Source organism: Cupressus sempervirens, chromosome 5, assembly GCF_028749045.1.
Source record: "Cupressus sempervirens isolate cs-2001-9-10 chromosome 5, ASM2874904v1, whole genome shotgun sequence".
In the NCBI taxonomy this organism is placed as follows: Eukaryota; Viridiplantae; Streptophyta; class Pinopsida; order Cupressales; family Cupressaceae; genus Cupressus; species Cupressus sempervirens.
Genome location: NC_143122.1, coordinates 492607594 through 492751772, shown reverse-complemented (window position 1 = coordinate 492751772; position 144179 = coordinate 492607594). Strand labels below are relative to the sequence as shown.

Below are 144179 nucleotides of genomic sequence, written 5' to 3'. Positions count from 1 at the left end.
TAAACTCTTAAGTCCAAATCCTAAACCCTTTAGCCAATTGTCCTAATTGATAATTAGGACAAGTATCTTAGTTAAGTACCCTCCGAATGCATCAAATGATGTAATTTCATGATTATAACCCTTTTGTTTGATTTGGTATGTATTTTTCTATGATGGGTTTTCGTATGTTGCTTTATGAGTCCTTGGTGTATTTTCTATTAATTAAGTCTAATTAAAAAGATTAATTAATGATTTAATTTAATAGAGAATTATTATGATATCTTTATATTTAATTAATTAATTAATTAAATAAAAGAATTAAATTTTGGAGATTAAAGTTCAAAGATAAATTTAGAACAGGATAATATTTATTTAATTTAATAATAATATAATTGGAGTTCATTTTTAAATAAATGCTAAATATTATTGTTATTTAAATTAATTAAATATGTTATCAATTAAGTTCTAAAATAAATTAAAAGTTGAAAGATATTAAATTATTAAGAATTCTAGATCGCATGATCTAAGCATGAGTTTAAATATGAGAATTAAATTAAAAGATTAAATTATAGAAATTAATAATGTTATTTTAATTTCTTAAAAGTGCACATAAGATTAAAATAATAAATTAATTTAAAATAGAAGTCAAGTGGAATATTAAATAAAGTTATTTATTAATTCAACTTAATGTGCATGAAAGTTGAATCCAAAGAAATAAGAAAAGATAATAAAGGCTAATTTGGAGTTAACTGAGTTGTGCAAAGAGTCTTCTCGCGTAAACGCACAATTAGTGCTCCGATTTGAAGAGAAATTGCTTATCACAACTTTGGGGGTTCATTTTTGAGATATACGAAGTTGGACGAGAATTTTTGAGGGAGACAATTTTTGGAAGCAAATTTCAGAAGGCTGATACCAAGAAAGTTTTCCAAAGGAAGGTTATTGAGAGGAGCGAATTCTCATACAGTTCCTGGAGATTGCATAATAGCATCAGGATCAGGTAGGGTCTTGTGTTTTTTATTATCCATTAAACACGCAATTATCCCTTCCTGTCTTCTTCGTGTCTGGGGTTTGTAAATCCAAATTCTCTGTGATGAAAGTTTTAAGCTTTCAATATTGTGAATTTATTAATTGTTCGTCAATAATTTCTGTATCCATGGAGACTAGATGAATTATTAGAACCCTTGTTTTCTTGATTTAGAAATTAAGATTTAATTAGGTAAGGGTTTTGAATGTAAAATTGAAAGTTCTAATTATATATATATATATATATATATATATATATATATATATATATATATATATATATATATATATATATATATTTTTTTTTTTTTTTTTTTTTTTTTTTTTTTTTTTTTCCTTGGAGGATATTGTCTTAATGAAAATTAAATAAAACTAAATTTAAAATAAACATTATTTATTTTATATATATATTTATTGTTTTAATAAAATTAAATAAATCTAATTTAAAATAAAATTAATTTTATACATTTATAAAAAATGAAATTGGGGATTGTTTTAAAATATAATAATAATAAAAAAAAAATTTTAAAAAAAATACATTTTATGTATTTTGGAGTGGGGCGGGGCCACCACTTTCCACACCCCACACACCCACGCTGCGGCAGCAGGTGGTACTGCGCAGCAGCAGCAGTACTACGTACTGCTGCCTACGGCAACAGTAACACCTGCGGCCGCAGGGGATGTCAGGCCGGCGGGCCTTTAAAAACACAGATTTTTTTATATGAAAAATATATATATATAAATTATGAATTAATTTTATATTAATCATTTTTTTTTTTTAAAGTTTTAAATAAAAATTGTTTTAATCAATATTATTATTATTTAATTTAAATTTTATTAAATTTTAAATTATATTGAAATTTTATTATGATTTATTAATAGTTTTATAAATAAATAAATTATTAATAAATGTAATATGTTCTTTTATGTATCTTTAATTAATCTTATTTGGGTTTGACTTAATTAGGATTAATTAAATTAAAATTTGTTTAAGCAAATTTAATATTATAACACCGATTTTAATAGAAGCATAGATTATTATAATCAACAAGGATTATTAATAATTTAATTATTACCCTTAGATTGTTTTAGGACTTTGACTTGAAATCAATTAAGGGTAATTAGGTGTTTCATTTGGAGTTAGGAACGGGATAATTTGTAAAAGTGAACTATGGATTCTATCTGTTTAAAACATACGTTCAACTGGAAATGGAAACTTCACATTAACGCAATAGTATATTATCAATCAAATTGAACTATAAGACTTTTCACTTGAAAATAAACACTGAAAATTGAAACCTTATTGTTTAACTCAACTGTATGTTTTCAAAACAAAACCAATTGTGAGACTATGATGTTTTCTATATATTGTCTATGCTTTGAGTGTTATGGGGCTGGTTTAGCTTTGACCAGTTTAGGATGTTACCAGAGGCTCAGGGTTTGTGAATGTGAGGCTAGGATGATTTGTTCTCAATCTTTTCAAACCAACCAAGGTAATGTGATAGTATGCTCTATGATGGATGTATTTACTGTTTGTTATTGCTTTCCAGTTTCCTTGTGTGAAGCTGAGGTGTATGTATTTGAGATACCTAACTTAACCATTTTTGAGTCTCGATCCGTTATATTTGATAACCATTTCTGAGTCTCGATCAGTTATACTTGTATTACCTTCTGGTTCCTTAGACTGAAATGTTTGTTATGTTCTTAATGATGTCATGTGTTGACTTGACCATTTGGAGTCTTCGATCAGTATTGTAATTTACTATTGAGATACTTTTTGGTTGCTCATTGGAGAACCATTGGATTTTGTGACTTATCATTGATGCCTTCAGTTGCTGATAGAGAACTGCCGTGATCATATGATTACTATTTGATATTATCTGTTGCTCATGAAGAACTGATGTAATTTTGTGGATTATCTTTTATGATGTTTTTCAGTTGCTTGTATAGGACTGAGGTGGTTTTATTATGATTCTTTGATTTATGATTTCATGAGCCTAGGGTAGGTTATCTATGTGTAGAGTCGGGAAGTGGCTTGCAATGGGGGTCGGAGCCCTAAGAGGCTGCCTTGAGAAACCCATTGTAAGTCATTTTTAATAAGTGAAAACATTTACACTAAATGAGAGAAAATGAACCTAACAAGATAATTGTATGTTCTCTCCCATGCCTTGAGTGCTAGTACAGACTAGGATGGGGTATAGAGAACGCTTGGTTACGACCTTGCATTCCATAGTAGGGCTCGTCAGTACGAGAGGATACTAGTGGCCGCAGGATCAGTAGGGACCCGGGATTCCTAAGGGATTGCTCGGGTAACTTCTACATGACTTTTGCGATGACACTTTCTCGCTTGCATATTAGGTTTCCTACGTGTCTTGTGGTACCTCTGGGATTTAGATGTCGATCTTTTTAAGAACCCTTGAGTTAGCATACTTATAGGATTTCCTGGACTTAGAGAGTATTTATGATTATAGGTTTCATTATCCTATTTGGGACTTGAGACTATCTCCTCAGCGCGGTGGGAGTGGACCATTTAGGTTCCACGCGGTCAGGTGGTAGTGCTTTTACTCTTACCATTGAGATCCGTTCCATGGTCACCGTGGCTGGAGTTTTCGTGATTGGCATTTACCTTCACTATGTTCTTGGATTATTATGATGGATGGTTAGATATTATGATAGATGTTTTATCATTATGGATGTATGGATGTATCATGTATGGTGAATAGTTTCATATATTTTTACTGTACTTTGTATCATGGATTTGAGGATGTTGTATCTTGATCTTTACATATGTATATTTTTTTAAGCCTTTCATACCCTGTGACTTGTACAGTGGATGATTGAGCATTCTGAATTAATTTGCCGAGAGGCATTCGGAACAAATGTATATTATGGACATGGGACTTTCTGATTATTCTTTCATATGTATGTGATAGTTGTTAGACTTAGATTTAATTAAATTTAAACGTGACTCAACGTCTTGGGATCTTTAAGAAATGTAGCTTGCAATGTATGTTTGTCGATGATTACATGTTATTGCTTCCGCTACTATGTGTTTGATGTGTATGTTATACTTTCTTACTTTTAAAAAAAAAATGTTTAGCAAACTTAGTGAAACTTTAGGTTAATTCTTTTGGATCCCTTGGCGGGGCGTTACAATCCCATAATCGAAATCCATATTGATCTTCACCATAACCCAGGAAGATACATTCCTGTGATTTTGAATCCAGCTTGCTCCTTTTCTCTTTAGGAACATGAACAAATGCTTGACACCCGTACACTCGAAGATGTGAGTAAGAAATCCTTCTAGCCAGCCATTCCTCCTCTGGAATTCCAAAGTCCAAACGTGATGGACTTTGATTAATCAAGTATACTGTTGTATTGTAGGCCTCTGCCCAGAATTCTTTGCCTAAACCGGCATTAGATTGTATACATCGAACTTTCTCAAGTATAGTTCGATTTAGTCTTTCCACTGCCCCGTTTTCTTGAGGGGTGTATGGCACAACTTTCACCCGTCGAATACCATGATCTACACAAAAGTTATCAAACTCCAAGGAACAAAATTCACCTCCATTATCTGATTTTAAACATTTAATTTTGTGTCCGCTCTGATTTTCAACAAGAGCTTTAAAAAATTTTAATTTGGAGAAAACTTCAGACTTTCTAGACATCATATAAACCCAAACCTTTCTAGTACAATCATCAAGAAAGGAAACAAAGAAATTTGTGCCTCCATAGGAGGTTACCTCTGTTGGACCGAAGACATCCGAGTGCACCAACTCCAATGGTGTCATCTTCTTGTCATGACCATGCTTCAAAAAACTAACACGTTTTTGTTTCCCATGAAGACAATGTTCGCAGAATTCTAAATCTACTGATTGGAGACCCGAAAGTTGCTCTCTATTAAGCATAACCTGTAGGCCATTCTTGCTCATGTGGCCTAATCTTTGATGCCAAAGTGCGGCATCGCTGTCCGCAACAGTCATCGCAGCTCCCACCTCATCATTAGTTTCTACAACATATAGATTGCCAACTTTATCCCCTTTGGCAATAATCATGAAACCCTTGGTAATTTTCCAACTGACTGACTGAAATCAAATTTCTTTTTAATTTGGGAACATACCTCACATCTTGAAGCAATAATTGAGCGCCTCCTTTAATTGATAATAAAATATCACCCTTTCCTACGATTTCACAAGGTTTGTTATCACTCAAAAAAACATTCCCAAATTTACCTTCCTTGTAGTTTGTGAAGGCTTCGCTTCAAGAAGATGCATGAAATGAAGCCCCAGAGTCAATTACCCATGAATTCGAAGTTGTTTCACTTGACGCAAGAACCAAAACACCATCACCGGGATCATGAATGATGTTTGTTCCGCTGTCCAAAACTTTTTCTTGAGTTCTTTTATACTTTCTGCAGTCCTTTTTGACATGACCAGTCTTTCCACAAAACCAACAACCATTTTGTCTACCTCGGGACTACGACCTTCTAGCTGATTGTGATCTTCGGTTGTTGTTATTATTTCTACCTCTATGCTGAGTTCTACCTCTATTTTCCGTACTAACCATTGTTAGTGCATCGCCAGATGAAGACTCTTTATTAGTTCTCCTCATGTCTTCACTAAGCAACGTAGAGACTACCTCATCGTAGACCAGCTTGTTTTTGCCAGTTACAGAAGTGCTAATTGTTGTTACCACACCATCCTAGCTATCTGGTAAGGAACATAACAAGATGACCGCTTTATTTTCGTCATCTTGAGGCATACCAATGGAGTGTGCTTGACATAAAAGAGTATTTAACTCATTTATGTGATTCGACATTGCTGTTCCTTCCTTCATCTTCAATTTGTAAAGCTTCTTCATGATAAAAATTTTGTTTGCAGCAGATGTCGTTTGATACATACTATGAAGTTTGTCCCACGCGTCCTTTGTTGATGTTTCATTGTTCACGTTGAACAATACATTCGGAGATAGCAAAAGAAAAATCTCTGCCATTGCCTTCTCATCAATTTTAGTCCAGTCTTCATTTGACATAGCGGTAAGCTTCTTTGCTTTACCTTCAATTGCTATTGCAAGATCGTGCTTGACCAAAAGTGATCACATCTGTACTTTCCACAAACTGAAATTCTTCCCTGAGAATTTCTGCACTCTTGTTTCCTCCATGACTTCGGAATTTGGTCACCGAAATCGATTACGGCTCTGATACCAATTGTGATAAAACTAAGAATGCGAAAGAAAATATAGAACAGCAAAAACGCATAAACACAGAGTTTATCGTGGTTCACCACAAATTGTGGCTACGTCCACACTGAGAGCAGAGGAATAATATTAATGAGAAAACCAAATTGAGTTTACAATACATGCGATCAGCATTTATAGATCACAAATGATCAGCTGAAGAGACAAAATAAATGGAGGGAAAAACACAAGTGTCTGTTGGCCTTCACAATTGAACAAAAGGGAGTGGTATCTAGCATAGTTCAGGCTAAGACTGGCAACCCATGCCTCCATTCATATGAGAAAAGGTGGTTGGTTAGAAGAATAAATAGCTGAGGCATAACTAGATTAACCACAAGGCTATGGGATTCATGACTTAATTTATTATGTTCTATATACTCTTGATGGGGAGAAAAATAGACAACTTCCATTACAAACCAAGAAATGGACAATTAAACAGACTATATGAGAAGGCATGATGAAAATATTTACATTTATATTTCTATAGTATTGCTTCACTCAATAGACATTTTAACATTAAAAAAGGGGCACTTGGTTCAATCAATGATTTCCTTTTAATGTCATTGCCCATGTCTCTACCGAAGCCCTTTGCAATCTTTCCCATACTTCTTGCTCTTGGTAGTTTCTATTTCTTAATATTCTCTCTGTTTTCTTCTCTGACCTTGCCTTCCCCAAGAATACTCTCCATCCAGAAATTGTTCGCCCCATTTTTAGTCCTAATTCAAAACCGTTGAAGTTTATACATTGGTATCTGACAATTAATTAATTAATTTTATTTATAACTTCCCGTGATCAAAAAAATGAATTCATTATTAATTTTATTTGATTCCAATTAAGTATATGATCCATTTTTTATTTTTTTTAGTCCAGGTGGCAATCCATCACTGGGTTATTTGGTATGTGATGGAGTGGGTTGTGACAGGTTTTAGAAACATAAATGGTGCGAGCTTCCTTTGTCTCCAGCATTCTATGAGATGAAATCTCTCTAACAAATTGCCATCACTCTCATGACATTGATGGATACCCATATTCTTATGTAAGTAGATAAAATGCCGATATCTATATCTGAAATATTTTCAAAGACATTCCATCAAATTTATGGTCTGTTTGGATGTGGGAATAGAAATAGTTATTCTCGAATAGAAAATAGGGATACATATTCTTATTCTTTGTTTGGTTCAGCTAAAATTTGATGAAAAATTCACAACCCAAAAATTTATATTTTCTAAAATAAATAAAACTAGAATAGGAATACGTATGCCAATTCCACCTATTTAGGTGGAATTGCAAATGTTCATTTCTTGGCCAAAATTGGAATACATATTCTTATAATATTTCTATTTGCAATTCCGATTTGGTGCACCCAAACGGAGAATTCAAAATTTTAAGATTTTACATATGCCTATTCCACTCATATTCCCATTGCCAAACAGGTAATTATGTAAGACGCTTTTGCATCATCCCATAAATATATTTATGCACGATTCTCTAGAAAATAAGTAACTTTTATAGAGGTTTATTAACCTCTTAATTTTTAACCTATAGCATTTGGTAGAGAGGTTAAGATTTTCCTCCAAAACACTCTTGCCTAACCTTTTTGGTTTTAGGAGGTTAAGTTTTGGAGTTCAAAATCTGAGTTTGAAGAACTTTTCTTAAATCCTTTTTGGATAGGGAGGTATGTGTTTTGAATCTCATTTCTTAACCTCTTAATGTTTTAAAGGTTAATGTTTTGATTGAAAATATGCATTTTGAGAGCTTTCAAGTGTTGGGTAGAGCTAGAGATGAGCCAGAGGCATTAAGACCATAAGATCATTAAGAAGGTAATAAATCACATTTTCGTTTAAAGATCGAATTTGGAATGCTTGAATTCATTTTGACTCAAGAAGATTTTTAAAATGGTACTACGCCTTGTTCATTATGTCATATTTGTGTCACCTAATATTTTCTACAATTTTTTATAGCTTTCTTTTTGTAGAGAAAAATAAGGTTTGTCTTGAAATATTTAAAAAGTTAAAATAATGATAAAAAATACATAATACAAAATTCAAATTTTCACTTTTATGAAAAAATTAAAATCACTACACTAATTCTTGATTAAAAAATATTAAAATTCAGATGTTAATGTATTTTTTAATATTTTTAATTGTTTAAACAAATATATTTTGAATTCAATTTAGTTAGGTTAAATTCGTAGAAATGTAGAAATATAACATAATTCTTCTTAATTAGGATATAGGATTACAAGATTTTTTATTGTTTATTGTATATGTGTGTGAGAATTATCTATCATATTTATAATATTAAAATCATAGGTTATTATTACCTTAAAAAATTAAATTTTTATATACTAATATTATACATGTTTATTAAATCGTATTTTTATTTTTTATAAAAATTCAATATCATGCTATAATTACTATATAATTCATAAATATTAAAATTAAGATTTTAATGTGCATGTTTTAATTTTAAATATATGTTTTCGTGAAGTAATTAAATATGTAACAAATATTTTCTGTGTTGAGATCAAGTTAGGTCAAAGTTACAAAAGGAATTAAAGGAAAATGTAATATCAAATTTTTAATTTTAAAATTTAATTAGAAGACTTTATATATAAATTTAATATTTTAAATATTAAGATTGTATATATAAAGTTATTTAATTTAATATATTATGTGTTAAGATTATATATATATATATATATATATTCAACATGATAGAGAAATTTCCTAGTATCTTTGCCCTAGTGAGGTGTGTAGTAGTGAGGCCCAAAATGTTGGATGATAATTTCTTTAATAAAGATGAACCAAAAGACTTGCAAATAATGTTTAAATGTAAGACAACTAATCTTGTGAAAAGTCTTTTGTTTTAACTATACGGTTTGATTATATATCATTTGTGCATATATATCCTATCATATTTTAAATTAGTTTCTTCTATGTTGTAATTATTTTATTTTACAAGTTTTTAAATAAAGAAAAATAAATTTTTAAAGGGGCCCCCTTGAAACCCAATACAATAAAATCCAGAGAAAACAGTCCACAAAGATAAATAACTATTTTTTTTTTAAAAAAACATAAAATATAGAAACCCAAAACCAACAAACAAGCAGCATCCTAGAAAAGATAGAATAATCAAAACACCAATTGTCCAAAAACCAACTACTAGCAATCAAAATAGAGCAAAACAAAGCTCAAACTTCCCTTAGGGGGAAAGAAAACAAGATCACCCACCCTACACTAAAGAGACACATTAAGATTTCCCTTTAGCTCCCTTATTATGAGAACAAAGGGACATAATGTAAGAAGGCGGAGACCTCTTGGATTGTTTATCATTAATCCTAATCTAATCTTCATCCACTAGATTTGCCATATCCTTCCAAGCTAAAGAATCCAAGACAATGCTCCTAGAGCCAGCGGAGAGTCCATCACACCTCAAAGTAATAGCCAACCAGGGCCAAACACACCCCCAAAAATAGAAGCAACTAATGGAATGTGCCAACGACTCACCAACAAGAGTAGCAGGAACAATACTAGTAGGAACCAAATCCATCTTAGATGCAGTAGGAACAGACCCAACAGAATCATCTGGAACCACATTATCAAAGACACTATTTGACCTAGAAGGACCCATCACAAAACCACAGGATGTGCCAGTAGATGGGGCAACACCTTAATCATAGGCTCAAAGGAAGAAACCAACCTAACAGCTACATTATATATCAATGATAAACCATCAACTGAATCTCCAAGGCTATCCTTTGAAACCATATGTGGATAGCTCTTCTGGAAGGGGATCTTCTCAATTATATGATGTTGAGTAGAAGAACAAACCCGCCATGAATTCAAAGAACTCTTCTTCATAGACCCGCAATGCTTTGTTGCATGATTATGACCTCTCTAAAATCTCCTGTATCAAAAGGGACCTTCATAGTCAAGAGGTTGGACTCAGTCACCCTCAAAAGAAGTAATCAAGATCTCAATAGTACTTTTAAAACATCAAGCTAAAACAAGATACGAGCTCAAGTAGAATGAAAAATATAAAATGATACATTATCCACCAACAAAATATTTCTAAGAGTGTTACCAACTTCCTCAAATAAACAATCAACCCAAATATGTAAAAGAAGATAACGAAGGGAGACCCAAATGGGGAGCTTCTGAAACATTTCCAAGGAAGGAATAAAATCAGGGTGTCAAGGTTTAACCATTAATGAATATTTAGACTTTATTCTCAAAAAATATCACATAATATTTTCTGTCTATCCTTAGCTAGCTCAAACTTTGTCCTAAAAAACCCCCAACCAATGATTAAATGTGGATAGTACCAGAGAGAATGGGTTCCTGAAATCCAAAATCCATTTATGCAATTTCAAGAGGTTAGGCCAATAACCTTTGAAATGGGAAATAATAACATGATATGAAAAACAACGAACATGTTTTTGTACATCAATCTCCTCCTCACTATCCTCGAGAAGCTTCAAGGAGATAGAGATAGAGACCAAAATGTGTTTGAAATGGAAAAGAGACAAATATTGTATTTTAGGGACAGATATTGTTGGCAATGGGTCAACGTCACTCGCTATATTTTCAAAATGGTTTAACAAACTCCCAAGTCTTCAATAATTCTAGTGGTTGTATCAAGCATTGACAGGCTTATCTTTTGGTGCAATGAAAACCTTAGTGGTTAAAAAATGCTTGCAAATAAAAGAGGAAAAATAGAGTGGCCATAAAAAGATTCATGGAAAGAACAAAAATGTCTTCACCTTGTCATATGGAAATAAAATATATGAGCACACAAGGAGTGATGATATGCTAAATATACACAAATGAAAAACATTGTTGATATGAAGAGCCAACATAGATTGCCAACTTGTTATCTCACAAACACTTATTCCCAAATACATTTCCAAGTATGTGTCGAAATCAGATAGAATATTTGAGACTTGTACCAATATGTTAACAAGAATATACTCAACACAAGAAGACAACCTTACAAAATACCAAAAATTCATGATAGAGATTATGGCAGAATGTGATATAGGGGCATAAGAAACATGTTACATGCTGCAAAAAAATGCTTTCATTGTTTGCAAATTCACATCTTTGAAGTTGGAAGAAAAGAGGATAGATAGAAGCCACATCTAGTCTAGCTACTTACACACCTACATGGAACAACCTCTAGAGATCTAGGCAATAACACTAATTGATTCTACAAGATCTTTCTCTTATTCTACAAATTATAATCACTACAAATGGAAAGAGAGACATGTAAAAGCCATTGTAAATGTGACTTACCCAAAGTTCTACACCATCTCTAATGAGGACTCTAAACACTTTGAAATATTCTATTGAGTGAGCTACTCTTATGTAAACATTTTTTCCATATAGAAAGTGACATAGGACTTGCCAAGGATTCAATAACTATAAATTGGAAGAAAATGAATGCATCCAAATAGAATATGGCAAGCCAATTGCATCGTCTAAGAGGAAGAAACCATGGAAGCAGAAGAAGAGAGCAACAGTGATACAAACATGGGGGACATGGTAGAGATGAATGAATGGGAACTATTTTCACAAATGGATCCCTAAAATAATATCATCCTAAACAAACTTCTTATGCTTGACAGTTGTGAGTTTGATACCAACCACAAATTGGATTAGATTATGGTGTTGCAAATAAAATGTGGTCAAGATAAGACCATACCTCGAACTCTAACACTCAAAGTTGCACATTTTCATAAAAGGAGGTAGCACTGAGAGTGATCGAAAAAATGTCCCTCTATCGAGCCACTTTACATGATCTTTGGAGGAACAAAAACTATAGTAAATTTTCATTTAATAGCATGCATAATAAATGCACTCAAAAGTAAGATACTGCAACAAAAGAGTCAACTTCTTACACTAGCTCCTGCAAGATTCACTGCATTCAACATATGACATAGGAAACATTCCTAGAGGAATTAATCATGGAGTCTTCACTAAAGGGGCAATACAATACTATGTTTGTTCATATTGAGAGGTTTAAACTGGGAAAAGGAGGCAATATGTTTCCAAAATAGAGGAGAGGGTTTTTTTTTTTTTTTTTTTCAAAGGGAGGGTGGGGGGGGGGGGGGGGGGGGGGGGGGGGGGGGGCGTGTAGGAGGTGGAGGTTTATATAGGAAAATGATTTTGGAGGGGTATTAGAGGGGGGTGACAAAAAAAAGAATTTGGAACAATATCCTTTGAAAGTGGTGAGATTAATTAGTATGTGATGAACCCACATGCTATAATTCAAATTCAATAAGTAAAGCCCTCATTGAATTAAAGGACATAAAATACTTTCAGATGAGATGAGCTTGATAGGATAAAAGATGCTATAAAAAATAGACAATAGATTATGTGTGACATTTCCACAAAATCAACACTCATACTTTTGTGGAGTCTACATAATCTTGGTAGCTAACCTCAAATAATTTCCACAATTAATGGACAAGCATATCTACACATCGCATTCGCAAACTAGGACATTCTAGGAGTAGTTCATGATAGTTGCACATTATGTAAATAATGTTTTGACAGTGGGGTGAAAGTACAACAAAGGAAAATTACGTCAATCATCACAGAATATAGGAAATGTAGAGAAAAAAAAACAAGATTCACAACTCTTGATGACTCGCACAAATAAACATGTTACATCAAATAAAAAGGAAGATTATGACAACTCAATGTACCTATCCTATGAATGATTTAGTCAAATCTACACAATAGAAGAATGTTAAACTTATTAAATTGTCTAGTTGAGATAAGTATTGCGACAAGCACCTAAAACATAATAGATTATATAGTTGATGATGAACATCTTGAAAAAAAGGTACTACTTCACAAAGATCAATGCATCATGTTCATAATGAACATATGGGTGCACACAGGGCTTGTAAATGGAGCTCTCGATGAAGCAATTGATTTTTTTTATAGCCCTTGTTTTAGATCATCTGATGCTCTCATGTGTGTTGTCGCAAAAATCAAAAATTGAAATGGGCCACAATAGAACCAAAGTGGCCTCAAAACTGTATGGATAGGTCCTATATCACTAGGCAGTTGAAGGTAAATACCACTCACAATGGTTTGGGCTATTATCATACAAAAAACCCCAAGGACTAACACTACAAAAAGCAACACTCAACATTGGAAAATTAGAGAGGTGTGGTCTAACATTCATAGCCACATCTAGAGTTAAGTCATTAAATGACCTTTGATTTTGATCCGGGGGATATTTTCACCAAAAATTTAAGTATCTCTAAAACGCCAAAAATCAACATCATTTTAATGTCTTCAAAATTCTGCACCCAACACAATTCGAATGGGCAAAAAAGGAGTTCGTACGCAAAAGTTATAGCCAATCAAAGTTTGGTCAAACTAGGTACAGAGGTCGTCAAAAGGTGAAAAAATAATCATCTCAAAAGTGGTCAATAATGGATTTCAAATTGAAGATCTCGTTGAGAGCTTTCCAGCGACGTTCGTTTCGTCAAAAAAGGAGCTTGTATGTGAAAGATATGCCCAATTGAAGTTTGGGATGATGAGGTGGAAAAAATAAAATAAAATAAAATAATAAAAATATATTGATATTGTTGACGGTACCAGGATTGGAAACCGTGACCACCGGCCCTTAAAATTCAGTTGGTGGCCGTTACACCACCGACAGCTATTTGAAATGTATGTGACAAATGTTGGTTTTATTGCTTTAAATGCCGCCGATTTGGGTTACAGAGCATTGCGGTGGTTGGAACCACCGACCTCCATGTGCCCAATGCATTTTCAAAAGAATCTTTCCCATTGCGCCACGCAAGTGACTTAAGTTACAAGTGGCATGATTTTTATTTAAAGAAGACACCAAGCCGATTCCTCCTTTCTTAATTAAGGAGATTTGTTAGAAACTAACCCTTTAAAAGGGGATAATGACAAATTCCTAAAATGACTAAGGCCTGATTTCAAAGGTGGATAGTTGTGAAGGCCTATTATTAGATTTGTTTGTTTTTGCCCTATTATTAGGCAAATATTTTGTATAAAAAGAGGGGTTAGGGGCCTTTTCAAGGCATGAAAATGAAGGGAGAAATTATGCAAATGGCGAGAGAGATTTTATGTATTTGGAGACTTAGTGATTTTTCCTGCACATAGAGGAATTTTGTTGCGTGTGCTTGAAGGGAATTGTCACAAATCATTTGTATTGATTTATTGGAGTTAATCGGATCGATCCCCCTATTGGAGCTGGACCCAGAGACGTAGTCCTTCCCAGATGAACTCTGAAATCAAATGTGTTGTGTCTCTATCTCTCTTTCTATCATCTCATCTTGTGTTTTCTTATTTGCAATTACGTTAATTTTGCTTTATTAAAGCTTTAAAATTAACTTTATGTAATTGGTTAGCATTCTCTGTAATAGTCCTAGATCCTAGAAATCAGATCAAATTTTAACTATGATTAATGTTCGAGAGATACTCCAAAATGAAAAGCAACCCATACATAATTATAAGTAAAAAAGAGGAATCTTGATTAGAACAAGACTCTTTCTATCAAATCAAGATACAAAGCTCTCCTCACCCATATCTCCCTCATAATATACAATTAATAATTACTCTCAAAATTTCACACCTAACCTTAATGTGATAATTTTTCTACTCTTGTGTTACATGTTTTCAAGACATGCCAAACAATACAAAGACATAGTTTCAAAAGTTAACAAAAGGTCTATTTTAAATTTTGTATAAATAATTTATACAACGAAAGCATTTGACATAATATTGTCAATGTAAATTATAACTTGCACGTGTTTCCAATTTTATCTTGCACATTCTTCTACATCAACAATATTCAAAATAATTATTTATACAAAAGAATTCTAATTCTTCAAACTTTTTTCCTATTATCTAATGATACATAACATAGATCATATACAAGTATCATCATAATCATTGCATCTTATTGATTGTAATGTGATTTGATTGCACTTGTCATAATCAATTGATTGAGCTAATTAAAACAAATCAATTCAAAATCTTTCAAGAAACTAAAACCTTCTCTCAAATCATATCTCTGGTAGTAATTAGGTTGTTTACTAAGATCAAAAACTCCATTAACTATTTACCAGTAAATAAGGCCATATATGACAAGTTGATTGAAACATATAAATATCTTATAACGTAGACATATTTTTGAAAGAAAATAAAAGAAAATTTTAAAAGAGAGTATTCTTGAATCTTTTATAAATATTCATGTGTCTATATAAATAGGAGAAGCGTACTAGTAGTTTTGATTACGTAAAAATAGGTTTTGAAAGGACCCGAAACCTTTTAACAAAAGGCAAGAAAGATATAACAATGAGGATCAAAATACAATTGTGGAAAACCACCCGGCAAAACAGAGGGACACACCAAAGTTCCCAACAAGAGGGCAAACAGCCCAAGAAGTTATAGACCAGCAAGATTTACATTTTGGTCCAGTCTTTGGAGAAGGTAAAGACATCAAAAGAAGGAACGGAGGATTTTCCTTTTTTTCCTTTGACTGATGTCCAACCATCCTCTACCTTCCCATTAGCCTTATGCCAGTCCCAACTGACCCCCAACAACCCCTGATCGACAAAGTTAGCAATAGAAAAAGGGGCAGCAACAACATTATGATCCAAAGCCATCAAAGGGATAACAATCAAATCAACAGAGACAACAATAGGAGATGAGTCAGAAACAACACATTCTGATTCAAAACCATCATAGAGACAACAGCAGGCGACGAGTCAGCAACAACATTTTGATTCAAAACTGTCATAGAGACAACCTTCGAATCACCAGAAACATCACCAGAATCCTCGACCAAAGAAAGATCAATATGCGAAGAGATATTTGAACCATCCACCTCCATAGAAACCTTATGAACCGTATAGTGATCATCTGAAACCCCCGACCACCAAGAAGGTGATTTCTTCGATCTAGCCTTGTGAGAGTAGCAGCGCACAGCAAGATGGAAAGTCTTATGGCATTTCCTGCATCTGAAAGGAATACCCTCATAATCAAGCAGCTGAATCCAAGAACCAGTTGGAGAAGCCAACTTCAACATTTCTAGAAGCCCTCTGGAGGTATCCATCTCCACCAGGATGCGAGCATATGTTGTCCTATAGACATTGGAAGAAATCGAATCAACCAATAAGAAATCCCCAAGAGCATCCCCTATAGCCTCCAGGACTGAATCCTGCCAGAAATGAAGGGGAAGATTTGGTAACCTCACCCAAAGAGGAATCTTATTAAAAGTTTTAGTAGTCAGATTAAATGTCGAAAACCAAGGTTTGGCCATCAGGGGGAACCTTTCCTCCCAAGAGAAACCACGACCCAGGATGGCATTTCTGTCATCAGCATTAGCAAATTTCACAATAAAAAAAACCCCATGCCACAAGGTAAATTTGCATTTCATCTAAAATGATTGGTTCCCAGAATTTGGAAATCCAAGCATGTAAATCTGAAAGAGAGGGCCAAAAAACCCTAAAATGAAAAATAGCAACCGTATTGGAGTAATCCACCACATATGAGTTGGTCTCCTCAACAACATCTTGTTCAAAATGAAGCACAAGGAGATTACTAACCAAGATAGGCATAGTCGAACCACTGACTAAAGGAGCAAATGAACAAAGCCCCTTCCTTACAGGATCAGAAATAGCTGCCTCATGTGCGACCACATCTGCATAAGATAGGGCAAATCAAACAGGAGAACCCATCGCAGCAGGAGTAACATGAACACTGGGACTAGGACCACCCTAGCCACATCAGTCACCACCAGAGGAACCCTAGCCACAGCAGTAGGCAGAGCTGATGCAGAAACAAGAGTCGAAGGAGTAACCCTAGCTGCAACAGCAGGTAGAGTCATCGCAAAAATAGGGGTCTTAGTAGCTCCATGGGCAGGCAGAGCTGTCGTAGAAGCTGGCACTGAAGCCCCAATAACCAGTGTGGGAGAAGTCACTAGACGAGCAAGAGAAATTGTAGGAGCAGGAGCGGGAGTTTTCTTCATCGCAAGAGCATGATTAGGAGTTTTCTTAAAGCATACTAGTAGTTATTATAGTTAGTGCACCCACAAATTCTAAATGTTACATCAAGTTTTGATTATTGTCATCAAGTGCACCACAAAAAATAAACCTAGATCCTATAGTAGTGTAATGAATGTCAACCATATAAACATTAGGGGAAGAGGGTGGCTAAACATCTAAAGATGAGTCAAAATTAACCATAAACAATTCCAAACTAGTTTCTAGCCCTCTAGGGTAGGGAAAATGCAATAAAAACATTTGCCAATATCAGTAATGAACAAATGAAATCATGCACCAATATTATTAAGGAATAACAAAGATGCAAAACATAAATCAATCCACAAAGTTTCATTAATTAAAAGTAAGTCTAAATCTAACGCATCAATAAGTTGACTACCTTTGTACTATTACCTAACAAGAAAAAATGAATTGACATAAACAAAATCATCATGTATGAACTCCTCCCAAAGGAATTATGTCATGATGTAATGCTAGGCAATGAATCATCATGACATATAGAGAACAAACATGAGTCGTCATTTATATCATCATCATGTCATCAGACATTTAATACAATATAAAATGTGAGATGCTAAACAATAAGAAGTAATTAGAGACATTGTCATCATATACCAAAAAGATAAAGATACCTAAAATAGATCATTATCCCTAAACTCTTCAAATCAAATTAACACGAATGTAACGAGGATATGGAAATAATACTACCATTCCATTTAGAAAGAGTCACATTAGTTGAGTAATATCAATAGGCTCAACATCATGAATAACTGTCACCGCATCACATCAAGCATCCTCCCCAAATATCGCACAAGGAGAAACCACCCAAGGCGAACAATCATCATGAATCATGTATACAAAAGAAGTAGAATCCTTCAAGGTGGATAGAAAAGCACCAAGGTCCATGGAGGATAGAGATAGACATGAGAACTCATGGAATATTATACTTCATATCATTTTTAGGGGATAGATTAAAAATCAATTTAATAAGAAAACATATTATCCTTGAGAAACCATGGAGGATATGCATGAGAACAATTTGGGAATATTTAGCTTGTCTCATGTTTAGGACTAAGGAGTGAAAAATAATTTAACATAAAACATCGCATCCTTGAGATGTGCATGAATAAGATAATGGGTCTTTTGAGATGTGCATAAACGTAATCCCAAGGTAGTGTTTCCAAAATACTCCAAGCAAAATGGAAGAACCAACAAAAAAAAAGGAACGACATAACAAGTGTCAAATTCAAGGCCTATGAACACAAATTAGAATGCATGAGATTAGAAGAGTGTTGGTAAACAGATTTGTCACCTAGAAAATATACGATTTGGCCCAATGGAATATGTGGCAAATCGATGTCTCCAATAGTTGGATAGGCCCTTAGTATGTGGCTTTCCTCTGCATTTAGAGGGGCAGCTCCCTCATATGATATGATTTTTAAATGATTTTTCGAATAAATAATCTAAAACTTTAAAGATTGACAGAAAGTTGTTTACGACGAATGTACCATATGACCTTGCAACTTTCTTGAGTAAATAAGGATGATAACAAAGGTGATCAAGGACTACACTTGAAATGTAATGACCCTTACCAATAGGCCACTAAATAAAAACCCTAAATTTAATACACAGCTAAAAGTATATTGCTAAATTAAAGAAATTGTTCTACTTAAATAACGGATGTAAAATAGTGCCAATGTATTCATTCAATGATCATCAAATGTTTATACAATTTTCAGCACTGAAACATTACAACATGGCACATTACAGACAAACCCTAACTGACTGAATTCAACTAAGAACTTGTTACAACTACAGATTGAAATGAAGAACCTGGATTGATCAAATGGTGGAGACTGAATGTTGAAGATGATATGATGAAAGTGCAACTCCAACTGAAACTCCAAACCAGAAATTAAGCACAAGTGAAAGGACTGAAATATCCTTCCCGCAGCTGCAATAATTCAAGTGATCTTTCACACCCTCAAAATTGTGTACCAATTGAGAGTTTTCATTCTCAATGGCCAATTGTGACTACTTGTAGAAACCCTAGGCTCCACAATGCACATCAGCAAAAATCAATAATAAATCTCGATGATAGGCAATGAGCCCTCTAAGCCTATTTATTCTTTTTTCCTCGATAGGTTGACCTCTTTTTTATTATTATTTCTCTGCTCCTTCCAGCAACCTCTAGAACATTATTTTATTTAATGACTTTATAAGATATATCACTTAATTAAATATAAAATTACCTTGTAATATATTTTTTATCGATAACTTTATAAATGATTAACTCCTCCAAAATGGGGACATTACAAGTCCGCCCCCCCTAAAATTGCTTGGCCTCAAGCAATCTTAATTCTGGATGCTGCAAAATCACTTCTCCCTCCCAAGTAGCATCTTCAACAGGTACATCTTTCTACTTAACCAGATACTCTCTGATTACTCTCCTGCGAAGCTACTTCTCTCTACTATCCAGAATGGACTCTGGCACTAAGATCAATTTTCCCTCATCATCCAAGGGAGGTAATACTGCAGAAGGCATCACATTATGACCCAACGCCTTTTTGAGGCGTGATACATGAAACACATTGTGCACTCTACTATCTGTGGGAAGCTCCAACTCATAAGCCACCTCACCAACTCTCTTGATGATCCTGAATGGTCCATAATAGCATGGCTTGAGTTTCTCTGCACCACTCTTCTTGAGAGTGGACTGCTTATATGGCTGCAACATGAGGTAAACCATATCATTTACTTCAAAACTACACTCAGTCCTCTTCTTCTCTACATACTGTTTTTGCTGGTTTTGAGCTCTTGCAATGTTGTCTCTGAGAGTAGCAACTATATCCTTACTTTCCTGTAATAGTTCACCTGCACGGTGTACTCGACTGTCTCCCAACAACAAATCTAAGAAACTAGGTGCCTCATAACCATAAAGTGCCATGAAGGGTGTCATTTGTATAGTCATATGATATGTAGTATTGTAACAATACTCACAGAGATATATCCATCTGACCCAAGCTCGTTGTTGATTTGCCACATAATTCCTCAAATACCCTTCCACCCATTTGTTTACAATCTCCGTTTGACCATCGGTCTGTGGGTGATAACTGGTACTAGGTGTAAGCTCAGTGCCACACAACCGAAATACTTCCTGCCAAAAGTGACTCATGAAGCGACTGTCCCTATCACTCACAATGCTCCGAGGCAAACCATGTAATCTAAAAACCTCCCTGAAGAAGACCTCTGCCACCTGATTTGTTGAGTATGTAGTAGCGATAGGGAAGAAGTGAGCATATTTTGTTAGCCTATCCACCACCACATAAATACAATCACGCCCCTGGGCCCTAGGCAAGCCCTTGATAAAATCCATAGAGATACACTCCCACTTCCTGTCAGGAATAGGAAGTGGTTGTAGGAGTCATGTTGGATAAGTGCGCTCTTGTTTTTTCTACTAGCAAACTTGACATTCATGCACATACTGCAAAACATCAGCCTTAAGTCCCTTCCAAGTGAATCGCTCTCGTACTAACCTGCAAGTCTTGAAATACCCAAGATGGCCTGTTGTAGGTGAATTATGGAATGCTCTCAAATCAACTACTTCACTTTCGATCCTAGGACTAAGTAAATCATGTTCTTGTAAATGATCAAATCATCTATGAGAGTGTACCTAGTGTCGATTGCTTTTCCCTCCACTATATTAGAGGCCCATGTGTCTCTGGGATATTCTGCTACAATCAAGTGTTGCCAGTCCTCTGATATATGAATCATAGAAGTGAGGTGTGGCCTACGGGATAAAGCATCTGCAACAATATTTTGTGTCCCCTTAACATAGGTGATATCAAAATCATAGGCCTATAACTTACTCACCCACTTCTATTGACGATCATTCAGGTCCCGCTATCCCACAAAGTGCCTCAAACTATTATGATTAGTTTTAATACAAAATTTGCTGCCCACAAGATATTGTCTGAATTTAGCCAAGGCATGCATGATGGCCAACATCTCCTTATCATATATGCTGAATGATCTCTCAGGCCCTCTGATTTTCCTACTCTCATAAGCTATAGGATGCTTGTCCTACATGAGTACAGCACCAACTCCCTCTCCAAAAGCATCACATTGAAGCTCAAATGGCTTCATGAAATCAGGCAATGCTAATATTGGGCATGTAGTCATTATTTCCTTGAACCACATAAAACACTCATGTGCCTCCCGAGTCCACACAAATGCCCCTTTCTTCAGTAAATCTGTCATGGGCGTTGCATGTCGTGAGTAGCCACTGACAAACCTGCAATAGAATCCACATAGACCAAGGAACCCTTTTAACTGTGTAAGGTTCTTTGGTGGTGGCCAATCAACAATAGCACGGATTTTTTCAAGATCCATTCGCACTCCTTCTGCACTAATGATGTGTCCAAGATACAACAATTCTGTCATCCCCAAATCACATTTGGACTCCTTGGCATACAAAGACTCCCTCTATACAATGCTCAATACTGTCTCCAAGTGCTCTAAATGTTCCTGCCATGTCCTACTATAGATCAAAATATCATCAAAGAACAATAGCACAAATTTCCTCAACTAATGGTGGAAGACCTTGTTCATAGTGGACTGAAAAGTGCAGGTGCATTAGTCAAACCAAAAGGCATGACTACAAACTCGAAATGCCCACAATGACATCTAAAAGCAATTTTTTCAATATCCTGCTCTCAAACTCTGATCTGGTGATAGCCTGATCTCAAATCAATTTTTGTGAAATAACAAGCCCCATGCAATTCGTCTATCAGCTCATCGATGCATGGGATGGGATACTTGTTCTTTATAGTTCTCTTATTCAACACCCTGTAATCAATACACATTCGTAGACTTCCATCCTTCTTTTTTACCAAAACAACAAAAGATGCAAAAGGTGACTTACTTGGTCTGATGTGTCCCATTGCTAGCAACTCCTTGCTGGTCCTCTCGATCTCATCTTTGAGTCATTTTGGGTGCCGATATGGTGTGATCATGACAAGCTTAGCGCCTTCATCTAGCTTGATAATGTGCTCAATGTCTGTGTCTGGTGCCCTGCCTGGTGGAATCTCACTAAAAACCTTCTCATACTTGATTCTCAATTTCTGAATATCTAGATGATATTCAGTCTTATGCTGCTCTTCCTGGGTAGGCATCAAGGCACATATTGTCGCCCACTCTATATTATTATGCCTGGCTAATCTCTCCATCCGTCTAAGTGAGATAGTCCTAACATCACCATTACGAATAGCCTTCAGCACATGAGTCCTACCATCCACCTCGAATTGTATCTCCATATCCTCTAGTCTTAGAGTAACCTCCTTCAAAGAATGTAGCCATTGCATCCCAAGTACTATGTCCATGTCACCCATGTTGACCACATGATAGTCCGCCTTGAACTCATAGTTGTTCAGGCACAAAGGTAGATCTCACACCATCTTGTCACAGCGAAGAGTATATCCATCAACTACCTTGACTCTCAATCCTTTGAACTCCTTAGTAATGAGTCCACGCCTCTCCACAAATTGTGCATCAATAAAATTATGTGCGGCACCTCTATTCAATAGTGTAATAACATTATGCCCTGCCAAGACTCCCCGGAGTCTGAAAGATCCCTCTCTTTGAATACTAGACAGACGTGCCTCCTGTAAATGTAGCTCTGGAGCCTCTTTTTTTCTCAGCACTATCTATCTTCTGTTCACCCTCTATCCCATTAGGATCCTCATCATGGTGCTCTGAGCTGTCTGAATCTGAACCCTCATAATAAGCACACATCGCCCAGTTAGCCTTCCCCTTAAGCCTCATAGAACAATCATGACCAAACTCATAGGGACCTTTGCAAAAGAAGCATAGCTTCTTCCTACGTAGGTCATTAAGTGTTTCTTTATCCAAGGGTACAGCTGACTTGCTTTTTGAGTCACTAACCTTCTCTTTACCCTTGCTGAATTCCCCTTTGTTATCTCTACATGATGAAGAACCCTTCGAACTAAACCGATTTGCTGGAGCAGCAAGTTCCATACTGTGGACTTTCTTCATGGCTTCCTATAATGTAGGAGGATCAAAAGCCTTTACCCACCCCTTGAGTGGTTCAATTAATCCCTCTGTGAATAAAATGACTAGCCTCCGTTCTGAAATGTCGGGCACCATCACTGCAAGATTTTGGAAGTCATTGATAAATTGTTCTAAGCTTCCTGACTGTCTCAATTGGGCTAACTCCTGAAAATAAACTTCAGGATTTTTTTTATCAAACCTTTCTATCAATCTATCCACGAATTCCTGATAAGTGCTTATCTGATTGTGTTGCAATGTGATCATGTCATGTGTCCACCAATCATGTGCTACCCCATCTAAATGTAAAGTGGCATACTTGAGCACTTCAAATTATGTCATAGTCTTCAGAGATAGGAAAGTATCCACCTTATGAATCCAAGCATGAGTAGTCATTTTTCCACTGCCATCAAATGTGAGTAATACCAACTTGTTGGTGACTTCTTGCAACTCACTGTGTTTATCTGCCTGCTTCTACCTGACAGCTCTGTAGTTCAGGTACCTGTCAAATGTTCACCCATCCTATACATATGTTGGTAACGAATCCCACTCATTCCTTGCTTTTCGAAGTTCATCTACAATATCTGTTACCATAGCATCAGGTGTGCATGCTGGAGTTTCTTCTCTGAATGTAAGACATGTGGGTCTGTCAGCTGTTCGAGACCATGTCCTATGTTGTGATATTGCTATGCTCTTGTCATCCTGGTCATTATTATGATATTTCCCCTATTTTCCCCAATCAAATGTTGCATCATAACCATCATTGCCTGTGTACTTGCCTCTATTGACTGTAGAAGCCTCTCCTGATGCTATAAAGTCTCATCATCACGCATAGTTCTAGGTGGGCTTTGAGAATGTCTCTTAGCCATATTCTCAGTTATGTTGGTTCTTTTGTAAACTAAATTAAATGGTGGCTGGGTAACCCTGTCAGGCTAGCAGGAAACCGCTCTGATACCATTGTAATGACCCTTACCAATAGGCCACTAAATAAAAACCCTAAATTTAATACACTGCTAAAAGTATATTGCTGAATGAAAAAAATTGTTCCCTTAAATAAAGGATGTAAAATAGTGCCAATGTATTCATTCAATGATCATCAAATGTTTATACAATTTTCAGCACTAAAACATTACAACATGGCATATTACAAACAAACTCTCACTGACTGAATTCAACTAAGAACTTGTTACAACTACAGATTGAAATAAAGAACCTAGATTGATCAAATGGTGGAGACTAAATGTTTGAAGATGATATGATGGAAGTACAACTCCAACTGAAACTCCAAACCAGAAATTAAGCACAAGTGAAAGGACTAAAATATCTTTCCCGCAGCTGCAATAATTCAAGTGATCTTTCACAACCTCAAAATTGTGTACCAATTGGGAGTTTTCGTTCTCAATGGCCAATTGTGACTACTTGTAGAAACCCTAGGCTCCACAACGCACATCAACAAAAATCAATAATAAATCTCGATGATAGGTAATGAGCTCTCAATGCCTATTTATTCTTTTTTCCTCAATAGATCGACCTCTTTTTCTTTCTTTTTTCTGTGCTCCTTCCAACAACCTCTAGAACATTATTTTATTTAATGACTTTATAAGATATATCACTTAATTAAATATAAAGTTACCTTGTAATATATTTTTTATCGATAACTTTATAAATGATTAACTCCTCCAAAACGAGGACATTACATGAAAGTAACCAGTATTACCATGCAAATTCATCATTCATAAACATTCGCATAGTACCATGAGAATGCTTACTATGAAAGAATCAATAGTTGATTTTAGAATAAGAAACCAAAAGCTTATCTCATATCATTTCCTTGCACCAAGAACATGATTAAGATTTTCAATTTCAGAGACAAAAATTGTACATACTTTCCAAAATTTTATCTCTTGATCAAAATTTCAATAGTGTTCCCTTATTCTGAAGCCAAAAGCCTTCTCTCATGTTGTAGCCACTGTATAACTTCTCGTCTGGAAAAGAAGAACCCCCTTACAATAGTTCTCTCCCATTATATAAATTTTGCCAAGAAGTTTGGCAACTGCCCTAACTTACTTCTTACTGAACTTCTATTGCCTTCTGTCACTTTTACTCCCATGATAAGTACAATATTCATTTTGCACTTTACAATAATATTAATTCTTAAAGAATTAATATATTTTATATTTATTAACTTGCCCATTATTATGTGAGAGATTAATCAATTATTTTGCATTTAAAAATGATAATATTTAATCTTTTTAAAGAATTAAATATTATAAAATGCAAAATAATTTTTAAATGATAACCTTTAAAAGCTTACTCTCTTTTTTCTCGTTTTTTTAAATTGTGACATAGTTGACTTGGAGAGAAAAATTTAGGGTTGCAAAACCTTAGATAACAAAGAGAGAACAATGAAAAAGATATCACTGAAATTTGAAATTCTTAACGAACAATCCTCGCATAAATATATCTAAGATAATGAAATCTACCACCCGAAAGAATACAAGGTCCCATAACAATTAATAATAAAAATGTGGGGAAAAAACAAAATAAAAAGTAATTCTAGATTTCATGTTGATTCGATAGTGAGGGTGTCAAAATGATTCATTCACGTATCAAAACTTTGCTACTTGTCAGACATCACAAAAGGCAATATTCAACGTGCATTGATTGAATTTTATTATTTTGTAGACTTCGTATTCAGGCTCGACTTGACATACACCTATAAAGATGTTCTATGCCCTGATACATTAATCGCCTCAACCAAGACAGATGGTTTTTAAATATGACTATAGTTATAATGAATAGATGAAACTGAATGCATCTAGACATATTAATTGGACCCTATTATTTTTCCTCTGTAAACTTTTCTTTTTAAATCTTTACGAAGTCCTTTCTGTCTACATGTAAGGATGTTGATTAGCAATTAAAAGTATTTTTATGTTCGTCATTAAATTACCTCAAAAAACTGCCCCTGCATAATAATTTTGCAGGAATACGTACGCCTCTAGATAATTTAGCGTTGAGCTCCCAAGATAAATGCTAAAATCAATTATCCCGACCAACAAACAAACGATCTTTGGCGAAAAACAGGGAAGATAATGTCACGTGCCACAACTAAAAGCAGTCTTTTTAAGGTATAGTTTAAAAAACAAACATAACAATCAAGAAAACTATCCAACAATATTCTTTTTCAGATAAAAATATAGCTGTCGAGTCCTTACTATTTATGGATTAACTCACAATAGCACAAAAACTTGTCCTTAACCAGAAAATTAATACAGACCTAAAAGAAACTAAACTTCCAAGCGAAATACCGAAAAATGCCTCGTGAACTTTTTCGGTTTTCTTCGTATTTCGTTTTTCATCTATTCAAAAAAGGTCGAGTCCGACACATATATATAATGTACAAAAAGAAGGGGCATACCATATACAAATTTCAATGTCTTGCAAGTGGTCCAAAGGACAATTTCTTCTCAATCTAAGGGAATTTCCAGATCCCCATATATATTTGCATGAGTGAAGCTGGATATACCCCAGATAATTCAGTAGAAATTGATGAAATTATAAGAGACATAGCAAACACCTTTATGACCTGGCATTGTTTTCCAGTGCCTTATTTCTATGACCCCCAGCCACTACCTCCAGTATTGACACTACCACCTGCGATTGCCTCGCCCCATCCATCAGAATCTTTGGCCCAATCGCATGCTCTTCCATCATTCTCTGTACTTACTCCATGCATTTCATCGTTCTTTACTTCAGTTCCACTTCCTCCCCATCCTATATTTGACTTCGGCGATTTAGTTATACACCCTGAATCATTGGTCTTTGCTCCTTCGGTTCCACCCCACGTATCACCAGGCGCGCCTGCTTCAGCCCCTGACATCTCGCTGCCACCAGCTTCAGCTTTATTGACAGTGTCCCATCCACTTGTTTTTTTATTCTTTGACGTGGAATCTATGTCACTAACTGTCAAAGAATTCGAACCTTCACCCCACCCATCGTTACTCCGTCTGTTGTTCCCATGTTGTTCAGAGTCTGAAATCCAATCCGCTCTAGCAGGGGATTTTGAATTGCTACCCCATTCGTCTGCTTTTGATCCCCATGTATCATTTTTTTGTTCGTAGCTAAAGCTGCCATAGTTAGTGTTACTGCCGGAACATTGTCGCTGTTTACTGTTAAAACTTGCCTCAATACTTCCCCTTTCAGAACCCCTACCTCTCCCTCTCCCACTATTTCTTCCCCATCTATTCCCCTTATCCTCATTCCACCTACCTCTGTTACTTCCAAACCTACCCTCATTCCTGGCCCTTCCTAATCCACCACCTCTCCCTTCACTCTGGCCACCTCCTCCTCTACCCCAAGCACCATCCCTACTTTCCCCACCTCTGCCTCCTCTACCCCAACCGCCATCCCTTCTTTCCCCACCTCTGCCTCCTCTACCCCAACCGCCATCCCTACTTCCACTACCTTTTCCTCCACCCCAACCGCCATCCCTATTTCCACTACCTTTTCCTCCACCCCAACCACCTCTACCTCCACCGCAACCACCATCCCTACTTCCACCACCTCCAGCTCCACAACCACCATTCATGCCTTCACTACCTCCTCCTCCACCCCAACCACTGTCTGTACTTCCCCCACCAACTCCGCCCCAACCACTATTTGTACTTCCCCCACCACCTCCACTTCCACCTCCACCCCAGCCATAATCTTTACTTCCCCCACCGCCTCCACCACCACCCCAACCATCTTTACGTCCCCTCACATCTCCACCTCCCCAACCATCATCTATACTTCCCCCACCACCTCCACCTCCCCAACCACCAGCTGTACTTCCCCCACCACCTCCACCTCCACCTCCCCAACCACCAGCTGTACTTCCCCCACCACCTCCACCTCCACCCCAACCACCATCCACACTTCCTCCACCATCTGTTCCACCCCAACCACTATCCACACTTCCTCCACCATCTGTTCCACCCCAACCACTATCTGTACCACCAACTCTCGCTTCACTCTTATCACCTTCCCTAGTACCACCACCAGCTTGTTCACTACCAACACCTCTTCCTCCACCCCAAACACCATCCATACTTCCCCCAGCACCTGTTCCCCCCCAACCATCTGTACCACCAACTATCTTTTCACTCTTATCACCTAATCCTCCACCCCAGCCATTATCTGCATTTCCTCCACCCTGACCACCATCTGTACTTTGCCCACCACTCCTTGCACCCCAACCACTATCTATGTTTCCACCGCTGCCACCTCCACCCCACCCACCATCAGTGATGCCACCATCACCTCCACCCCAACCACTATCCATACTATCGTTGACCCTGTCACCCCCTGCACACCAACCACTATCTATGTTTCCACCACTGCCACCTCCACCCCACCCACCATCAGTGATGCCACCAACACCTCGACCCCAACCACTATCCAAACTATCATTGACCCTGCCACCACTCCCTCTTCCTTCATTCCAACTACCACCCCTACCACCACCTCTTCTTCCCTTGTTCCAATTACCACCCCTGCCACCATCTTCCCTTCCCTCATTCCAACGACCACTACTGCCGCCATCTCCTCTTCCCTCATTCCAACGACCACCACCTCCACGCCTTCCCCTACCTCGACCATTTTGTGGCCTATTGAAACTAATTTCACCTTTTCTAGAGCCTGGTGTTGATGACCTTTCACGATCCATACCAGTGAGACCCTGCCAACCAATATCCCTCCCTCTACCTGCAGATTGACCTGGACCCAGGCTTTTCTTGGGAACTATTGCCGCTACAGACCTGATTGGATCTTGAACAAGATCATTAACGTGCTTTTGGAAATAGGCAACAAGATCGTCAAGATTGTCAAACATTATCTTTCTGAACTTAAAACCTTTAGGATATAGCCCAAAATACTCATGATGAGGAGTGTCACTCTTAACATAGGAGAGTACAAAAGCACCAGGATGTTCATGTGAAACAGATATATAGTGAGGAATTGTTTCTGGACTCTCATATTTTTCTTGTCGCAGTGCTTCATCAATTTCTTCTTTTGTGCCCCTTTTGAACTTACCGTAAGCAAGAATTGCTTTCAAATTGCTTACAAGTGGATCTACATATCTAGCCATGACCTGCATTTCAAATTACAGGAACTATAAATTTCACTCAGTCATTAAAATTAAATTCAACTTCAAAGTCCATAACCATGAGCCACATTTCAAGTAAAATTATGTCCTGCAAACCTCATCAAGACCTTCAAAAGTCTCCTCGCCAATTGAAAGAGTTTTCCCAATTTGAAGGAAGCCTGCAAAATCCCTGTGATCCTTGCCTCCCTCAACAATATTTTTGTGTGCATATACTCCATCCCATACTTTCAATGTTAATGTTAAATAGGATGGCCCTTTTGAACTTGGACGGATGATGCTTTCTCCTGCATCCTTATTGGAAAGATTCTGCAGTTCAAAACATGAAGAAAGCTTACCCTGCTATCCACGCATAATTCTTGAGAGTACTTGAATTGGATGAATCTATGTTTCTTATGTTTTGTCTTCGTATTAAAAGAAATTTGCAATAAAAAATCATGAAATTTGCATCAAGTTAAGATCCACAAATAATCCGTGCATGTTTATTTTTAAAATAGGAGCTGGGATCATAAGGAACTTTCTCTGCAGGCTGAAGCCTTGAAATTACAATCAAATGAGGGGCACACTCAATAGACTATTCCTTCATGAAAAGGCAAACCAACAGAATTGTGAGAAAAAAAAACATACAGAAGACTATATAAGCTGAACAGATTAACTCAGTTCCATGTACCATTCAAATTCTGTATTCAGTGGATAAAATGAAAACTTAATATTGTTTGACGAACTGACTTTTTTAAATAAAATAATTCCTTCAAATAAAGGTAATACCTTAATGGCATCACTTTCAGAAATATTCTGAAATTGTGGGTGTGCAATTGTCCGAGATTTGAATGATTTCTTTCGGTGCTCCTTTTCTTTCTGTGCTTTCTCTTGTTCGCTTTGTAAAATGAATTCTTCATTCGCATAATAATGATCCCTATCCTGTCTACTTCGAAACTGGCCACTCAATTCACTCAGTTTGCATGACAAATCAACCGAGTATCTTTCTTTCTGCACACTTTTCACTCGACAAGTAAGAATGCTACCTTCTGTGATCTGTTCCACAGGATCTATGTATGTACCATCAGAAAGATCATCTTTTGCAATCCTCCCTGTCATGCCTGATTCCAGATTACAAAAAACATATTGATCTAGAACTCTTCGAACGGTTGCTTGGACAATTTTCCCCTCTGGAAGGGTTTCTTCACTTTCTCCTGTAAGCATCAGAAATTGCTCATCTGGATCTGGCTGTCTATATTGCAGTCGCCAATCCTGAAATCCATGGAGCAGTTCAAACTTAATATCACGAAGGGTTTCCTGTCTTTTATTGTCTGATGGTTGTTCCATGCTTTTATAATAGTCATCAATATCAAGGGCCTTCAGCAGATGTGGATGACTTTTGATATGTTTAATTGCCATATTTTGTTGTACTTCATCCATGTCATCTATATCTTGCCCCACATCTTTACAATACACATCCCTAACCATTTTCTTGGCCAGTTCATATGATTCAGGATGAATTCTGGTGTCATCAAATGGATCCATGACTTGGCTACTAGATGCAGCTTGACCAGTCCCTCTAACTCTCAAGAAGCCAACGGCATTTATAAATACAAGCCGTTTGACTACTCCTAGAGTCAACAACTCTCTACGACTGTAAACCTGCCCAACCCTTGAAATAGCCTTTTGCATGGAAGCAGCTTTTCTCGGTCCAAGGCCAGCAATAAATTGCAAAGGGGCAAACATCCATTCATGTGATGCTGCCATATTTATGTCAACACCAACTTGATTCGTTACTGTGACCATGACCTGCTCAGCACCTTCATATCTATCATCTGTAGAGAGGAAATGTTCTAGAGAATGAAGCTTTAATGATAATATCTCTCTGCCAGGACCAAATAATGTTGCGACCATGACCAATGGGTTTTGCAAGTACCGACCAAGCGCCACAGCACGCCGCACAATACCTGTAAATAAATAGGGGCTTTTAGAATAAAATGTTACGTGAATTTAACATTAACTTAAAATCTGATTTTCATTGTCTGACATTCAAGCGACACAGTAAGCAAGTTGCACTCAGGCAAGTTACTGAAACAACATTCTCACTTCTAGACATACCACTACGTTTCGGTAACTGATCCTGGGACATGCGAGACATTTCGTAGAGGCGAGGAAGAGTTTCATCCACATAAACAACTACTAATGAATCCACTCCCTCTGCCGGGTCATCTGGACAATCATTTGCCACCTTCAACTTAGCCTGGTTTAAAAGACAAAAGAAGAAATTTAAAATTAACAAAGCAAGCTGCACACTCACAACAGCCAGCTAGAAATCAATGTCCCGTGCAGAAGCTACAATATTACATACTCTGTATAGAAAATAGTTGAATTTTTTTTTACCTCCATATCATCCTTCAAGTATTTACAACGTATATTTGAAGCTCCCAAAACAATGACATGAGGCCGTTGATCCATAATAAACTTTGAAAGCCGCTGCCAGTCATTTTCCTTCCGTTTTTGCACATCTGGATTCTTTGACCGGGCACTCAAATATGATGTGAAAAGAATATCCAGCACTTCACCTGAAGCATCAAGCATCACAAATGTTGTAGGATCTTTACCAGACCCCTGGCAGCAGGACATTACACGTGTTCCAGAATGCTCCATGTTATCAGACTTACTATGCCGATATGGAGCAACTGACACTTTCTTCCAGAGCTGCGCCTTATAATCCTCAATCAGACAACTTTTAGCTCTCATAGATAATACCATCCTAGCTTCCTTCTCCATACCAGGTAGAATGTAGTTGCAAAGGGCATCCTTTAGTATTAATTTGCGCTGCACATTCCACAGCTGAGAAGTTTGGGTCGCCTTATGACTAAAATAGTAGTTTTCAAATTCAGACATTACAGATTTCTCTAATGCATCTCTTGACAGACAGATGGTAACTTGAAGAAGTTTCTCTGCTTCGGCTTTCTGAATGAGAAGCCATTCTGCATTATCAAACATTCTTATCGGCTTATTAACTAACCATTTCACCCTGGCAAACTGATGGAAGTCATCGATCCTATTGTTGCCATCATCTGTGGGTCTTGTAGATAAATCTGCCTGCTCCATATAGATATGGCGGACAAATTCCTTAACTGCTGGCTCACAACTTATCTCAACAGCCACCTAGAGAAATCCCCAATATGTGACACTCAATTAAAATGAACCATAAATGAGACAAACAAGATGAGAAAATATGTTATATCAAAATACACACCATGTGCCTGGCACCTTTTAGGACTGACTGGGCGTCTTTAAACTCTCCACTGAGTAATTTAGCTGCAACATCATCTGGCGTATTACTAGTGTCTTCAATCTCATGTAACTACAGAAAAAATGATAAAACAGAAACCTTAGTTACAATTGGGTCATCCTTCTCACCCTAACTAGGAATTAATATGATAAAGAATACAGAGTAAATGTATGCATAATCTGGGTACCTTATGCTTGAGTGATAGATTTTTGCCAAGTTGTTCAGGAGTTAGGCCAAACTCTTTTGTTACAGCTGCCAATCCAGACTTACGACAAATGCTGTACATAGATTTCTGGCTCGGTCTTTTGAACTGTCCTTGTTCTACCACAGCCTCGTCAGGAGGAAAATGCAAGTTAAATTTTGCATCTATATCATCGGCAGTTCGTTCAGACTCTGCATTATCAAGAGACTGCAAAATTGAATCTAACAGTCTCAATTTGAGAGGGTCTCTATTTGCTTCTTCTCCAGCACACTTCTCATAAGCTGCTTTAAGAGCATTTTTCCTTCTTTTAAGTAAAATCCACTTTCTATCCCAGAAATGTATTGCCCACAGTGCCTACAAAATCATATAAAACATAAGTAGCCATCTATGTGACTGTATTGCATAAAAGGTGTTCTTAGCTGATGAATGCCTTACCTTATACATTCTTAATTTACCACATGAATCATTATCTGCAGATTCTATACAGTCATCCTCTTGATCTTGAAGTAACTTGCAGCACAACTCTTTCCGATACATAGCAATGAATGGAACCTAGCATTAAATTTATATAAAAACTCAGATGTTTTGAGAATTTTATAGTCCATCAGTCCCTTGCAACTAGAACAGATTCATTACTCAACAAACGTAAGGGAATCTGTTTTCTCTTTGATTGAAAAACAAGATAGGAACTTACTTCCAGTTTTAGATCATGACACATCTGCAATACATTAGAAATTTCCTTTAAAACTTCTTCCTTGTCCATCTCTGTAATGGACTGGGATCCCTTCCTCATTGGTATGGCTAGTGAACCAAATACTTGCTCATATATCCACTTTGCTTCTGGTAAAGTATCCTCGTTCTGTGAATATGGACCGCTTATTTCTTCAGAGAGCTGAAGAAATCAATGGAGAGTTTGAAATCTTTATTAGAAGAGAACAGCAAGTGATAACTTAGTAAACTAGGCTAACAAATTACACCTGGCTGATAAGAACTACTACTAACTGTTTTCAACATTATCACCAAAACCATCTTAGCCATAGGAGTTCAAACACAAAAAATGAAAGAAATAGTATTATCAATAAATTGTAATTTATACACACTTGAAAGCGCTCTGGCAAGTCTGTTTCTCGTATTTGATCATCCTTTCTTGTCATATAATTCTCAGCTAAAATACTTGGTTCAAACTCATCCTCTAATCTTTTTGAGCTTAGATCATCAGCAAGCCCCTCATCCAAGCCTTTGACTTTCAACCCTTTCTTTTGACGAGTCAAACGTTTGTCCACACCACCAAATGTGTCTCGCGCTTTCTTCTTTTCTGAAGATGAAATGCTTCGAGCTTGTTTGACCCCTCTCTTTTTCGATCTCCTACTTCTTTTAGAGCACGATCAATGCATTTCAGTTTGATAAAACAACACCAAACAAAATGGAGACAAGGTAAAAATATACAATTATAAAATAGCATTTTTCTTCACGAAATTCCTGTTAAGAGAATCATAATGAACAAAGCTGCCCTTAGCTTGAATTATACCTCACAGGTAAATCACTTGCATCCATTTCTTCATCCTCAACTATAAAATCTGCCATCTCATCTTCTTCCTCCATGTCCTCTTCTTCAACTTGGTCTTCATCTTCGACAAGCTCATCTCCTGCAAGTTCAACAGACAAATCCAAGCAATCAAATATAGCTCTGCTTGCATTAATATACATTCAATGCAATCAAGCTAAGCAATAATGAAGTATCACCTAACCTGTCATCATCCATGCTTGCAAACATACCTTCATCATCCCCAAATAAGCTACATGTAGATTTTTTCTCAGCAGTGGTGGTTGTGTGCTCACCATCCTCCATCTCATTGTCGTGAAAAAAGCTTGTCTTTGCGCCCATGTCATTGTTCTTCCCAGCCTTCTTGAGACGCTTAAACTGCTTCCTACCCTGTTTTGAAACCAAAACATAACAGACTAATTACCTTTGCTCTCTGTGGAAGGCAAACCAACACCAAAAAAAAACTTGAGATTCTATCTCATAACTCACGGGCTTAGACCAATCAAAGCCAGTAACATTGGCCTCCTGTAGCAATTGGTAGTCCTCTTCATCAAGTTCATTATTCCCATTTGCCTCCCTAAGCACCAAAAAAAGGTTTGATGTCATTCACAATGGAGGGTAATAATACTCTCTAGAACTGTTAAAACGAGGATACTCAAATATGTTGAGGATGAATACCTTTTCTTTTTCTTCTTTTTACTTGCCTTTCTTTCTTCACAGCTACCTTCTCCTAGCTCATCTTCAACATCATCAACAATAAAATCATCCTTCTCGTAATCATCATGCCCATCTGCATATGACCATCCCAATAATTTGAGTAGACTATTATGATATTTTAAATTTATCTTTAAAACTGTGCTCAAGGTTACCATGTTAGAACAGGTTTCTTATTTCATAGATGAGAATATGAGGTAATAATTAATAAACTGAACAAAATCTTTCGCACCATTCCAGATATACATGCAATCGTATCATAGGGAAATTTCAAATATACATTTACCTTCTTCACCCTCTTCACCCCCTGCTTCAACTGCCTCTATATCAAATGCATGCATGATATTATCTTCATCATACTCTGCCAAACAAATCAAAGAGAACCCCAACAAAGGTAAGCTTCAGACCAGAACCAGACTCTAAAAAGAAGTTACAGGTCAATCAGAAATCACCACAGGACAAGGTATCCCCACAAGTGAAAACAAAAAGATAAGCAAAATAAATAAGTATCAATTCTTCATCTTGCTTTTCCTTTAGAAACGATGAAGCAGTTTGACTTTGATAACTAAAGCAACATTCCAAGAAAAAAAAAACAAAGGAAAGACATTCAAAACATTAAACAGTAAAATAAAGACGACCCTTTGCATCGTGCTTTTGTGAAAATAAAAGCAATGAAACAGTAAACCTACAAGTTTAAGACTAGGTTGGACAAAATAGCTTCAAACAACAATATCCTCGTAAAGATGTTTACAGGAAAATGCCTGTATATGCCAAAACCTGAAATTAAAGAAGTCAATAAGAGAAGTTACAAAGTGGCGCAATTACCTGGCAACAACTCACAAATGACAGTTATTATAGGGAACAACAATAATGCACCTAGTAGTCAACAAATGAGGGTTCAAAAGCATATGGTCATAAAGCTATATCCTACGACCAAATAGCTAAAATTTCCGAGTTGAAATCATAACACACAACTGTGGACTTTAAAACCATAAATCAGAACATGTTCTGAATAAACTGAATGAGGTATAACTATTGTGAAAGCGACTTCTTCAAGCTGGTCATCAGTCAGCTCATTTCGAAGTACATGGTTGTCATCACAATGGGGAAAACTTACAATTTATTAGTAATTTGTGCTTATAATCTACACCATTATAACAAGGTCTTAGCATACTAGAACATGATTGCAACAGAAAAAGTTAGAATGGATTGCATTTAGGCCTAGCAAGCTGCCCATATACTGTGTTGTACTCAAAAGACTTGTTAATAAGAAAACTTCAACATTCCAGAATATGAATCCTTGGATTTCTAAGTGAGTACAGAACACAAAAATCAACTGGTTCATAGATCAATATCCAGAATCCTAGATACACATAGCTACAGAAAACACCACAATACGAATGTACTTAATTTGAAAAGGGTTTTTGGCACAGGAACTGTCCAGAGAAGCCATTTTCCAGTGCTCAGACACAACAATACACCCTGATCTTTGTGACAGGAACAACCTCCAATAATGGCAGAATGCACCCAAAGCTAGTGGTGCTCCATGTACCTTGATGACTTCGATTATCTCCACACATCGCAAAGTTCTTGTCAGCAGATCATTCTCTAATTGAAGAGTCATGAAGCTACTTGACAATTCTAGACAACTGTTATGAAAGGTTAGAAGTTTAATTTAGTTACCAGATTCACTCCAGCTACCCTCAATATCCGGCTCAGTTCAGTACAAGGTCTGGTCCTTCTCAAATTCGCCTGCATCACTGCTAATTCTGTGAGAAGAACCTGGACAGAATTTGTAAAAAATTTCATAGAATTTGCTGTGCAGTGGTCGAACATTCAAACATCATCTATGACCAACAAGCAATATCCCAAAATTCGCACCTAACAATTCATACCTTCATGCCAAGGGATCATGTCAACTGCCAACTTGGATGGTGTATCAAGAAGGGAATTATTTTCTCTGTTGTAGAGCTGAAAATTGCATACCCTGTTTGCAACTTGAGTTAAAGTCTTGAAACCACTTTAGTGTCAATTCCCCTAGCATTTATGTATGCTCCATTTGAGCCCTTGCATCAACCTTTTCCCTCTCAAGATGCTCAAAATCCATGTCAACACTTATCTTTCAGCATCACCTTCCCATTACTCCTATGTTATCCTTGCTCTCTGTCATTTTTGAGCATGATACATTTGAACACTAGCTCGCATAGACATCCGCACATCACGCATTCGTTCACCAACATCTTAACATTCAAATGTCGACCATGTGCATGCTTTCCTCTTGTCGCTTAATTTTGTCGATGGAACGGCCTGGAATCTTCTAGAATGGTCAGGAAAATTCATCCACCAACATCTTAACATTCAAATGTCAGTCATGTGCATGCTTTGCTCTTGTCACTTTCTTTTGTCGATGGAATAGCCTAGAATTTTTCCCTCCTATTCCTCTTTAGATTGTGGTCTTTTCCTCTCTCTCTCTCTCTCCCTCTCCCTCTCTCCCTGAAAAATATCTCTTCTGCTCTAGCATTATCTTGGCTTTCACAACTCTCTTGCTCACTTGCCAAGCAATCTCTCATAACATACTTGGTAATCCTTCTATCTTATGTGTTCCTTTGAACATTTTGGGATTCATTATGTCCCTTTCTATCAATATCATTTTATTTCATGCAATAGGGGTTTTCCTCCACTAGCAAGGTTTGTTTCTATTTGCATAACGCATGTAATAGGGGTTCTCCCCCATCTCACGAGGCTTATTTCTATTACATTATCATTTATTTATTTATTTATGTCCCTTTAGATTGTGGTCATGTGCATGCTTTCCTCATGTCACTTTCTTTTGTCGATGGAATAGCCTAGAATTTTTCCCTCCTATTCCTCTTTAGATTGTGGTCCCTTTCTATCAATATCATTTTATTTCATGCAATAGGGGTTTTCCTCCACTAGCAAGGTTTGTTTCTATTTGCATAACGCATGTAATAGGGGTTCTCCCCCATCTCACAAGGCTTATTTCTATTACATTATCATTTATTTATTTATTTATGTCCCTTTAGATTGTGGTCATGTGCATGCTTTCCTCATGTCACTTTCTTTTGTCGATGGAATAGCCTAGAATTTTTCATGTGCATGCTTTCCTCTTGTCACTTTCTTTTGTCGATGGAATAGCCTAGAATTTTTCCCTCCTATTCCTCTTTAGATTGTGGTCTTTTCCTCTCTCTCTCTCTCCCTCTCCCTCTCCCTCTCTCCCTGAAAAATATCTCTTCTGCTCTAGCATTATCTTGGCTTTCACAACTCTCTTGCTCACTTGCCATAGCAATCTCTCATAACATACTTGGTAATCCTTCTATCTTATGTGTTCCTTTGAACATTTTGGGATTCATTATGTCCCTTTCGATCAATATCATTTTATTTCATGCAATAGGGGTTTTCCTCCACTAGCAAGGTTTGTTTCTATTTGCATAACGCATGTAATAGGGGTTCTCCCCCATCTCACAAGGCTTATTTCTATTACATTATCATTTATTTATTTATTTATCTTCGTGATCTATCTATCTAGTTGTCGTGGAGCTAGAAATACCAAAGAAAGGACTTGACGGAGGCAAGTCTCCAAACAGCCCCAAATAATTTTCCCTCTTTTGCATGTGTGTAGGATTTATTTGAAGCATTCAAATGCACAAAGGCTTGCTTGTATTTAATTATCTAGTTGGTTTTCATCACTATCATATAATATTTTTTGTTATATTTCTAATTCTAGAATTTCTAGGTATCTTAAGTACAAACCTTGATTTTCATCAAATTGTAAGCCTTTTTTGATGTCGTTTGTATAGGACAATAGTGCATTGCAGAAATGTTTGGGCACCACACTGGCGTCTTTGGCCAAGACGCTCAGATTTGGACTGAAGACTCTCTGTAGTCTGGTTTTCCTATTTTTGCAACTAGAATATTCTCTCGCTTCATCTATAATAAGATATTTCCATTGGTTTAGCTAGTTAAAGATATTTGAGTGTATGTCGTGAACCTGGCTCTCAAGGAAAGATAAGTTTTGTTTGGCAGGGTCAAATTTATGACATTACATCTATAAATAAGAGATATATTGACATTGAAAAAATTAATCAGCTTCTTTAAAATTATAATAATCTTGTCGAATTTTTGTACATGGGTGTAGCCATTAGCTATGGCATTTACAATAATCTGTGAATTAACTTCTAGGTGGAAGTTCCACACTGATTTGTTTAGGCATCTCAACTGCTAGAAGCATAGATTGAGCTTTTGCCTCATTGTCAGTGCTATCAACAAGCTTCTTTCACTCAACTACTAAAGTGTTGCTTGTTGCATCCCTAGCCACACACCCCACCCCAAATGGCCCGAGTTACCTATTGAGGCCCCATCAAAATTTATCTTAACCCAACCATCATCTGGTTAGACTGGTTTAATCCAATCCACATCATCCCTCTTACAACTTGATGGTGCCCAAATTTTTGCAAAATTAGGGTTCCCATTTGAGCACCCTCTCTATTTTGTTATGCTAAAAATTAGTGTTATATCTTGCATGTTTATGAACTTTTGATATGAATTTTCCTTTATCTCTAAGTCACAACTTCATAAGCCTTGAAATTTACATACATTGTTGTCTTCCATTAACCAATTCTAAAGAGGTTACCATATCTTTTAACCCAGCATTCACCTTATCTAACTTATCCTATATTTTCATCCTATTCATTATGACAATTATACATTTAAACAAAAGGCTGTCCCAGGATTACATCTTTCAAAGAAATCAACCATTGCCATTATAAGGCAAGGCAGTACAAGCTGTATCTAGATTTTTTGTGAACAGATCAAAGGTGCCCAGGAATTGATCTAAATTTGGTGAAGATGATCCCTATCAATGATGAGCTTATAAGAAGTGAATGAGATGACTGTAATTGATTGCGAATTTTAGCCTGTGGAGTAAACTGAGACATCTAAAAATAGCACGATGCAACAGGATTTGCATCTGTCTAATGTAAATAAAGGTTTTGTTTCACATGAAAGCAAGATAACCAAATAATGAGAGGACAAATACTGCTATCCATACAATTACTGGGAGAGTGGGAAACAGTTCACCCATTTGTTTTTTAGCATAACCAGATTTGGCAGTCAGCATCAACAAATATGTTCTAGCTTTAAAAGAAAAGGAGTTGAAGCAGAAATTTACATCTTCTAACTTTGCATTTGATAATCCCATGAGATGTCATGTGGCAAATCTTATGAGAGAGATTAAATTTGCTAGTATTCATGACCTTGAAGTAATAGCTTTTGCATTCATCTCCAGGTGTCCCACTTTGATTGCCTCAACATCCAAGGATGGCACTATAAGAATATAGAGAGATCAGGAATTTGTTCCAATTACTAGATTTGCAATATATGAAGGATTGCTTGTTGACTTAGTTTCATGTTTATCTCTGTTTTATAATGATCTGCATATGATCCTTACATACAGGGGTCCAGGAAATTGAGAATTGAAGCTCTAGGAGCCGTTTGATTCTTCTTGTTTAGTTCAAGCAGAAAGTCAATACAAAATAGAAGAAATTAGTGTTATGCGTCACAAAAATATATATCTGGTAAAGAACGGAAGCTTGGTGAAAATTAGATGCCTGTGTTTGATTATAAGCTGCCTATGATTGATTTTGAAGAGGATCAACAGTATGTATATTGTTGTCAATGCTCGATATGAAGAATAAATGCCAGAAGGAAAATATACATATGCATATACCCTGTCTCTGATTGGAATATGACGTGAGTTTTTTGGTTATTATAAAACTCCAAACATATGTGGCAGCGATTGTCAGTGTTTAAACGACAAATGAAAGTATACGCAGCAACGTCAAACATTTGTCATGTCATTAGTCAGCAATAATAATGATCAAGTCGGGAGCTATTTGGAGGATAACCTACACCCAAACTAGCAAAAAGCGAATGGAGGAAATCAATAAATAAAACACTTGCCGAAAATTGGGATGATGCGGACAGTTTTATAGTTTGGCCGATGAATAATTAAAACATGAATTACCAGCAAATATGATCTTGTTTAGATGGCACGATCGACATATGACTGGGGGGGGGGGGGAGGGGCTACTGTAAATATTTTGGGATCTTTGTGGACATCAAGGCGATTAATTATGATGCACAGTGATGGTAAACAAGGGATACAGTTTGATGGAAAGGATGCCTTTAGGAACCTCCATGCCTATGGAAAGCAAATACTTTGCAAGCCTTTGAACATCCATTCTAAGTATACACAGGAGATTTTTTTTTGAAGTTGTGTACCCCTTATTGGCAATATTAAAACAAAATATTTAGTTATCAGCTAAACACGATAGCCGTTTATATTGAGCAGTTCATTACTTTGACATTAGTCAAAATATGAAAAGGTGGGATTAAAGTTTTTTGAGAGTTTTATAAAAGGTTATAAAGTCTGTAAGATACGTCTCTTCGTAAAGAGACATAATGCTTATATGAAATGAAAAGATTGAGTCATTATTTGAAAGAAAAAAAAAAAACAGAAATAATAAGCATGGTTACCAGGAGACCCGTCTCCCCCCTAAAAGTGGCGTCTCGGAGACCGAGACGCGTCTCGGAGACTTTTCGCGTCTCCGGAGACCTCAAAAAAGGTTGGAGACTTCATGACGAAGTCTCCTGAAGTCTCCCCGTCTCCTAATCCAAAAAGTGAAGTCTCCCCGAAGTCTCCTGATAAAATATAGATGTAAAATATAATATTAAATAATTTTATATATTTTAGCCCTCATTTAAATGTTTTTAGTGCAAAAATCTAAGGTACTATATGAATTCCGTAACAACTGCTTGGTGATGTACGTGACCTACAAGAACACGATACAAGTCTAAGACAACATATTGGAAGCTGTACAGGATTGCAGTAAAGATCCCAAATCACATAAATTTATGCGGCTGAGGAATTAGGGTGCAAAAACTGTTGTTAGTGCATTAGAAGATAGTATTACGTATGTTACAGAAATCTGATATGCAAATGCTTGATAATAGTATTATTCCTCATGAAAACCAAGCATCTATTTGCTGATAAAGACTGAGCGATAACAGTGATAGACTAGAGGTTTTATGTATGTTAACATGAATGTATTTGGTCCCATATTTCTGTTTTTTCAAGAGGATATCATGTTTCAGTTTGATGTATAAGTCGTATTTGTTATTCGTACCTGTTTATCTGCTGTTGGCAATATCCTAGTACCAATATAGGAATCTTTGTTAGTTGAATCTGTGTAACTGGAAAAAAAACACTATTACAAAATGATTTACTCCCTTTTAAACTAAGCAATCCTAACTCTTAGTTAGAAAATGAAAATCCTAAGTGTGTCTCTATGCATGCATTGATGTTGAATAATTCAATAATTTTCACAAATTTTTTGTAGCAATGCCAATTTTTCAGGTTTTAAAATCTATTTCAGTAATGTACTTCTGTATTTGACCACTTATTATTATTATAATCTTTGACAGTTTGACTCTATGAATCTATTTTAATTTTTAATGTGACAACACTAGTATTATTAATTTATTATTTACTTTAGTCTTTTAGTCTTACGGTATTACTATTTTGAAATTTTGAAATTTTGTATTTACTTTTAGTATTAGGCTCTTTAAGTTTAAACTATTAAAAATTTATTTTTAAAAAAAAAAAAAAAAAAATTTTGCCGTCTCCAAGTACCCTCGTCTCCTATTTGAAAAATTGCCGTACCGGTACCAGTACCAGTACCGGAGACCTCAAAGTCTCCCCGTCTCCCGGTGACCTTGATAATAAGCAAGACAATCATTGTAAAAAACATCCAGATTGTCTGTAAGGAGATATAAGTATATTAAGGCATGGCTTTGTTAATATAAATTCAAATATTATATTTCAATAATGAATAAAAAGTCTTTTTTGTTTATATTTATTTGAGGCAAAGAGATTAAAATTACAGTGTGGATTCATCCTTCATGATCAGTAAGGACATTATTGAATTATTTTGCCAAAGCTTTTGCATTGGATTTTTCCGCATTCTTTGTTAGACAAACAAAGTAGTGTAAAATAAATTTGCGTTTCCTCATCTCTGTCTAATCGGATTTCTCACCAAGAAAATTAAAATTCCTTTTGGACTAACATCGAATTGCATATAAAATTTATCTCTTGCAAAGCATAGGACTAACTGATGATATTTTAAAATATACATTGTCTCGCAAAGTTGTACAAGATAATCTTCATTGTGCTTGACTTTGTTGCCCGAATAAGCAAAGTCACTGGTCTTTTGAAGTCATCCAAATACAATTATTGGATTTGCGATTAAAATTGGCAATTCTTCTCTATATTTCCTTCTTACAAACATCAAGTCAATTATTGATAAAACTTATACAGTCAATCATTTCAAGCACTCACATTACTTTATTTTGATCAAGTTCAAAGACTTTGCCAGCCTAAGGACTCCACAAGTCTAATTTGATATATAAAAGCTTTGAACAAGGTGATCAGGTTCGAGAGGAAGGTTTACCCACCTAGGTTAGCGAAGCCTAAAGTGTAAGGGACTTTGGATTATTCTCATTCATTGGCCATAAGTGATTGGGTGATCCTATTTGAGAACTGGCAAAGCTCTTGGATTTCCAATCTGTGGTTTTGGGAACCAACACTGTTAAATATGTTAGCCTTGTGAGAAATTGAAATTAAATAATTTGTGCCTGTAGATCTATCATGTGTATCTATACTTTATTACAGTATTATATAATTGCTCATTGATTATATATATATATATATATTATCATACATATATATATAATATTATACATATATATATTACTAATATAAGTTGAGTATTTTACAATACCTTGTAATAACTTCTTGTTATTTATCATTACCTCTTAGCATCAAGTTTTATGTTAATTATTCGTAATCGACGTTAATCCTTTTGACCGGGTCTATCGGCCCCGCAAGCATTGTTCTCACTGTTATCACCGTTTATACTTACCAACAAGACAGTCTTTTCAATGGGATGTGTCTTCTTTCATGACCTGTAACAAACATATATAAATGCGATGGGATAGACTATGATCAATAACAAAGGCAATCAAAATCTATTCCCTATCGCATATCAATTATAATATATATTTTCAATACACTTGTAAACAAGATATTATCATATATAATTTTCTTATATTAATTACTTGAACAATTCAAATATTAATATCAAGATATTATAGTATGGTCATATCTACTTGAAGAACCTAAAGTCTTTCAAATCATTATATATAGAAATTGAGATTTTCACCAAAGAGAAAAATCTATATAAAAACTTTACAAACACAACTAATAGGATAAACCCTAAGAAGCCCATAGACAAGCTAGTATAATAGAATATTTAAATATACTGTATGATAGAATAATATAATATATTATATAAAATTGTAATATCATGTATTTTAATGAGAAGAATAATTAGAAGTCTAGATTATTTAGAAAAAAGAAGTGTTAAATGTTTTATATTCATATGCAACCAAACAAGGGGGGCCTGACCCTTCCAAAACAACAGCTCGAAGAAGTGTCGAAAAAATAAGCACATCAGCGCACAAGTCCCAACAAAAACAAACAAGGGCCCGAAATGGTACCCAAAACTACTTAAGTCGTTCTCAAATAGTGAGTAACTTGGATAATAAGGGGCCACATTTGGCCTCTATCAACAAAGGCCAAAGTAACAACAAACTATCAACATCCTACTCAAAGAAGCAAACTTGCAAAGGTGGAAAGGAAGAACCCCCAAGTCATCTTCATGAACACCACAAGGTATCCAATGCCCACTAGTAGTAGAGACCGTCACCTCCTTAGCAAATCCACTTCCCCCACTAGTATAGTCCCTTTTCACCTCATGATAAGGGCCCAACCTCTATAATGGCACAAAAGGTAGGGATCACAATGGAGTGCACATTGCAAATCCAGCCTATTTCCAAGAAACATCAAGAAGTAAGAGGCCAAATAGTGTTCCAAGCATCCTCCAACCCAATCCATGTCTCCACCTCTATAGGAAACATGTCCACCTCTGAAGGAATCAAAAAAGAGGAAGAAGCAAACACGTGCAAACTACTAATAATAGGCATACATCCCATCTCAACAGTGACAAGAATAGTCCCTAAATCATAAGGGACCTCCATCAAAAAACAACCAAAAGCCGATGAGAACCCTTGAAAATTGTTAGCCACCGGTTGACCACCAAGAACAACAAAATCATTTCTAAACAAGCAAGAGAATCATTTCCAAACAAGCAAGATAGGATAGACCAAACAATTTTAACAAAAGAGAAGCAAAAAAACGTAGCAACTTCCATTAACTAATAACATGAAAGGAATAACGCCTCCCAAAGAGCTTCCCCAACCAAACAATAGTTTGAGCATTGCCTTCCTATCACCCAAGAAACCCAAAATAGTTTGAATTACAAATGGGAGTGCAAGCTCATCTACCAAAAGTCACACCACCTCCATCATGTCCAGGATCACAAAAAGGGGGCCTCTAGCACACTGTGGATACCCAAAGCCCCTCTTCCTAGTTCCACATCTCCATCCAAGGGCAAAGCATTCTTGCAGAGATGGAATCATGGAAAGCAACCTCCCATTGATCCACATATAGCTCAAACCAAGAGATAGTCCACCACATTGGAAAAAAGTCCTCAAAAACCAACAAATGACAGGGAAAGCACCCATAAGGTCCCTTCTAGGTAGCTTCCTCAAAACCTCCTCACAACTAATAAACACATAAGGTATCCAAAAGAGTCATGAAACACCTAACCCCTTCCTTCATTTCAATCTTGATGACAACAGACAAAGGCAAAAGATACTAGAGAAGATTCCCCACACCTCTCTAACCCCAAACCAGAGAGCCATGTCTTTTCCCAACTACACTACCATAGCACGAGTCCCAAAAAATATCGGAGCCCTATATGGTACACAAAACAATGTACACACCAACAAAGAGATGAAAACTCCACAACATCACCCAGATATAGTAAACCCTGATCATAGTTTCTCCATTCATAGGGTAGCCTTTGAGGCAAGGGAAAAACTGAAGGTCACAGTACTAGTCTAACCCTGCCAAAAGCCGTCTACTACGACGAATCCAAGTGCATGGCAGTAGTTGGTACCCAACACCAAACATCGAGGTAAGAAGACCACCAACCCCTGTAGTTGCAAAGGGGAAATCACATTTGCAAGCAAAGCAAAAGAAGGTAGCGCAAACATTGGCCTTCGCTCCAACCTCCATATGAGCATCACCACCCTCCACACAATCATAAGGGCTAATGCCTATCATAGGGCCATCGAAAAACACAGTCAAAGGACTTAGAATCTCCATAATCCCTTTGACAAACCATTGACTATGCAAAAAAAGCCCTTACAACTGTCGCAGGAGAAAAGGGGCCAAAGCAACCATAATCGACTGCAGCATAGAAGCAACATCCACCAAAACCCTACGACAGATAGGGGATCTAGTAACCAACACAATACCATAGAAGACACACTCACCTTACACAAGGGGCGAAACCCAAGCAACATGAGCCCGAGCCCATCCTAGGGCACAAAATCAACCAAACCAAAGTCAAGAACACCAAAACACTAAAACACCTCCTGACTTGATTCAGATCTCCTTGGATCATCATCATCATCTCCCTTCCCTGAGTCTCTAGAAATCAAAAAACCATCTCTCACTCAAATGCTCCCTCCTAAGAACCATGTGTTGCCATAATAATATTAATGTATTAAATGCTAAAATAAAATTAGAAATTTATTATCAAAATGAATTTATTAGATTTTCAATAAGATTAATAAATATACAAATCTAGTAACTGCTTTTTCTAGACACCTTCACCTCTCACAAACACTACTATCCATGAAACATAGTTATGTCCCAACGTGGATGACAACATTGTTGATTTATGAATGAAACCTCAACTTGGCAAATAATTCTAAATATATAAAACTATGATATTAGAACCAAGGTAAACAAAATAGTGAATTGTTTTGAATCCTTTCAAATAATGGAATGATTGATGCACCATTTTTCTATAACAAGGGCATAAGAATTAGAAATTATTCCAACATTAGTTATAATTTATAAACAAACCTAGCCCCACATTGCATAATCATCACTCGCTTGACATCTATGAAAGTTGACTCCCAAAATCAATAATGTAATCGACTTCAATACTATATAGCAATACTATTTTCTTGGGCCACCACTATAATGCATTCGAACAATCTAGCTATGCAATTGGCATGAGAAAGAATGAATTCACAATTGGAACAAAGATTTATATTAATTTGACTTGTCTCAATGCTATTTTATAAGAAAATTGTAATCAACACATTCTAAATATTTTAAAACAAAAAAAAATCCTAGCCCATTTCCATACAATTTTTTATGGAAAAGTTTAATTAAAAGAGATCCTAATTTGTCAAATTTTTAACTTAAGATATCAAATTCAACAAATGTTGTGACATAGCTTAAAACCATAATTATGACCAAGGTTCATTAATTTATATTCAAGAACTTTGTAAAACTGGAAAAAAGAGTTAATTAGGCAACATCACCAAGCATATTAGTAGCAAAATGTTTATACTTGTGAAGCATGGGGTCGCATCCCCAAATTCTCGTCATTTCGGGGACAATGTTATCTCTTAGACGAGGGGACAAGTAAAGTACATCCCTAGCCGCTAAACAACCACTGCCATCAGGATGCCAAAGACACAGTTAAAATGGTAGCAACGTTGGGGGCGGCCCAAGGATACTTGCGCATCCCTCAACTATCCTAGGGTCTTCTAGGTATTTCCCATCCATGGCTGGTTAGAAAAAGAAGAAAATTATAAATGTCTATTTTCTACCTTTTGAGCCAATAGTCAAAACCTAATGTTGCAAGCCTCCAATGCCCCTCCAAACTATTAACACTCCAAAATCCTCACATTCACTCACAATTTCTATTAGAATTTCTAATGTTTCTTTAATGGTCATCTTAGTTAATCTTCAGTTTATTAGGTAGTTTCCTTTTTGTTTTTAGTTCACAATGATTCTTTGGAAACATCACCTTTGTAAATCTATATGAGTTTTCATCTCCTATGTTTAATACAACTACAACAACATCGAGTTACCATAACATGGAATCAAAGTAGGTCATGGGATTTCATACAATTTGGCTATTTTTTTAAGAATAATTTGAGCCTATTTTGATAGAGTTTTTTCCAAAATTTATTTTTTGATTTTATGAAAGAAAAAACGTAAGAGTTCTTATGAAAATTTTGTGGTTCGTCTTTGAAAATTTTTGCTGAAAATCGTTTTTGATCATGCAATTTCTTGGTTTCAGCAAGAGTCTCTCATTTTTTAAGATTGCATGTGAGTTGCATTTTCTTGCATGTTGCTTGCATGTGCATTTTCTTACATGTACTTGCATGTGTTATTTTAACATGCGAAGTCTCGTGTTTTATCACATGAGTATTTTCTTGATCAGTTTTCATAATTTTTCCCTCAAGAAAAATTTATGGGTTTTCATAAATTTTTTCCCTTAAAAAAATATTTGATGAATTTTCCCTCAAAAAATTTCTGATTCTATAATTCAAAAAGTTGTGGGATTCCTTTGCAGGTTTAATATTTTCTCTTCAAAATTTATCTGGTGGGTTTATAATTGTTTCCTCATAAATTATATGTTGGGTTTTACTATTTTTCCTCAAAAATGAAGTTGGATTTTGTTTAGTTTTCATTGATTTTTCACCTCAAGCATTGTGTTGGGTTTTCTTCAAATTTCCCCCTAAAAAATTGTGGTTTTTTGCAGTTTGTTTTGGGGCATCATGCTCATCTACAAAGTTTTGAGGGTTTATCAAGTTTTCCTCAAAATCGTGCTAGTTGTTCTCAATGTTTGTTATCCAACATCAGGTTGAATGTTTTGTGATGATTTCTAGTCTGAAATTTTGTTGATTCTAAGAGGGTTAGTGGCAAACTTATCTAAATGACGGAGTCAGTGGCAAGCTCATCTCTTTTTGCAAAGAATTCTAAAGAAGAGGGCACCCTTCTTTGTTATGTTTTAGACAGACTTTGGCTTCTTGGTCATTTACATTTTGCATGTCCAAGGGGGGTCCCAACAGTAGCAAAATGTCTTGAAGAATTTGCGACCAAAAGACAATAGTCAATGACCATTAAAAGAGGGTATAAGAATATTCTAATGTTTCTTTAATGGTCATCTTAGTTAGTCTTTAGTTTATTAGATGGTTTCTATTTTTGTTATTAGTTCACAATTGTTTCTTTTGGAAACATCGTCTTTGTAAATCTATATAAGGAGTTTTCATCTCCTCTATTTAATACAACTAGAACAACTTCAATTTACCATAACAATTTCATTTTAACAGGTTGGTTGAAGAAGTGCAAGAGAGTGAATAAATGAGTGTTATTGAGGTGATGCAAGTGCAAGACGAGTGAGGGGCTAGAAGTGGAAGTAGAGAGACCAAGTTGGAGGGATGTTGCAAGCCCAAGGTAGGTTCTATGACTTTTTTCAATTTTTTTGTTTTTTTTGTAAGATTTAATTTTCAGATTAGTCTTAAATCATGATTTCATTAACATGGCTACAAATACATATTCGTTGATTCATTGCAATGTTAGTGGTTTGTTGTTAATATTCTCATCACAATCCAACACCGGAATTTAAACTTTATTTGCAAATTTGCCTAACTAGGCTGAAAATTGTAGAATTATATATTTGTAAAATTAAAATTGAGGCAGCGGTGCACTATGAAACTATTGATTCTGAGTATGCACCTAAGGTTGCGAGTGACAATAAGGCTAAACCTAAAGCCCAAACTAGTTCCATGGTAAGTGCAGATAGAAATATAGAATGCCCCTTTACATATACTAGGGCTCCTTGTGATCTTAAGTCTCCTCTCAAAAAGCTGAAACAAAATTACCAAGCAGTCTAGGGACAATTGCAGCACAAGCTATGGAATTGCAACTTTTGTGAACTCAAAATTTTTGGCACAATACTAAATTTAATGTCTAGCTCCACATTCGAGGAAAAAGTGTGAAAGTGTTGTGAGGTTTTCACACCATCGCCCCACTACAAATTGGAACCCCCTTCTTTTCACTTGAGTTATAGGTGAAGATGGTCTTCGAGGTTTCAGCTAGCAACAACTTTGAGTCCCCAGGCCTTAGCAGGAATTTGATGGAGTTTGGGAGAAGGGTGAGAGTTCACAACTAATAGGGACCCTAAATTTAAGCTTGAGCAAGAATACATGCTCACCTTGAGGAGTCTACGAGAATGGCATAGTTTACTAAGTGTAGGAGGCTACAGGTTACATGAGGAGTTATTTTGAGGCCAGGATAAAATCTGCCTACCCTTGAGGATAAAATCTTCTCTACATCCAGATTGCCGCCCTCCCCAAACTTACACAATTCCACATTCCTGATACGTGTAATATGAGTTCAGTAATTAGAAGATGAAGCCATGAATCCAACGATGAAACAAAGTGAGATGAATTACTAAATGTTGCTGAAAATCAGATAAAGAAATAAAAGCTCTGGCAATCCTCGTGCACTCCTGATTTCCACCTTAAATGTAGGGCTTTAGGCATTGATGCTTTCCCCCTTCTAACATGCAAAATGACTTAACGAAATGAAAGATGGACTGATTCAACAAGTTATAATAGGCAAATTTTATTGGCAGAAACTTAGTGAGGAAGAGGGAAATCCTCTAAGGGTGGCAAGAAAGAATCCTCTCTACTTTCGTACAAGATTTTCACCCTTGTACAAAATTAAGAAATTTGGGTGAAATACCACTGGACTAATAGAGGGGCATAAGTATCAAACTAAGACTTCGTAAAAAAAAAATGGAGTGGGCAAATTTGGAAGATGTGTGATGGCAGAATATTAGGTAGAGAGAGGGAAAATCCTCCAAGGAGCCAAATTTCCACCCTCAAAAACTCAAGCATTCAGTCTTTTTGATAAAGGCATGATGCAAATGGAATGGTGAAAGGTCAAATTTTGAAGTAATTATTGAATTACGGATAAACAGAATTAAATTCGGTTTAGTATAATTTTAAAAATATGAAAATCCTTGGTAGGGCTGGAATCCGCCCCCTACTCAAGATTTTATCGTTAGCATGATCAGAATGTCTCGATTTGAAGTTTGAGGGTGAAAGAGGCTTGAAAGTGAATGAGGTTGGAATCGAAAAGTGCAAAATCCTCCCAACTCCTCAATTTCCACCTTGCCAAGAAAGAGATGGAAAAGGCTTGAAGAAAGGCAAGAGAAGAATCCTCAAGGCCTAGCAGATTTTGCCTACTTAAGAGGATTCCACAATCCTCTATGACCCTTAATTTCCGCCAGCTGATGGGTTCAATCTTGGCTTCATAGCTATCTGCTTTGGGTTATTGACACTAAAAGTATTGTCCTTAGTCTCCAAACAAGTGAAAAGGCAGAAAACAATGAGAGTGATAAGAGTTGACAAGGGACATTGAATGCTAGAGTTTGAACAAAATTAAGGGAATTCCTTGAGGGAAGGTCCCACAAGGATATTTTATCCTATTCCATACCGAAATTCAGCCAATGTTGGGAGGGGAATCGATCAAAGGGAGGAAGGTGCAATTTCACTGTGTTAATAAACAAACATCACCTTTGTTATCCTTCTATCAAGTCAGCCTGGAAAAAAAATTAAACAGAAACTTTTCATTGGCTAATTGTAGCTAAGTGGGCCAGCATCGAAAATTGTGCCTTTTCAAGACCTTGAAGCCTATATAATGGAGTCAAGATGGATTCATTTTAAACATTGCCTTTCTACCTAAGAGGGCAGCGAAATATCTTATAGAGGCAGCAAGTTGGCTTATATTTGGGAACATAAGAGAGCAGCATTTCTAGGAACATAGGGGCAGGTTTCCTTAAAATGGTGGGGGGTGGAGGGGGTGAGAATAAAAAACTAGGCATATTTCATGACAACGGGCTTGTCTTTTTGGTGAAATTTAATTTCAGATTGGATGAAGACAAGCAAAATCTAGTTTAAAGTCTCAGAAAATTATGAAGATTACGTAAACTCTTTAAATTTCCTTCCTTTTGTTTATCAATTTTGAGAGCTTAATGGATTTTCTTTTTGTTTTCAAGGTGAGTTGTTAAGGGGAGAAGATAGGAGGGTGAGAGATGGAAATTTGGGACTTCAAGTGGATGCAAGAAAGTGGTTCAAGCTCCGGATTTCAAGAGAGACAGCTCCTTCAAGACTTCAAATGAGAAGGAAGATTCAACATCAAAATCATCGAAGGGCAAATTCAAGTCAAGTAATCAAAATGCAAATTCAGGTCCAGATTACAATAGAGTTAAAGGAAATCAAAATCCACAAGTGAAAGAGATTTATCACCAACTTGTCCTCCGGAAATCCAAGTTTGTTTTGAAGGATCCAAGCTTCATGAAGACTTTACCACTTCGATAAATTCAAGGCAAGATGAAAATTCAAGTTTACTAGTGCACGTTCAAATCATAACAATCTAAAAAATTCCTAAAGATGAAGAAGAGTTGAAACATGAAGCAATTTTGGCATATGCTATCATGTTGAAGAGCTTAACAATGTTGAGTATCAAGAGATATCTTCCCATCATAAAAAAAATTGATGAAGTCTACAAGATTAGGATGATGAGGTGGCACCTAGTTGTCTTCTACCAATCAGGAAATCAAGTTTCAAGAACATCAATCATATTATGCCAAGCATACAATTTTTTCATTGGCTATCAAATATAATGCAATTTTCTTATTGCCCACAGAGTATGCCTTTATGTAACTTGTCATGTTCTAAAGGCAAACTCAGCCTAAAGCCGATCGCGGCCCGAAGGCAATCTTGTCCCAAAGCGGATCTTTGCTCAAGGCAATCTTGATGCAAAGGGGACCTCAATCCATAGGGTATCTTGACCCAAAGGGGAACTTGATCTAAAGGGAAACTCGGTCCGAAGGGAATCTCGATCCAAAGGTGAACTCGATCTGAAGGGGCACTCGACGCGAAGGGGAACTTGGTCCAAAGAGAAACTCGGTCCGAAGGGAGTCTCGACCCAAAGGGGAACTTGATCTAAAGGGGAACTCAATCCAAAGGGAATCTCAACCCGAAGGAAGTCTCGATCCAAAGGGGAACTTGACCCGAAGGGGCAAGCGATCCGAAGGGGATTTCGACCCAATGGCAATTGCTTCGATACCACTGTAATGTTCTAAAGGTGAACTCAGCCTGAAAGTGATTGTGGCCCAAAGGCAATCTCGTCCCGAAGGGGATCTCTACTCAAGACAATCTAGATTCGAAGGGGAACTTGATCCAAAGGGATTCTTGACCCGAAGGGGAACTCGATCCGAAGGGAAACTCGGTCCAAAGGGAGTCTCGATCCGAAGGAAATCTCGACTCAAAGGGGCAAGCGATCCGAAGTGGATCTCGACCCAAAGGCAATTGCTCTGATACCACTGTAATGTTCTGACCTTGCAGTAGGGCATTCATACAACAAACAGTAAGGGATTCATTCGATGCAGTGAGAGACCGTACGATGAGACCAAGAATAGGCCATATGAGAGGGGGAAATAGTCTTGTGGTTGGGTTAAGCTAGCCGTACAATAGGTCTAGAAGGTAATACGATGCAGTTGAGTGAGACCTCAAGGCCGTACGGTATACAAAAGAGGTGATGAGGATAATTGTACAATGATGATCTTGGAGGCCATACGGTGATTGACTTGATATCGTACAGTGAGTAGGGGTGTCCATACTGTAATGAGTTGGGTAGTTTGGTAATTGGACCGCACGGTCATGGACGGAAGTAGAAATAATGTCTAAGATAGACCAAATACCCGCTTGCTAATACACAAAACAAACTCAGGAATTAATGTAATCTAAACACAAATATATTCTAGAAATTATATGACTTGTGAACAACAATGATGCTCTGATCTGCCAGATCTGAGCCAAGAAATACAGAGGGAATAGGGTGAGGGTTGATTCCCACCGAAACTGTCAAAGCCAAGTAGGGAAGATCTTTCACTTCCGAAATGGCAAACAACAGAGAATTCCAACAGGAATTTGCAATACAAAGAAATAATCCAAATCGCCTACCAACTACTACCTACATGTTGTGATTAAATACCCTTCAAAGAGTCTTTCTGAGGGTTTACAAAGATAGCTGACAGTGACACCTACCTATGGAAACAATTATAATAAAGAGACTCTAAGATATACTAAATCTATCGAAACCACAAATACAAATATTATTAACTTGGGCACCATATTAATTAATTAAAGTAACTAATTAAAGGTCCTTTTGTTAAATTATTTAAATTCTGGGACCATTTAATTAATTTAATTATTACATTAAAATTTGGGGACATGACATAACTAGTTGACAGTTTGGCAGCCCTAATTAGGGTTTATAGGTGTAAATCTTGGTCCTTGATCTTGAATCAATCTTGGTCCTTCATTGTAATTGAACAGTTGTAAAAGGCCAAGACCTTCTCATTTGTAAGGGGCTAGAAAGTTAAATTGTAGAAGCATTAGAGAGCTAGAAGTAGAAATAGGTTGGCTAAGGGGCAGACTTATTGAAATTGTTGCCAAAATGCTATTAAAGCGATTAATGATTAATTGTTGGTTTTTATGGCGAATTACTTAATATTGCTTTGAAGTGTTGCATGGTTTCTTCAATCCCTCCCTTGTAATAGATTTCCTTTCATGTTGTTTAGAAATAATTTAGTTGAATAAAAAAAAATTGTGGGTGCTTGCTTGCAAGATTCAAATAAAACTAGGCCACTAGCCTCTTGCTGATTGTAAGTGTGTCTTGTGTGGTGAGCTAAAGATTGTACTCAACTTCAACTGATATTCAATCTTTCATTTGCATCCATTCATGGGACTCAAGAGGAGATATTCATTTGAAAATCATTTGAATATACCTCAAAAGCTTGCACTAGGTGGGTGGAGTCACTAACAAGATTGCTTCTACTAGAGTCCAAGTTCATCCATACTTCTTTTCGTTCCTAGCTACAAGTAGAAATAGAAGTTAGGTTTAGGTTAAAGTTGAAAGTTCAAGAATTGGAAAATCAAAAGCTATATTTTCATTAGTGATGCTAGAGATGTGCAGATATTTATTTACAACTACCACACTTCAAATGAAACCAGATATGCATCCTATTTTTTTCCATTGGAGAGAATGATTGAGTTGCAAGAGTCCTTGCAAGTCATATTATGACGGCACAATGGAACCAAGGGGCCAAATCCAGAACAAAGCAAGGAAGAAGGGTGAAGAATACAATTAATTAAGTGACGCTTTCGGAGTGATGTGAAATATATGTTACTAGGAAACATGTCTCCACCCCTAAACCCCTGGTTTCAAAAACGGGGACAATTTTGAGGACAAGGGGAAAGTTGAGGACATTTCCAAGCCATATCCAATTAGCTCAAAAATTGGGAACCCTTTCCAAAAACTTAAGAAACGGTCAACAGGTTTCATATGGGTGTTGACTGTCATGGGGACAGCTAGGGACAACCGAGCCATCCCCCAACCGTCTCGAGGACGGCTTGAGGTTTTTGACAGCCAAAATGCCATTAACAAAAAAATTATTAATAAATTACAATTGTTTATGGTCATTTGCAAGCCCCACGCGGATAAGGGTTAAGAAATAATAAAATAACATTACTACGTATTATATGTTAACTTTGTAACATTATAACTAATCATATTTGAGATTTTTTATTTTCTATTCATTTCTATTGAGACACAAGCTACAAGGTTTGGATGCACAGTAGAGATAGTTTGCAAATAGGGTTTAGGAAGAGGTGTTCTGAATTTGACATTTCAAACTTAAGAGTGTTTTGCTATATCATATTATATGATCACTAATAGTTGATACATTGGTGAAACAATAATTAAATCTTGAATTTGATATATGAATTTATGATATGATACATTAAGTTTTAACTTTTCATTTTATTTAACTTGAAACTTGCAGCCTTTTGCGTATTTTGAGATATGATTATGATATGAATCTATGATACTTTTCATTCTCTCATTTAATTCCTATTCTATAATGATTCAACTTGACAATTTTGAATTATGCTATGATGAATGTTACAAGGTTATGAATTTCTAAGATTCATGAATATATTTGAAAATTCAGACTTCTCTCTCTCTCTAGTCAACCCCTATTTTGTCAAAAAAAAGTCTCAAAAATCCGTTTTGTCATCCCCCATCTTGGAAACTCGGGGTAGCATAGCAAAATATATAGTCACCATTATTACTCCAATTGTCCAAGGCAATCGAAAGGGGATGTTGATGCACCTTGTAGAGGTGTATGAGTTCTTTGATTTTATGCATGACAAAGTGGGGGCTACCATGCAAGAGGACCCCACACTATCATTCTACAATGAGCACATTCAGCCAATCATTCATTGGAGATGGAAGAAGCTCAACACTCCCTCGTAGATGGTTGCCTATGAATTGAATCCCAAGTGGTACAAGCATGGGCTCGGTAAGAGTTACACGGTAAAGGCAAGATTTTTTAGGGCCATCAAGAATATGTATGATTATGTAAAGGCCTATCAAGGTTTTCATTGAATGGACCAAACTTTCCACTCCTAGGGGTTATTCTAAAATGGCCAAGATGGATATGGCAATTATGGCATAGGAGAATCAAATCTTGTAGTGTAACTACAATGGATTGCATTCTTTGACAACCACTCTAACCATTCGATTGATATCTCAAGTTGCTAATTGTTCAATTGCTCTAACGAATTGATCTACTTATAGCAATTCACTCTCTATGAGGAAGAGACTTATCTCTAGGAGAGAAAAGAAGCGTGTGGCTATACAATGTTTTACATCAGGTAGACCATAAGAAACTTGTGTATAAAGAGAATCCAACACCATGATCGGATATAGAGCCAAATGAGGCATCACAAATTAATGAGGATGGCAAAATTACAAAGCCAAAACTAGTTTGTATTAATTTCACGGAGCGTGATCATGTTGAGTCTTATAGTTCCAGTTACGAATTTGAGGGTAATTTGGATGATGAACTTTGAGATGATTAGAGACCTCTCTTCACTAGATTTTGATATTTTCATGTCATTGTAATCATTTTTATGATATCTTGGATATACCATCTACATAGGGTGAAATGGTTGTTAATGATAGATTGCCACTTCACCACCATACATTTGAAAGGGGGTCCTAAAATGTGACCCCCCAAAAGGCTTAAATTTGATTAGCATAACCCAAATAGATGAAGGGGTACTAATACATGATCTAGGTCTTTTGGTGATGTTAATTCTAGGATCTCTTTTGGGGCCTTTATGTTTACCCTATAAGTCTACAGAAAGAGATGTGAAATATATGCAAGGAAAGCAAAGTACACACTCATTCAATGATAAACAGCAAGATAACATATCTAGTGTATCAAAGTAAGCAGTTATGAAAGGAGAGGAAAGATGCACTCACCTTGAAGGTTAGTAGAGGACGCCACTACAGATCTGTAGAAACCCTATCAGACTGTACTGAAACAAGAAATGAACAAAAATCTAGAAACCTGAGAGTTGAACCTTTCTGCTATGAAAATATGAAAGCTACAGGAACAAGTCGAACATGAGGTGACCTATAACGTTATAGGTTGAACTTGAGGTAACTTATACCCTAGAGGGCTAACTCTGAGGTTTCGGGGCTATAACTGTAACTGCACCTTTGGATCTACCCTCCTAAATCCATATCTACACCTGCACCAGCAGACAAGAAAAGGGCAAAATTGTTGGGGGAAAGGCACTTGCCTTGGAAGTCCCCGTTGAGGAATTAACCTTGAAATGAAATAAGTATGTAAAACAAGATAAAATGCAAGTATTACCTTTCTTGTCAAACTCTTGTGGATGGATCCAAATAACTTATATCTACAAAGATGTATACATACTTGAATTGTATGTTGAACGTAAGCATGTAGAATATAGGATGTCCTCACTTATTAAATAGATAGGCCCAGATCACGTACAAATGTTTAATATGCTTGAATGTAAGAAAGAAGAATGGATGTAGATCTCCTACCTTTATGGCCTCCTTTCATAGTGATTTTGCGATCAATTTTTGCAAGGACCGACTCCATTGTGCAGGAAAAGGGAAATGGTTTGCGTCAAGCCCCGAAATTTAAAGAATTTAAAATGCATAGGTATTCATCACCTTAAGTGCAACATATGCACGTGTAGGTCATAGTGACTTGTACCTAGAAGGGTTAATTCTGAGGTAAATAATATGGGATCCGAGGAGCGTATGAAATTTTGGGGAAAACAAAAGGATAAGCTCAAAAATCAAGTATAAGGACTAAAAGGGGGTAAAAAAGAAAAAGAGAATTGGGTAAATGGACGGATAAATGGGAAAATGTGCATAGTGATTAGAGCCAACTTAGAGTTTGAGCAAGATCACAGAAAAAAAAAGGATCTTGATATAATAAATGTCAATTAAGTGCAATGTGAGATCCAAATATAAGAAACACACTAACGAGGGCTAAAAAGGCCCCAAAAAACACACAAAGTAAGTGCTTACTTTATAAGACTATACACCATTATTCTCCAATTTGACATTTTCATTGTCAAAATTTAGTATAGTTTAAGTATTTTAGTATTTGATATTTGATATTCAAGTATTTTAGTATTTAGCATTTACAATTTCAAATTTGCCAATATCTCATTTGAAAGATTCATTTTCCAACTACCATATATGTATATGTTGTCCCCAATGCAACACAGGGACTCGCACCCCCTCCCAAATCTCGAAGTACCCATCCTCGAGATGTCCCCGCACTAGGTACTTCAGTACCCAAGTACCCCCAGCTCCACCATTCCACAACCATGCCACCATTGGGATTGGTACTTGAATTTCTATTTGAATTTTGATTTTTGAATGTTACTATTTGGGTATGTAATATGTCACTATGTTGAATGTTCAGTGGTTCTACTTCATGTTGCAATTTTTCTATGTTCAAGCATTTTAATTTGGTATGTTCTGTTGAAACATCATTTCATAACTAGCATTTCAAGTTCTATATGTATACTATATAACACCCCTCCCTGCCCCATCCTCCCCTTGTCGATGTCCTGTTGTCATCCCGAAAATGAGGCCCATTTTCCCCACATCCCAAAAACTCGTCTTGGCGCCCCGACGTACCCCAGTACTAGTGCTACATTGGTTGTTCCCAAACTTACACTTGGTCCCCATGTCCCTATACCACCCCATCAAGAAATTTGGTGGAACATCGATTTATACCCCACCCCAATTGCTCATTTGAAGATGAGCAAGGTGTGTGTGGGAGAAACCCAAAGGGTAGAAGACTTAATAGAGAAAACAAAATTCTCTATTATTTAATACAGGGCTCTCCCTTCCTCAATCCAACATATGTAAAGTTAGATGAACTGCACTTTGTTGGAATGCCAAATGGTTGATTCAACTCACAATCAAATAGGAAAGTATTGTCATATATCCACTTACCTTTGGGAAATGTTAGGGTTATGGGATGGGAAAATGGCCAAATAAGCTCTAGCTAAACTCTTTATTGACAATTTCTTTAGCATAGATTTCAATCTTAATTTATTACTTCAAAAAAGCATTAAAAATGTAAAAACATTCTTCAAAATACAATGGATCCATTTTGGATTATGTGAAATATGTCAAAAAAATTAAAGTATACCTACAAGGAAGCCATTGAGAAATGGCATGCCCTAGCAAAAGCCCCACCTAAACCAACATGGGATCAAAACTAGGCATAAATTAAGTGCAAATACAACGCCTACAAAGTACAAACTAGCAACACAGTTTATTTCCAATGGATTTCTTAACGATGAAGCACCAGCAACATGGCTTATGTTTAGCATGTTCCTTTGTGATGAAAATACCTAAAAAATCATTACTTTTTTGTTAAATGGGTTTCATTATGATGAAGACCACCAGCAACAAAGCTTATGTTTGATGTGTTTCTTTATGGTGAAGATACCAAAATAGGCAATACTTTTTTGTTAATGTGTTTGTAGGTTTATTTAGGACTTTGGACTAACACTACATAACACATTAAACCTTCGAATAAAAAAAAACATTTCACACAGCCAAAGGTATACTTTAATCTCAATTTTTATTTGTTGTTTCTGTACTTTCAAAAGTTTGTGAGAGCAGGGTACTTAATCTCATTTTATATTTGTCATTTTGAAAAATCATGTGTTTATGTGTGCAAGGTTTGCACTAAAAGTTATAGTTTTAATTGCAATTTAGCTTATCCAATTAATTTCATACCCTAGAGTAGGAAATCTACATACCATGTGCTGAAAGTACCATTGTATCAAAGCACTATTGCTGAGATCTTTTAGGTTCATGGGTGGACTTTGCTGCTAACAGTGATAGGGAGTTGCAAAAAGATGTTTTTGTTTTACATCAATGATTGAAGTATCCTGTGAAGAGAACACGGGAAATGCTGAGCAAGGAACAGTGAATCACCATTTCAGATTGAACTTTAAAATCATAAAGAAAGCAACCGTCATGGGGCAAACACCAAATTTCTTGTGGAAATCCCTCAAATTAAAAACCTACAAATACAATAGCTTTCATTAACAAAATAGGCACCAACCCAGATTACATTAGCAAGCACCAACTCTCCGCAAAGCACCAATTCCAATCAGCTTAGGTACCAACCTCAGTTTGAGCACCAACCAAAATATAAACTCAATAATACTTCACAAAATGAACATTGCCTCCTAAACAAGCTTGAATCAAGGCTATCCCCCCTTTTAAATCTTAAAACAAATTGCTGCCTTAAAAACACTTCCCACCACAATTAGTTTCTTCACATCTTTACTTCATACTCAATGGTGGTTCCTCCAACTAATGACTAAGATAACTGTTGTGAGGGTTTCACACCATCGCCCATTAGAAATGGGGACCCCTCTTTTTGCTTTAGCGAGTAGGAGTCGTCGTCTTAGTGTTGTGATGTGGAGCCTAAAAGACTCAGAGGTTAATTTTCCCCACTTTATTCGGCGTGGTTTCCCCCCAAGTTTTACTAAGGGGAAATTGGGTCAGCACCCCCAAGCTCTAGTAGTAAAGGGGCAATGCCCCTTGCGGGTTCCTAGGGCAGCACCCTAGGCGGGATCAAGGGGTAGCACCCCTTGCGGGGTCCTGGGATTAGTGGCCCCAGGAGCGCTCCCTGTCATGATAAAGCACGGAATCGAGAACCCAAAATGAATTTAATATTGTTAAAGGTGTTAGGAGTTATATGTTTTCTATTGGTCGCCTTATTCTAGTCCTAATTTTGTAAGCGGCAAAATCTTGTATAAAAAGGCTTAAGGTTGGGGATTTTAATTTTGTATGATGAGATAGTAGCTTCTTGCGGCAATATTGAGTTGTAAGGGATTATGGATTGTAATCGGGTTGTAATCACTAGATAATAAGAATATTGGACTCATTGTTTTGTGGACGTAGCCCAAGGATTGGGTGAACCACGTTGAATCTTAGTGTCTTGTGTTCTCTTTTGTTCGATTCATTATTTTTTGATATTGGTTATCTTTGCATGTAATCGTTATTTATGTCTCATTAATCCTATCACTTAGGTGGTTTTAGTTGGCAACATTTTAAAGTCTCCAAGTTCAAGGGCGAGTTTGAGCAATTTTGGCTTGCTAGGATGTAATATTTTTTTGCATTTGTTTGAGGGTTTTGATGTCCTTTTGTGCTATTTTCATAGCCTAGTTCAGTGGAAGGGTATAGTTTTGGTCCAGGTGAGAAAGGTTTACATGCATGGGAGATGGGAGAAGGATTGTGCGCAAATTTAGAAATTAGTGGAAATCCTCTAATCACGGGATTTCCCCTGTGGAAATCCTCTAATCAGAGGATTTCCACCAGCTATAATTTCTCCCCAAAACTTCAAGATTTTTGCCTAGGACAAAGAGACGTAGGTGCATTTTTAGTTGCGAGAGGTCCTTACTAAGGTAGCAATCTGATTGATCCAATGTTAAAATGATGAAGAAAAGGCAAAATGGTAATTTTCTGAAGGATAATTGTCGCAATCATGTATGGAGGAAATCCTCTAACCGGAGAATCCCACCCTAGAAGTTCTCTCATTAGGATTTCCACCCTTCTCATTAGCTCAAAATCGATCCAAAATCATACCAAGGCATAGCAACTTGAAAATGAATAGCATGAGAGGTACGAGATAGCGAATTTTGGGCATCTAAGTGGCAAAATCATGTTTCATGGGAATTTCTAACCGGAGGAATCCCACTAGGGAAATTCTCTCTCCAAAGGATCCTCTTAAGCCTAAACTTCCACTGCCCTCTTAAGAACTCAAGTTGAGTATTGGGTCTAAGGCGTGAATCCAACATCAAGAGGGAAAATGAAGCGAAATTTGTCATGAAGAGGTAAAAAATGGGATAAGTTTTGATAATGGTATTTCAAGGAAATCATGCTTGGTGAAAATCCTCCAGCAAAAGGATTCCCACCACCTTAATCCTCTCAAACCCAAATTCTCTCTTTTCACTTTGCACCAAAATGGATTTCAAACAAGTGTTAGAGGTGAGGAATGTTGAGTTGAAGTGAAATTGATTGGCAACGATAAAGTTTTGCAAAGATGTAAGGCAATGAAGCACTAAGTTAACTTGGTGGAAATCCTCTGAGCTTATGATTTCCACCCACAGATTCCTCCCATGTCAAGAATTCCACCCCTTTCATTTTTTTTTAATTCTAATCAAGAGTTGGAGATGAAAGGATGCTACAAGAAGAGATTTAATGATATAACAAGAGAAAGGTTGAAATAATTAAAGGAAAATGATAAATCGTGTTTGGTAGATATCCTCTCTCTAGAGGATTTCCACCACATTAATCCTCTCACACCAAAATTTTCTCCCTTGTTACTTTTTGTCGAAATTGACTCCAAGCAAGTGTAAGAGGTGCAGAATTATGAGTTGAGGCGAAATTGATTGATAATAAGGGAATTGCTAAAGAGGAAGCTAAATCATGTTTGGTGGAAATCGTCTGACTAGAGGATTCCCACCATGGAAATCCTCTCTCCAGAGGTTTTCCACTACACTAATCCTCTCAACTTTGAATTTCCCCCTTTCCCTTTGGCCTTATTTTCCTCATGCAAAATGAAAGACAAATCAAATGGGTAAATTGAAAAGTTGTAGAAGAAAGCAATTTTAACGCTAAGTAACTGAAATTGGGATGAATTTTTTTTATCATGCTTGGTGGAAATCCTTTGACTAGAGGATTCCCACCATGGAAATCTTCTTGCCTTAGGATTTCCACACAAGAACCTTTCTTCCAATTCTCTAGAAATTGAAATACCCAAGCCATTGATCATTTCAAGAAGATTGAAAGGCTTCAGTCTTGAATAAGAGAAATCCATTTTATTCATATTTATGTGAATTTATTTTCAATTTTCTTCCGTGAAATTAATGAAGCTTTCTTTTTTGTTTTGAAAGGTGAAAGATGAAGATCATGTCAAGACTGAGCTTGAGATTTCAAAAGGAGAATCAAGTAGATGCTACAAGAAGGTGGCCCAAGCCCAAGGACTCAAGTAAGAAGGAAAGATTGATGTTCAAGCTCTGAACTTGCAAATTTAGATTGAAATCCAAAGGAAATTCACAAAATCACAAGAGATCCAGCTACATGAAGACATATTCCAGGAGAATCAAGAAAGATCAAGTTCATAGGTTCATGAAGATTCAAGTTAATTCCATGAGGAAATTTCGAAGGATGGCAAAAATATCAAATGTTGAGAGATACTATCTAACAATCGAGCATAACATAATTGCAATTTGAACAAATACCTTCTACAAGCCAAGACTCCAAGCACAGGACAAGGATGATGAGGTAGCAATTGTTTGTCTCCTCTAATTAGAAATTTTCAATTTCAAGCACAGTCAATCACATGTCGAGTGTCCTATTTTCTCATTGGTTGAAAAAACCTTTGTAATTTTCTTATTAGCCCATGAATCGATGACTTCATGTAATTGGTTGTAAGTTTGGCAACCCTAACTAGGATTTGTGGGAAGAAATTCAGCCCTTGATCTTGAATCAATCTTGGTCCTTCGTTGTATTGGAACTACTCTAAAAGGCCAAGGCCTTTTCATTTGTGATTCATGAACTCGGGAGATTAGAGTAGGAGAGAGCTATTAGTGTAGGAGAGTAGAATAGATTAGCTAAGGGAGAGACTTGATTGCTATAATGCTTTTCAAAGTAATTGTTAGTTCATTGTTGGTTTTTCATTGTGAATTACTTAATATTGCTTTGAAGTGTTCCATGGTTTCCTTAATCTTTCACTTGGAGTAGATTTCTTTTCATGTTTAAGTAGTTCAGTTTAATGGAAGTTGTTGTTGATGTTTATTTGCATGACTCAAACAAATCCAAGCCACTAGGCTCTTCCTGATGGTTGGAGAGCCTTGTGTGGTAAGCCTATGATTAGATGTACTTAGCTTCAATTGATGTTGAAGCTTTAGTTTGCATCCATTTAATGGGATTGGAGAGTAGATATTGATTTGAAAATCATTCGAGTGTTCCTTAGAAGCTTGCACTAGGCAGGTGGAGTCGCTGGCAAGATTACATCTAGTAGAGTCCAAGTCATCCAGGATTCCTTGCATTCACAGTTAGGAGTAGAAGCCAGCCAATTTGAGTTTGAGTTATAGTAAAAAGGTTTGAAGATCAAAACTATATTTTAATTGCACGTTATAAAGCCAAATCTATAAGAGAAAGAGTTGATATCCATTGAATGAATAGCATAAGTCCCTTTGTGATAACTAGCATACCACATCATAAAACTAAGTTAAGTCCACAATTAACAAGGAACCTTAAAGTCATTTCATGATCTTACATTACAAGCTTAGCATGAGAGATGACCTTATATCAATAGAGGATTGACTACTTGATGTTTCATCTCAAAACACTGGGTATTTGATTTTTCATGTTGTAGTGGAATTAAACTCACATCAACAATAACCCTAAAGATTTGCCTTCTCTTATCCACAAGTATCTAAGATTAGTGGCCAATTGACAAGTACTAAAGAAATGAGCAAATTCTTCTCTTCAAGATCTGTAGGACCTCGAGCTGACCCTTATGCAATGTTGTCAAATTCAAAACAAATAACATTGGGCATTACCCTCTAATAGATGACTTGCAATAGATTACGTCAAAACACCTATGGAACACACTTCAGAATTGGCACTACTCCGACGCCTTATGCAATTTAGAAACACCTAAGAGGAAAACATATTCTGAATCTACTCTTACAAACAAGAAAGTAAAGATGATTTGATGAATGAATTTGTTCTGAAAATGAATAATGCCTTGCATAGATCAGTGCTTATCCTAGGCCCTGGAGTCAAACATGATTCCATTAGTAAACAAAATATAACTAGTAGATCTTGCTTTGTTAATGCTTGACATTAATAGGTTTGCTCATCTTATTACAAAATTCATCCTACAAATCCAAACTATTCACTCAACATCACTACAAATTGTTTAAGGAAATTTAGTCCCTTCCTTGGAAGGAAGCAGCAAACATTTTAAACTAATCACAAATATCGTACATGAACTAAGACATCTTTGATGTTTTGCCTTCAAATGAAACTAAATGTACAATCATGAAGAAAACTCTAGAACAATATATACTAATTTCATGAACTAGTTACAACTTGTCAATGAAATCACATGTTAACAATAAACAAGTTCTACTCAGGACTTTCAGATTCAGCATTACTTATATGTACAAAAGACTTGAGACTTTAAAACCCCTTTGCCAATCAACCATAATTCTCTCTATAAAGGCAAAGTGCAAAAACAAGCTACCGGTTGATGAGACTTGTCAAAATGATTACATCTTTTAGAATATGCCCAAAGGCATCTTTTCAAAACCATAACAGAAAGAAGCTTCTCCAGTCTCTATAAAACTCTCCTTCACAGAAAACAATGTTTAACCACACTAAAGGATGAATGCAAAATAGAAAGGTAGTGGAGCTAATGAAGCAAAACATATACTACAACTGAAGAATCAATGAAAAGGGTTGATGAAACCGCCAAGCTAGATGTGCATACCTTGCAATCATTGCATACCTTGAGACCACATTTCTTTGAGAAATTAAATCCAACAGTCACATGCTTGGTTTGTGTTTCACATTTTGTAGGCAAACAAAGGAGTATGTTGGCAAAGTATCTAAAACTATTTTTCACCAAATCCATTTGTGTGCCAAAAACCCTAAGCTTTCCCACTGGCCGAAAAGCCCCTTACTCAATGGCTTATTAGAGCATTAACTTTTCCTTTTGTCGAGCCACCAAGTAAAACGTGTGAAGACATCACTTTGGAAACAGATGCTGACTTGGCAATCATTTCAACCAATCAAAACTTGCATAGCAAACTTGGGATCTAATTGGGACAAATGAAACTTCCCAACGAGCCAAGAATAAACCCAACTTTCATCCAATATGTATTACAATAGTGTCTCATTATCATCATCCCTAACAAGCTCGGCAGCTCATAAATAAACTATTATCATTTCGGGCCCACCAAGTAAGCATAACTTCCTAACTCATCAACTCCATGGAGTGCTTTGAAGATCTTGACGAGTCATAGTGCATACATCTTTCATTAGACTCTTGCTTATGTACACTGACACCTACACATTACTTAGGTACTCAAAAGCTCGTTGGGGAATATAAAAGATCTTACTACGCCAACGAGCAGTCCTACCTTTCATCTTTGTTTCTTCATTCGTCCACTTGTTGTAAGCCATCATTTTGCTAAACTCTACCTCGTTGGATTGACACTATGTTCCTCAACATACTTGGGAGCTTGGTAGGAAGAGAAACTTCCTAATGAGTAAATGTGCCCCTTTTAAACTTTCTTCCACTGCATACTCATTAACTCATTGGAATAGTTGGAAGTTCTCAACAAGTCAACATGCAACCACAAGTATCCTCATTTCATTTGTCATGTCACAATTTGCAAATAATTGAACAACCAAGAAACCTTTAACAATCTTCTTAGTGAATCAATTTAAACACCTTAGGCCCACCATGCATATCAACTTTTCACTTTAGCTCGCCAGTGGCCCATTACACTTTAGGGACCTTGACAAGCGACTGAGTTGCCAAATTTTACCGAACCTTAATCATGTGGATGTACACCTCAACATATTTAAAAGCTCGACAACTCTACAAGAGAAGTGACACATCATAACAAGTCAACGAGCAAGCCCAACCTTAATATTTGTTGTTTAACTTGCTTGCTCATTGAAACATTGAAAAAAATTCAACGAGTTGCCACACTCATTTGTTCTCAACAACCTCTGTATCATACTCGGCAACACACTAAGGGTGAGGGGGACTGTAGGATCTATTTTTGTGGAGTGGGTGGTCCTATGAAACCAAAAATAAGGTTGCTACGGATTAATTGGAATCTTCTCCTTAAATGTAGGAGCCCCTACTTTTTAGGGTGAAGATTTAAGCGGGTGGAAAAGATGGCGGGCTAAAAATTGCCCCACCAGCTTAGGCTTTTCTTGTGCCACTTAATCATATACCAATTTTCAACTTTTATCAATAAAAATTTTTAACATATTTATTTATTTAGTGAGTAAATTGAATATGTTAAAAAATAATAATAATGAGACCACCCGCTTCCATAAATTATGGGGCTTAAACTTTTTAAGAATAATTCCAATACAAAATTCATGGGACCTCCCACTTTAAAATAATCCTAAAATATCTCTAGAGTACTCGCTGAATTTTTTTTGGAAGCCCCCCTCCATGGGACCGCACCCTAAGGGAACTCAAATGCTTCACTAAGCTCCCGAGCTCAAAACAAAAGTGAACACCTACGTACAAAAGAAACTCAGTGTCTCATTGAAGCAATTTGAAAGCCTCAACAAGCCAACGAGAAAACATAATAGACACACAAGTGGCAATTGGTCTCAAATACAACGAACTCACGAGGTCAAGGAGACATAAAAATGACTTCAATGCATTGGTAAGCAAGGCCCAATGCGTTATGACTTAAAATTATTTAATGCGCATGCATGCATTTGAGGCTTAAGTTATTGCACAAAGGGGTACTGTTAGGTCAAAACTCAAGCAAAAACTTTATAATTACATCTTATTGGATAAATGCAACTGATTGCATGATGAGAAATGGAAGGGGTCAATCATCATGCGAGACATACAACCTTGAAAATAGCATTTTAAAAGTCTTAACCAGGACAATAGGTCAACAACATCAAAGAAAATGCTAAAACTAAAACTAAAGGCATACAAACTTGAAAATCCTAACACTAATATAGTTGCAAAAAACAACTCCAACAATGGCTCTAGTTGTAGATGGCTAGTTGGCTAGTTAAAAACTAACACCTGGATCTAGAAATCTCTAGGGGGCAGACTAAGCGTTTTATTCCATTGGATGACAAAGCAATAAATTATACCTACCCTTTACTGTTCTTGTTTGAAAATCAAACCAAAGTTGATGGTCCAAGACCACCAAAAAAATGAAGACCTCAACTTTCCTTTGTCGAAAACAAAATTCTAATCACCTTGCATTGAGGCCAATCTAAAGTTACCACTCACATCTATCTAATCAAACTCGTTGTCATCCTTTACCAATCCATTACACAACATCGATATACTTATTGTTACCATTTCTTACACGAAGTGCTTGTCTATGAACCTTTTTCTTTTCATACGCATTATGGTTTGCATTAGATGCTTGATTTACAAGTGAGTTCTTATGATCAGTTCATTTATGGTTTGAAAACTATCAAATTGAGCCTAATAATACCATCTATGTAGGAAAGTATCAATGTTTCTTTCAGCTTGATGGTGATTGAGTAGCATGTGGCAGTGAATTTGATAGTGTTGAATGTTTCATTGAACCTAATTTTTCTTTATTCAATGCATTGGTAAGCAAGGCCCAATGCACTATGACCTAAAATTATTTAAAGCACATGTATGCATTTGAGGCTTAAGTTATTGCACAAAGGGATAATGCTAGGTCAAAACTCAAGCAAAAACTTTATAATTACATCTTATAGGATAAATGCAACTGATTGCATGATGAGAAATGGAAGGGGTCAGTCATCATGTGAGACATAAACCCTTGCAAATAGCATTTTAAAAGTCTTAACCAAGACAATAGGTCAACAACATCAAAGAAAATGCCGCCAAAAAAATTAAAATTAAAACTAATGGCATACAAACCTAAAAACCCTAACACTAATATAGTTGTGAAAAGCAACTCAAACAATGGCTCTAGTTGTAGATGGCTAGTTGGCTAGTTGAAAACTAACCCCTGGATCCAGAAATCTCTGGGGGGCAAACTAAGCGTTTTATTCCATTGGACGACAAAGCAAATACGTTATACCTACCCTTTACTGTTCTTGTTTGAAAATCAAACCAAAGTTGATGGTCCAAGGCCACCAAAAAAATGAAGACCTCAACTTTCCTTTGTCAAAAACAAAATTCTAATCACCTTGCACTAAGGGCAATCTAAAGTTACCACTCACATCTATCTGATCAAACTCGTTGTCATCTTTCACCAATCCATTACACAACATCGGTATACTTATTGTTACCATTTAATTGGAAGTCGGGCATAATTTGAAAGGATTAGTTGGTATGTGAGATATACATGTTTCATTCATTGAATAAAGAAAAATTAGGTTCAATCAAACATTCAACACTATCAAATTCACTGCCACATTCTACTCAATCGCCATCAAGCTGAAAAAACCATTGATACTTTCCTCCATAGATGGTATTATTAAGCTCACTCTGATAGTTAGTTTTCAAACCATAAATGAATTGATCATAAGAACTCACTTGTAAATCAAGCATCCAATGCAAACCATAATGTGTATGAAAAGAAAAAGGTTCATAGACAAGCACTTTGTGTAATTCAAAATCAAGCTGCTGGCATGAGTGTTCTTCACAACCCAAGCCTATTCATCATTGTTGACTTCAAAACCTTGAAACTATAGAAAACTTGTATCATCTACACTCCCTAGTCAACAAAGCCATCCATTACTTCTAATTCAAAAATGTCAACTAATTTATGATTCACCTTAAGCATCATTGTCCTCACAAAAATCAAAAATAAGGTTATCTAAGTAAGAGAATGAGAACTTATACAGATCTAAATTGGAAACTTTTGACTGAGAATTCTTTGCAATATACTTCATTTTCATCAGTTGCCCTTACACTATAAAAAATCTAACATCAGCATATACAACTTTATACTCGTCATAAAAAGCACCATCAAAATTAAACAATCTGTCAACTTCATGTGCATAGTCATCCTGTAAGCTGATTGTTTCGTGTGTAAAATGAAAATCAGGAAAATATGTACCATACTGGAACCACAAAACTCAGCTTCATTGTCAAAGTCAATGCAAGAAGAACACAAAGGCTGAGATTTGTGCGTATATCTTTGATTTTCAATAGTCAGCAAGTTCAAACTTTGTTCACTATTAAGTGAACATGCCTCCCAGTGTTACTTGGAGATGCATCCTCCCCTCCGAGACATGTCTCAAAGACTTCTCGAGTCTCCAAAGTCTTCAAAAATGCCTCGAGACATCATGTCAAAGTCTCGCGAAGTCTCCGACCACAAAATTAGAAGTCTCCTGTGGATCTCTTGAGAAAAAGGCAAATTAAAAACAAAATATTTTATTTTGACTGTCCATTTAAGCATTTGGATGTCTGACCACTCTCCATTTGGACTGAGATGAAGCCCTAACCGGAGACATTGTTTACAGTAGATGATACTAGATAGATTTTTTTTATTTTTGTTTACAATTCTGAGTTTTGTTTGCATATCAGTAATTTAGCACCAAACTGAATATTTTTTAATTTCAAATTTCAATATGTAATGATAATCTCAGAAATTATTAGTCTGATTATTGATATGATCATATGTGATACTCAGAAATGAGATGTGCAATTTGATCTGAACTATTTGACTCTATATGACACAATATTTAATAAGTAAACAACATTACTATTAGTCTTAAGCATTTGCCTTTGGTTTTAATGTTCATTCTTAAAATTTTCCAGTATTCTTGTTCTCAAAGCACTATGGCATCAATCTATGATATTTATTGGAAATTATATATATATATTATATGATAAAAAGTTTGCTGTCTCCAATTACCCCGTCTCCTTATTTTTAAAAATAGCCATACCAATACCCGTACCAGTACTGGAGACCTAAGTCTCCCCATCTCTAGGAAATCTTGATGCCTCCTTTTCTTCTAATTCTCCTATCTGATTGTAAAGAAAGGTCTGCAAGACTATCTTTGGGAGTCTTTAAATCTGAAAACTCAGAGACTTCACCATTATTTCTCACAATCCAAAAGATTGAATCTCTATTAACCTTCTTAAAATCACAATCATGGTTTGACATAGGATGCAAACTTTCACTATGCTCATGTTTATTAACATTTGGATTGTCATGACTGCAAAAGTAAGCTGGGGCACACTTTGACAATTAGTTTCATCTTCTAATTCATAATTCAATTGCACATCCATTCACTACATAATGATCATAAACCTTTCCTACATTCTCATCATTGATGAGTGCACCATTATTTGCTACTTTCAGCTTCTAAATCATGATTATTGGTGTTATGACAATGTGAAGATAATTGCTCTTCCATTGTTTGGTCACATGAAGCATTCAGATCATTCATTCTCATCATTTTCAAATGCACATTATCGTTTAGCTGATTGCAAACATTGTTCTCATATATGATATACAACCTTAGGCATAAGATGCTCTTCTTTGTTACACACTTCATTTTCAGACAAAACATTAACCTATGTTCATGAATGGCAACATTTTTACCAACATTATGAGTTTTCATTTTATCTGCAAATTCATATCCAACAATATCAACCATATCAATCCAACTCAATAGATTGATAAAACCTGTTGGTTTGAAACTTCTAGACCAATTTATGAACAATGATCATAGGCTTGCAAAAACAAGTCAATGCATGCAATCTTCCAGAGATCTAAAATCATGAAGTATCTTAGTCAAAGCATCTAAGGATCTTGAGAATGATGAATATCTTGATTCTCCCTTACTCATCCTTGTGTCTAACAAAGCTTGAATATGCATCATAGGATCAACATTATGTAGCCTTTTAGATTCATGATTTGGGGCTGTACGATGCTGAGAGCAAGCTGGGGCAGAAAGTGTATCTTCACTTTGACAATTAGTTTCATCTTCTAATTGATAATCCAATTGCACATTCATTCAGTACATAATGATCATAAACATTTCCTACATCCTCATCATTGATGAGTGCATCATTATTTGCTACTTCAGCTTCTAACTCATGATTATCGGTGTTATGACAATGTGAAGATAATTGCTCTTCCATTGTTTGGTCACATGAAGCATTCAGATCCTCATTCTCATCATTTTCAAATGCACATAATCATTTAGCTCATTACAAACATTGTTCTCATGTATGTGATATACAACCTTAGGCATAAGATGCTCTTGTTTGTTACACACTTCATTTTCAGATGAAACATTAACCTACGTTCATGAATGGCAACATTTTTAGAAGCATTATGAGTTCTCAAATTATCTGCAAATTCAGATCCAACAATTTCAACCATGTCAATCCAATTCAATAGATCGATAAAACCTGTTGGTTTTAAACTTCTAGACCAATTTATGAACAGGGATCATAGGCTTGCAAAAATAAGTCAATGGATGCAATCTTCCAGAGATCTAAAACCATTAAGTATCTTAGTCAAAGCATCTAAGAATCTTGAGAATGATGAATATCTTGATTCTCCCTTATTCATTCTTAGTGTCTAACAAAGCTGGAATATGCATCATAGGATCAACATTATGTAGGCTTTTAGATTCATGATTTGGGGCTGTACGATGCTGAAAACAAGCTGGGGCAGGAAGTGCATATTCACTTTGACAATTAGTTTCATCTTCTAATTCATAATTCAATTGCACACATGATGTATTTTCAGCCTCTTGGATGGACTCGTACTACATTTCCCAACTAAACTGATTCAAGAAAAGCCTCTTGAGGCTATCCCAAGAAGATACACTCTCTTGGACAAGCTACTAAACCACTCAATTGCATCCTCCTCTAGAGATCTCACAAACAATTTCATGGCCACAATTTCTGCACTAATCTAATAATCTTCAGTGAAATTACAAGACTCGTCTTCCCTCCCCTGATAATTAGACACATGCTTCTTTAGCTCAAGAGGAAAAGGATTTGGATAACCCAAAACACAACCAAAGTTTAGTGAGTTATACTTTTCTAAAACACAAAATCTTCTCTGTGTAATTACTGAAAATGGTGATTTGACATTACATTACTAGAACCACATGGGGATCATTACATTGATGCTACATCTTTCATTATGCTTCACAACCTCTTGGCATCAACTATGTGTTGTGATTTGTTTTCTGGATTTGATTGTGCGAAAAAAAAATTACATCAATGTTTCGGATCACACTCCGTGATCCATCATCAGGATGCATGCAAGAGAAGAGAAGGAGGATCGCGGAGTGTGATCCGAAATGTTGATGTAAAATTTTTCACACAATCAAATCCAGAAAACAAATCACAACACTGATGGATTGTGCAAATCTGATAGCTCTAATCAACTATGTGGTTACAAATTCAAAAGATACAACATACTTCTCACAAGGCACTCAGCTGAAAATTTGCAGCAAAGAAGTATGTAAAGCTAACACTAACAATCCTTTGCTTGGTGACATTTTCCACCTGATAAAGAACATGATTTTGCATAAACAAATGAGGAATACTTGGAAGAAACTTGTGCCTGCTCTTCACTTTGTCTCTCGACAAGAAATTTCAAGCACTTCTTCAAATAGCAAGTTCTGATTGCACGGAGTCACCATCTCCCTTGCAGAGAAATAAACTTCAAACAGCTAGGAGCCATTTCAAGTGTATCTTTATCCTGGGTTCTTTATGAATAGCAGAACCACACAAATACTTTCAAATGAGCTGCTTCAAAAAAAAATCCAGGTTAAACAATTTATAGATCTGAAATAAATTTCAGATTCATTTACATTATTGACTCTTTGTACACATCAATTTGGCATAGACTCTCTGCAGACTAGTAAAAAAAAAATCTATTACATATCAATGTTCTATCCCCAGAAAAGCCGTCAGTTTGTTGGTGAGTCAGATGGGCTAACTCAACTGGATAAATAATTAGACAAATGATAGCAAAGATTCTAGAATAACATGAAGAAAAAAAAAATCTCTATCCCCAGCAGAGTCGCCAGTTTGTTGGTTCCTCCAACTGATGACTAAGATAACCCTAAAGATTTGCCTTCTCATATCAACAGGTATCTAAGATCAGTGACCAATTGACAAGGATTACTCAAAAAATGAGCGAATCCTCCTACTCTTCAGGCTCTACAGGACCTGTGGGGTGACCCTTCTTCAATATTGTCAAATTCAAAACAAATAACACTGAACATTGCCCTCTAGTAGATGACTCTCAGTAGAATACCTCAGAACACCTATTTAACCTACTTCGGAATTGGCTCTATTCTGACATTTTCTGCAATTTATAAACACGTGAGAATAAAACCTATTCTAAATCTACTCTTACAAACAGGAACATAAAGTTGACTTGATGAATGAAGGTGTTTTGAAAATGAATTAAGCACTGCATAGATCAGTGCTAATCGTAGGGCATGGAGTCGAACAAGAGAACACAAACAGAATTCCATTAGTAAACACAATATAACCAATATATCTTGCTTTGTTAATGCCTGACATTAACAGGTCTGCTCATCTTCTTAGAAAACTTTTCTCACAGATCCAAATTATTCACTCAACATCACTGCAAATTGGTTAAAGCAATTTAATCCCTCCCTTGGAAGGAAGTAGCAAACAAATAATACAAACTGGGAACACTGAGTAGATGAACATAAAACATCTTTGATGCATTGCCTTCAAATGAACCTGAATGTATAATCATGAAGAAAACTTTGTAACAATGTATTCTAACTTCACAAACTGGTTACAATTTACCAAAGAAATGACATGTTCGCAATAAATAAGTTATATTCATGACTTTAAGGTTTAGCATTACTTCTGTGTACAGAAGACTTAAAACTTCAGAACCCCTTTGTCAATCAACCATGATTCCCTTTATAGAAGCAGGGAGCAAAAACAAGCTACCGCTTGATGACACTTGTCAAAATGATTAAATCTTTTAGAATATGCTCAAAGGCAGATTTTCAAAACCATAACAGAAAGAAGTTTCTCCACTCTCTGCAAAAGGATCCTGCATAGAAATCAATGTTGAACCACGCTGAAGGACACATGCAAGATTGAAAAGTAATGGAGCTAATGAAGCAAAACGTGTACTGCAACTGAAGAATTGGGGAAAAGGCTGAAGATACCACCAAGCTAGATATGCATATCTTGTAATCACTGCAAAAGAAATGGAGCTGATGAAGCAAAACACGCATCGCAACTGAAGATACCACCAAGCTGGATGTGCATACCTTGCAATCATTACATACCTTGAGACCACATTTCTTTGAGGAATATATTCCAACAGTCACTTCCATGATCTTGAGTACTCACATTTTGTAGGCAAACAAAGAAGGATGCTAGCAAAAGTCTACAGACAAATGGCCATACACCTACGATCCATTATCTAGAAAGTCTCTAAACTATTTTTCACCAAATCCATTTCTCTGTGCCAAGAACCCTAAGCTTTGCCACTAGGTGAAAATCCTCTTAAATGGTGGGTCATTGGAGCACTCCTTTTCCTTTTGTCAATCACCAAGTAAAACCCATGAAGACATTTCACTTTGTAAAGAGTCGCGACTTGGCAATCATTTCAACCAATAAACACTTGCATTAAAAACTCAGACACTCATTGGGACAAAGGAAACTTCTCAACAAGCCAATGAGTGAAGAATAAACCCAACTTTCATGTGACATGTATTGCCACAATGTGTTAGTATAATTATCCCTAACGAGTTCAACAACACATCAAAGTCGAAGGAAAACTTCAATGAGCACCCAACTTTCATCTAACATGTATTGCCACGATGTGTTAGTATCATTATCGCTAACAAGCTCAGTGGCAATTAGAGTCAAAGGAAAACTTCAATGAACACCCGAGCTGCTTTTTCGTATCATGCATCTTCAAACTTTCCACATCGAATCACTCAACACCAACGAGTAAACTATTATCATTTTGTATCCACCAAGTAAGCATCAATTTCTCACTTGTCAACTCAAGGAGTGCTTTCAAGATCTTGACAAATCACTACACACACATCTTTCATCATGCTCTTGATTACGTAGACAATAGCTATACATTACTTAGGCACTGGAGAGCTCATTGGGGAATATAAAACATCTTAACATGCCAACGAGCAATCCCACCTTTCATCTTTGCTTCTTCACTCGTCTACACGTTGCTTATAGAATCTAGGCAAGTTGTCAAGAACAATCGTTTCATTGAACTTTGACCCCCTGGATTGACACTTGTGTTCAGCAACATGATTGGGAGCTTGGAAAAGGAAAAGAAACTTCCTAATGAGTGAGTGAGCCCCCTTTAAACTTTCTTCCACTCCATACTCGTTAACTCATTGGAAAAGATGGAGGGTTCTCAACGAGTCAACACGTAACCATAGGTATCCTCATTTCATCTGCCATGACACAATTAGTAATGCATGGAAGAACTAAGAGGTCTTCAACGAGCTCCTGAGGGAACCAATATAAATACCTTAGGCCCACCATACATATTAACGTTTCACTTTAGCTCATCTACCTGCTAGAAAACTAAAGAGATCTTGACTAGCGACCAAGTTGCCAACTTTCACCAAACCTTACCCATGTGGATGTACACATGTACATACCTAAAAGCTCAACAACACTACACGAGAAGTGAAATAACATAACAAGCCAACAAGAAAGCCCAACCTTTATCTTCGTTGTTCAACTTGGTTACTCATTGAAACATTGAAAAACCATCCACAAGTTGTTGCACTCATCTATTCTCAACAGCATCCACATCATACTCGGCAACCTCCAAAAGGAACTCAAACTTCAAACTGAGCTCACAAGCTCACAATAAAAGTAAACATTTGCGCACAAAAGCAACTTGGTGACTTGTTGAAGCAATTTAAAAGCCTCAATAAGTCAATGGGTAAACGTAAAAGACACACACAAGTGACAAATGGGCTCTAACACAGCCAACTTGTAAGCTCAGGGAGACATAAAAAGGACTTCAATGCGTAAACAAGCATGCCAAATGATTATGACTTAAAATTATTTAACACACATACATACAATTGAGAGTTAAGTTAGCATGCGAAGGGGAACGACTAGGTCAAAACTCAAGCAAAGACTTTACAATTACAACCCAAGGATAAATGCAACCAAATTAAAGAATGACAAAAAAGAGAAGGGGTCATTTATCCTACAAGACAAAAACCCTTGAGAATAACATTTTAAATGGCTTAACCAAGATAGTAGGTCAACAACAAAAAGGAAAATCCCACCAAAGATTAAAAGTAATAACCAAAGTGCATACAAACCTAAAACCCCTAACCCTAATAAAATTCCAAAAAACAACTTCAACACTTGACACACCAAATTATACATACTTGGCTTCCTATTACTCCACTAAAGAAACAACAGTGGAAGAAGTATATTTCTTGCGAGTTTTTTACTGCAAGAAAAACGGTTGCACCAATCAAAACGGTTTCATCACAAACAATTGTTTTCAAATAGACAACTCCAAGATCATTTCTCAAAACAATGTTCAGCTTCACGGATCATTTCAAATCAAAACATCATCCTCAACTCCATATCCTATAACCACATGGGAAACGGCTAAGTGAATATCTATTTCAGAATATTAAAAACAGCTTGCTTTTCAGCTTCGTTGAATGTTATATTTTATTACTTCTACCATCAATGATTGTTACTGCCTAGGCCATAAAATACATAACTCATAACCGCACAAAACATAGCAAATAATAAGTATCACTAGCTGGTTAAAAAAATCCACATCCACTACCATATCATGCATCAACTGTATTAAAATGCTTTGTTTAGCGACTTAGACAATACTCCCCCATCATGCATTTCAATTATAGCACCCAGAATTAACGCTATATACATATACATCATGTATCGATTCTGCATATTGTCGTCTCACTCAGAAAGACATCATAAAACTGCCAATGCACTAAAAAAATAATAGAGAAATAAATGTATATTTAACTCCAAGAAGGTCAAAATTAGTTGAATCCAGGGCTAATAAGAAAAGATTTGTCCATATCCATGTTCAACAAAAACCAATTTGATTATTTCATTTAATCTCCACCACACAACAATAGATTTCTAAATTCAAAGCGTTTATTAAAACTATGGAATAAAAATAATTACTGTATTTAACTAAAACATGACCTAGAATATTCAGCAAGTGACATGGCACACGTCAGCGGTGAAATAGACAGGTAGACAACGTAAGTAGACACTGAAGTAGCTCAACCTAACAACCAAGCAGCTCAAATAGACAATCAAGCAGCTCAAATATACAATCAAGCAGCTCAATCAAGTAACCAAGTAGCTTAGCCATGCAAACAGGTAGCTCAAGCACGCAACCAAGTAGCTCAACTACGCAACCAAGCACCCCAAGCAAACTGTTGGTTCCCAAAACTACAGATTGGAATCCTACAAGCCTTGCCTGCTCGATGCTGGGATATCTAACCGATTAAGACCAACTCGACGGGATTGATTGATGTGATCCAAATCTCCTGTGCTTCCAGCTCTGCAAAACCGAGGTAGGCGTACCTGATCCTAGACAACAACCTTAAATCCAAGATGCTTAAAGCAAATTGGTTTGGATGCGAATGTATTGAAAAGTTTTCAAAATGGCAAGAATATTCGAAAACTTTAAACTTGAGATTTATGAACTGAGAATAAATGATTGCATAAATGTGATAATGTTTTAAATAAAAAATAATTATAAATTAATGCAACAAATGAATATATTAATTCCTCAAAGGAAAGAAATGAAACAGATGCCAGCATATGGATTATGAATCAAGAGTAAAAGACCAGTGCTTAATTAAATGGCAATCAGAGGCAATATCATTAGTTGAAACGTACAACTTTATAAAATTCAATATATTTAAACTATAAACAATTTCAACAATTCAGACGCGATGGATCAATTATATAAACGCAATTTTAAACTAGTCCACAATGCACTTTAACTCCTGTGGAGACAAACTAGACATAAATACGGAAACAATAAAATATTTCACAATATCTATGTTTATCAAGTTTAAAATGCAATAATGACCAAGTCCACTTATCCGAATTTTAAAATATTTATAGAAAATAAATAAAAATATTTATAAAGGACACAACAAAATAATAATTTAAAACTCTAATGCAAATAAATTAAAATAAATATTTCTTACTGATCTGGAAATAAAATTGTACTGGAGACACTCCTTACGAATGATCCGTCCAATACAATTCAACTCCAAAATCGCACAAGAATTCATTTGATAATCCTCCATCCACAGGCTTAGTTCAAAAATTCATTTCTTTGCAAATGAAAAATATAATATAAGTGCATAAGATATGTATCAATTTTATAGGAATATGAATCGTCTCCATCATATTTTCAATGGCCTATGCTTATACACTTTGAAGGGTGTCCATAAGACATCACACCCCTTTGTAACAAATAACCACCAATATAAAATTTTAATATAAACCTGATTAAAAATAATCGATGGTTTAATAATTTTAGGCCTTATATTTTATCGGGCTTTTACTATCTTCAAACTCCGGCCAAGACTATAGTCCGAGAAAATGAAATCTTTAAAATGAAGAATTTTCGACAAAATGCATGGAAACTCGGACGCTTGGATCTCTCCTTCCGCGCAGGTTCCACTCCATTTGAATGCTCTCTGTGATGCATGGGCTCTGGAAGTTCAATATTTCAGGACACAAAATCATACCCTCCCCGCATATGTTCAACACGGACACAAGGCACCAATTGTATGTTTGTTTGGACCTGCCGTTGCTGCACACATTATTGTACGACATAACATGTTAATGCCTATGTATGTCCTTAATACTGCGACTAGCACATTTATTCATACCTACGCAAATAAGAATCGTCGTTAGATATGGGTTATCAAATAATGATTAGCGGTTTTGTGAAAAATGGAAGCCCTGATTTAATCTAGAATCGATTCAATTCCTTGCTTCATGCATGCCAATTAGGTTCAGAATTCCATGTTTGCGCATAACCGTTTGTGTATGACCATATCCACAGATGTATGTATTGGTTCTCATTCAATATTCAAGCTTGAGATATTCTTCAGAATCGTTGGATATGTATAGTCATTATCTTAGTGATCTTGAAACACTTAATAGAATCTCTTGTCTTAGATACATGCCACTTCTTTGCTAATAATTTATGTAGAGAGTAACCTTCATGAATATGTTCAAAAATACTTCAATCATTTCCAGATTTTACAAGTCAGGTGAAATCTCTTCTCAACTCTGATTAATATGTCTCTTATCTACTCAAACAATCTTCAAAATTCTGCCTTAAAATCCCTGATGAATCTGTTCATAATATCATCATTATCGTGCTCAAATCTTCTGTGTAAGGCCGCTCACATTTCCCATATAAGTCTTCTCAAAATCTGTAATCAAACTGGTGAAATGAATTCTTTAAAAGTATTTGTAAATCTCACCGCCTTTGGTCCAGTATCCTCCATTCTGTCTAGTATCAAACACAGAGTGTCATGTGTGATACTATACATCTCTATCCAAACACTGAAATAATCAGACTCTTACTCCATTTCCTTTTCAGAACATTGGTTGCTTCTTATTTCTTTTGTTTGACACAATCAAAATATATATTCCATCATATTTTTCTGTGAGTGGGTGACTTAATCATATCATTGATGCTGCTGTATCTAGCATTCTTCATATACAGCTTGTCATGTCCCCATTTTGGAGGCAATTTGATTTAATTAATTTAATTAATTAGGTCGTCCAAAATAATGAATATTTTATGAGGATGACTAATTAATTATTTTAATTAAATAAATAAGTGGTATTAAGTTAATTATTTATAAAGTTATCAAAAAAATAAATATTAAAAAGGTAACTTTATATTTAATTAATTTAATAAAGTCACTTGAATTATAAAATATTTTTTATAAAGTCACTTAATAGATAAAATAAAATAATGTTCTAGAAGTTTCTGGAGAAAGTGGAGGAAAAGAATAAATAGGCACCCCGGGCTTCATTCTAATCATCCAGTTGTTTATTTCTCTTTTAACATCAAATTGTGATTCAGTCACATAGTCTATTCTGGAGCCAAGTGGTTTCAAATAGTCAATTGATCTCTGGGAACGAAAACTCCCTTGGATTAGCATAACTGAAAAAGTGAAATATCTTCTGAAGGGTTGCACATTTGGAGGTGATACTTCAGTCACTTCAGCTAGGGCATCATTGGGCCTAAGGCCAATTTCAGCATTTCAGGAGGCAATTTTAGCAGGGCCGAAATTATTGGAAGTCATTTCTAGCAGGTCTAAAATTATAGGAAGCCATTTTAAAGCAGGCCGAAAAAGCAGTCCGAAAAAAGCAAGCCGAAAAAGCAAAACCAAAAAAAAGCAGTCCGAAAAAAAAGCTCCGAAAAAAGCAATCCGAAAAAAAAGCAGTTCGAAAAAGCGGGTCTGAAAAAGCAGTTCAAAAAAGCAGATCTAAAAAAAGCAATTCGAAAAAGCAAAACGAAAAAAGCAAATCCGGAAAAAGCAAGTGGAAAAAGCAGATCGGAAAAAAGCAAAGCAGAAAGGGCAGCATTGAAGTAATTTATTGCAGCCATCTACAATTAGGGGCGGCAGCTAGAGAGGCACGACTTGGGCACTTGAGGAGGTTATTTTCTGTTCAGTGGTATTGCAATACATCTATTCTCTAAGGCGACTTCATATGCCAGGTCTGATGTGTATTTTCATAGTTGTCTTTCACTATAGAGTGTTGTTGTAACTGTCATTTCATATCAGACCTATCATTCATTAATAGATACATCATTCATTTTTACATTTCTCACAATGGTATCAGCAATCTATGGCTTTAGTTGTATTTAATCATGCATGTGAATAGCGTACTGCTGTAGGGGAGTATTGAAGTTAGATATTTAGTATTGCATTAGTTTTCATTGACAACTGTAGGTGCATATTACTTTACCAGCAATCATCATATTTTGATATCTTTGTAAATGCCAAGAGTCTTGGCTAACTTAGTATGAATATTGTATTGGATACTCATTCTCAATCAAGGAGATACAATTGCTGGTCATTAATAGTTGTCTTTGAACGTTAATATATCATTTTTTATCAGCTAGTTAGCTTGCATACCAACTGTTTGTTAAAATACCAGTTGGCTGTAGGTGATCATTTTCATGATTAGAACTCATATATGCATTCACTATTGCCAAAATTAGTTGCATATTTATGTTAGGTCATTGTTTAGACAATTTGGAGTCTTTTGTAAGCATTCTCTTTGAGGCAAATCCAAACAAGAATCACTGCAGCAATCTGAAAAGTTATATCAGTCAGATGACCCTTGCTTGCAAAGTGTTCGACGAAATGTCAAACAACTTAAGTATAAAAATTTTTGGTGTTTGAAGAAGTTATAACCTATTGGGGTTATTACACAGCTGATGATATCATTGTGGTAAAAACTTCCAAGCCAACGTCTCCTTTGGAATAATCAAAACATGCAGGACAGACTAGCCAATATTGTTAGATGATTTCCAAAATACTAATTTGTACAGCAATTCGCCTTCTTCTACACAATAAGTCATCCATCAAAACAATTTTCTTATGCACCCTTTTACATTATATTTTGATGAAGAGAATAGGTATTCAAGACTGTTAGCTCTATAACATATTCTTGATCTGATCCTTATTATAAATGTAATGATGTCTGATACCAACATGGCTTCAGCAGTGATACAATTATTTTCTCTCACGTGATCATATAATCCTATAGCATTAATCTGATGCTTTTTAGCAACTATATCCTTTTGACTTCAGTATTTGACCAAGGAGCTCTCCATCTTTTCATAACTCCATCAGCATGTAAACATAATCATCATCATCTTCAAATGCATTGCTGAAATGGACTGCATTCACATGCTCATTCTTGCTCGCAATATTTTGACTTCTCTCTTAAATCTTTAATACCAGTAGGGAACAAGAATATATATCTTCATACTTTTAATCATGGATGCTGATACTCATAAAATATGCTCAAATGGATGCCTAAAATTTTGAACAACTCATTTTGAGTAGTCCCCCATAATTTATGACATTGATCATCAACCTTTGACATCAATGACTACATCTTCAACATCCCAAGCCTATAAATTATGTGTTTCAATTATACCGCCCAGAATTAACGCTATATACCTATACATCATTTATCGATTCTGCATATTGTTGTCTCACTCAGAAAGACATCATAAAACTGCCAATGCACTAAAAAAAAATAGAGAGACAAATGTATATTTAACTCCAAGATGGTCAAAATTAGTTGAATCCAGTACTAATTAGAAAAGATCTGTCCATATCCATGTTCAACAAAAACCGATTTGATTATTTCATTTCATCTCCACCACACGACAATAGATTTCTGAATTCAAAGCGTTAATTAAAACTATGGAATAAAAATATTTACTTTATTTAACTAAAACATGACCTAGAATATTCAGCAAGTGACATGGCACACGTCAGCAGTGAAATAGACAGGTAGGCAGCGTAAGTAGACACCGAAGTAGCTCAACCTGACAACCAAGTAGCTCAAATAGACAATCAAGCAGCTCAATCAAATAACCAAGTAGCTTAGCCATGCAAACAGGTAGCTCAAGCACGCAACCAAGTAGCTCAACTACGCAACCAAGCAGCCCAAGCAAACAACTAGGCAACTCATTTTGAGTAGTCTTCCCTAATTTATACGACATTGATCATCAACCTTTGACATCAATGACTACATCTTCAACATCCCAAGCCTATGAATTATGTGTTTCAATGATACCGCCCAGAACTAATGCTATATACATATACATCATGTATCAATTCTGCCTATTGTCGTCTCACTCAGAAAGACATCATAAAACTGCCAATGCACTAAAAACATAATAGAGAAATAAATATATATTTAACTCCAAGAAGGTCAAAATTAGTTGAATCCAGGACTAATAAGAAAAGATCTGCCCATATCCATGTTCAACAAAAACCAATTTCATTATTTCATTTCATCTCCACCACACGACAATAGATTTCTGAATTCAAAGCGTTAATTAAAACTATGGAATAAAAATGATTACTTTATTTAACTAAAACATGACCTAGAATATTCAGCAAGTGACATGGCACACGTCAGCAGTGAAAATAGACAGGTAGGCAGCGTAAGTAGACACCAAAGTAGCTCAACCTGACAACCAAGCAGCTCAATCAAGTAACCAAGTAGCTTAGCCATGCAAACAGGTAGCTCAAGCATGCAACCAAGTAGCTCAACTACGCAACCAAGCAGCCCAAGCAAACAACTAGGCAACTCATTTCGAGTAGTCTTCCGTAGTTTATATGACATTGATCATCAACCTTTGACATCAATGACTACATCTTCAACATCCCAAGCCTATGAATTATGTGTTTCAATTATACCACCCAGAATTAATGCTATATACATATACATCATGTATCAATTCTGCATATTGTCGTCTCACTCAGAAAGACATCATAAAACTTCCAATGCACTAAAAACATAATCGAGAAATAAATGTATATTTAACTCCAAGAAGGTCAAAATTAGTTGAATCCAGGACTAATAAGAAAAGACCTGTCCATATCCATTTTCAACAAAAACCGATTTAATTATTTCATTTCATCTCCACCACACAACAATAGATTTCTGAATTCAAAGCGTTAATTTAAACTATGGAATAAAAATAATTACTTTATTTAACTAAAACATTACCCAGAATATTCAGCAAGTGACATGGCACACATCAGCGGTGAAATAGACAGGTAGGCAGCATAAGTAGACACCGAAGTAGCTCAACCTGACAACCAAGCAGCTCAAAGCCTCAAATAGACAATCAAGCAGCTCAATCAAGTAACCAAGTAGCTTAGCCATGCAAAGAGGTCGCTCAAGCACGCAACCAAGTAGCTCAACTACGCAACCAAGCAGCCCAAGCAAACAACTAGATAACTCATTTTGAGTAGTCCTCCATAATTTATACGACGTTGATCATCAACCTTTGACATCAATGACTGCATCTTCAACATCGCAAGCCTATGAAAGACTGAACTATGATGCCCTGATTGTCTTGATGAAGTGTCGATCTGCACCTGTCATACATTGCTGATTTGATTTATTTTTATTTAATTTGTCCAATTTCAGTGTGTTCCAACAGCTGCAAATGTAACCAGTCTCAATCTGGGGAAGTGCAACTGGTGCTACAATTTTACTCTTTGGAAGTGCAAGTTGCAAATTCTACTAGATCTCGAGGCCTATTTTGAAGCCACCATGTGTGCACCTCCTATTGATTGTGTTCAGTTGACTAAACGTAACAGGAAGATGGCCAAGGCAAAGCACACTGTTTCGGATACTCTGAAGGATTATTCGCTTCCTCACATTGCAGAAAACAAATCACTGAAGGAACCAAACTTTATTGATATGTGAACATCTTTCATAAGATGCTGCAGAAGTACAAACTTAGTGCCAAACACAAAAGTAAAACAAGCACAATAACAACCTTCCTAATGAAGATCACAGAATTTTGGGAGCAACTTGTTGCTGTTGGGATGAAGGTGCAGGGTGAGAACATGGTATCAATAGCCTCGAATGGGTTCTCTCCATCTTGGAATCCATTTCTTCAAGATGGCTGTGCTTGTGAGAAGTTCCTCGCCTTTGAGAAGCTTTTGGATGATTTTATCTAGAACGAAAAGAGACTCCTCCAAGCTACTTCAATAACAATGGAATATTATTGGAACCAAATCTCCATCCACTAAGATGGTGAAAGGTGGCCATACTGTAAGTGTCAAGAAAAAAGAACAATGTTCTTCACAAATGGGGGGAAATTGACCCATTTCAAGTGTCAAAATAATCACCACCATGCTACTCAGTGTCATGAAAAAGTGGGTAAGGGCACACAACAACAGTAGTTTCAAAGGACTGCAAAAACTTCGACAATGGATTATCTTTCATCCAACCTTGAAACAATCTTCTTCAAGGTATCATGCTTATCCACTAACACCATTTCTAATGAAGGGTGGTATGCAAACAAAGGAGCAGTAAGAAATGTAGCCTTCAAAAAAAAGGATTCCAACAAACTTTAAGAGCAGAAGGCTGGTATGCAAGTAGAGCTTGGTGATGATGCCACATATCCTATTTACTAGGATTGGAAGTATTTCCTTCTATGTTCCTTCAACTGTGCTCACTAACCTTCATGATGTCCTTTATGTTCATAAATTTACAAAGTATTTACTTTTAGTTTCAGCTATGACGTATAGTCGAAGAGTCGCTTAAGTTTAATAATGTCATGATCAGAGGCATCATACCCAGTTCATATTTTATTGTTGTTAACCCAATGTATTTTATACATACAGAAATGAGAGAAACCTGTGTATATGCTGATAGTGACGGGTTGAGCAGATTACTAACTAAATTCCTAAATAGACTATCAAACAATAACAAATCAAGACAAACAGCAATAAACTATATCAGCAGGTGACAATGGTGGAATATGCCAACATGCCCCCTTATTATATCATTCTCCTAAAGTACTAATAGTAGAATCTTGCAAAGTATCGAGCTTAACATGAACAAGAGGCTTGCTGAAGATGTTAGCACGTTGTTCCTGAGCTCAGCAGAATTAAAGGTGAATGTTATTTTGTTGAACACGTTCTCATATGAAGTGGCGGTCAACTTCAATATGCTGTGTCCATTCATGAAACACTAGATTACAGCCATGCTTGTGAACATTCTGATTGTCACAATAGAAGACTGTAGGTTAGTTCTGTAGCAACACCAATCCATCTAATATGTATTACAACAAACTGCTGCACTTGCTGCATGATAGTCTGCTTTTGTTGAGGAATGAGCAACTGTGAGTTGCTTCCTACTTCCTCAAGGAAAAGGCCATAAACCTAAGGAGAAAACAAATTCAAATGGGGATTTCCTATCATCAACAGTATTTACATAGTCTGTATCTGTGTATCCTGTCAAGAAGAATTGATCATTCTTTTTATATTCCAAACCATGACTCACTGGTCCATGTATATACTTTAAGACCATTTTTTGCTAATTTTCAATGACAAATCTTTGCTTCTTTCATGAATCTTTATAGATAACTAAGAACAAAACTAATATCTAGTCTAGTGGAAGTCAAGTAAATCAAACCTCCAATCATTTGTCGATAGAGAGTCGCATTCACGTGAGGAAATGGATCGGAAACTACAATCTTGATTCCATGAGTGTAGACAAGGGTTTGAAATCCATCATTATAAATTTCTCTGACAGATGCTCGACATATTTTCTTCGACATACCTCTAGACCAAGCAATAGTGCAGTAGCTAGCTTGATATCCTATCAAATACCTCCTTGAGATCATTCTTAGTCATCTCAACATTGTTTTTGAGCTTCTAGTAATAACTAGGTCATCAAGATATACATAACATTTCACAATAACCCCACCTTGTTCCTTAAAGTGGAGATTTGGATCATATAGACAGAGACACCTACTTGTTATGTTGTAAATGCTCACTATTTTGGGTTGTTTGGCTTCGTTTGTCGTAGGTGTTTGTTTGTTTTGCTTAGCTTGGCAATAGTTTGGATCTTTTGGTCTCTTTGCAGTTGGCAAGGCTTGTGGTATCTTGTCAATTCTTGATAAAGTTTTGATCAATTCATGTGTTGAAATGCCATGATTGATGGGGTTGAAAATTGAGGGTGAAACTATGAAAATTTCTAAGTGTAAAAATTTGTCGAAGTATTCTAAAGTCGTCTTCAAAGAAAGTTGAATGGTAGTGTCAATTTTGAACTCTAGGTTTGAGGAGGATTTCCTAAAATTTGCATCTAAAGAATGCTAAATGAGCCATCAAAATCCAACTTCAAATTCAAATTGGAAATTGTAAGTGGAAATCAAAGTTTAGTGGCTAAGTGAGGAACAATTGGATATTTCTGAAGTCCTTAATATTAAATGCAAGAAGTTCAAGTAAGTGCAATTGAAAAGGATAGATGGTTTTGCTCATTTAAAGCTCCAAATCAGAAATCCACCCTATAGATTGTCCATTTCCAGCTTGTTGCTGGAATTTCAACCCCCTTCACTATCCATTTCCAGCTTGCTTGTGAATTTCCAACCTCTTCAAAGCGCTCATTTCCACCTTACGAGTGTAATGCAGATCCCCACCCCCTCTTTTTGTTCTGCATTTACAGCTTACCTTCTAATTTCCACCCATGAAATATGAGGAAAGTTGTAAGATGAAAAAGATTTGGGAAGGGATTCACCACTTAGTGTGTTGGTTAAGTGATGGTACCATTGTTGTCCCCACCAAGGTTCAAGTTCCTATTGGGCCATTGTGATCGCGAGCTTATGCCTTTGCTAATCTAATGTGCTCACAGGTTTGAGCCTCAGCCTTGTTGTCAGCAAATGTATAATGTAGCCGACGGGTAGAGTAGTATCCGAACGGGCGCGTGACGCTTGAGTCACCCCTTCGAAAAGGTATATGTACACGTCCGAGATGGACTTTGGAAGCAAGATTGATCATTGTAGTCATTGTAATCGGATTGTAATCTGCAAGTGCATACATGAATAAAGTACCTGTTCTGAATCAAATCGTGTTATACATGTGTTGAACTTCTTACCCTATGCGGTAAACATTTGGCATCGTTGCCAAATGAACCTAGAACGAAGGAATGATATGAAGATTGATGCCGAATTTGCCAAACAAGGATCGAAACAAGATAAAAGATAAAAATGAACTAAGTACAGCAAAAGAAATTTTAATTTTAACACAGCAAGCAGAGCGTAGACAGAGACTTCAGCAGATTGCCGAGGGGCACCGAAGGGGTGAAGAGGCACAGACGGAGGGAGTGCATTCACCCAGTAGGTTGAGGAGTGCCGAGGAATTGCTGGAAGAAACTCGACAATGCTTGAATTTGGTGGAGGAAACAAGGGAAGAATTCCTTAACCTGTATACACCGAGGGGAGAGTGTCTGAACAGAAGGGAAGCAACTCGCATAGCTCGGAGTGCTGAGGGAGCACGAGCGTGGAGTGATCTCTTCGTCCCTGATACACCGGATGACCGGATACAGGCGGAGAACAGAACGTCACTTGAAGACTTCTCACCAAACAACGCAGTTGTTGGAAACAAGACTGTTGTACAGAACAGCGCGGGAGCACAGAACAGCGCAGGAGTCCAAAACTGTGTGGGAGCACAGAACAGGGCGAAAGTCCAGAACAGTGCGGGAGCTCAAAACAGCACGGGAGCTCAGAACAGCGTGGGTACACAAGTACCTCAGAATCAAAGACAAGTAACGATGGCTGGCCCTAAAGAAAAGTTACCCAAGTTTCACGGTGATGGTTCAGCAGACCCTATCAGACATTGTAAAACATGTGAAACCATATGGACGGCAAATGGTATGATGGATGAGGATGATTGGGTAAGACAATTTCCAGCGACCCTACGAGGTGTGGCGATAGATTGGTTTTCTGACACTAGTCCTCAGAAACTTAATACATGGGAAAATGTTAAAAAAGAATTTATAGCAGAATTCATATTGCTCCGAGATGATAATGAAATAGTGGCAGAAATCTACAGCACCAAACAAGGAAAGAATGAGACAGTCCGAACCTATGCCAGGCGACTGAAAGAATTGATCGGAAAGATGGAGAGTCAACCAGCGGATGGGTTAAAAAAACGATGGTTCGTGGAGGGGCTACGGTCAACTCTTAAAAAGAAAATGAAGATTGTACCACCGGCATCGTACACCAATGCGTATACTCGCGCTATGGATTTGGAAAGTGAACAGAAGACGAGTAAGAAGAAAAAGCATAACTCCTCTGATTCAGATGATTCATCCTCAGAAAGTAGTAGTAGTGATGAGGAATCGAACAAGAAGGTGAAAGCGCTACAGAAAGACATGCTTCGGATGATGAAAGAATTCAAAAATTTGAAAAAGAATCCGGATACAATAAAAGGAGAACTGTGGTGCACAGATTGCACGGAGGATGGCCATACGAAGGGTTCATGCTCGAAGAAGCAGTTTTGTGACATCTGCCAGGTGGCGGGGCATTCCCTGAAAGAGTGCCCATTTAACTTGAAAGCAAAGGGACACCAACAGGTGTTACTCACGCAAGAAGCGTCAAACAATAGCAATAACGCGGGCAATGATGCAACTTCGGGTGGCTATCGAAATAATAATAGACGCGGAATGGGTGGAAACAATAACAATAATAATGGAGGCCGGAGTAGAATACAATATGATGCGAGTGGACAGTCGATGATACAGTGCCAGGCATGTAATCTTTGGGGTCAATTCGCGAGGGACTGTACTACGAAGGAGGCGCCGCAACTACTGTGCAGATGGTGTGGGACCATGAAGATTCAAAATGTCCAAAGCAAAGCATAAATTTATTAAGTATTGAAACAAGTAATGAAAACGTGTTGGCGATCATGCGAGAGCAGGCGAGGACGGCAAAATATCTGAATGCGGAAGAAAAGAAGGAGAGGTTACAAAAAGCTCGAATAGAGATAGAGAAGCAAATGAAAGCAGAGAAGTCACAAGTAAAAGGCACTGCTGAAACTCCGAAAAGAAACTTGGCGGAACAAAACATGGTGAAACAGATAATGCAAATGGAAGTGCCAATTAAATTAAATGATCTTCTTCTCACCATGCCACAGTTGCGTACGGCTATTATAAATATGACACCGTCCCCGAAAGTGACGAAGGAAGCAAAGGATAGTAAGGAAACAACCACAGCAACAGCAACAGCAACAGAACCGATGTTATTAGCACTTACGACAGGTAGACACCCAGCAGTGGTGGAGATGGGCATTCTGGGTACGGTGCTAACGGATACAATAGTAGATGGAGGATCGGGAGTGAACGTGCTACCGGAAGATATTTGGAAAAAACTTGGACAACCAACGCTATGGCCACCCACCTTTTAGTTACTTACAGCAGATCAACATGGGATAAAACCCTTGGGCACTTTGATGGCACAGCTTGTAACAATTGGGACACAACCATTTTTACTGGATTTTGTAGTCATTCCATTAAAGAGAAGAGGGTACGACGCCATCCTGGGACGGGGGTGGATGGTGCAAGCTAAGGTAAAGCATGATTGGAAAAGGAACTCTGTTAATGGAGAAAGGAGGTAGGAGATTTATAATCAATTTACATACACAAATGGTAGGAGAAGAAGCAGCGTCGTCAGACTCAGAAGGCGAAGGCAAGAATGACTACGAAGAAAATAAAAGGATGGAACCAGATGATGAAGAGGTGCTAAGATTGGAAGGAGGGTCAACTGATGATGACTTAGATTCCGTGAATGGACTGCTACACTAGCAAATGGAAGATTATGAGGTCTTTCCGAGTTGCAATATTTTGAGTGTCGAGGAAGGAAAAGAAGGCCATAAGTTTCCGAAGGAGTACAGTGAACTGAAGGAAGGAGAAGCGTAGGTGGATGGACCACCGGCCCATACGTTCAGTAAAGATAAACCGATGAAGTATGAAGAGCCGACGGTGAAACAATGAACTTGGGTGATGAGGAAAATTCGAAGAACATTCTTGTAGGAGATGATTGGAACCCAGTATTGAAGGCAGCAGCTTGGACGTATAAAAACTTAAAAGGAGTACCACCAGAGCTATGTGTCCACCGGATACCATTAATCGAAGGTGCGGTACCTATACAGAAGCGGTCGTACCAAAGGAATAAGAACTATGTAGCATAGGCCACAGAAGTTGCACAAAACAGGTGGAAGGTATGGCGTCAAAAGCGTTTAAAATTAAACAAATTTCAACCTGGTCAGTTAGTACTAAAGTATAATGGACGAAATGAAATAAGGCCTGGAAAATTTAAAGTTAAATGGGTTGGACTGTACAAAATACGGGAAGTTGGGTATAACGGAGCAATTAAATTGTGGACACTGGACAGAAAAGAAATACCAGATGTCGTAAATGGATCAAAGTTGAAAATATATAAAGAAAGAAAGGATCCTCTGCCGACAAACAGCTGAACGAAGAAAAGATGTCTGTAAATAATGTATATATGTAGGAAGTGTATATTTTGAAGCGAAGTTAGGATAGTTTAATTTATTAAAAAAAAAAAAGAAAAAAAAAGTATGTGGCAATAAATAAGAAGTCAAATGTGATAGTCAGAGAACAAGTGAGAAGGATGAAAATAAATTATGAGGTAGAACTGTACGGCCTCAAAAGAACCTTATTGGAAAAGATTTTAAAAATAAAAAATAAAAAAAATAATAAACATGATAAAAAGCTAAGCAAGCAAAGTGAGGAAATAAGAACAAAGTAAGAGTTTTGATGTCCGTACGGCATTATTGAACGACTGTACGGCCTCATTGAACAACCGTACGGCCTCAAACGGAGTTATGTTGGAAATAATAATAAAGCAAGGTTAAAATTGACATGACCGTACAGCCCTAGATGCCTGTATGGACACAAGACTTATGTGATGGGAAAAAATATAATGAAGTAGAAGAAAGGACCGTACGGCCCTATCCCGTACGGACTTGGAGAGCAGTGGAAACAAGCCGTACGGCCTTAAGAAGAGTTCAAAAGAAGTTTACATGACCGTACGGTCTCAATCAAGTAGAAGCAGATTTCACCATACGGATTGTGGCCAGGAAGCAAGAGCAAGCCGTACATAAGAGCTAAATAGGAAGCCCTACTAAGTAGGGAAAGTTACAGCTAAAGCCGTACCATCACCTGGGAGGCTAAATCCAATAAAGCCGTACCATAGAAATTGCTCACAGGATTTGTAGAAGTCGTATAGTACGGAAGCGGACAAAATTTGTGAACAGTAATTGCCATAATGGTGTGACATTTATTCACAAAACGGCAAAAGGGTAACAGTTATGCAGTCTGCAGCAAAGAGGAAGTGGAAGAGCAAAAAAAAGAAAAAAAAACGACGACAGATTGAAACAGTTCAGAATGTTCCATGCAGTTTTGTGTGGGTTTCGGAGTGCTATTTTAGTCTTAGCGGCGAGGGGCGCTGCCCCTCAACCCCGCTGGGGGCGTTGCCCCCTAGACCCCCAATCGTTGCAGATTATTAGCCGTGGGAAGTATGACCAGTTGATGTGACCTGGAGCTAGGATGGTAGGCATGAGTTAGGCACTTGGAACAGGTGTTAGACGTGAGGCTGTCTTGGTGGATGCATAGAGAGCTCGAGAGGAGCTGATCATCCAATTGAAGGCAGTACGACAACACTTGGCTCAGTGTAACCAGGAGTTGGAACAGGGAAAGCGGCACAAGTGGCTATTAAGGTCAACTAAGGAGATAGTATTGTGTTGGCAAAGGCTACAGATGCAACGTGGTTTGGAGACCAGTTTGGTGCAGGCATGAGACAAACGTGAAAGTGATGTGGCAGAAGCAGATTTATCTTGTTGTAGTTAGTCAGTTAATGTATTTAGTTGTTAATGAAATTACATAATGAATTTTTTTGTATTATCGTTCGAAGACGACCTTTCTTTTGGGGGGGGATGATGTTGTCGGTAAATGTATAATGTAGCCGACGAGCAGAGTAGTATCCGAACGGGCGCGTGACGCTTGAGTCACCCCTTCGAAAAGGTATATGTACACGTCCGAGATGGACTTTGGAAGCAGGATTGAACATTGTAGTCATTGTAATCGGATTGTAATCTGCAAGTGCATACATGAATAAAGTACCTGTTCTTAATCAAATTGTGTTATACATGTGTTGAACTTCTTACCCTATGCGGTAAACAAGCCTTGTTAAATGGGGATGAGGTCCCCCATTTGTGGCCTTATTGTTCATAGCTCCATGCCAAAAGCGTTTCATGTGGAGCCAAAGGGTTTGTCATTTCAATATCACCAGTCACATCGAAGAGTTTAACAAGCATCTGAAAAAGGCTTGGGATTAAATTGACAAAATCATTGCAATGAGAAGACATTTGGGTTTGTAAATTGAGTTTCAAGGAGGGTAGGAGGAGAATTTTGCGTGCAAGTGAGGATGTTTTGAACAAAGGAAGAGAAAATTTTGAAGAGGGAATGCAATAAAAAAATCAACTATTGAAAAAGTGAGAAATAAAAAGGAAGTTTTAATATGAGAAATTGGATTTCATTTTGCTCATTTCCAACTCTAAGCTGGACCGAACTACATTTTGGTCATTTCCAGCTTATGATGGGAAATCCAACCTAAACTTGTATCATTTCCAACCTCCCTTCTAATTTCCACCCAAAAACGGTGTAGAGGAAAATTACACGATCAAAGTGAATTGAGATTTTTTTTTTTTATTTTAAAAACGTCTTTACAAAGGGGATAAAATTTTGGGGTGATATATTCTGTTAAGCAGCTGGGATCTCCTGAAATTGTTATGGTATTGAATGAATAACCAAGACGAAAACTCCTTAAACAACGATTTGAAGCCAATGCTTCTATAAGAGAAACAATCGAAAGTTTCTAAAACAAATAAAGTTACATAAATGACCATTAAAAATAAGTATGACAATATTTCATTAATTCACTCCCTTAATGGACATTCTACTAATTAAACCAAGTTGTCCCCTATATTTTGCAAATTTGTCCAAGCCCAAAGACTTCGTCAGAATGCCCATAGTCTGATCTACAGTTGGAACATAATACAACATCACAGTTCCATCTTCAAAAACCTATAGGATGAAATGAAAATGAAGCTCGACATATTTGGTTTTCTCAGGTTAGGTTTGGACTTTTGGCAAGCTGTAGCACACCTTGGTTGTCACAAAACAAGGGTGAAGGCCCTGATTGAAATGTTTTCATGTCAGACAGCATTGTCTACAGCCATACTGTCTCACATGTTGCTTTAATAGTTCTCTATCAAGTAAAGAGCTTCCACCCACTGCTTCTTACTAGTACATGTGACTGCATCCATACCAAGAGTGAAGTCATACCTAGAAGTAGACTTCCTGTCCTCAACAGAACCTACCAATCTGAGTCTATAAATTCAATCAGCCAAGAATTTTTACTTCTTCTATACAGAATGCCAAAGTCAGATGTCCCTTTCACATATCTCTATACATGCTTCTTAGCAACCCAATAATCTAGTTTAGGGGTTCTCATGAAACAAGATATGTAGCTCACAGCATAACTAAGATCAAGTCTAGCGTTTGTAAGAAAGATAAGGCTATGAGCTACCAGCTAATTGCTTAAATGTGAATTCATTCACTACTACAGTATATGATTGAGTTGATAGTTCATAAGTAGGAGATATTATCAACAAGTCAAGTCATGACAATGCTATCAGGATTCAGCTGTGTAGTTCTTAACTTCTTGGGTTAAACTCACTGACCCATGTTTCATGAGAAGTGGTTCACAAGAACACCTCTCATGAGGATGAATGGAACACTTAGCACTCATTGCATCTAGGTTATACTCACAAGGGTGAAGCAATAGGCCTTCCCAAAAGGTCACCCATCCCAATACTACTCCAGCTCAAGTGTGCTTAACCATGGAGTTTCCTCCAAGGTTAAACCCACCTAGCTTACAAATGGGGTATAGAAGGCGGATACGTACTTTCAATTGAGTCCAATACCTAAGGATGAGACAATCAAGTTTGCATCACTACACGAGAGGATTGTGCATGAATGGTGGCACCATCGAATGGTCACATTTGGGTATGATCAAGTCACTCTGTATGCTAATTTCATGGAGAGACTCATTGATTGCTTTGATGAGAAAGATCCGAAGCTCAACTTCAAGGAGTTGGCACAATTGATGCAAACTGATTCAATGGACAGTTATATCAAAAAAAATTTTGAGGCTTTCAGTTTTGGTCACCAACATTTTTGAGAAACTAATGGTTTTGTTCATGGACTGGTCAATGGAAACCCTCAAAAGGTTGCACACTCACTAAAGCAATCAAGAAGGCACATGACTTAGTTGCTTCATCTCCTTCTCTAGGAAATTACACACACGCCAAGCCACCTCTTGCACATGTGGATAAGGACAAGGAACCATTTCAAAATAAGTCATTGTTGGATGAGGCCACACATCAGGAGCTTAGAAGATGGCTTAGCTACATTAGGAACTGTGCCATCCCTGCCAAAGCAAGAGAAAGATCCATTACATGGAGGTGGTGTTTGATAGGAAAGAAGACAAGGAACCTGAGAAGCAACTAGAGGAGATTGGTCGTGCAAAAAGAATTGTCGCACTTATGAAGAAAGAAGGTTTCATTGCCACACCCCCAAGAGCTCCTAGGTGTAGTGTCACTCTAGGGGCAAAGAGCCATAATCATGCTCAATAGTGGAGCTACACTCAATTTCATTGATTCATCCATAGTCACCAAAAGGGGCTTGCACTTGGTAAAACATGAGATTCAAGGTTAAAGTAACAAGAGGATCTTTGTTACAATGCAAACATGTGGTTCCACAATAAAACATTAGGGAAGCTATACAGTAACCAATGATTTCTTTGTGGTTGATCTAGATGATAGAAAGGTCATATTGGGCATTCAATGGATGGAGACCCTTGACAAATACATAGAATTTCAAGGAGATGGAGTTATCATCCAAGATTGACTTTAAGAAGATAGTATTGTGAGGGATGCCTAATAGAGATCCTAAGAAGCTTTCAGCAAAATATATGGAGGTAATTTTTAGGCATGATGAAGACTATATAAGCGTCGTTGCCCTTCTCTTATAAGGCAAGGATGTCAAGATCAGAGCATCATCCATATGCTCTTTATCTCAAATTTCAGCAAATTGGAGGGCTGAATTGTTCATAGAGTATTCCAAGGGCACTTTTGCTTACCAGTTGGTGGATGGGTAGATTCAGAGTGACAAATACATAGTGGTGGATGATGTCTAGTACTATGAGGACAAACTCTATTTGGTACCTAAATCAAAAATAAAGGAGACGATTTTGTGGTGAAGTTTGAAATTGCTTGAAGGAAAGCAATTCTAGAAAGGGAATATTGTCATGTCCCCTCTTTAGGCCAGAGCTATTTATTTATGCAATAACTCTTAAGGTCCCACAGGAGTTAATTGTCACAAAAGGGCCCAATTCAAGGATGCACTTGTGCATCACTATAATTTAATTTAGAATTTTATTTCGTTATTTGAATGGGGCACTACTTTGGGGCCACTTCTTCAAGATTTAGGACATGGCCTTTTCCTATTTAAACAAGCTAATTGGCTACTCACTATCACCAATGTGGAAATTACTTTTTCTTGTGCTTTTTTATTCCTATTAAGGAGTCAAGCCCACAGAAGTAGTTTCAGAGGTGAGAGATCCTCCCTAGTTTGTTGGTTTCTCCAATGAGAAATCACTCTGCAACCTTATTAGATGAACTAAATACTTACCCTTTGCAATTTCACACCTCAAAAGGTTACATCATTGCAATTCATACCAAAGATTGTCATTGAGATCTTGGCGAACACCAGCTATTATAATTTGCAATCAAGTTTCTATAACAATATCCTTCAACAATTGGATATGCTCGTCTCACTGTAATCAACAGTATAATATCTTTAGTATCAGTTTTAGATCTAAACAACAACAACAATACCAAACCAAATGAATTACATTATCACAACATAAACAAGTATATATGGCTCCCCAAAATATAATATATTGTGTGAGACTGTCAAACCTCCTTGCAGTGAGCATAGCATTCATTCATGTGTCACCTACCTACAAGTTTGGAGTCATGGCCTGACAATATGCATATCATAGATGAAAGAAGAAAGCACATGAGCAATTACAATATTAGAAAACCAACTCCTACTTGAGTCAATTGTATAGGCACAACCGCATAGGCCAACAGTTCAAAGACAACAACCATTTATATGTGCATAGCATCATCACATAGAGTATCATTGTATCAATTCTTGGCCACATTCTCCACAAAGGCTTATATAGTCATTTGAAGTACATTTGTTGCATTTCAGTTAATTGGGCTGACAAATCAATTTAATCCATGGCATCATATTCACTAGGAGTTTGTACATATCATGACATCATTAGACATCTCAAATAATCTATGTAAATAATTTGTTGATAAGATCATAGCAAGCACATATATACACAAAGTTGATATCAATATCAAACATATACTAAGGTGTCAATGTAATGTCCCCTTTTTAGCATTCATAGCATGATGTTGTCGTTAGCCTATTTCCCCACGGTCTCGTAGGCTAACCAGGACATTAAAGGGACTTAGAATTTGGCCTAGATAGTTTCAATTGCAAGTCTTTGTGAGGGGTTTTGAGGCAACTTTGGGCATACTTACTATTTATAGTAAGTCATCTTGGGCATGGGCGGACATCCAATGGCAACGGTATGTCGATGGTAATTGTTTAAAATCGACAAGAAGACTTGTTTATCACTGATAAGATTTGTTATGCATTGATAAAGCGATTTTATAAAGTTAAATTTAAATATTTAACTTTATTAATGCATAGACTATAGTTTGTGGGAAATATTTAAATTAAAAGAGTCCCCTTTATTTTATAACACATTGGAGACATAAGTTACATAAAGGGAGTTATGTTTTATCCCACATTGAGTCAAAGGATGGAGCCCTTGTGAGAACACTATAAAAGAAATGGAAGAGCTTCTTTTAAGTATGCTTGGAAAATATCAAAGAAATTGAGAAATTTTCTGGAGATTATGTCTCAATAGTTTGAAGGACGAAATCCCTTCAAGCTGGAAATCTTGACGCCATTGAAAGATATGGTCTTGAGATTCAACATGGTAGCAATCCGAAAAAGCAGATACGAAAAAGCAATCCGAAAAAGCAGAACCGAAAAAGCAGGCTGAAAAAGCAGTCCGAAAAAAGCAGTTCAAAAAAGCGGATCCGAAAAAGCAGTTCGAAAAAGCAAATCGGAAAAGCAAAGCAGAAGGGGCAGCATTGAAAAAAATTATTACAGCCATCTACAACCAGTCCATTTGGAGTCTTCTAGCACAAGATTCTCATTGATGCAAATTGAAGAAAGAGTCATTTAAAGCCAGCTGAAATACTATATCAGTCATACGTCCCTTGCATGTGAATTGTTTGATGAAATTCCTTGACCTTTCATCAACAATTTTGAGAGCAGATTTGAGGAGGGTCATTACAGTGGTATCAAAGCTTGCTTGCAAAGTGTTTGACGAAATGTCAAACAACTGAAGTATAAAGATTTTTAGTGTTTGAAGAAGTTATAACCTATTGGGGTTATTACAGTGGTATCAGAGCAGTTTCCTGCCAACCTGATTGGGTTATTTCAGATTGAATTCAATTATCAGTATGGCTTTAACAGGAGACAAGGATTTGGAAGAAAGAATGCAAAATGTAAAGAAGAAATTATATTGTCCATTTCAGCGAACAGAGGATCTTCTAAAAACTTTGGAGGAGTTGAAAACTTATTCAGGCAAGTTTGATCAGTCAAAACCCGATGCTATGCAAACAGCTTTATCTCCAGCATTTGGTTCGTTGGTTGAGCCCCGATTATTGAGACATCATGATGAGGTAATAAGACTTACAACTCTCTCTTGCATTAGTGAAATCATGAGGATAATAGCTGGCCTTGATTCTTATGACGACCAGATTATGAAAGAGGTACTTCATGCCATGGTTTGAAAAGTTGGACAACATTTGGGACCCTTATTTCACAAAGAGGGCAAGATTACGGGAAGTATTTGCAAGGTGTAGATTTGAAAATATTATGCTGGCAATTGGTTGTATTAGTGACATTCGCAGGATGTTTAATACATTTTGGAATATTATGGACAAGTTTCATCCCAGCAGAGTATTGGCATCAATGCACTCCATCATGTTCACAATCTTGTTTGAGGGGGAGGATGAAATTTCTAAACTTTTGGCAAAAGACTTATGGTATGTTTGGACAAAAGAGAGGAATTTGTCACCTATGGCATGTACGTGGTTAAAGAGCCTGATTGATAGGCCTAAGGATCGTACCTTCCCTATGACAAGCAGAAACTTGTATGAGGAGTTTAACAGACATGCGGATTCGATACAGGGAGACATTAGCACATCTTTAGGTAATGGTTTATCTGCATCATCTTCACAAGCAGAAGGGGTTAAAGATGTTGTGCAGGTTGAGCCAGTTGCATCAGAAGGTGATATCACAAACACACCAGATTGCGTGATTGACACAGATAGTGATTCCAGTACAGTTGGGCTAGATGAAGTTATTGCAGTTGAGGATACTGTCATGTTTGAGGATAGTACAGTTGATCAAAAAGTGAGCATTCATGACTTTGCTAAGAAAGAGTACCAAGCACAGTTAGATGCTTCGTCACATGAGGTTGAGGCTGGTAGAACTCCACATGATTTGTCCAACCAGCTGAAGGTGAGCAAAGACAGTACTGTGACTTCATTATCTCATCATGACAGGATGTGGGATATGATAGAGGATCACATTCGGATGATTCAGTTACAGGGTAGACATAAGGGAATTTAGGCAAAGTCTTCTTGTGTTGACTTATAGGCAATTAGGGAAGGAATGGGAACGATGAAGTTGAGTTATTTACATCTTCTATCAGATCGTGACCATCTTCTTAGCCTTGTCGGAGACTATTTAGATGCCTTGAGGAGAAAAGAGGAGGAAGTTGACAAGCTTTCTCGCGAGCTTTAGGACACTAGAGCTTCTTTGGTGAATATTCCCTTGGCATTACAGGACTAGGAGAGACATGGGGATAAGCATGGCATCGAATTGAGTTTAGTTTCATCTTGCACTCCTGATACTCAGCTTTCTACGGCAGGCAGATCATATGTGGTCGTTGATAATGCTGCGAGTTCATCTTGCATTCACATCCAGGATACAGGGCAATGTCAGACAGGTATATGGAGTTAGTTGGTATTGATCATATTACTCAAGTGAGGAGTTTGCTTGAGTTACCAGCTGATTCTAGTTTACGGATATGGACTCGAGATTGTTACATTGGCGTTTGGGATTCAGTTGACTGGAGATCTTTAACACTTTTTGGTAGCAGTGATTGTTTGGGTGCTATCATGGATTTGATTAGCAGATTGCACGGTGTTGTCTTTTCTTGTGCCAGCAGCTTGTCCGATGTTGGTATTAGTTTTTATACACTGGTGTTGGGCTTTGTTCATATATCCAATCGACCATTCTTGCTGGAATGTGTTGATGATCTTTCATATTTGGCAGTGTGTACAGATGAGTCCCAGGATCATATTGGCATTGATGACATCCAAGAGGATGCAGTGGGCAGTTTTGAAGACTTAGTTTCCTTGACAGTTTCTTTTGGTACAGAGGAGTTGGACAGCAGTGCTACAGACTTTGATACTCCATATGTTGATATGAGCTTTGGAGTTGATTCACAGGATATGGATGGTAATACTCTAGAGACCAGTAACTTTGAGGATACTCCTTTAGACAGTGCGTCAGAGGAGGTTTGTAGGAGACAGTCTAGCCAGTGCCATCATGTGTCACGTCAATTGAGAGTTAGTGAGTGAGACATTTCTATTGCTTGCCAGTATTTCGACGCTGCTCATCAGTTGTTAGCAGTTTATGGATGGGGTTTTCCTACTAGGGATGAGCAGGGAGGCAGTTATCTTTCCTTGACAGAGATCCACTCTTTATGGGAGGCTATTCGGATTCTGAGACAGAATTATATGCAGTTGGTAGCCGACAGAGATTATCTTATGGAGTGGGGGAGTACAGCATACGAAGCATTATTGGCCAAGGAAGATGAGGTGAGTGAGCTTACTCAGCAGCTCGAGATGACTTCTGAGATTCTTGAGAGTACACAATTGGCTTTCGAGGAGTCACAGTTTCATTTGGCTAAGGTGACCATGGAGTTAGAGTGACCGCAGTCTTTACCAGATTTTGTACAGTCACAAGCTGTGGTGTCTGGTGATCCGCGGATGTCCATGGTCGAGGTTGATAGAGGTAGTGGAGATGAGGATATATCTGTCCACAACACTAGTATTGGCATATTTGGTCCGTTTCCACTGGAGGCAGGTTCAACTGAGTTGGGCGCTGCAGCTGAGCATTGTGATATGTTTGACTTGGAGGGCACAGAGACTACTGATGTTGTTGATTCTGCACTCTTGGCTATATCATCCTCTGACTTAGCTAATGATCAGTCACAGTTGGTTGTATCACGTCTGCAGGATGAGTCTTTGACTGGGATTGGTTCTTTTTACCCATATTATACTGTAGGATATGTTCATCAGTTTGCTTTTGATTCATGTGTTGAGGAGTTGATGGCAGACAGGTTTGGTCTAGGCTCTCGTTTTTGCTATCTACCGTGTAATGACTATTCACCATCAGCAGTGCATGGGTGTTATGGTTATGAGACAGTGACCGGTGATCTGCAAAGTTGTGTTAATTGCAGTGGGTGTGCAATGTGTGGATTCTCTGTATTTGGTGTAGTTTCATGCGGGAGTATTCATCGTTGTTGCAGAATTGTATTGTACATTCCACATAGGCTAGTGGGATGTGTTGATGGTATTTACTATGTTGGCAGTTTGGGTTATCTACTCTATTTGAGTTCTGATATTTCGAGAGCTTGTTTCTCATGGGTTCCTGACTTTGGAGTTTGGGTGAGTTGTATTCGCCAATTTGATTATGGATTCCTCTTGGTTAATTTTCAAAGGTTGTTGCAGGAGCCTATGTTGACTGACAGCAATATAGTTCATGACTACATTTGGGATCCAGGTGGATTGATTGGGTTGTTATTCGACCATTGCTTGGGGACAAGCAATTTTGGGAAGGGCGGATTGTAATGTCCCCTTTTTAGCATTCATAGCATGATGTTGTCGTTAGCCTATTTCCCCACGGTCCCGTAGGCTAACCAGAACATTAAAGGGACTTAGAGGCCATTTGACCTAGATAGTTTCAGTTGCAGATCTTTCTGAAGGGTTTTGAGGCAACTTTGGGCATACTATTTATAGTAAGTCATCTTGGGCATGGGCGGACATCCAGTGGCAACGGTATGTCGATAGTAATTGCTTAAAATCGACAAGAAGACTTGTTTATCACTGATAAGATTTGTTATGCATTGATAAAGCTATTTTATAAAGTTAAATTTAAATATTTAACTTTATTAATGCATAGACTATAGTTTGTGGAAAATATTTAAATTAAAAGAGTCCCCTTTATTTTATAACACATTGGAGACATAAGTTACATAAAAGGAGTTATGTTTTATCCCACATTGAGAAAACAAAGGATGGAGCCCTTGTAAGAACACTATAAAAGAAATGGAAGAGCTTCTTTTAAGTATGCTTGGAAAATATCAAAGAAATTAAGAAATTTTCTGGAGATTATGTCTCAATAGTTTGAAGGACGAAATCCCTTCAAGCTGGAAATCTTGACACCATTGAAAGATATGGTCTTGAAATTCAACAGGGTAGCAGTCCGAAAAAGCAGATACGAAAAAGCAATCCAAAAAAGCAGAACCGAAAAAGCAAGCTGAAAAAGCAGTCCGAAAAAAGCAGATCCGAAAAAGCAGTTCGAAAAAGTAAATCGGAAAAGCAAAGCAAAAGGGGCAGCATTGAAGAAAATTATTACAGCCATCTACAACCAATCCATTTGGAGTCTTCTAGCACAAAACTCTCATTGATGCAAATTGAAGAAAGAGTGATTTAAAGTCAGCTGAAATACTATATCAGTCATACATCCCTTGCATGTGAATAGTTTGATGAAATTCCTTGAGCTTTCATCAGCAATTTTGAGAGCAGATTTGAGGAGGGTCATTACAGTGGTATCAGAGCTTGCTTGCAAAGTGTTTGACGAAATGTCAAACAACTGAAGTATAAAGATTTTTGGTGTTTGAAGAAGTTATAACCTATTGGGGTTATTACAGTCAAGTTGATCGAATTCCTTCAATACAAAGCTAAAGAGTACAACGTATTATGAAATTCATTTGTCAGCAACTACAACCATAGATATCATAAAAATACTTTATACACTTAAACATCTTTTAATTATTGAATAACACTGATCTCTGAATTTTTATTAGAAATTTTCTATCTTTGCAATTCCTTTGAGTATCATTTTGTGATAGGTAATCAAACAAGACTAGCAAAAGTACCAAATCAGCCATATCAAACGCCTAACACATTCAATTTGATTTTCTCACTTGCAACTATGTCCCAGTACTAGTAGTGATGATATCATCCACATAGATGACAAAAAATGATGTCATTGATGGAGCCCTATTTTTTGGCAAAACTTCAGTGCCTCCATTTATGATGTTGGAGATTTAAAGAGAATATTGTCCTGGGTGTCATTAACACTAAGAATATCATTTCCATTGGTAATAATTGATGATAAACTTACAGCCTTATAAAGAATCAAAAGAAGAGTTGTATACTTACAAGGTGAAAGTTACTTAGGTGCTATCAGCAGCATGCCTTGACTATTCCTGATGAATAAAAGCAATGACTAATGTGACCAATGCATCAACTAATGAAGATGACTAAAAGATCGAAACATATTAATGTATAGCAGAGTTTTTCTTGAGGAAATATATGCTCTTCAATAAGATATAAAAGGAAATATGAATTAGATGTGATCTATGTGTGCTCCAGGCAGATGGCCATTACTTTTTGAAGTTCGTTCAACAGGGGCATCATATTTTCATCAACTTATTAAGAGGTTTGTACGGTTTGAGACTGGAGTAAGAGACAGATATCATTGTTGCTGAAGATTATTATCCTAAGGACTGCAGACTAAGTGTAATCAGACATTTCATTGTCTCTGGTTTTACCAATCCCGGGAGGTTATCTAGGAATGGGGACTGCTCTAGAAACATTTTGTGGACTGGCTTTTGGAACAAGGCAATTTCATATGCTTGGCATTTACATACAGCAATCTACTGTGATACTTTCAGCAACTGCAGTTCTCTTGTTTATACCAAGCATTTTTTCAGAGACTATATTCAAATTGTTGGGACAATCCACCATCATTGCTGCTAAGTCTGGAGTTCTCTTGAACTGGATGCTTCCTCAACTGTTTGCATTTGCCACAAATTTATCTGTGCAAAAGTTTTTGCATGAACAGGATTTAATTTTACCAATAGTCTGAATTTCTGGAAAAGTGCTAATCGTCCATTTTGTGGTCTGTTGGATAACTTCTTTCACATATATATTAAGTCTCCTTAGTACTGTTATTGCACAGAATATATCATGCTGATTTGGTGCTATCAGATCCTGTTATTTGGTGAGACTGCTGCTAGGCATACTTATTTGTTACAACTCAGGAATAACTGGCATCTGGTCTGGAATGATAGCCGGCACTTCATTGCAGTGCCTAATCCTTTGCTACTCTGCATGGAATACAGATTGGAAAGAGCACATTAGCGTTCAAAGACATACAAAAAAAAAATCAGAAGCAAAATGGCATTCTTATTGAATTCAGCGTTAGCATATAACCAAGAGATATAGTGCCTTTGGGACTATTGTGAAATGAAGATCCAGAATACTGAACGATCATAAGTTCCAGTATTGATTTGTAATCAGATTCTCATTGAGCCTAGTCAAACATAATGATGGAATGTTTAGAAGTAACGGATGACAGCGTACAGGGGGCATAGGATGAGATACTCGGGAAACATATTAGCTTTGCAGTCATCAAGAGTTTTCTGTGGTGATGGGAGATTATATTAAATACAATTATATTGGCAGAACAAAGCCCGCTATTACCGTCAACAATCAAATTTGAACCAATTTTGGATTTTGCAGATTCAGTCATGAAAGTACCTTGCACTTTCAGAGAGATATAGACTCTTCACTTATATGCATGCGAATGAAGATGTTCAAAAAATAGGTAGAGTCTAAGTAATAGCCCGGGATGACTCACATGCCCAGAAAGGAATAATATTGACATCCAGGATGGAATAATTCTAGTTTTGTCAACCTATTGTACTTGCGAAGTCAAGAGACGAGTCATGATACATAGCAGAATATTCGATGCCCCAGTTTCACCAGAACGCTTAGGAAGAGGATTTTATTATTTGTGACTGATATCTAACGATATCTTGTGCTTGTTTGCAGGTCCGGGATATATATCAGAAGTTTGATCAAGCACGATGGAAAATCACCCGAGTTCAGGAATATATGCTTGCAAAGAGGGCACGATGATTTTTTCAGATATCAGTTAAACTACCTCCTCCAAGTCATAACCACGGCGGCTCTAAATCAACATTCTATATATGGTCTGAGTATTATGCGGAAAAGAAAGTTGAATTCTACAGATTATGATCTGAAGAGTGGTAAAAGAAGCTGTTCGGTGGATGGAAGTTGCACAGAGAGGCATCCACAGGAATAAAGAAAATGACATCCAATTTTATAAGCCTTGGAAATTATTTGGCATCAGTTGTGTTGGAATATAATTAGAGTTATATTAAGTACTAAATATTGGTTAGTTTTTTATGAAGAGGTGCAAAGTTTGGGAAGGTGACCGATGCCTTTTGATCCTCTATAAATATAAGATGTAAAATCTTACATTGGATATACATATACAATTCCAAAAAATTTGCGGCAAACCTGATATATTATTTTCTCATTGGTGTAGAAATGATTTTTTGAACTAAGCCAATGGATAGTGGATTATTGAATAAATTCTTATGAGTTTCTAGGATCAGATTACAGTGGATGGATCGTCTGTAAGGAGTGTCTCCAATGCAATTTTATTTCCAGCGTGATCAGTAAGAAATATTTTTTTTTTTTTGCATAAAGCTTTAGAGTTAAAGTATTATATAGTTTCGTTCTTTATAATTATTATTTTAATTTTATAAATAATTTATATGATAGATAAGTGGACATGATCAATTATAGCATTTTAAAATTGAACATCATAGATATTGAGAAATATTTAATTGTTTCCAAATCTATGTCTAGTCTGTCTCCAAACCACAGCAGTTAAAGTACATTCCAGACTATTTCAAAATTGTGTCCATAATTTGATCAGTCACATCTTGATTATTAAATTGTTTATAATTAATGTGCGTAGAATTTTATAAAGTTGTATGTTTTAAAATTATAATACTGACTCTATCACCCTTCGACACTGGTCTTTATATTTTCCATAATTCGCAATCCATATGCTGGCAATTGTTTCATCTCTTTCCTTTGAAGAATTAATATATTCATTTGTGGCATTAATCTATACTTTTATTTAAAAATTTAAAAACATTCATATATTTATTTAATATTCTCAATTCATGATTTGCAAGTTTAAAGCTTTTTGTAGTTCTTGTTGTTAGGAAGACTTTCATTGCATTCACATTCTAATTGATCTACTATAAGGATCTTGGATTTAAGTGTTTTGTCCAAGATTAGGTGCACCTGCCTTGGCCCTACAGAGCCAGAAGCGCAGGGGATTTGGATTGCATCAATCAGTCCCATCATGTTGGCCATTACTGGTTGGATATCCCAACATCGAGCGGGCAAGGCTTGTAGGATTCCAATCTGCGATTTTAGGAACCAACAATCATTACTAGTGTTTTTTACATACAAGTTGGTACCCAAAGGAATTCTATGAAATCCTTGTGCATTCATATATGTACAGATCTTGATGTAACATGCTCCAAGGGCCTAATTTAGGCCATAAGAGTCTTTACCAATATGCATACAAAGCACTCTTTGCTTATAATCTTGAAAACTTTGGCTACGACACAAGTAGACTTCTTACTCATTGAGGATGGTACTCATCACTTTTGTGTGTTCGACTTTCTAGTTAAACTGTGCTACAATGGCTACAACCATACAAATGGTGCTCATCTTTGCTATAGGAGCAAAGGTTTCCTCATAGTCTACACCTTGCGAGAAGCCTTTAGCCACCAATTGTGTTTTGCAATTATCAAGAGTTCCATCAACTTTGTACTTCACTTTATAGACCCATTTGTAGCCAATGGGTTTCTTCCCTAGTGGAAGACTTGACAGAACCCAAGTGTTGTTCTTCAAAAGCCTATGATACTCAGCTTCCATAGCCTTTAATTATGGGGCTCATAAACACTCCAAATGTTGGCCATAAAAGCAAAGTTGATTCTATTCTTCTTGTTCTTGCATTTGGACCATCTATTCTCAACATGCTCATCATCCCAAACATCATCGATAAGCTTTTCCCACCGCTTAGGCCAAAGAGTAGAAACATCTTCCATATCGGGATGATCATCATGATTTGAGCTGCCTAGAATGAAGACATCTGAATGTGAATCAAGGTTATTTTGAGGGAAATCTGTAGGCACAATATCATAACCAAGAGATTCTCCAAGTTTGAGTTTCGAATCATTAGAATCCCTCCCTTCAGGTGAACCTAATGGATGCCAAACACCCAAATCTTTTGTCTGAAAAAGTTGTTTATGACACTAGGTAGGAGAAGAGAGCTTAAAGGGACCACCTTCTTCATCAAAAAAACACATCTCTACTCAATGTGAGACTATCAGTGCCCAAATCAATTGGCCGATAGGCTTTATGACTAGCATTGTAGCTTGTAAGCATCATTGGAATCCAAGCATATGATGTCAAACCAGAAACCTTTAGGTAGCTGATATTTGTTTTCCTCCCAAACCACTTTGGTGTCTTCTTGTCAACTTGTGTGGGAGATTGATTATGAATCTACATTGCAGCATACATTGCCACTGCCCAAAACTTCTTACGAATATCTCTCTAATCCAAGGTAGACCGCACCTCTCCATAATTGTATGTTTCCTCCACTTAACAATGTGGGGGGTAGGATGTGTTAAGTCGACACTTAATATTGTGTTTAGCACAAAAGTCTATGAATGTTTGCTTAGGATAATGTCAAACTTTGGGGATTGAGAGTACCTTGACACATGCCAAGTGAAGGTCAAAGAGAAAGGATTGGGAGGTGTCACTCTACGCATACTAGAAAGTTTTGGGGGGTCATACATTGGAATTACTTCCCTGCGTATGTGTGCCAAGAGTTGTCAAAGATTGAGAACTGGGCATGATGCTTGCCTCATATCAGGATACTACTGGGTAGCAAGAATCAAGGGTACCTCCCAACAATGATCAAGGATGCGACCCAAGTAATGCCAAGTTCGACGAAAATGTAATGTTTGAAACTCCAACACGAAAGGCCTATAGGGCTAGTAAGCTCACTTGTAATATGACATGTAGGATTCAAATTTGGGTCTTGCACCACATGGGTTTAAAAGAGTTAGCTTTTTGTAAAGGGCATACAAAACTAGGCAAACATTACAATTGTGAGCATGGATGATATATTATGCTATAGGTTGAACACTTTATTTTCATGCCATGTGGAAGATAACCCATATGAGACTGCGATCAATCGACAAAAACCATTGTTAGCTGCAACCAGAGGATGAAAACCCTTTCAATCTTAGAGGGCATTTACATAGGGAATGCACTGGATCTTCACAGATTTGAAAATGAGTTTGTTAAGTCAGTCTGGACATTGTTTGTTATTGTTGTATGTTTTTATCTAATGATGTCACAGATTTGAAAATAAGTTTGTTGAGTCAGTCTGGACATTGTTTGTTATTGTTGTATGTTGTTATCTAATGATGTCATAACAGTCCCTTGTTGCAAAGATCAGATTATAATCCATAGTTATTGTTGGAGGTTTGAATCATTTGTGCAAGTTTATGTTGTTGAATGTGATTGGTTTGATTAAGCATATAGTTAGTGAACAATAGTTCATGTTATTTTGTTAATAATTCTGGAAAGGGGCATTATAGGAACTAGGAAGCAATGCCTGTAGTATGGTGTGATAGAGTGTTGGCATAGAATTTGACATGAAAGATATCAGCCTTGTGCATTATTTGCTGGGCCTTCATGTGTAGCAAATTACAAGACAAATCTTCCTAGGTCAAAGGAAACACATTTGAGAAATTCTAAAAGGATTTAATGTTGGATGTAAGCCCATACTTATTCTAGTGATTCTAAATCTCAATCTGAAAGTGGAATCAGAAATCAAATTAAGTAGGTCCATTTGCGTACGAGTAAGTGATAGGTAATCTCGTATACCTGATGCCTGATATTTATTTTGGGGTGAATACATTAAGTCTTAGATAAACCAGGGAAAGATCACTGGGCTGTTGCTACTCGTTACAGGTTGAGGTATCATGTTGGAGATATTTAATTTTCATGGCTTTGTCAATTAAAACTATGCAGGTGATGCTTGTGCTAGGAAGGATTTTTTAGGGTTTTGTTTTATTTTTTGATATTCTAGTTCAGCTGGAAACAAGCAATAGTAAAATTAAATTCAGCTTAGCTAGAGTATATATAACTTCTTCTGCTAGCTATTAAGAATATCTAGCTTTGCAAATAGCAAGCAGAACTTATTGTTCAAATGTTGAAGCAAACATTAGTTTAATGGTAAAACCAAAGTTGCATCAATCTATCTGAAAATTATAGTGCTTCATGATCACTCCAAGCACATAGATATTCATTATCATTTCCTCGGAGACAGAGTTCAGAAGGAAGCAGTAATTCTTCGATATGTTCCTTCATATGCAAAAATTGTAGAAAATTTGTCAATGTCACTGTCAAGAAGGAAGTTAGACATATTAATGGAAAAGTTGGGGTTGATGGAGGACACCTTCCTTGGGATTAGGAAGAGACAAATTGTTATAGATCACTTGGCTGGTTGTCTGGCAACAAACATAGCAAAATCAGACTTTTTTTATCGATTTTCTCCTATCGAACACAAACTTCAGGAATATTATTAGTGTGTAGGCTATTAATGATAAGCATCAACTTTAGATTATTTTTAGGCATAACAAATCCTAATTTCTCTGAATCTTTCCAATTCCCCAATAAAACATTCCCGAAGTTGGGGGAATATGAAATTGCAAATGTGATTGGCCTAGCTGTTGATATTCTAAATGCATTAATATATTTACCCAGTCATCATTAACTAAGGTGAACTATAACAGACCTCTCTCTACTTCATTTTGCATATTCAGCTAAGCCCAGTAATGTCTATGACTTCCATGCATTAAATCAAGATTCAGAATCTAGCATATCATTTTCTTGCAAGACTTCAGGGTAACTTTCTTGTCTTGTAAGTAGTTAATAATTTGTATTGGTTGAAAGCATTATCACGCAGCCCAATCTCGAGAACAATTGGCATGTGAATAAGAATCGACAAGACTCATGTCAGAGCAACCTAAATAATGTATGACACTGTGTGTCTCACAGGATTTTGGATTGTTCTTCTGCTGATTTTTTGGGTTGCAGTCAGTGTCTCCTTATTTTGTAAATTTTAATTGTTTTGTTGTAACTGCTTTCTTTTGTGGATGAGGGCCTCTACAGATCCCTTGCTAATTAATCAAAGCCATTATAACAAGAAGAAGAAAAAGGAGAAGAAGATTGTACAAAAATGGCACTTTGTTAATAGATTTGATATTCAACAAAGAATAAATCATATTCATTTTCCCAAAGAATCAAATCAAACTCATTGCGTATGCTCCTAGATATGCTATTTACATGACAACTCATGAAGGGCATTGTAATCAGTGTCTTTCTATCTTTAAGACGTGATCATGTTGCGAGGTCTTGTAGATATTCATTTTTTAGCATTTTATAAAGTTATAAACACATGCAGGAAACAAGGGATTTAAAATATTGCTTCCAGAATGTGCCTTTTTTTTAGTAAATGGACATAAGAAAAGAGAAAAAAATTCATTATGCAGTGATTGTCACTTCAAAGGGCAAAACAGTTGTCTACTTGTCCATTTTAATGAAGTGCCTTCCCTAGCCCCAACCAAGTTTACTTCATAATTTTCATCTTATATTCCATTTTGAAGCAACTTTATAAAGTATTGTAAAAAAATATCTTCTTATTACAACAATAAAAATATAATTAAGAGAATCATTTTACCCACGGACAACTATTATTCATAAGCACAAAATCTTTGAATCGAAACATCAATTTTATGTTTGTTATAAGTATTGGCATTGTCGTTTCTCAATTAAATATATATATAGTATTGAAAAAGATCCCCTGACACCGTAAATATCTCCCCTTCAATAAGGTGAAATAATGGGATTGGAAGAATTGATCAAGCCCACAAAACTCTTCAACTCCATCGTCAATTTCAGTGCAGTGTAGATTTCAATTTTGGTTGATTCAATTGTCCTCTTTTCAGATAAACTGCTTCTAGTAGAATGGTCCGACTTGCACACTACACTTTAAAAAAAACAGCAAGAGAATAGAACTGACTATTTATACACACATACAAAAACAAACACGTGCATATGTTCCTTATGTGCATGTATAAGCCTGAATATATACAGATGTGTGCATGTATAAGCGTGAATATATACAGATGTGTACATGTATATATGCTTATGAATATATAAATACGAGTCTATATAGCAAGTGCATGAATAGGTGTGAATATCAATGTATTCATATAGGTATGTGAGTGACTAGTTACCCATGTACAGCCACCACACAAAACACACGACAGCCACATGTAAACATTTACGAACATGAAAAACAATGTCTTCAGATAGTCGTTAATTCAAAGTACATTACTAAATGAACAAGGTGAGAATTACACAACAATGCATAATGTCCGCCGCTAAAGGACGCATTTTTGAGAGTCAAAACCACTGGGAGGAACAAATCCCTGATGAATAGAAATACAACGAGGAGAATAAGTTGTTTTGTCTCTATATATGGGAATACTCAGTTGTGCAATAAGAATCCAATTAAAACATCATAATTTCTTCTTAAGATTCAAAAAGCACAGCAAATTCTAGCGACAAGCCCACAAAATCCACAAAGATGGTCTTTCTATCCTCCCGTACAACGCAGGCAAAATTAATACAAAAGTTGATTGATTTGCAGAACATTTTAAGCCAATGGAAGGGAAAAACTAATTCCATGCAACACTTCAATTCTTACGATGGTTCACATAATGACCTGAAACGTTGAAGCAAACAGTACACTCACAGTTTTATCCAGAAACTTTTCTCACTCCCTCTAACGGACAGTAAGAACATCATGCACATATTAATATTAATCTGGTCCAAAAATTCCCACATACCTTCCTCATCCTCAGAAACAACAGTTTTGGCTCCCATGTTGAAATCACGAAATGCAAGAACCCCAACGAGTTTTCTCTCGACCGAAAATCGTGTGTTTCACCTGAATGAAACCATCAAAATTCCCCCAACGTCAAAAGCGGGTCATTTAACCCCATTGAAGCGCAATTTACAGTCGCGCGGGCTTACGTGAAGCCCTTCAAATGAAAATGCTCCTCCTAAAGACTTCATTAACAAGGAAAAAATGTCAAAATGCCGAAAAACAAAACAAAAACTGAAGTTGCAAAATTCTGCATAATTATAACAGCATAGTATGGTAAACCCGCCACCTCAAGAAACTAACTCCCAGAGCCCCCAAAAACCATCTAGAATTTTATATTCAAATTAAAATACATTAAAACATTAGACAATTGTGGGAGGTTAAAAAAAATTTCAAACTTCCGGCATTGCCAAAATTGAAGTGAAGCAGTGCCAAAGAGAGAAAACCGAAAGGCTTAAAAAACCCAAAAGGCTTAGATAATATCACCTTAACTACGAAAGAGCTGTTCATTTCCTTACCTGCTAAATGGCTTCTGTACAGTATACGCTGATATCTTTAATTTCAGCTCTCCCATCTGTATATTTCTCGGCATTTCCCAAACTTTGCCTGGCGTCTTAACGTTTTAAAGTCTAATTAGTTGCAGAACGATTATAATATTTATTATTTATACGTGCCGTCCGATTAATGCAATCGAACGCCTCCCAATTGCTTACGGTAATGTGAAGAACCCACTTGGCTGTAGTAGGAAGGTTCCACATATCCCGGGGCTTCTGCTCGTATCCGTTCTCCATAATTTTGCATTTCTTTCCATCATTTTACAAATACCGTGAATTCAATTCTAGCACGAACCAAAAAGGACATACCCATATCAATCATGCTTGCTAGTGGTATGCACAACTCTCTACTCTTTCTTCTCTATTTGTTTGTAATTATCATGTCTACAAGAATTCTAAGTAAAATTATTATGCTAGTATTTTGCACTTGCATCAACAAGAAGTTCCAAATGCCATATTTAATGCACTACAACTTCCCAAGAGGGGTGACCTTCTTCGTCACTTCTATAGTGAAGACAACATATTTTGGTGGTGTTGTGCTCTACACCTCTAATATTCATTATATTTTTGTGGCCAACATGTCCCCCAAGACGAATTTGAAAGGGTGCTTGTGTTGGCATGTATGATAATGGCATTACCACTCTTGTCACTCCTTGAGGTTGCTTATTCACAAGCGAGAACTAAGATATGTCTTCCTAAAGTTGTGATAGATAAGATTGCATCATCAATGCATTTTACCTTGGTTGGATGTTTCTTTGCTTTAGACCCACCATTAAGATGGTTTGAAAATGGGCTATTGAGGGATGGGAGTTAAAGGGCAGTGTCACTGTCTCAGCTATGTTTGGGGGCCTTTTCCTATTTAGTTTCACTTCAAATGAGGACCTCATTTTTGTCTTTTCTATGCTTGGACTCATGGCAAACACCCCCTTGTCTTGGCCAAATGTGCCTTTGACTTAACTATGGAACTAAATAGAATGGCTTATGTTTGGGTATGTCTTTTAGGACTCCCACTTGAGTTTTGGGGATGATCAAATATTTTATTCAAAAGGAGACTTATTTGGACTATATGTGATTATGAAAACCATCATTTTTTCCAAAATGAGGCTAGTGTTTGTTTGTTTTGTGCTAATGTTGCAATCCAAATGGGGCTAATGGACCCAAGCTTAAGTGTGTGAGGATGTTTCCCTCTCCTACCAGAGGTGTCTCAAACATGGTCATATCATTGTCGATGACAAGGATCCTCCTCTCAAAGACCTAAAGCTAAAGGATCAGTGTTCCTCATCGGTGTCTATAGAGAAAAACCATGAGGCTCCCAATGCAAGTAGCATCCCTGCCTTTGTGGGGCTCGAGGACTACCACTTTATCAAGGATGTGAATGATTTACTAAAATCCCCTATACATGTTATGGGCAATGGAGTGAAATCTACCACCTTACCTTCCCTTGAGGAAGGAGAAATACATATGCCCCTTCAAGTCTTCAGAGGTCCTTTTATTGTCGATCTTGTGGTATTGATGGGTGCTTTGAATCAACCTAATCCTACCCCTATTATTTCTCTTAAAATATAGGTTGACTCAGATGTTGTTACCAAGATCTCTCAAAAATGTGATTTTGCTACCCTAACTAGGAGTCTTCATCTCTCCTGTAGCTTGGGGGCAAGTGATGTAGTCAAGATTAGAGAAGTCCTCAAAAGAAGATGTCAAACCTTGCAATTGGAAATAATATAGTGGAAATCAACAATAATTGAGAGCAAACAATTGATTGAGCTAGCTAAACAAATAATCACATTAACAATAAACCAAGAATTTACATCCAATTAACGGGTCAATATGCAATCTTACATTCAAGCATACAAACCTAATTATTTACAAAATTGGATACTAACCTCCAAGTTATCAACTATATTATGTATGTTTAGAGCAACTACCCTATTTATATACAAGATTGTCAGTCACAAGTCGGCTTATCCAATCCCAAATCTCAAAGAGAAGGAAACATATTAGAACCAAATAGATTAGGACCCCAATCATAAGAACATCGTGTCATGTGAACACACAAGGAAGTTAGCCACACGTATAACATCATAGAACAAAGCATCGATTAGCATTACATGTCATGAAACTCCATCGCAAGTCGAATCTTGTTAATCTGGTCATTAGAGCATGAAACCAAAAATAAGACCAACCTAATCTTAAGATAACTTCTCTGAGAAGGAGCGAAACATGATGCAAAGCTAGACAAAGGTTCACCAAGATGTCTAGAACACACCATCAAGATCATATAAGATAATGAGTCTACTACAGTGATCGCTACTATAAGAATTTGCCTAAGGCAATGAATGTAATGCCAAGATCTAGAAGCTCAAGAGATGGTACAAGTAAGAGAGATAATGATGATCAAATGATAATGGACAATATGACCAATATTGAGATTGTGTACAATGTAGTTTTGCTTGAACCTATAGGCAGTAGATGATAACTAGGAGTGGTGCAAGTGATAAGCTATCAACTAGACAAGGTGTCATGAATAACTTTGCATTGTCTTAGACTTTTTGCACTTACACTTAGCCACATCATCAAGACACTCTATAGAACACATCCCTAACTACGCATAGCCTCGTCTTCAATCCTCAAACCACATGACCTTAAACTATGTATGTTGCTCTGCCAATCTTTATAGAATAACCATTATGTTGACATCAATGACAAATGTAGTCATGAATGCAACACACAACCTCTTAATCATGTCTCCAGAAATGCTAGGATACTCCCCCTAGTAATATCATTGGCACGCATGCTAACATGATGTGCACCTATGTTAAATGTTCCAAGATCAATATAGAAGTTGCACCAAGAAAACTACATGATGTTCCTCCTTATAAGAAGAAATGGTGTTATAATTGTATCAAAGAATCCTCCTGAATTAGTAGGAAGAACCCTAAAGACGTATGATGTATTAGGAAACTACATAGGAATCTCCAACACATGAGTATGGTCAATTTGAACTATGTAATGTGTCATCTCAAGTGAAGCTTGAGACTCATGAATACCAATCTCCAAAGACTCATATGTCTTCTCTAAAATGAAGAAACCTCCTCCAAATGTTGTAAGAAAGTACCCATGGTCATATCAAACTTGAAAGAATAATCAAGTGGAGGATGTTGAGGGTTAAAGTGTTCCCTTGCAACAACTAAAGAAGGGTCATCCTAAAAAAAAAGATGAAGGTCAACAAAGATGTCTCTCAAATCCTCAATGTAGGGTAGCTACAAAAAGCTTTGTATAGATTACAAGTAGAGTAGTGGGAGCAAAGTTTTACGAGACTCATCTAGTTCCTATATAGGGTGTCTTGTGGTTAGTGTGTCAGAGAAGGTGGCATTTGAGAAATGATCACTTGGCTCATATAATGATTGCAATGGATGGTGCAATATTTTTGTGTCCTAAGTTGGATCTTGATTGTAAAGTGGATGCAAGTTATCCAAGTGAGGGTTGTGAAATGCACAACCCCATTGTGCCACAAAGAGGGTCAAGGATCTTGAAGGGGGTTGTGGGACTTTTAATCCTAGGTCCTCTACATAAATAAAAATAACACCTTTATAACATAAACATCGCAAGTATGTATGAAAACACTATTATGACCATTATGCCAAGGCTTGTCTTGTTGGATGGGCAAGTGATAAAGTGCCTAACTTTGTCTTGATGCCTAATCTCTAGATGTGACACTTGTGTTATTTTTGCACATTAGCAAAGTAATACAGAGGCCAAGTCGGCCCTAAAATGAAAATTTTCCCCACAAATTGCAAATTGTAGAATAAAATAAAATAATGATGGAAAAGGTGAACATACCCAACAAAATTTTTTTGTAGAATTGTTTTTTTTAATAAAAAATTTAGACCAGTACTGTCAATGTGCAAATCAAATTCTAAGGGGCCCAATTTGCAAAATAATTTGCCTCAAACTGACTTTTGCCAATATAGGCAAATTTATAGTCAAAATTCATGGAAATAGCCAACCAAAGGCAATGGTGAGGTCTGATCTTGCTCAAAATACCCCCACAAAAAAGTTGATACTAGATCTAAATCATGGGCCTCTAAAGGTTGAAGAAAACAAGACTCTCTAATGGCTATGAAATGAATGCTCCTTTGGCTCTGATATTGTGTAAGAATTTGCTTAAGATAATGAATGTAATTCCAAGATCTAGAAGCTCAAGAGATATCAAAAATAAGAGTGACAATGATGATCAAATGAGAAGCTCAATAATGATCAAATGATAATGGATAATATGCCCAATATTAAGATTTTGTACAATGTAGATGTTCATGAATATAGGAAATGCATGATAACTAGGAGTGATGCAAGTTATAAGCTATCAACTATAGAAGGTGTAATTACATGACCACTAAAGGTGGATCATCGTCCATTGAATTACAAAGTATGTGCAACAATGAGAGGATGATAATGTGATAAGAACATAGAGGTGAATCTCACAAACAATGAAGTGCAAGACAACAACTAAGTGCAAGTGGATTTCTCCTACACCATGTGCTAGAATACAATACAAACTCCTATGTGTCTACATGAAAACTAATATAGAAATGCATTATCCTAAGTAAACTTAAGTAAATGTCTAATTTTAACAATAATTACCTAAAACACTGAAAACTACCCAAATGGGATAGAGCACTAGACAAACTACACTAACATATTTTTGGGTGATGTAAGATTACCAAGAACCCAAGATGGTCCTACATCAGCAAGTCAACCCATTGTGGAGGTCATGGTTATGGAAGTTACCAAGTCAATTATTTCCATCCCTAATGGAAATTTATTCTACCCCTCTCTAAAGAGGATAAGGAAGAATGGAAAACTCAAAAAAAGAAAACCAGAAACAAGAAAGTTGATGTAGCCTTGGAGAATAGCTTGGGAAGATTCTCTCAAAGATGGGAGATAATTAAAGCCACTTCTAGAGATACTAATGGGAAGTAATCTACCCTTGACTCTACTCAACTTAGTAAAGATGATGTTAGCCCCAACTAATCATGTTGAAGATAGGAGAGATTATAATCTATGTGGAATAGTTAGATTAGTTGTTGTGTTGTCATTGATGTCAAGCCTAGAAAGGTAAGACATTATTCTAATTCAATAAGATGCCAGAGCATCTGAATGATGTAGTGTTGATTGATTTATAGATTGATAGAGATAATGATGAAGAATAAAATGAATAAGTATTTGGATTTCAATACGCACTTGATGAGTTAAACATTAGCAAGATAATATTGATTTGATTATTTTACATGATTTGATTAAGTGTTGAAATGATGCAAGTTAGTTTGGTTGGAAAGGAAGGAAAGAAATTATGAAGTGGAAAGACAAAAAAATAGTGAGTTGCATTGATCTAGAGAATGAGGTCGATAAATGAAGGACGAATGGTCACTGGGTGAACCCACAATAGTGGGTTACACTTTTTTGGAGGAAGAAATTCCTCCAAAATCATGAAAGTCGGATTTTTTGCCGAAAAACTTTCGATAGAATGTAATCATCTAGTTTCGATAGAAACTATAAAAGTTTCTATCGAAACTACTTTTGATGGTAGTTTCGATCAAAACTAACTACGTAAATTTTTTTTATCCTAAATAGTTTCGATAGAAACTATTTTTTAGTTTCGATAGAATCTATTTAGTTTCTATCGAAACTATTTTTTACATGAAAACTCGGCCTTATTAGTTTCAATAGAAACTAACTAAAAATAGTTTCTATCAAAAGTATTAAAAAAGTTTCGATAGAAAGTTAGTTTCTATCGAAACTAGTAAAGTAGATGGCTTTTACAAAGCCTATAACATTCTTAGTTGTTTTCATGGCTTCCAGGCTCAATTTCTAGGTTCAGATGGAGCACTAAAGACATGTCATTTTCAATGACTCAAGTACTGAGAATGAGCTTTCTAATGAATATGGATTTGATAAATTTTGAATTTTTTTAGTATACATTTTTTTACGTTAATTGAACAGAGGTTCATTATAAAAAATAAACCTATATATTGAACGCTTATGGAAAAATAGTAAAAAAGAGAATAAAAATTCTGAAAAATAACTACGGTCTCTGTATTTGAGTCCTCTTTCAATCAAAAAAAAAAAATTTGAAATTGGATAAATATATAATAAGTTACATGTGTCAAAAGCCATGTATGTCCAAATTAGTGTTAGGTCAACTTTAAACTCTGATGAAATATGAAATACTAATGATAAAGACATCAAATCACCTTTGTGGTTTTGGTATGGATGTTAAAAAACTAAATTCGAAAGAATTATATTGATATCTATTGTAGAAAAAAAGTTATGTGTCAAAAACAATGTCGCTTTTTAAAAATCAGGTTTTTGATAACATAGCAATTTTCTTGGGAGAAAAATTAATTCAATCAAATCAATTAAAAAAAAATATTTAAAAAAATATTTAGAATCTACATAGAAAATCCTAAAGGACTCTAGTTTACTTCATCTTCAAATTCCTTACCGTTAAATGGCAATTTGCATCTGAATGTGAAAGTTTTCTTGAAAATTTATCGTTCAATGTCAGTTTAGGCAAAAAAGTGCAACCCATTATTGTGGGTCCACCTACCAAGGGATTATAGTAGTCACTGAAAACATCTCGAGTGAGTGAAGAATGAAAAGTATTGATCAAGAGAGTGTAGTGTTAACCGAGCTTAGTATTGACCGAGTGAGCACGATATTGATTGAGCAAGGGAAAGATGACCAATTTCTAGAAGAATCAATTGGAGGCCGACATTTGATGAAAATATGATGTGATTTAGAAGTTTTTAAGATAAGGATGAAGTAAATAAGAAAATTTAATAAAGAGATCGAGCTAGTTATAACCTGATGGAAGAGATTTAATGATCAAAAGAGAAGTTCAAGGTTTGAGGACAAAACATGTTGATCGAATGTCTAGATTCAATTTATCCAAGTTAGAAGATGATCTGATGGTTGTGATTAAGTGACAAAATATAGGAGAATCTAATTAAGTGGCAATAATTTGTTTATTTAAGGAATAAACGAGATGTTTATAGATATTGATCAAAGTCATTTGTGAAGGTAAAGATAGAAATAGATACCAAGCGAAATTGTATTACAAGACCAAGTAAGTGAAGTGTGAATTTGATGTGCGTGAGTGGATCAGCCAAAAAGGAATGAACCAAGGAGAAGACTAAATGAAATGGAGATATGAAATAACAAAGGTAGTTGAATTATTTATCAGATCTTTCACTATTACTTTCTAGCAATTATAGAAAAAAAATCTCTTAACCGAGTGGACTTGACAATTTAATTTGTAAATCCTTCAAGGTGATATTCCATTGAATGTTTGTAAGTCCTTTAGAGTAGGCCACTCAATTAAGGAGTGATAAGGTCTAGATGATCTTTGGTGTAAATCCCCTAACAAGGTCGCATTAATAATGCACATGTAACATTTAACAGGGTTGGCTCCTAACCGAGCTCACTTTAGACGAGTGAAAATTTTGGGTTATTGGTCCCAGGTGGTTTTTCCCTTAACTTGTCAAAATGCGTGGATGATTACATTTCATACAATTTCATGTTTATTTGATGCGTATTGTCTACTATTGGAAGTCGATATATGAAGTATACAACTAACAATCAATAGCATTGATATTTGGTATAAGATGAAAATTTACTGGTAAATACTAAATTGGATATTATTATGAAGTTTGAATCTAATTACTGAGTTTATATTGGAAGTTTAATGTAATAAGTTACTAAAAAATTCTCTTAAGAACCTTAGGATAATTGGTTCACCCCCCCTCCCCCCCCCCCCACTTCCCTTCTCAGTTATCTAACAAATGAAGTTATTATTATGGAATATGAGGCATCTAAATAACCCCCAAAAGAAGTTTTCTATTAAGAAATGATCTCTAATCATAAACTGGATGTTCTCTTGATTCAAAAAGTTAAAATTACTTACCAAGTTTTCTCATTTTTTGCTAATAAAATCTGGTCAAAGGCCTCCTTATATTGAAAATGGTGGATGGTGCCTCTAGAGGAATTACCTCTACGTGGGACCCCAACAAGATTGTTGGGGAAGCTTTGATGTTCTCTTAATCCTGCTTTGTGGGTACTTTCACCTTAAATAACCTAACCAAGAAACTTTTCAATATGTGTCTTCCCAATGACCGAGGCAGGAGAAATAATCTATGAGAATAACTTATTTCTCTCTACAAAGCTAAAAATGATGTTTTATTTATACTGGCAAAGGATTTCAACTCCCCTCTCTTATCCTTAGAGAAGCTAGGAGGTTTGGGTGATTGCACTAGAAGCATGAATGGCATATCAAACTTCATTAGAAAATTGAGTCTTCTAGACTTGGAATTGAAGAGCCCCTCCTATATTCTATCTAACAATAGGAAAGGAAATCATCTTATTCAAGTTAGGTTATATCAGGTCCTTGTTTTTATTAGTAGGGACTTAGGCTATAACACTACTCTCTCCTCTCTCACTAGATCGATCTTTAATCACAACCCTAGTTTTCTCCAATGGGCTCATAAGCCTTTGTCATGCCCCAAACTATTTTGTTTTAAGATCACGTGGGCCTCATAATTGGAATTTTATAATTGTATTACTCATTGGTTGACACTCTTGTTCATGGCTCTACTATGCAAAGAATCTCTCATATTTTGAACCACATTAAAAGGGAAGTCAAGGGCTGGTCTAAATCCTCCTTTGGTAGTATCTTCAAACAAAAAAGGCAAATTGATGTTGAACTCTCCATATTTGAAAAATCTATGGTTAATGGGGACCTCTATAATACCCTCCATGAGAAGGATGAAATATGGAAAATGAAATGGAAAGGTAACCTAAGTAAGGAGGAATATTATAAACTAAGATCTAGAATTGTTTGGTTAAATGAGGGGGACTATAACACTTACTTTTTCCATAGAATTTCTAACACTTGCAAAAAAAAAAAAAAAATTATCACCTCCCTTCTCAAGGAGAATAATTATTTGATCATAGATGAGTAAAAAATTGGAGAGATGGTGGTTAATCACTTTAGGCAAATCTTTGATGAGCAAGGCATTGGCAACCTTGTCATTCAAGAAAATTTTATACATCACCTTCCAACTAAGGTGGGTGAATCTAACAATAGCCTTTTGTTGGTCCCTACCATTGATAAAGAGGTTAATTTGGTTTTGTTTTCTATGAATGCCTACAAATCCCCTAGATCGTGGGTTCCCCTTGACTTTCTTCTAGGAATTTTGGGACATTGTTAGTTATGATGTGATTTGAGCTACTTGGGACCATTTTTGTACTAGTAAACTACTGAAGAAGATGAACAACACCTACATTGATCGTCTCTCTAAATTATTTGAACCAAATTTTACTATTGACTTTTGTCTGATGAGTGTTTGTAATACCATCGACAATATCTTCTCTAATCTGCTGGTCAACATACTAGATCCTCTTATTGATAAATGAATTAGTAGCAGCCATAAGAGATTTGTGTCTAGTAGAAAAATCCTAGATGTTGTCGTTACTTCTCATGAAATAATTCACTTCATGGAAAAAAGTTGAACTCAATGGATGACCTTTAAACTTGACATATCTAAAGCTTATGACAAGGATAATTGATAGTTTCTTTATAAATTTCTCTTTAAATTTAGCTTATGTGATAAACTACTTTCTTTGGTTAAGATTTGTGTTAATTTTATTTATTGTTTTGTTTTGTTCAATGGGTTTCCCTCAAGGTCTTTCTCCTTGTAAGGGCCCTAGACAATATAACCCCCTTTCCCCTTACCTTTTCATCTAATTGGAAGAGGTTCTCAACATAGATTTCTTGAATCTCTCATCCACTATTTGAAATTAAATGGTCATACTTGCCTCCTCTCTCCCTCCTTTGATCTTACTAAAATTTGTTGACAACACCTTCCTTTTTGGTAGGTCATTGGTGGTTGAATCTCATGAATGGAAGTCTCTATTACATGATTATGCTAGTGCATCAATTACCATAAAAGTAAGATATATTTATAAAAATAAAAGAGGAATGCCAATTGGAATATTATGATATCTTGGGTTGTTAGAGTGCCAATCTCTATGATACTTACATGGGCATCCCCATCACAATCAAATATCACACCCCTAAATTTTGGAATGACATTCTTGATAGGATATAGTAAACTACAATTGCTTTCAACTCGTCTTCAAGGCATCCTAGTCTATTTTTTGGCCATCTTGAAAATATTTGGCAAAATGACTAACAAACTCGAGAGATTCCAAGAGAATTTCTTATGGATTAGTATGGAAGAAAAGAAGACTAAAAGTACAAATTTGTGTCATCTTTTACAATAAAAATTAGGGATAGTAAGCAAATTGTTTAACTTTAACAACATAAAAGTGACCTTTTTTGTTAAGAATTTGAAGATGATGTAAATTGATAAAATGTGTAAATTTGGATGAAGTTTATGCATATAATTTTTTTTTTTTAAATTAGTAAATGTTTTTTGTATTTTTCAATTTTTGTAATCATTTTTTTAATTGCAAAAAGTCTAGGGTGTAGTTCCCACCAAACAAGTATATGCAAATAATATTTAGCCCACATTTTAAAATATGTTATAGATGACATGTATATCTAGTGTAGAAAAAAAAGGTATTTGATGTATATTTTCTCCATTATAAGTACTTGAAGTTGTACTTATCATAACCAAATGGTTTTTTTTCCATCAAGATTTCCCTACCAAATCTACACCTTCTTGAAAAAAATCACATATTCTTGACGATGACTATCTCTTGCTGAATATAAATATTAGAATATTTTTATATGATTTATTTTTTATTTTTTATTTTTTTGAAGTAGCATTTTATTGAATGTTAAAATATTCATTTTCATTATTTTGAAACTATAACATGCTCTAACTAATATAAACCCTATGAAATTTTGTATGATGACGATCTTGAATCTGAAATCTTTAAAGGGTATTTTTAAATTTTGAAGAAAGTTGAGCTTTTATGGAGAAATGAGGTGTGACCAAAATAGGTTCTAACTTCCTAAAAGGTGATACATATATGTGCTTATACCTAGAAAATAATAACCTTTGTTAATTAGCACATGATTTTCTAACCCAAATTCAAGAGGGGTTGTGTAGGCAAATCAGTAGCCTGAATAAAGATCACATTGCTATGTTGGGTTGGAATTTTGTTGTTGGAAAGGTTAATTGATGCAACATTGTAAAGGCTAAATGCCTCAACAATGAGATTTATCATTTGGCCCTAGGCTCCCATGGTCTACCCATAGGGTCCAAAATATGGAATAACATCATCAAATATAGACCCTTGTTGAAGGACGAGCTTGAATAGCTTATTGGTAATAAGAGGAATATTAGATTTTAGGATGATAAATAGATGGGATGAAAACCCCTTGTAGACAATAATTTTTCTTCTCTAATGAAGCATGCTAAGATGGTGTTGGCCCCCATTTTAGCTTCTTACTAAATTCCTCAGGGTGGATGGAAAGATCTTTTGCAATATTTCTATAACAAATGACCTTCTCTCTTTAGTCTTTGATATGCAATGACTTCTATCTAAAATTATGCTGCCCCTTTTCCCTAAGGAGGATTGGTTCACCTAGTCATTGAAACCCACAAAATATCCCCAAAGTTACTTCTTTATGCTAGCACATTCTTCAAGGGAAAATTTCAACCCTAAAATATCTCAAGAAGCATGTTTTTTAGTGGCTCTTCCAAAATGATAGATGACACTTCATCTTGGACTATAATTTCTCCTCCCAACACCTTCTCATTAAGAATATTTGGTTTCAATATCCCCCATATTTTCTAGTGCCTTTGTAAAGAAAGAAATAACATGGTGTTTTATGACTTAGAGTGGTGTACTATGAAGTATTGATTGTTTTTTATAAACTCATATAGGAAAACCTTTCTTTCACTAAGTGGGAAACCCCACTTGACCCTCCGTCTTAGTGAGACACTGTGTTGGCTTCCTCCTGGAATCTCCTAGAGGGCTTCACAAAGTTTGATGATTATAAAAAACTTGCAAGGGCTAGTACATGTTGGAAATCTCTTATCCACCCTTGGTGCAAGCTTAGTTTTGATGGAGTTGCTAAAAATGGTTTAGATGTTGGCAGAGGTATTATAAGAGATTACAATGTTTTCTCATTGCTGGTTACTCTGGTCACTTGCATGACTCTACCAAAAATCAAAGGTGTGGCATTTCTCTAGGGTATCATGCTCTCCCTTTCATTGGGAATTCATAACCTAGTCATGAGGGAGAATCTCTATTAATGATTGAAGATGTTAAAAGGAATTATTCCCCTAGCTACTATATCTAAGGAATTATTAATAATATTATGGGCCTCTTAATGGGTTTGACGACTTCAACTTACAACACGCATGTAGGGAAGGTAATGTCATTGTTGACCATCTTGCTTATGTTGGATTAGAGATCATTGGAATCAAGTGTTGGTGAAAGAATAAATCTCTCCCTTTGGGTACTCTTACAATCATAAGACAATAATCCCCTACTCAATTTTAATGATTTGCAATATTATTGTCTAATTTTATCTTCTGGCCTTGCTTCTTATTATCACTTTATTAGAGCTTCTTGGTGAGTATGGGATTCTGATGTACCCATCAAGCTACATTGTCAAATTCAATTTGAAGTGGTTGCATATGCATCCTCCAGGATCACATGGCACTTGTAATCATATTTTATTAAGGCACAGAGGCCATAATATTTTATACCAATTTGGGGTGATTGGACTTTGGTTATGAATGAAATATATGCTCTTAGTTTGGCCACCCTCAGTATTATTATCCTAATTAGTACTTACCACTTTAATGGATGCTCACATGTTTAAACTGACAACTTTGAGCTGGAGTACAATTTAGGATGGGATTTTATTTATGCCCCTTATAATTACCATCCTCTCCACTTTTTTATGACCTTCTTATTTAAACATATTGGTGTGGGTTTGGTTTGCATTTCATCTTTGTGATATCTATGATTTTGACTCTCTACAATTGCTACATCCAAGCTTTAACAAAATGGGTGGTGACCATATATGTATGGAACCCACTAACTATGGGAATTAGAAGAATGATGGAACAATCTAGCATTTCTTCTAGGAATGTGGTATAGCCCAATTTATGCAGCTCATGAATGACCATGATAAAAGGCTCTTTAAACAATTTTTTAGCTCTTGGAATGTCGGAAGAGTGACTTTGAGAGACATTTCATTTGAATTCAATTAGGATGTGATAGCTTAGGACACAAACCTCCGTACAAAGTATTGGAAATAATAAAAATCCAACAAGGTTCCAGATATTTCAAGCTATGAAGTTATATGAGGACTTTGATTGCAAGCAACTTCCCGAGTCCTAGGAATGGGTCTACTTGGTTTTTACGAGCTACTTCACAATCAAAGGTTCCTTTGGTGTGTATTAATATTACAAAATTCCTTTTTAAAAAAATTTAGAAACTACATTACTATTTCCATTACCTTTTATCTTTTTCACTTCTTGGAAAACATGGTTAAAGATGTGAATGATGTCATGGAACTTGGGAACTTTTTTACTATCCATTATCAAGGGTTAATGTTTTGCCTCTATCACTTCCACCTTACTCTCTACCACCCTTGGTAAATGAATATTGAGGATCTTGTTGAGCCTCCTCACCCACTCTCAACTAGCCCTTTGGATGCCCTTGGCCTTAGGCACAAGAAAAAAGACCTTGTTTAAAAAAGTGTTGGATATCTCCATCCAAAATAAAAATACGGGATACCTCTCCTAGATCTTCCAAATCCAAAGTGGAAAAGAGCATTAAAATGACCCACCCCATTAAAACCAATGCCTTATCCACAAAGAAAGTCAAATTGTAGGTTGAATCAGATGTGGAAATAATCCAAGAGACTAGAACCCCTTGTAGGTCCAACTTACTGAGAGGTAAGCATAAAAAATAAATCATGAAGGATAAGTCTGACTTGGATAATATGGGTTTTGAAGATATTAATGGGGAGGAGGGCTCTACCATTTTGTGTGATAATAGTGCAACTCATGTTTCTACCAACACTAATTCTAAAGAACTCGCCCCGAATTGGTCCTTGTATGTATACATAATAACTAAACCAAAATAACCCTAGACACAATAACCCTACCATAATAACTTGATGATAAAGTAACCCATGGAAAAGATAACTTGAGGTCAAAATAACACATGATCATTTTAGAATAACAATTAATGTCTTGAAAAATGAAGGAATATTTTCACTCATTTATATTCTCATGACCAACAAAACAAGAATATTTTATACAAAAGTACTTGTGAAATCAAACCAACTTGAACCTGCTCTAAACCCAAATGTTTTACTTACTAATTTTGAATTAGGCTTCATAGGAGCTATTTATATAAATTTTCCAAATGTCACAACTATTCAAGGATATTTTTTCTATTCCCTCGATGATGTTTTAGGAAAGTTCAAGAAGAAGGTCTAAAAATAGGTTATAATGTTGATGAAGTATTTGCATTTAAGATCAAGAAATTTTTTACATTAGATTTGCACCTTAGATAGACATAATTTATGCATTCAAAACACTTTTACAATATCCTAATTATAAATAATATGAGGAGACTCTACATCCCATTATTAACTATTTTGAAAATACATGGATTGCCAAACTAACCAGAGGCAACATGAGATCACCAAAGTTTCTAATCACAATGTAGAATTTATTTTTAGCTGTTCAATATGATCTTCCAAAATCCAATAATACTATTAAGGGATTTCATAGAAAATTTAGTGAATTAATTCAGACATCATACAACTCAATTTGGAAATTCATCAAAGCTTTAAAAAAAAGTAGAGTTTCCAAGAGAATAAAATAGAGAAACATATGGCAGGATGTACTGGGAAACCAAGCAAGAAAAAATATTGTGAACTTGAAAAAGGATTAAAAATATTGATTGATGATTATGAAAACCACAAAATTTTAGATTATATAAGGGACATTGTGTTGGTATATCTAACCACCATTGTCTATTAGTGTCAATCACTTAGTCATTTACAAGGTAGAGTCAAATGTTTATCACTGCAACCGAGCTATTCTACATTGGCAAAGTCATGTACATAAGATAGTATGTACTGAGTAATTCTATAGAAGTCAAGTAAGTATGGTCATAAAGAAATTTTCTATATGGACCGAGCTCATTTAGCGACCAAGCAAGTCATCAGCGACCGAGTGAAATTCTAAGTGTATAAGTACCAAGTGATATACTATGTGTTGAGAAGAGTATATGCCAAGTATCATGAGGTTAATAAAGGTCGAGCAATAATAATGTTGAGTACCAGTAACAGTAGAGGCTAAGCAATGCAGAGTCTACATAAAAGTTAGGAATAGAACAAAGTTTTAGGCAAAATGATTATCAAGTTGACTTGGAAGGATTAATTAAGTTTTGAAGATGTTTTTATAGAACATTTACTACTTGAAGAGGTTTTTATAAAGATTTGACATGGTGTGGATCACATATCCCCATGTGTATGTTCAACGATCAAAATGAAGAGGCAAAACATGGAACCATCTAGAAAACTCTTCATGGAATCTTTATGTAGCGATGATCTTAACCTAGATTAAGTGTAGGAGTGATAATGTGGTGCATATGAAGATCGGAGAGGAGAAGATCAAAAGTCATTAAAGGGTTTTGTTATCATCTAACATAACAAGTGACCTATTCATAAGTACTGAAAGTGGAAGGGAAAGACAAGAGTATCAAATCAGAGGAGAGGATCAATTAGAAAGGAGAGGACTCAAAATTAGCTTGCAGAGAAAACCAAGAGTCAGGTACTGAGTCTATTTTAATAGACTTGAATTAGGGTAAATCTCTTAACAAAGTAAATATCCTAATAGATTCCTTACTTAGTTGTAAGTGTCAAATCCTCTAAAAAGGTGAAACCTAATAGTTTCTTAAGTCTTTAACAGGACAAACTCCTCACAAAGTAGATTATATATTATGGTCAAACATTGTAACCTTAACTGGTTAACTTTATTATTGTAGTAGTGAAGATTTTTGGGTGTCATCCCCACCCCAATTTTACCTTCACCTTGGAGGCTTTATGGGTAAGAAATACTATGTTATGTGTTATTACTTTCATTCATGTGATTGAATTGATTTACATGTTACAATAAGTTTACATGTATAGATTTACATGCATAAGTTATTATTAGATGTGGATGAATCTGTGAAAATGTATAAATTGTTTTAGATTCTAATTCACCCCTCCCCCCTCTCACTATCTAGTTTACTCCTCCATAAATCAACAATTGGTATCAGAGGTCTAGTTTTTTTGAAAGAAGCTTAAAGGCTTGGATATTAGGTCTTGGAAGATGGAGGCCTTCAAACTGGACAAGTCTATTGAGAATTAGGTAATTAACATCCAACTCACACTGCATGAACTAGAGTAGGGAAGACAGGATCTGAAGGATTCCCTAAAAAGGAGAAAGGAAATTGCCATCCAGATAAAGAAATTCTCTTATGAAGAATTTGAAATTGAAGGACTATTTTGACCAATAAATCCTAATGAAAAAACATTTGCTAGACTAATCGAAAAGAAAAAACTCCTTAATGAAGAGATTAGGGCATTAAAAGGAGAACACAAAATCCAATCAGTGAGACTATGCGAAGTGACTGAACAGAGCAAGAAAGATTAAGAAGACAAAACTATGGCAGAAGATGACAAGAGTGTAATGGCTACCAAACTAGAAGAAAGGATACCAGATGTGTAGAAGCTCACAAATACATAAATGTCTCTAATGAATCAATTAATGACTACAAATCATATACTGAATCACAAGGATATGGATATTGCAAATTTGAAATCTCATGATGAGATAGTGACAAATGGACTGAAGAATGAGAACGAACTTATGGAGAAATTCAACAAACCAAAGTAAGTAATGAAATATCTTGAAGAACTTATGAAGTCATCAAGTTGTTATAATGGGTCAAGATATTCATGCACTGAGAAAGGAGAATCATCCATAAATGGAGAAATGAGTAATGCAAAGCCAAAAGACAAGCCAATTTGTTGTCCTTATGGAAAAATTGGTCATACTGGAAATATTTGTCGAATGAGACATGGTATGAAAAGTTCTAAACCTAAGTTTATTGGTTACTATTTTTATTGCAAGAAACAAGAATATCAAATACATGAGTGTAGGTCAAAATTGAGAAATACACCTACTACACCTAGATTTGAAGGATACTATACAACTGTCAGAAATATGGGCATAGAGCATTTGAATGTAGATCAAAGATAAAACCCTACTGATCAAATAAGAGAAAGAAGAATTATGCACCTAACAATGCATGTTCCAAATGTCACAAGTTTGGACTATTGGTCAATTGTATATTATTTTTGAGATTACACAAAATGTCATATCTTTACTTGTTAGTGTATGTTGAGCTCACTCAAAAAATGAAGATAGTTTCATGTGTTTGTCAAGCATTCCAGTGTTTTCCAAGTTCAAAAGACAGTGTCTACCAAGTTCACTCAAGTGTCAAAGAGAAGCTCATAGAAGTTGAGTGTTAACTAAGCTCACTCGGGTAACAAAGGAAATTTGGATGGAACCAGTTTTAACTGAGCTCACTCGGTTACCAAAGGAAGTTTGTAAAGATGCAGTGCTAACCGAGTTAACTTGGTTAACATAGGAAAAACATTTTAGTGTTAGTGTCTACTAAGTAGGGTTGGCTAACAAAGGGTTTTCTTGGTTTAGCATATTGAGTTTAATGGATTTGTTTGTTGGTTCTAACCAACTAAGTAGATGAATATAGATTATTCTAAGTTTTATTTAAGCCAACTTGACAATGTCTATGGTATAAGTATAAGGTTAAGTTGAGGATTGAATGTGTGGACAAAAAGAAGATGCTGATAGGAAACAAATTGGAAGGATAAGTAGAATATCCTTGTTGGGCGAAAAAACTTAATCTGATTAGGAAGGATCAAGTGTTCAAGTCAAAATTGAGATCTAAAATCAACAATACAGTTGCATCAGCAATCAGGTCATATCATTGTTACTCTCTAACCATTATAGTAATGTATCAAATCTCTTAATCAAGTTGGCTTAACAACTATTTGCCAAATCCTCTAACAAGGTGACATTTCTTGATTGAAGTGTCTAAAGACCTCTAACAAGGCCACTCCTAACAGGGTGATTAAATCCTCTAATAGGGTCACACCTAACAATGTGTTTTGTAACCTTTAACAAGGTTGGCTCCTAACAAGGCTCACTTCAAAAGAGTGAAAATTAGTAACTAGATACAATTGGTGGTTTTTTCCCAAATTGGGTTTCCACATTAAATCTTAGTGTTACTTGTGTTTAAGTTATTTCTTTTATGTTATGAAACTAAGTTAGTTAAGGTTAATCATAGATAATATCTTAAGATCTACATGTTCAGTATTTACCGAGTAATAGTTGATATTATAGTGCTTGTCGAGTTACAACATATTGTTAGGGTTGACCGAGTGCCTGTGTGTTAACCGAGTAACAATAGTTTCAACAAAGTTTATATTTTGTATTGACATCTAAGGGATATGACATTTATTTTTGTGGTAACTGATTCACCCCTCCCCTCTTAGTTACTCCTCTTATATTTCCAACATGGACATCAAAGCAATAATTGCACGATTCAAGTACATTTAGACAATCAAACAAAGGACACATGAAAAAAAAGTGGATATTGAGCAAGTGAGGAATGAAATGAACTAGAAATGGAAAAAGAAACTAGAAGATGGAAATAGTGGAGTTAATGGGGATGAGGTCACCCAATCCAATGGAGAAGGTGATCATGTCATCTCTAACTAAGAAAAAGAGGTACATATGGAACTATATTCTTAAATGATACATCATACAATAGTTCCTTACATAAATGTGTGCAAAACGTTCATATCTGCATATATAAGATGCATGTGAATAAAGTTTTGGAAGGTTGTCAAGTATTAGTATATTGTCCATGGTGACCGAGCTCTACAACATAGACCAAGCATTCTAATAAAGACCGAAGGCTATGGAAGAGACCAAGTTGTTATGCTAGTTGGTTTGCACTCAATGAAAGACACAATATTTATGGAAAACCTAATCGATCAAAAGATGAGGTATATACTAGATTTATGTGTATACAAAAAGTGTCACACTTCTATAAACCATTATTCTTGATAATACCCATGAAAGAGGGCATCTCAAGAGGCAATTTATAGCTCTCTATCTATGATGTGCATAAGGCTATGAGATGGCAGCTCTCAAATGAACCAAACTATGCAACCCTTGCAAAGTGCACCATAGAACAAGAGATTCAAAGATGAGAGCAAGAATGCTAGCATCCAATAATAGAGAATGAATGTAATGCAAATGAAAGCTAAACGAGAGAAATTAGAATGCAATCTAAACTAGAAAATAAGTATTACAACCCTTATTTAGGCTAGATAATTTAAGCTATAAGCATTGAGAGAAATTAGAATGAAGAATAGAAGATAGAAGAAGATGCAGTCCACAAGTATGAGATCTTCAATCCTGCAAAATAGTGTTAGTAAAAGTGAGGGCCTTTTTTTTGAAGTGAGGAGAGATCTCTCCCTTTTAAAGAGAAATGGATGATAGAGATCATGAGGCAATATGCATATGATCAAGGGTGGAGTTTGAAAGTGGGAGTGATCCATGTGCACAAGCATTTCCACCAATCATGATGAAGAGTTGACTTGTGTCCCCCATGTGGGGAAAAATGTCTTTTCTTTTATTTTTAAATAAGGGAAATGCTTGTGTGTGCAACTTAGGATAAGAGATGAGTAGGGAATTTTATTTAATTAAAAGGGGGACATGTTCTTTTAATTAAATATGAACTTAGGATAAAGTGGTCAAACTATAGGATAAAATCAAATAAATAGATTTTTGGATATTTGATCAAGGATAAACATTAGATAAATTATGTAAAAATTATAGAAAGGGGACTCATAGTCTAGATGACCATTTTTTGGTGATTACATTTGCCCCTCTTTGACTAATGTGTGATCGGTCTAGGAACATATTATGCCAAAGAATGGAGAAGCCAAGATGATAGAGAGATCTAATTCTGAAGAATGAAACATAGAGAGGTAGCAGACCGTGGATGCACAGTCTATTCGCAACAATAATGAACATTTGGAGATAGAAAAGACAATATCATTACCCAAGACAAACACTGATATATTGAGAAAAGAAAACAGATAGATTAAGAGAAAATAGATAGTTGTAGCAGAAAGTAATTTGCAACAATGATAGATTATTCTTGCCCCCTCAAGATTGAAATTGAAATGAGATAGAGGAGATGCAAAAATAAGCTAGATTTGATTATATCAAACCAAAGAAAAGTTTATGATGATATATAAGAGATTAAGACCGAAGAGTGACCACCAAGCAATGAAGATATGCCTAAGTTTGACCAAGAAAGATAAAACATCAAAAATAGGTCAAGGTAAGAATAAGGATTAGGTCAAGGCAAGAATAAGGATGAAATGAAATGAATAAGAAGAGCCAAAGAGAGTAGAAGTTATGAAGAAATGAAGAAATGATGATTCCTCAACAAGATTCAAAGATTAAGCCTCAATAGATTAGCCAACTACATAGAATACAGAATAAATTTTGACTAGCAAGATGAACCCAAATTTGGATTTTGATCTCGAAAATGGATCTAGGATGTCAAGATTATAAATGATAGGTCAAAAGCATAGATGAGATGGTAAGATAGAAAAGAAGCAATAAATAGAAAAGAAGAGATAATATAAGATCAAGAAGATGCAAGAGAAGGATGAAGCAGTTAGTTGACTCGTCCACATGAAAGATAAAGAAGAGAGCTCTCTCAACATTCAAAATGCAAAACTAAGCTAGAAGGAACCCTAGAATGCAAGCTAGTATGAAAAGGTGCAATTGTAAGGGTTATATAAGTGGGTCCTAGTTTTTATCATCGAACCTTATTAGGGACATCAGAAGATCATACAATCATCACTAGCATAAAGTATGAGGCTATGAATATGATCTATATCGAATAAAAATGTGGGAATCCAACCTATGCATCAAAGACATGTAAGTCAAGATGGCTAATGCAATTAGATTCCCTAAGTTTATTATAGGAAGATTACACCTGTATCAAGGCATGAGTGCTAGGATAACCCCTGACTATGGTCTTGTGAAAACAAACAAGGATGATATGTTGTAAGTCAAAGTGTCAAGTAGGACAAGCATGAATTCTCTAAATACCTTAGACTAACAAAATATAACCACGAGCAGAAAGAAAGTAAACATGCCCTATGCCACTAGTCTTCTAGTCCATGACATCATTGAAAGACTATTAAGGAGGGAACACTTAGAAAAGAAATCATCATAAACAACACACAAAGAAGGTAAAGTTCATCATAGCTTAGTGAGTTTTACTATTTAAGTGTGTATGTGAAAGTCACATGGCCATTTATTCAAGATTCACATCTAACTATGAAAAATATCATAGCATCCTAGACTATTGGTAGAGTATCTGAGAAGTGTTGATAAACACTCAATGTCAAGGGTTGAGAAACATTATTTAGTGAGCTACCAAAGAAACACCAATGCAATAAGGAGACCTTGATAAGATATGTAGTTCTTGCCCCCCTAGACCTAGAAAAGAGTCAATTCCAAGCTAGGAAAGGAAAAGAAAGATGAATGGTGTATGAGAACAAAGTGAGATAAAGATAGACATAAGTGCAAGGGTCACAAGTAGCACCTGTTTCCAAGTTTTCACCACATGAAAAAAAAATTCAGGACTTTTTTCCATTTTTTTTGTATTTTTAAATATTTTGATTTTTTTGTGATACATTAAAGTGCTTATTGCAAGGTTCTCAGTGAGGCGATCAATTTTTTAGGACATTTTCTATTTTTTAGGATTTTTTTCAGCATTAGATATGATTTTTTTGGATTTTTTAGAATCGTTTAGAGATTACTAGTTCTCAAGAAGATCACATAAATTGTCCCAATGTCTAGCAATGTGTAGAATATGGAGTAGAAACCAAGTGGTTAAGATGCATAAGCAAGAAAAAATGAAGCAAGTGAAAGTGATCCTCAAGGACTGACTCCTCAAGAGTACCCAAGCTATGGAAAGATAGCCATATGAAGAAGGTCTTGGATAGGCAATGGAAGCAATGAGAAAGATAACATATAAGATAAGAAATAGAAGCCACTAAGTGAGATAGCATATGGGATAAGCAATGGAATCCAATAAGTAAGATAGCATGAAATCGTGTAATCCAAGAGAGTAGACATGTCAAGAGGCCTAAGAACCATGTGTTTCGTTATTGTGATCAAGACCAAGGGGTCAACTAGATAGGATAGCGATGGGATAGAGAAATAAGAATGAAGTTGGATATGAAGGCTATGAGTGAATAAGAAAGCACAATATAGAAGATCATGATAAGATAGCCAATACACAAGGATAGCTCAACATTGTCAAGATCAAAGAGAGAGAAAATATGAATGGTGGAAGAATTACGCATGATGCCTGTTTGCTAGGTTTTCATCATGGTACTTATCCAAGGTTCCAAAAGAAGTGGTTTTCACCATAGGATGAATTCATTTCTCTTTACTTTTGCTACTAGGGTGCCACAAGAAGTGGTTTTCACCAAGGCACATTTTTCTTTTTTCTTTTTTCGATTTTTTTTTTAGAAAGAGCTCAATCTTTTTAAATTTAGATAGTGCTCTTGTAGGAAAGATAAGTCTTGATAAGCCAATACCATAGATAAGTATGCTCAAAGATGTTGATAGGGTAAAGGAAGGGAGATGGTAGTAGGATAAGTATATGGAGGATAATAATTCGTGTCTTGAAAGGATTGTAGTAGTATGGATAGCATGTAAGTGTAAGCTTTAGAGGATTTCATGAGGGTAGCTAAAATATTGGGCAAGATCAACATTGACACATACCTCGAAGGGTTTTGGAATAATGGAGGAATGATGGATGGAATAGCTTGAGGTTTAGATGTATGAGGTAGTAGAGAAATTTTGGAAGAAGATGGAGTAGAAGGCTTTGGAAGATTTTTATGAAAATGTTTGGAAGAATATGGAGTGGAAGCCTTAGGAAGCTTGAATGTCAACTTTGAAGTATTTTCAATATTCAAGTCTTTCAAATGAGACCTGAGAATCCATATAGCTTTAGATTTTCCATTTCCTTTGGATGCTTTAGAATGCATATCTTCAATAATGGATTTAGGAAACCATATTTGCTTTGATTTTACCTTTTTAATAGTGGACCTTTATGGTCTCTTTATTTATTTCTTCTTCTTTGCATTTACATGTCGATTAGATGGGACATAGTGATCTTCATTTCTTAATGGATTCTTATGTTTATTCTCGCTTCTAAAAGACTTGGGATTTGTGGATGAATAAGGCTGATATGACTAGTTTAGATGGATAGATGGATGAATATTTGTCAAGGATGAATGTCTTTATTGATCTTGAGGTATGATAGGAGAGTTAGGAATGGAAAATGTAGAAACAAAGGAGCACATGACCCTACTATGGAAGGAAGGTTTGAAGGTTCTAGTTTAGATGGATAAGGACCAAGGATAGATTTTGGAGATGAAAATGGATAGTGAGTAGGGATATCAGCATCTTTAGAGTGAACAATGTGACCATGGGCATTGATAGACTCATGGATAGCTTTGATAGGAGCAACACCTTTGATAGGAGCATTTGAAGCTTGTGCATAGTTTTGAGGTGGATATAAAAAGTAGAACATGAGGGGATGCATTGATCTTGACAATTAGCTTTGGATAGCATATGAAGAGAAATTTTCTCATAATTTTTAGTAAGCACAATGGAAACAGTGGAATTGATATCTTTTTCTTACTTAGGATATGGATAAGACATAGGATACAAAGGGGTGAAATTATGAAGAAGATAAGAGGGTGCTTCATCTTGATCTTTCTTGACATTTATAGCTTTTTCTTTTTGAGAGTCCTCTTGACATGGAGCCACTTCTAAGAAAAAGGGAGAACGAAGAGGGAATGGAGTAGAGCTTGGAGTAGACATAGTAGTGCATGAAGGTTGAGGATCTTTAGCTTTAGTAGAATTGAAAAGGTTTGCAGCCAAGTGAAGGTTATCTTGAGTTTCTTTTAGAGGTAGCCCTTGAAGGTACTCATAGTCCATATGAAAGCATTAGGTTCTTTGTTTGATGGAGTCATGCTGGAAATTTTTGAAGTTTTAAGAGGTTCATGAGTGTTGGAACAAGTAGGGGTGTCAAGGAGACCGTCACTAGACATAGGTTCATAAACATGATCTTGCTCAAGAGAAGTATTCTCATCACATGAGTAATTAGAGGTATCAATAATCCCATCATCACTAAGATCTTGGATTTTATGCTTTAATCTAGTGCAATCTAAAGTACTATGCTCATTACATCGATGATAAGCATAATAGATACCCAAGAATGGGTTTCCATATGATCTAGACTTGGGCAATGTGATGAGCTTAGTGCCAAGAAGGGTTTGCAAATTGTCATCATAAGAATCTTCCAAGGGAGTAAAATTTGTCTCAAAAGTATCTCCATGATCACTTTGTTGTTTCTCAAGTGAATATCATGCATCCATGTCTTCATTACTATCTTGGTCAAAGATAGGTCCATCATGGAAGCTTGACATAGGCTCAAAGGAGGCATCACTTGCTTTTTCTCTAAAGACGTCTTTAGATCTAGAAGATTCAGACATTTGATGTCTTCAAGTAGAATATGTAGATCTTGAAGAAGATGACCCATGTGTATGTAAAGGTCTTAAGGGAGATTCATTTAAGAATGCAATCTTCTCCTCTAACATTTTCTCAAGTTTAGACTTCATTTCTATCATCTGCTTAGAGAGATAAAGGTAAGAAATATATTTTTTCTCTTCTAATTCTTTGTATTAAGTGTATAGATCTTGAAACTCTTCAATGACATGGAGGATGTCATGATTATCTAGATTTGGTTGAGGTTTGGTAGCACAAGGTTTGAATTCCATAGTTGTACATAAGAAGCCAAACATGTAAGAGACCAAGGTGAAACAAGATATCTTGATGTCCAAACTAGAGAGGTAGAGTGTTCACATGTCAAAAAGAGGTAGAAATAAACAAGTGATTATCAAGAAAAGTGTTCAAGAAGATCATGACACTAGCAACTCAAGTCAAGAGCTAGGAAAGAAGCCCAAATGGCCAAGTAGATAGATAAGCAAAAACAAGTGAACAAATCTTTCAATCAAGGAGTTTAGTCAATAGATCAAGCTAACCTTTAGAAAAAGAGGATCTTAGAAAGAGGACATAGATGAAGAAGGTGGGAAATACCAAAAGCCACTTTGAGCATGTTCAAGCAGTAGAGACCTATAAAATCAAAGTCAAATGATGAAACTCCCCTAGTAAGCAACCGAGGCAAAATGTTTAGACTTGGTTGACAAAGTTGATAGCATAGCAAGTTCAATTTTCAAAAGCAATATATGACACATGGACTAGTCTTAAAACAATCAAGATAGGTACAAAGCAACCTTGCATGATACAAGCATATGTGAGGTTTTAAAAGAAAGCAATAGAACTACCATCATGTGTATTTTCAAAAGATTTCCATGGGTCTAGCACATTCGAGAACACATCAAGCAATATCTACCTAAAGGACATGGTTCATTACTCAACAACTTGGCCCATGCTTGATTCCCTTTGCCTTACACCAAAATGTTACCCACGAGAGATATTGGCTATGTCATGGAGATGACATTGCCATAACCAAGGGGACATAAATGGTGAGTGTAAAATCTTTGGGTGATCCAGGTAATTCACTAGGATCAATCCTTGCACCAAGATACTGAGAAACAAAATAAGGTAGCTTCTAACTTATGGTGTTTAGAAAGGGCTTCTATTCATAACACTCCCCTTGCTTCCAATTACAAGACACCTTACCTTGCAACAAGTAATGGACCTCGCAGCCACAAGAGTACCTTAAGCATTCTTATCTAGTGATTTTCACATGGTCCCAATCCCACAAGTAATCTCACTAGAGGAAGACAAGCAATATGTATACCAAGATTTTGTGTTCTCGATAGCCTTGAGTTTATAGTGGGCTGAAAGAGCCAAGTTTGCCTATCTCCACTTGGGTTGTTCCTCTTAATCGCTCAAGAGCAGGCTCACTAAAGGATTCTAGACTAAACAAAATGGATCCACTTTTGGAGGTCAAGATTTCTGATTAATTGCAAGGGTGAAGATCATATTTTCTTATTCTAATCACTTCCCCCAAACACACCAAGAATCTCAATTAATCCACTTATTTCAAAATCTAAAGGTGGGTCAAGATTTCTAATTCACCACAAAGGTGAATAGCATACTTTCCTACCACCAAGAGATCCCAATTGCAAGTTTTATGTGCCTATGAAACATGAACAACTAGTAATATTGCTGCACACAAAAATAAGGGAAATAAAGAACACTTGTTTGCTTGTTTATTTTCTTTTTAGGTAGCCTTGCAAGCAAGAATTAGTAACCTCTTAGCATAGGTCTTTGACATATGTTCTTTTTTAGCATGGAAATGAAAAACTTCCTACAAAAAAACCAAGGTTAGGGCATAATAACCAAGTAAAATCTATAACTCATAGTGGTAAGTTGCCTCACAAAACCAAGGTATCTTCCAACCAATTATATGCAAAGAAAGTGCAAGCTAATCACAAAATGATCTTTTTTTTACTCTTTTCTTTTGACCCAATCAACAAGATTGGACTTGTTTGCTATGATTTTGGGTCCAAAAATAGAAATGAAAAGAAGATACCCCTACTAAAAACCAAAGAGCTTTCCAAAAATGAAAGAAATTCATAAATATCCCTTCATTTTTACCCTAAGGACCCATTTTGTCAAAATAGATCATTTTTTTCAAATTGAGTTATTGAGCCCTCATATGACCTCAAAACTCAAAACACAAAGAACACATCCCATGTAGAATTTAGAGAAAATTCCAAAAATGTATAATTTTCCAAAGAAGTCATTGATTTGCACCCAAAAATGATATTTTATGAAAACCAAAGAAAAATTCATAACGTACGCAAATCAACTCATAAAACTCTAAAAATTGGATAAGAAATTTAGGATGCATCATCAACCTACAAAAAAAAATTTTAGATCCTAACTCCAAATGGTTTAAGAGATATAATCAACTCTTTAAAACCCTAGGGTTTTGGCCTTCAAACAAATCTGCACAAGGGTTAGCCTTAAAACCAAAGTGGAAAACCTGCAAAACCACTTGATTAGATCCAAGAAGTTACTATAAAAAACTAGAAATGATAATTTAACCAAAATTCAAGCAAGAAAATGGAGCTAGAAACTTGGTTCTAGCCCCACGGTGGACACCAAAAATGTGTGTATAAAAAGTGTCACACTTCTATAAACCATTATTCTTGAGAATACCCATGAAAGAAGTTATCTTAAGAGGTGGTTTATAGCTCTCTATCTATGACATGAAAAGGCTATGAGATGTTGGCTCTCAAATGAATCAAACCATGCAACCCTTGCAAGGTGCACCATAAAATGAGAGATTCAAAGATGGGAGCTAGAATGCTAGCATCCAAGAATATAGAATGAATGTAATTCAAATGAAAGCTAAATGAGAGAAATTAGAATGCAAGCTAAACTAGAAATTAAGTATTACAACCCCTATTTAGACTACATGATTTAAGCTATAAGCATGAAGAGAAACTAGAATGAATGAGAAGCAGGAAGAACAAAGAACATAAGATAGAAGAAGATGAGCTCCACAAGTATGAGATCTTCAATCCTATAGCATAACATTAGTAAAAGAGTGGACCTTTTTTTTGAAGTGAGGAGAGAGCTCTCCCTTTTAAAGAGAAATGGATGATTGAGATCATGAGGCAAGATGCATATGATCAAGGGTGGAGTTTGAAAGTGGAGTGTTCCATGTGCACAAACATTTCTACCAGTCATGATGAAGAGTTGACTTTTGTCCCCCATGTGGGACAAAAATGTCATTTATTTTATTTTTAAATAAGGGAAATTCTTTTGTGTGTAGAACTTAGTAAAAGAGATGAGTGGGGAATTTTATTTGATTAAAAGGGGGATATGTTCTTTTAATTAAATATAAACTTAGGATAAAGTGGTCAAACTATAGGATAAAATCAAATAAATAGATTTTTGGAGATTTGATCAAGGACAAACATTAGAATAATTATGGAAAAATGCTAGAAGGGGGCTCATAGTCTAGATGACCATTTTTGGGTGATTACAATTTCAAATACATTATTTCATACCTTGCATCCAGATTTTCAAAGAGCTTTGAGTGATTAAGCTATCAAGTAGATTAAATAATCCAACAAGGATTTCAAGGAGTGAATTGAACAAAAAGGTTGAATGAGAGCATGATTGAGTGTCATATATATAGACAAGGAAATACATCAAATCCTAGTTATGATCATGATAGCTTCATCAACCACTGGGATGAGCCAAAAGCTTAGTAAAGTTCAATTGGTGATGAGTGATGCCTATTCTCCACCTAAATTTTATGCTATTCTAGAAATTGATTTTAAAGAAAACTCAATGGGTGCATTATCCTTGATACCACCTAAAGTCGTCTAGATTCACAATGTCAGAAGTTGCTACAAGTGCAAAATTGGAGAAGTAGGAGACTATGAGATCAGGTAAGCTTATGAGAAGTTGCATGATGAACATTGAAGGACAAGTTTAAAATTGTTGAAAGTAAAGGGTTAACTCGAGCCCTAGAATTTCCATGAAATTTCAAAGTGGAATGGATCCAAATTATTTTAAGAAAAATTCATGATACGAAGTACTGGCTATAGGATGGACAAGTTGAAATCATGAAGATGATGATGCATATGGTTACTAGCTATCTAACCCTAGATAGGAAGAAAACCATGTGATGCTTGAGCCGAAAAGAAGTTGAGGCTAATACAAGAGCCAAGTGGAATGGACATGGTCTGTCCATTACAATCATTTCTGATCCACTTATAGAATTTTAAGTGAGAGTCAATTCTCACAAATTATATCAATCTAGTAGATTAAATAGTGTGTCAAGTATGGCTATGGACCAGTCATGGAAGATTGTGATGAAAGATCATGAGTATGATCTTGCCGACCTACAAATGTTACAACTAGCATAAAACCTAGCATCCATAAGAAAGGCAAATAATTCAATGTGTAAGTTTGGTTCCCTGATTGTTTGTACATTATTTTATATTTAGAAGTATTTTCCTTGCATGGATAATGTTGTATGAGGACAAGAAAAACCATTAACAAGGCAAATCAATGAGTTTATTATTCAATTGGGAGACAATTTTGATAATGCAATGAATACATATTTTGATGAATTCAAGTTGAGAATGAGAATTCTAGAGGAATTGGTCACAAAATACTACAACATTTATTTTCTTTTTGATATGGACAACACATTTTTGCAAGCTATAAATCCAAGGAAGGCATGGCTACAAATTTTTGGATATGAAATAGAGAGTGATAATGTTAGTGCAAATATTAATAAATTATTGAAAGAAGAGATAGATGCCAAGGCAGAACCATTTGGAAGATATGAAGAAGTGAAGGAAAGGATAATGATGAACATAAAGATAGTTTCCAAAGAAAAGAAGATGAAGAAGATGATTGAAGACCTAGAAGCTAAATTAGGCACCCTAGGCAAGGGAAAAGAACCATTGCAATTAACTCAAGGTCTTCGTAAAGATGAAGAACAAGATAGTGGTAATGAGGAAGATGAAGTAGAAGAGGAAGAAGATGACAATGGTAAAGCCCTAATTGCTATCATGCCATTGAGAAAGAAGGTATAAATATCAAAGAATAAGAAGGTAGTGACAACTCCACCACCAATGAAGGCAAGGATTAAGGCAACTATTATTGCCGAGTAGTATGTGAAGATGAAAGTAGCAGATACTACTAAGTCAAGTGAACCTTGAACCTAGAGAAGGAGATTGGTCAAAGGAT

The 144179-nt window shown here is 36.1% G+C and overlaps 1 protein-coding gene across 6 annotated transcripts; it reads right to left on the bottom strand.

The window, feature by feature from the left end:
• Positions 1-26545: 26545 nt before the first annotated feature.
• On the bottom strand, positions 26546-114271 carry LOC149556878 (transcription elongation factor SPT6-like). Of its 6 annotated transcripts, none has more exons than XM_089831491.1 (17): positions 114136-114271; positions 113580-113802; positions 35536-35610; positions 35214-35325; positions 35025-35112; positions 34769-34925; positions 34521-34638; positions 34093-34363; positions 33687-33884; positions 33428-33544; positions 32978-33346; positions 32755-32862; positions 31890-32663; positions 31608-31749; positions 30279-31456; positions 29610-29819; positions 26546-29498 (listed from the first exon to the last, which is right to left on the bottom strand). In XM_089831491.1, the coding sequence occupies exons 2-17, from the start codon at positions 113614-113616 to the stop codon at positions 26982-26984; spliced, it is 6471 nt and encodes a 2156-aa protein (XP_089687617.1). In that variant the 5' UTR covers positions 113617-113802; positions 114136-114271; the 3' UTR covers positions 26546-26981. The 6 variants fall into 6 exon arrangements, with proteins under 6 accessions (XP_089687617.1, XP_089687619.1, XP_089687618.1 ...); XM_089831493.1 differs by having other exon boundaries at positions 34093-34360; XM_089831492.1 differs by having other exon boundaries at positions 113580-113680; positions 114136-114248.
• Between the last annotated feature and the right edge of the window lie 29908 nt (positions 114272-144179).

Coding starts and splice junctions, on each gene's coding strand:
- LOC149556878 (XM_089831491.1), bottom strand. CDS start 113,616: ATGGGAGCCAAAACTGTTGTTTCTGAGGATGAGGAAG. Junction 35,326..35,535: donor GGGTGAAGAGGGTGAAGAAG/GTAAATGTATAT, acceptor GGTCATATGCAG/ATGGGCATGATGATTACGAG. Junction 31,457..31,607: donor TCAGTTACCGAAACGTAGTG/GTATGTCTAGAA, acceptor ATTTATTTACAG/GTATTGTGCGGCGTGCTGTG.